Source organism: Garra rufa, chromosome 18, assembly GCF_049309525.1.
Source record: "Garra rufa chromosome 18, GarRuf1.0, whole genome shotgun sequence".
Lineage (NCBI taxonomy): Eukaryota > Metazoa > Chordata > Actinopteri > Cypriniformes > Cyprinidae > Garra > Garra rufa.
The window spans coordinates 20,779,231-20,901,126 of NC_133378.1; the positions used below are offsets into that span (position 1 = coordinate 20,779,231).

The window sequence follows — 121,896 nt, forward strand, 5'->3', positions numbered from 1 at the left end:
AGAGTCAAAAGTTAAACTTTTTTTTGATCATTTTTGACATTCACTCTCTAGAGAATCTTTCTGCATTGGTTTAGATCTGATCAGGCGAAAAACCTAGGACTAGTTCACAAAAGTATCTTTTTTTAAAGAATGCAAAATACCTGAAAATTTCGGAGGTGACGTTCGAATCCGAGGTGTGTGTTTTGTCCGGTGTGAGCCAAGGATTGCAATGACTTAAGACACTTGAGATGAATGGTTAAGGAGTTATGAGCGATTCCGTACTTTTGGTCGCTGTAGCGCCCCCGTCAGGCCGATTGGGGTGAGCCTTGGTGACGTTGTAGACGGTATGACTACTAATGTCCCTCCAAGTTTCAAGTCTCTACGACTTACGGTTTGGTCTGGCTGTTCAGTTTTACGTGGAGTTGATCCTTGGCCATTCTGTCAATTACAATAGTGTTTCAGTGCTACATGCTTGAACCCCTAAATATTACAGTTTTACTGTGTTTTTGAACGAATCAATGCAGCCTTGGTGAGCATAATCTTACTGACTCCAACTCCTTACAGTACTAAATATAAAAACATTCTTAAAGGAGAAGTTCACTTCCAGAACAAAAAATTACAGATAATGTACTCACCCCCTTGTCATCCAAGATGTCCATTGGTCTTTCTTCAGTCTTAAAGAAATTAAGTTTTTTGAGGAAAACATTACAGGATTTTCTCCATATAGTGGACCTCTATGGTGCCCAAAATGCAGTTTAAATCAATCTCAAATGCGGTTGTAAACAACCCCAGCTGAGGAAGAAGGGCCTTTTCTAGGGAAACAATTTTTATTATTATTATTATTATTACAATTTATATACTGTTTAACCTCAAACGCTTGTCTTGTCTTGCTCTGCCTGAACTTTTCCGGTTCAAGGCAGTTAGGGTATGTCGAAAAACTCCCATCTTATTTTCTCCCTCAACTTCAAAAATAATTTCAAAGTCATCCCACATCGCTGCAAAAGTGCCGACCCAGTGTTTGCAAAGTGAACGTGAAAAGAAGATCAAACACTGTTAACAAAAAAGAGGTAAAACAGCGATGTAGGATGATTTTGAGATTGAGGGACACAATCAGATAGTTTTCGACCCTTACTGTCTTGAACCGGAAAAAAGACGAGCGTTTGAGGTTAAAAAGAATATAAATTGTAATAAAAAACAAAAAATAACCGATCATTTCAACTGCATTTTAGAAATGTTCAAACTCAGTGCACCATAGAAGTCCACTATATGGAGAAAATCCTGAAATGTGTTTCACTCAAAAACTATTTCTTTACAACTGAAGAAAGAAAGACATGAACATCTTGGATGACATGGGGATCAGTACATTATTTGTAAATTTTTGTTCTCCTTTAAATATTAATTTGAATGTATGTTACACAGAAATTTACTGCTGGGGCAAAACTGAAGTCCAAACAGTAGAGCTCATGAAGCTTTATTATATATCTTTCTTAAGCTTTGTGGTTAAGGCCCTCTGTTGAAGTCATTATTTCAGTCTCTCATATAGAGAGCCAGGGGATAAATCTGGCACATTTTGATACCTCTGCCCTAAATGACTCACAAAATGTCAAATCAATTCTCTCTTCTTGCCACAATGTCTAAAATACAGGATATACCACATTGCGTCACTCTGCGCGCTGGACACTTTCAAACAAGCATAGTTTCGTTATGACTGTGAGGGAGGGTGAACGCTGAACTCACTGGTTGTGTAATGAATCGGATGACGGCTAGCTCCCACCTCTAACACGAGCGTTGCCCAGATGGATCTGATTATTTGTGTGAGCAGCAGCCAACAGAATATGTTCTTTTTTTGCTTTGACATCTGGTCAGCAAGGCCAAAGCAAAGAACAAATGATTTCCACTCGAAACCAACATGCATCATCATGAGCTCAGCTTGAGAACCTCGTGACTCATAAAATACAGCTGTTGACTCAGACAAAGACAGGCTTTTTATCCTTTGGAAGTACAATCACATTCTTACAGGGCTGTGATATGCTTAGTTAGTTATCTAGGTTTAGTGATGTCACTGAGTTGCACGACTTTTAAAAAGTTGCACACCTATGAATGTTTCTTCGCTCTAATTTGTGACGAAATTGATGAAAGTCTCCAATCTGGTTCACAGATATTCATGGCCAGCAGGGTCATTAGGGTTTGTATCTGGCGCAAAAGTCATTAGAAACTGTGCTTTATTGTGAAATTCTGTTTTCAAACTAAAACCCACTCATGGCTCTTATCATGTTTTCTCTCATAACAGAAGCTGAAACAGCAAACTGTCCATCCAGATTGTTTTCCTTTGTGGTCAGTTCGGGGGATGCAATGTGTGTTTTCTGAAAACTTGGTGAGTGGGAGTTGGAAAGGTTAAGGACGGCAAACTATAAGTTACAGGAACCGAGGAAAAACCGAGATTGAAAAGTAGACATGGTCTGAATCTTTGAGTGGCATCCTGAAAGTCTGTGAATGACGTTTAAAATCCATTCTTTTGATGTATGTAGGTCACGCTGATGGAATCAGGAAAAAGCCAGGCCAGGAACTGATGTTACTGCTCAACATGACTCTTGTATGGTGAGTCACAGGATGTAGCTTGTGAGGTGAGTGTTGGCTGAAAAACGTGGAGGCAGCAGCAGACTCCCGGATTCCAAAACAAGTTCCTGGCTGAGATCTCAGAGGAAATCTGTAGGTCTAAATAGACAGACCGTTTCCGTATTTACAACCGGATTTCTCCTTTCCACACATGGCTACTCACTCCCTCTCACTTTTTTAAATCTCTTCTGGCAGTCAGTGGGAATAAAGCCATTAACACAACAGTGTATGGTCAGCATGATTTTTATGTCTCTCATGCTCACCAGGGTTGCATTTATTTGGTTTCAAAAATACAGAAAATACAGTTACAAATTAAAATATCTGTTTGCTATTTAAACATATTTTTAAAATGTAATTCATTCTTGTGATAGCAGTCTTCAGTGTCACATAATCCTTAAGAAATCATTCTAATATGCTGAAACGTTTCTTTATCAAGAAGAATTACTACAGAAATTACTTTACAGAAATCCTGTCTCATGTTGTAGATTTTGAGCTGAATTGTTTCCCCACACTAGTCGTGGGTTACAATATAATTTTACCAGGCTAATTTTAATTTAATTTAATTTTATTTTATTTTATTTTATTATGGTAGAATTTTTTTTATTAGTTTTATTATTATTTTGTTAATGTTATTATGGTATAATATTTATGGTAGAATTTACGTGCATATTTTTAAATGTAGTGGTGTTTTTTATTATATATATATTTTATTTATGTTATGGTATGTGCACATCTTTAAATGAAGTGATCATTATTTTATTTTATGTTTTATTTTGTTTCATTTTATTTACTTTGTATTTTATGGTAGAATTTATGTGCATATTTTTAATTGTAGTGGTGTTTTTATTTTATTTTATTTTTTGTTTAATTTTATTTAATCTATGTTAGAATTTATTTAAATTAATTTTATGATAAATTTTACCATAAAATAAAAAAACATATGTGCACATTTTTAAATATAGTGGTGTTTTTATTTTACATATTTTATTTTGTTTCATTTTATTTACTTTTTTATTTTATGGTAGAATTTATGTGCACATCTTTAAATGTAGTGACTGTTTTTATTTTACATATTTCATTTTTTATTTGATATTTTATTTTGTTTCATTTTATTTACTTTGTATTTTATGGTAGAATTGATGTGCATATTTTTAATTGTAGTGGTGTTTTTATTTTATTTTTTGTTTAATTGTATTTATTTTATGTTAGAATTTATTTAAATTAATTTTATGATATGTTTTTTTATTTTATGGTAGAATTTATGTGCACATTTTTAAATATAGTGGTGTTTTTTATTTTAGATATTTTATTTTTTATTTTTTATTTTTTATTTTATTTAGTTTTATTTTATTTTATTTACTTTTGTATTTCATGGTAGAATTAATGTGCATGTGTATTTTGTTTAATTTTATCTACTTTTTTATTTTATGGTAGAATTTATGTGCACATCTTTAAATGTAGTGATCGTTTTTTATTTTACATATTTAATTTTTTTAAATATTTTATTTTGTTTCATTTTATTTACTTTGTATTTTATGTTAGAATTTATGTGCATATTTTTAAATGTAGTGGTGTTTTTATTTTATTTTTTGTGTAATTTTATTTATTTTATGTTAGAATTTTTTTATTAATTTTATGACATTTATTTTTACATATTTTATTTTTTATTTTATTTAGTTTTATTTTATTTTATTTACTTTTTTATTCTATAGTAGAATTTATGTGCACATCTTTAAATTTTTTTTTTATGATAGAATGCATGTGCATATTTTTAAATTTGCTGTTTTTATTTATTCATTTTTTGTTTCATTTTATTAGTTTTATGTTAGTTTAATTTTATGGTATGTTTTTTTTTATTTTATGGTAGAATTTATGTGCACATTTTTAAATACAATGGTGTTTTTTTTTTATTTTATTTTATTTTATTTACTTTTGTATTTTATGGTAGAATTAATGTGCACATTTTAAATGTGGTGTTTTTATTTATTTAAATATTTTATTTTATATTCCAAATTTTATTTTGTTTCATTTTATGATTTTTTTTTGCTTTTGATTTTATTTGATTTACTTTTGTATTTTATGGTAGAATTAATGCGCACATTTTAAATGTGGTGTTTTTATTTATTTAAATATTTCATTTTATATTCCAAATTTTATTTTGTTTCATTTTATGATTTTTTTTTGCCTTTTTTTTTTTTGTATGTAGTGATGACCTCATGCCTTGCTACAAATGTAAATATTCTTAAAAGCACAAAATGATTCTCAGATATTGTTGTTTTAATAGTAAGCATTTTTGAACTGTAAAATGAGTGTTTTTTAGCAGTCAAAACACATCCCCCATTCTTTGAAATGATCCATGGAAGTTTGTTCTCTCTTCTTATTCCTCTGTGAGTCTTTGGAGCTCAGCCTAAAGAAAAAAGGCACTTTTGGAGGAGATTAATGTGCTGGTCTTTTCTTCACAATGCTCTGCGGAAGCCAACCCTCTGGGTGAACAAACCTCATGCCCTTTCTGTTGCCTGGAACCATGGGTAATTGAGTGACCCGTCCTTCTATTGGCGTATCCCAGGCAAACAGCAGTAATTACCTCTTTCTTTTCTCCCATCCAGCCTAAATGCCCTTTCATAGTTTCTGTTACCATGAAATCATTTGTTTTTTGTCCTCAAATCATTTGCTACTTCCTAGCACACTTATTCAATTAAATGACTCCCTTTGTCTGGGTTCCCTTAGCATCCTGGGAAAGTGTGTGTGACTTGAGAATGGATGCCCTTGTATTTGTGAGACTGGAGCTCAGTGTTTGTGTGTGTGTGTTTGTCCCAGACTCCTCTTGAGAGTGGCCGTTGTGATTTTGTAAGCTAAAGTACTTTAATGAAAGAGGGAATAGATAAGCATTTTGCCTCATGTTTTTGTTATCTGTATAATACAACCACTTTTTTGTACGAGCAGCTGCTTTGGTATAAAAATACACATCTATACTTCCGTTTGCGCTTTGGTCCCGCTTGTCATGCTTGATAGTGCCGCACTTACTGTCTCTGCAGCTGCTCTCGTCACTCAAGGTCACACTAAAGTGACTCAGACGCAGGAAATTAATACTTCCCTCAAGTAAACCTGCTCATTTATTGAAACTTAAAATTCCTTTTCATTAAATAATAAAATCCTAACAATATGTTTTATGTGTTAACAAGCCATTTTTTATGTCTCTGAATTTCCGAAGGGTATGCATTTGGCAGCCTGACGCATCGCTCCAACCTTTGTTCAATACACAGAACATGATGAAATGCAAATATTTCTAAGTCGCCCTTTGGGACTCCAACTTTGGTATAATTTGACTTACAACATATCCTGAAAGCGGGGCTGCTTTCATCATGTATGAAATAACAATGAGCAGTACTTTTACAGCATATAATCATGTAATATATTTAATTTATCATTCAAAAGTTTTAGAAAAAAGTCTCTTATGTTCACCAAGGGTGGATTTATTTAACCAAAAATTCTGTAAAACAGTAATATTGTGAAATATTATTACAATAACCATTTTCTGTTTTAATATATTTTTCAATTTCATTCATTCCTGTGATGGCAAAGTCTTCAGATAATGTGAGAGTAGAAATTTTTCTGTTAATTTACAGACATTTCTTTCAACTCTAAGACAGAACACAATGCAATGCATAATTCTAAATATGGCTAAAACATCAGTAAAAAAATAATAAATGAATTAGACTTATGGAAAAATTCCTTATTATTACATTAGACTGTATTTTTACACAATTTATGTGATCCTTCAGAAATCATTCAAGTTAAATTCTAATATGCTGATTAGTAAACATTTCTTATTATTATCAATGTTGAAACAGTTGTGCTGCTTAATATTTTTATGGAAACTGTAATACATTTCAGGATTCTTTGATGAGTGAAAAGTTCAAAAGATAATTTATTTACTGTCACTTTGATCAATTTATTGTGTTCTTGCTGAATGAAAATACTCTTTGGATTAAAAAATAAAACATACTGACCCCAAACTGTGGGTGGTCTTCTGAAATGAGGAGGCAAAGTATTATTTTTATTTTGTATTTTTTTTTAATCAAATGTAAATGTATGTCCCAGTCACATTTTCTTGGTTATATAAACATTACTTACACTATCAGAAAAAGAAAGAATTTTTTTTTAAATTTTGCATTAACAATTTAATAAATATTCTATTTTTTAAAGCCAAGTATGAATCTCATTAAGTTGTTTATTAAGTGTTTTTAAGCTTTTTACATTTATTCCAAAATAATAACTCAAGGCAGTAACAATTTAAACAAAATATTTTCTTTGTGAACTTATGTTCATCTATTCTTTTTAATAGTTAACTTTGAACTATTTTTGAATTTTTCAGATCGTCAGTCATCAAAGCTAAGTAATATTGGTCACAGACACAGATTAACTTTAAATTACACTAATCTAACACTCACAAAAAAAACCTCTCATAGATCATGTTTTCATGCCAGTTTAAGTCTTATTTTGACATAACAAGTGATTATATCTCAGGTGTGAGTTGTTTACTTACTTTTTTAAAAGGAAAGGAAAGGAGGTGATGTGAGGCCAAGTATGATGACCCATACTAGGAATTTGTGCTCTGCATTTAACCCATCCAAGTGCGCACACACACAGTAGTGAACACACACACCCCCGGAGCAGTGGGCAGCCATTGCTGCGGCGCCCGGGGAGCAGTTGGGGGTTCGGTGCCTTGCTCAAGGGTCTCACCTCCGTCGTGGTATTGAGGGTGGAGAGAGTGCTGTACATTCACTCCCCCCACCTACAATCCCTGCCGGACCTGAGACTCGAACCCCCAAACTTTGGGTTACACGTCCGACTCTCTAACCATTAGGCCACGGCTGCCCCCAAATTAGTCTAAAATTAGTCTTCCCATTAATGCTACTATATTGTTTATTGTGACGAGTCGGCTGCCTCCCCCCTAATTATCATCACCACCCCGTCCCTTATTCGCTGCCCTTCTCCAGGCTCCCGACGGGAGTGGGTGTGTATGTCGTTTGCTCCTCCCGCCACAGTGGTGGAGAATGCGGGCAAGGCGGGGCTTAGACAGCGCAGTGGGCAACACCTGATGATGTCATCCCCTCTCACTCGCAAAAGTTTGTGAAAACCCAGACGGGGACGGAGAAACGACGGAGACGGCCTCCCAGCCGCAAAAGGGGTAAGTGATGTTTCAGTTAGTCACTTATCCTGCGGTTGGTTGAGGCTGTCGACTAAATGCCGTTTTTTCTGTCCCTGTTCCGGTGCGCTGCGAGAGGGAGTGTTGCCTTGGAGAGGAATCCCCGCCCACTCCGACCGCTGGAGTCTGGATGAGGAAGGTAGCACTCCTGCGTGGGCGGCGACCAGATGACGGGGATGTCGCTTGGGGGGGGGATGTGACGAGTCGGCTGCCTCCCCTCTAATTATCATCACCACCCCGTCCCTTATTCACCGCCCTTCTCCAGGCTCCCGACGGGAGTGGGTGTGTATGGGAGAGGAGGGGCGTGGAAACATCCCGGGCTGGCGGCGTGTGATGAGGAGCACCTGAATGGAATGAAGCCTCATCACCGCCACTGTTTAAATGCCGAGCGCGCCTCTCCTCAGGAGACCGGTCTCTCCCCCGTGCATGCACGCTGGTGTCCTCGTGGGTCCAGGAAGGGTGCGTAGAGGGAACCTGTGACGCCGTAGGTCGAGCTGCTGGACCCTGCGGGTCCGGATGAGGACCGCACCCGTTACGGCTGACGGGCCAGGATGCCGGGCCATTTCATCCCCCAGAAGTGCCGCGTAGTCAGAGGAGGAAGATGCTGCTGAGGAAGCCGCCACCCCTCGCGCCCCGGACCTGAGCAGGGAGCGCGTGTGGCCGCCGGACTCCGCCCCTTGCCTGGACCCTTCCCTACTGAACACTGCCCCTCCTTCACGGAACCCCCAGCACTCGAGGACACCAGATCTCCTGTTTATTTTGGACACTTTTAACCCCTTGGACACTTGTTTTCTTTTATTATGTTTAATAAAAGCCTCTCCGAGGCCTGATGCCACACCCACTGTGTCTGTCGTTTACTCCTCCCGCCACATTATTCAGACTGATTTGCGAATGTGGAATGTGCGCGAACACAAGAGGCAGGATTTATCGCATGAACCAGTCACATCTGAACATAACCAGTCACATCCAATCATATCGCTATGGAAACATTGCCTCTTTGTATGTGACTTTACCCCCCACCAAACCCACTGCACGCTTTAGGGGGTTTGTTAAAACTCAATGGGCTCAGTGGAGGCGTTAGAGACGCGAACTCCCGCTGTAACTTTCCCTGCAGGTGTCACTGTTGGACAATGTTTAGTGATTTATAGAGTGTTTTTATGAAGCGTCATCAGTCGGCCATATTGGTGGCACTGAACGTAAACAATGCCACTAAACTTAACGAAACTCGCATATTTAGCTGATTATTTCTGCTGAAATGGTCAATTGTTGTCATGTTGGGCTGTACTTATCAGTCAGACCGGGAAAAACATTTGGAGTACTATAGACTGTGAAAAGTTGTAACAAATCAAGGAAAAGAGTGCACAAACTGTCTAAGGAACAAAAGCCATTTGTGATTGGCTGAACAAAACCAGAATTTTCCAGGGCAAGAATCTTGAAAACACTTGTGTTTGTTCTAGTTTCCAGTCAGGTAGGTAAAATATTAGGCTAATATCTTAATTAATAATGCTTGTATGTATCTTCACCAACTATTAACTTAAGTTTGTCAAAATATTGTGCCCTTTCTGTATGATTTAGCAGCTTCCACAAATTTTTCTATGGTTTAGACAGCATAAATTAGCAGATTTAGTAATCCATGCTGTTGTTTACATCTGAGTATCTCCAATATGGCCACACATACAGGTACTGACCAAATTGTGACTAAGTCCAAACCCTCTATAGACTTTTTAATGTTGTATTTTGTAATATTGGAGTTGTTTTATTTTTGTACTACAGATTTTTTCTTCTCATCCAATATTTTGAGATGGCACTGCCTCCTCAGAGGAAAAGTCCATCTAACGGCATTCTTGAATATCTCAGTTATTTTATCTCCTTTCAATACATTGTTTAGGTTGCGTGAGATGCAGCAGTACAGTGGTGCAATGGAGTGACAGGGGCAAGCAGCGTGTTAGCATGACCCCGCCTATCGACTGAAGCTCACTGGAGCGCTTGGTTACAAAGAGACTTACTCATAAGAAAAAATGCAGTGGGTGATCTGAGCCACCATGACCCATTAAAACAACAACAGAGAAAGCTACTCAACAGCCCTGTCAGGTTCCTCCACCTAAACTAACTCAGGTCAATCATGTAAAAGGGGGTAAAAGTAATGGTTACAGTATTTGACAGACTTCCAAACAACCTTCTGCAACCTAAAACATTCACAGAAACAACAATAAAAATGATTTTACACATCTCATATCCAGAGATGAGTTTAAAGAGTTTTTGAATGAAGATAAGACCTTTTATATATAATGATATACAATTTGTATATGATTTAGTATGTGAATGTTTTTAAGCAGAGATCTCCTCCCCATGCTATAATGGCATTTCCATTCAGTTGTTTTCTTCAATTGCCTCTAGAGATAAAGAGTGTCTCTGGAGCTCGTAATCAGGACAGAGGAAATACTATCAGTCACCTGCTTGTTCCTTTCCCTATTGCTCTCTAGTGAACATTCAAAGGATTCTCAGGCTGCCATTATTCATGTTGTGGAGAACTTGGGCGGAATGTCCAGAACAGAGAGTGAAAAGATGTATGTGTACGTCAAGGGAAGCACTCTGTAAATTGAGAAAACATGCACCGAAAGCAGTCATCCTTGTAAAGCATTTGCCTTGTATGCACTGTGTTTGAGATAAGCATGGATAAAAAAGCAGTTACATGGGTTCATTTGGCATTTAGATTAATTTATGTCAGGAGGTAGCATTCAAATATACACTTCCTGTAGAAATCATTTGTGGTTTTCAGATATTGCTCTGCACTGTGTTTCGCCTACCTGGGAGCACTTCAATTCGACCACACACCCACATCTTATTCTCAGAAAGGCCCAATATTCCAGATAAGCTCTTTCTCAAGAATGATTTTGGGGTTGTTATAAGGCCCACGGGATGCCTATTGTTCATGGCTTACACAGGAAGTTGGTTAAATCTCAAGGCTGTGATGTTGGATGTGATTCACAATAGTTATGTGACTGCAGATACAATACATTACAACCAGTGCTGTTATTGTTAATTAACATTATTAAAATAGTTTTCAGTAACTGAAATAAAGCTGTGATAAAATGAAAAATATATAAAAAATTTTAATAAAATGTTACCTAAAACTGAACAAAAAAGAAAGCGATTTAATCAATACTAATAAAAATGTCATAATTGCTCAAACTTAAATAAACAATAAAAGCTGTTAAAAATACTAATAAATACTATAATAGAACTAAAGTGACACTGATTGCAACAGGCTTTAACTATAGAGGTTATAGTATTTTCAGAGCATGTGTCATGTTGCAGCGATACTTATCAGTCATTGTACCAAGATATTTTTAGGTCATTCCTTCCTGATCAATAAAACCATAATCATTTCTTGTTAATTAAGATCATGCAGAGATTGTGTGTCATTTTTATGATCATGTTGAGTTGAGCAGTCGGTAAAGAGAAAGGAAACGTCGCTGGTTTTAACAAACCAGTATTATCTAAATAATAGAAAACACAATTAAAATAGAAAAAAGTACACTAAGAGTCAAAGGTTTTTGAACAGTAAGAATCTCTTCTCCTCTCCAAGCCTGTATTTATTTGATCCAAAGTACAGCAAAAACAGTAATATTGTGAAATATCATTTACTATTTAAAATAACTGTTTTCTATTTGAATATATTTTAAAATGTAATTTATTCTTGTGATCAAAGCTAAATCTTCAACATCATTACTCCAGTCTTCAGTGTCACATGATCCTTCAGAAATCACTCTAATATGCTGATTTACTGTTCAAGAAACATGTTTTATTATTATTATTGTTATCAATATTTAAAACAGGTGAGTAGATTTTTTTCAGGATGTTACGATGAAAAGAAAGATCCAAAGATTAGTATTTATCTGAAAAAAAAAGCTTTTGTAACATTATACTATAATATTATAAATGTTTTAATACTTATTTAGCAAGAATGCTTTAAATTGATCAAAAGTGATGATAAAGACATTTATAATGTTACAAACAATGTCTATATCCAATAAATGCTGCTCTTCTGTATTATCTATTCATCAAAGAAACCTGAAAAATTCTACTCAGCTGTTTTCAATATAATAATAATAATAATAATAATAATAATAATAATAATAATAATAATAATAAATGTTTTTAATAATAATAATAAATGATGAATAATAATAAAAATTCATCTTTAAATCACAGGAATAAATTACATTTTTAAAATATATTCAAATATTATTTTAATTAGTAAAAATATTTCAAAATTGTACTGTACTTTGGATTAAATAAATGCAGGATTGGTGAGCTTCTTTTAAGAACATTAAAAATCTTACTGTCCAAAAACTTTTGACTGGTAATATAATATAATATAATATAATATAATATAATATAATAAAGATTATCTGTAAACTGATATTGTCACACAGAAATACTTTGAACTTCCCTGAGGAATTGTGGGTCAACTTTGATATAGTTATCTAAGGCCGTTGTTCACATGGGATGCATGGCATCAGCAGCTGTGTGGAAACACAAGGACAGGAAATGAATTGACCCTCTCCTTGGGAGTTCAGTCCCCCTGTGGCTCCCAGCCTCTCTCAACAATCATCACAGGCTTCAGGGACACAAACAGCACATCAACATGCTGCTGAGCTGAGTGTTTTTCCACGATGATTTATAGTTGAAACATTCATCTGTTAAGTTAGCGTGCTCTATTTCGTAGCAATGCGATTGTGACTCTGTTTCCCATATGTGATTTGTCAGAATGATTTATTCATCCAGTCTTAAGAGTGAATGAAATGTACGTCTGAGTCTGAAGGTTTTATTCAGTCTTATTAATGGATTATGCGAAGCCGTCTTCTGTGACCGGAGTGGACGTGATTCATTACACGTTAGTGAAACCCTGTTCTGTAACAGCCTCAGAGTTGTTTGTGTTCTAGAGCAGTGATTCAAGACCACACATCTCCATATGGAAGAAAGATCCAGCGGAAACGATCAGCCTCCGCAGAACGTTCCACCCTCACACTCCTACTTTCTACGCCCACATGCTATGACAGCTTGACATGCCCACGTGTACCTCCATAATGCGGCCTGTGCATGTGAAAAGTTTAAAGAAACATCCTTACAGTGGTTCGGATTTGGGCAGTGTTGCCAGATTTTTCTAGAAAAAGTGACTTGCCTAATCAAAAGTGATCCCAGTTTTTGCACATACTTCAAATGAAAGTCTTAAAGTCCCCATGAAATCAAAATGGATGTTTTTTATTTTAATTTTATTATGAATATGTTAACCTTAAGGTTATCTATAAGCTAGTGTGTTTCAAAACAATGTCAAAATTTGCATTTACAAGATATACGCATTCAAAACTCTCTAACTTTTTGTCCAATCAAATGCTCTCTAGAATCCAAAGTGTCCCTCAAACTACACTATAAATGGACGTTGAAGCTGCAGCTGAAATCAGTCACTTGTTCACAGAGTTAGAATTTTCTTTACGGGGAATGGCACATAGTGCACTATATAGGGGATGGGAATGATTTAGGCAGTGTAAATATGCTTTCCATTGGGTTGAAAGAAGTCTGGTTTTGCAATGTTTCACACAAACCATCGATAATAGCACGGAGTGGATTATATGCGTGAGTCGGAGCAGACCACAAAACGTATTGGACTCATTTGAATTCTACACTGAATGCTATATTTTGTAGCAATATGGATGAGATTGTGGCTGTCATATGCTGTCAAATGCAGCTTTACCAAGCTCAATAGCTTTAGCCCAAGCTGTTATATAAACAAAACACTATTGGCTATTTAAAAAGGGGGCAGGACATGCTTGATATGTCCCGCCCTGTCTTACTGTTTCAGTTGAAAATACATCATCACATAGAATAACGCTGCATGTTTCAAAACACTTCAGTGGACCTTTAAAATAATTGATCCTATTTATTTAATGATCTGCATCTCTCTGCAGCAAACTATTTATGAAACTACAAAGATTCATCATGTATATTCATATAGCTACTGCGACTGTCCAAGTCCAAAGGCGACTGTGGCAAGAAACCCAAACTCCATCGTTAACAGAATAGAGAAAAAAAACCTTGGGAGAAACCAGGCTCAGTCAGGAGGCCAGTTCTCCTCAGGCCAGATGAAACCAACACAGTGTGGTTTAATTCCAGACTCCAACACAAGTCAGATTGTGCAAAGGTCCCAGATTTGTTGACAGCAAAGGAAAACCAGTCTCCTTTTGGCTTATATTGAAATCATCTGACAGTTTTCTTTACAAATCCTCGTTTTATACTTTGTGACTGGTGTTTTGTTTTGCTCTCTCCATGTATTACAGTTAGCGGAAGCTAGAAATTACGGTTTATACAGTTTTAAAGGTCAACTGAAATGCTTTGAAACACGAAGTGTTATTGTATGTGTCAACGTAATTCCAACAAAAAAAAGAAGGCAGGGCAGGACATATCAAACAGTCCCACCCCCTTTTTTATAATAGTCAGTAGCGTTTTGTTTATATCACAGCTTGGCCCAGAGCGGTTGAGCTTGATAAAGCCACATTTGACAGCGTTTGAGAGCCACAATTTTATCCATATTGCTATAAAATAGAAATACAGCAAATTTAAATTCGTCCATTACGTTTTGTGGTCTGAGCCAACTTGCGCATATGATCCGCTCTGTGACTGAATCGTTGAATCCTGTCTGAATCATTCCCTATTCCATATATAGTGCACTACGTGCCATTCACAGTACAGAAAATACTAATTCTGTGAGCAAGTGACCAATTTCAGACGCAGAGCTTCAGCGTCTAATTTTAGTGTAGGAGGCGGGACTCTTCGGATTCTAGCGAGCATTTGATTGGACAGAAAGTTTGATGAGAAGCTGAAGTGCAGGGGGATGTCATCAAAATCATTGATCCATACTGGCGACGATGAGAGACTATAAGTTTGAAATGCTTATATCTTGTAAAAGTGAATTTTGTCTTTGTTTTTTTGAGCACACTAGCTTACAGATAACCTTAAGGCTAACATATTCATACTAAAAGCCAAAAAACTTCAATTTTGATTTCATGGGGACTTTAAATATGGATATTTTACTTACATAAATACATCAATTCACTTCAGACGGCCTTTATTAACTTCCCGGAGCTGTGTGGAGTACTTTTTTTACGATGGATGGATGCACTTTATTTTGCTTTAAATTCTAAACCACCATTTTAGTCTCATTATAAAGCTTGGAAAAGCCAGAACATTTTTTAATTTAACTCTGATTGTATTCTTCTGAAAGAAGAAAGTCATACACCTAGGATAGCTTGAGGGTGAATAAATGATGAGGTAATTTTCATTTAATTTCAAGTTCTATAGAACTGCCTCAAGTACTGAGGAGCTAAACCATTCAGGGCTTTATAATCAATCAGAAAAATGTAAAAATCGCTTATAATAAATGGACATGGCAACACTAGATTCGAGCCACCACAACATGCAACATAATATGAATGTTACTTAATTGCTAGCTTATCTCAAGGACTTCATAGCATTCATTTTTGATTAACATGCCAGGAATTGTAGCATTTTGTCAATAGAGGAAAACGTCCTGCGTTTTACGTCAATTCAATACATATGAACCCAAAACGTGTTGTTTGTCACAAGCCATATAAGGTCGCACAAACCGGCGCCTTTAAGACAGTAGGCGGCGCCTACGAGATGACGTAGACGGTCCTTATAAATAGTCTCCAGCTCGCTGCTTTCCGTGATGAAAGCGGCAAGTTGAGCGGCAGAGTATATTACTACACGTGTGTTTTGTTTAATATATTGTTGCGTATGTTTAATGAAGATACCCCAGGATTATTTACAGCACTTGTCTAAGTTGTACTGGATATAAAAGAACGCCTACAAACACAAACCCACGAAACATTCAACCTGTAAGTAGCTCTACGTATTCTGAAGTTGCTTATGTCTTTACGTGTTTCAGATAAATATGACAAAATTTTCAGTGCAATTCACAGTTTATGTGCAACTCCTATTGTGGTTGTTCTTTGGACTGGAATATAGTATGAGATGAGTCGCACCTGAGTCAGAAAGGGTTTGTCAATGGGTGTGTGTTGAAATAGATGTAGAAAACCTGTCCACATATCAGAATGATCTTTATATTCCCACTGCAATTTCGTGCTTTACAAGCTGCCCTACGTCACTCCTGAGAACTGTTTACAAGGCAGCAACCAGTTGAGTACGACCTGTCCTGTGTAGTAGTAACCTAGTTTATCATTGACTACAGCTTTATGAGCTCTTGCACGTCTTCTGTTGTGGATTCATCTGCGAGTGCGCCTGACAGTCTCGTGCCTCCGGCTGATTCTGCTTTTCTCTGACATATTATTTATTTTCTTGCATATGGAACCGCACCAGCAATGCACAACTTCTCCATTATCATTGCATGTACTAACATTCATAACTAGCTGTACATCTAATCACAGTGCCTGCTGTTAGATAACCTACGTTTCTGTTGTGTTTAGGTGTTCATCTTTATTGTTTATAGTCTGTCACGTAGACCTGCTGATTTAAACACGATTGGGATCTCTTTACTTAATTGGGAGTGTCTTATAGGCGTTAATATTGCATATATTATTATGTAATTATATAATTAAGGGAAATAATTAATTAAGGTGAGGTACTGTAAATGACGTTTCATAACCAAGTAAAAAAACTTACAAGTATACATACACCAGTAAGAATGCTGTTCTGAATACCAGCACTAATTTAGTGGTTATATAACTTATAATTTTATGGGTTCCCTCTGCCAAGGGAAATACTTTTTAAAGACTACTTAGTAAATATTAAATATCAGCAAACTTGAAACAAGGACTAGAGCTAACGTTTTGTCTAAAAAGTAATGTAATGTAATGTATCATTATAAAATAATGCTGTCAAACGATTAATCGCATACAAAGTAAATGTTTGTTTACATAATGTGCGTGTGCTGTATTTTTATGTATATATAAATACACAGATGTTTATATTTAACAAATATTTACACGTGTGTGTATTTATATTTATGTATTATGTATATTAAATATAAATATATTACATTTATTAAATATATAGACTTAAATATATGCATGTATGTGAATACATTTATGTATGCATATAAATATGTGACCCTGGACCACAAAACCAGTCATAAATAGCATGGGTATATTTGTAGCAATAGCCAGTTAAAAAAAAATACTGTATGGATCATATATATATATATATTTAATTATTATATAATATATATATATAATTTTTTTTATGCCAAAATCATTAGGTTAAGTAAAGATCATGTTTCATGTTGTACTTTTCCTACCATAAATGTATCAAAACTTAAGTTTTAATTATTAATATGCATTGCTAGAGATCCTTTTGTACAACTTTAAAGATTATTTTCTCAGTATTTACTATTTATTTATTTATTTATTTATGTTTTGCACCCACAGACTTTCAAATAGTTGCATCTCGGCCAAATATTGTCCTGCCCCATTTTCTTAACAAACAATGCATCAATGGAAAGCTGATTTCTTCAGCTTTCAGATGATGTATAAATCTCAGTTTCTAATATTAATATTAACAACAATTTTATAATATAGTATTGCACGAGTTGGCTGTGGTTCTCAGTTTTTTGTTCTTCTAATTTGCTGATATTTATCATTTACTAAACAGTCTTTGATTTATGTTTGCATGTTTGTATCCAATGACAATATTTAATAATTAAATGCATAGTTGGCAAGATTTCTTTTGCGTGTGTGTGTGTGTGTGTGTGTGTGTGTGTGTGTGTGTGTGTGTGAGAAATAATAAGCTGTTATTTATTTATTTAATTTAAGCACACTTTGTTGGACTGTATTCAAATCTTAAACTACTGTATTTTCTCAAGTTATGTCTAAAGTGGGGCTTTATAGTGAAAGCTTAATTTTGTGTTCTTCTGTGGTGTTCGGTTTTAGTACATAATTTGGCCCAAATGTACTATTTGGCATTGTAGATGCTGTTCTTCTGAGTAGTCCTCTTTGGCTGTTGTCCCAGGCCCCGCTGGTGATGTCCTACCTCACACCTCTTTCATGCCTTTATGGCAGGGCTTTAACCTCACGGATAAGAACTGACTGATGTTGAAAATGCACAGGCGCTCTCCCCAACGCAAACACACAAAGAACCATTTATGCTTTAGCATCGCATCTGCATCGAGGTCTTTGCTGGGAGAATTGACGATTGTTAGTTTCTGCCTTTCACGGTTCTGACTGAGGCAAAGCAGAGGCCGAGCATGTGATAAGTTGCATAATGGAGCCTGCATGGGTATTTCATTGATTACATTCAGACTTGCGCCCAGGCATTCCAGCACATTTCTCACTGAATGGGTTTGTTTTCTAGCACAGATGCTTTATTGTGTTTTGGTGTAATGTCTTAAAGAACTGATGTTGCATCACCGTAGCTTCATAGCTGAGCTGTTTGTTATATCTGCCTGCCCATATATAACAATGGAAAAATTGCATTAAAAAATTATCTTAAGGCACACGTGGCTTATGCAAGACAATCTGTTTCTTAATTTTTAGTGTAATTAATGTTTTTGTCCTATTTAAGTGGGCAATTAATTAATTTAGGACCTTAATTGCTTCAGGAAGGGATGGTTTTTAATCATTTGGCAAAGGCTTTTGGCACATGGCAAAGGGTTGAAGAATGATAGTTCCTTTTTGCTGTAAGACAGAGGTTTTTAAAGTCATTATTACCATACTTCATATATTAAGGTATATACATTGCATTTATTTGGTCCAAAATACAGTAAAACTGTAATATTATGAAATATTGCAGTTTAAAAAAAATGTTTTCTATGTTAAAATATTTTTAATGTAATTTATTCCTGTGATACAAAGCTGAATTTTCAGATGTCTTTATGCCAGTCTTTAGTGTCACATGATCCTTCAGAAATCATTCTCTAAATTGGTGCTCTTTGAATAAAGAATTTATTTAAAAATCAAAGTATTTTCTAAAATACAGCAAAAGCAATAATATTGTGAAATATTTTTATATTTAAAAATGTCTTTATTTCTATTTGAATATATTTTAAAACATAATTTATTCCTGTGATCAAAGCTGTGATCTTCAGTGTCACATGATCCTTCAGAAATCATTCTAATATGCTGCTTTGCTGTTCAAGAAACATTTTAATTATTTAATTTTATTATCAATATTTATAGAAATTAACAAATAATATTTTATTGCTGAGAAATTGCTGTAAATTGATCAAAAGTGATGATAAAGACATATTTATAATGTTTAAAAAATCTATTTCAGATAAATGCTGTTTTTCTGAATGTTCTATTCATCAAAGAAACCTGAAGTAATTCTACTTGGATGTTTTCAACAGTAATAATATTAAATGTTTTTAAAGCAGCAAATCAGAATATAAGAATGATTTCTGAAGGATTATGTGACTGGAGTAATGATGCTAAAAATTCGGCTTTGAAATCACAGGAATAAATTACATTTTAAAATGTATTCAAATAGTAAAAATAATTCAAAATTGGACTGTTTTGGTTGTACTTTGAATCAAATAAATGTAGGCCTAGTGAGCAGAAGTGGTGACTTTAATAATAAAAAAAAACTTCTTTTGAGTGGTAGTGAATATTTAAACAACTTTTTTTTCTTGTTCTTACAGTTTTTCCCCATCACCTTTGGAAAACGTGGAGCGTAAACGGCCTGACTTGGTTACCCATGTCTGGATTATGAGTTCTCCAGGTTCGAGGAAGGTGGAGACCCTCACAGGCCTGAACTAGCCTCCACTCTCTTCAACATTATGGCCTCAGCCCAGCCATACTGGGATCAACACCATGACCACGACACCATGGATAAGTGAGTGTGAATGTAGTCCTCAGCCTAACCAGGCTGTATTCTATATCATGACAGATCTACTTCTCCAGTCACCAGAACTGACACTATCCATTTTTGTCTTTTGTAGGCTGTTTTTTGGATTTGGTTCGGAGTCCATGGACCACAGCTTGAGAATGTATCAGCAAAACTCGACAAACGTGGGCTTTGAAAGTGAGTGAGCGCTTGATATTGAATTTTATCAACTATATCACAATCTGGTCACCCTCTGTTCTCGAAGCGCGTTGCGGATGTTTCTCAGGAAGCAGAGAAGGTTATAGGAAGTGTACAATTGTCATTTGCACTGCCGATAAGTGGGTCCTTTGATAAACTCCCAATGTTGAGGCTGACACCATCTCGGGAGATAGAGCCTTTAAAAAATAACTTAAATTGATAGTTCACCCCCCAACAAAAAATTCTGTCATTAATTACTCACCCTCATGTCATTCCAAACCGGTAAGAACTTCGTTCATTTTTGGAATGAGAATTAAGATATTTTTTGAGCTTTCTGGCCCTGCATAGACAGCAATGCAACTGACACATTCAAGCCAGAAAGGTATTATAGAAAGGTTCATAACATTATGGTGATGTTATTAATGATGTCACATGAACTATTTTAACAATGTCCTTACTACTTTTCTGGGCCTTGAATGTGTCAGTTGCGTTGCTGTCTATGTAGGGTCAGAAAGCTCTCAGATTTCATCAAAAATATCTTAATTTGTGTTCTGAAGATAAATGAAGGTCTTACGGGGTCAGTAATTAATGACAGAATTTTTATTTTTGGTTGAACAAACCCTTGAAACGAGGTGTCGTGTTATGTTATGGGTTTGTGCCTAAATCCTTATTTTCTTTTCTCTGTGTTTTGCTTCACAGGAAAGACGTCTGGCTCCTGTTCTCCATGTCTGTCTCCCAAGACTCCAAATCCTACACAGCTGCTGTTTTCCTCTCAGTGCCACCCACCTGTGGGAGACCAGGTGGTTCCGTCCTTACAGAAACTGTCTGTTTATGAACACATACCCCCTTGTTCTCCGAGGCGAACAACTAAACCTCTCCCACCCCTCCCGGACATGGGCGACCTGTCCTCAGATGAAGCAGAAGACAACGAGGTGGAGTTTTTCTCCAGCACCTCTGAGAGCCAATGCCTGGTGCCTAAAACCCCATCCTTCCAGTATGGCTTGCCAGGAAGGCACAGTTTTCGGGGACACGGTCAGATAAACTTTGCGTATCACGAAGGGCCTCAGTGGGAGCAGACAATAAAACAAAACCAAGACAGACCTCATCGCCGGCTGCACCGCTCCAATTCCGGCCCTTCCGGATCCTTCAAGGCCACCAACTTCAGGCCGTCCGGCCTTCACCATTCTCCCCACAGCCACCTGCAGGAGAAACCCGAAGTCCCGCCTCGTGTCCCAATCCGTCCTCGCTTCAGCGAGAACACAGGCAGCAGGCGGCAATCAACAGATGACTTTGATGCAGACAAACCTCCCAAAGTGCCGCCCAGGGAGCCTATCCCTCAGGTCATACCACGTGCCATTAGTCCAAAAAGTCTGCCAATTTACGTCAACGGGGTAATGCCTCCTACTCAAAGCTTTGCTCCCTATCCAGAGTACGTTAGTAAGGCTCAGCACAAGCAGAGCTGTGAAGGCTTGCCGCCTCCCCGTACCCCCTGTATTCTGCCCATCATGGAAGATGGGAAGAAAGTCAGTAGTACCCATTACTTTCTCCTCCCTCATCGGCCTGGGTACTTAGACAAGTTTGAGAGGTTTTTCAAGGAATCAGACTCATAGTAATTATTAGTGACTGAGTGGATATAATTTTGAAGTTTGCTTGTTTAAAGAGGAAATAAGAGGCTGGATATAAACTATGTTGCTTGACTGAACTGATTCTTCAGTGTTACGATTTACTGGTCTGTTTAGGGATTTATTATTAAGTATGTTTTTGTGCTACACACACAAAGAAAATGAAAAGAATTGGTTTACCACTGCTGGAAACTGCAGAAGAGCTCTGATAGTGTTCTTTATTGGTAACGATGCACGATTAATCAAAATTAAATTGAAGTTGTGATTTTTGACAATTACAAAAATGTTGACTTTTGAGACCATTTTATTCTCCCTGTGGTTTTCTGCCAAACTAAAAACTATAGTAAGTGGTAAACGGTTGAAAATTAGTAAATTATGACAAATGAACACAAACATTAGTATTGTAGTTTTAGTTGTTCTATAACACAAAATATTAGTAATAAATGCATTCTTTTACAGTGAACATTACATACATTCATTAGAATAGTAATTATTTCTTGTTTTGCCTTTATTATTATAATTATATGTGACCCTGGACCACAAAACCAGTCTTAAGTAGCATGGGTATGTTTGTAGGAATGGCCAACAACACATTTTATGGGTCAAAATGATAATTTTTCTTTTGGCAAAAATCATTAGGATATTAAGATCATGTTCCATAAAGATATTTTGGAAGTTTCTTACCTTAAATATATCAAAACTTCATTTTTAAATAGTAATATGCATGGCTAAGAACTTAATTTTCCAAAATAGTTGTATCTTGGAAAAATATTGTCCTATCCCAACAACCATACATCATCTAAGCTGAATAAATAAGCTTTCCATTGATGTATAATTCTCAATTTCAAAGAAATTGACCCATATGACTGGTTTTGTGGTCCAGGGCCACACATAGTCATGTTGATAAACAGGCTTTTAAAAAAAGAATTATAAATTTACAGCTAGTGTTTTTTTTTTTTTTCTTCTCTTCCCCTCAAATCGTGCCGCCCTATTTATTAATGTCCATGTTATTTGTTGTACTGTTTCCTTGCTGTATTGTTAAATTGGAGTGTGCAGTATCCTTAATGAAGGAATAGGATGAACTGTTACACTGTTAACACTGTGTAACCCAAGTATAAGCTGGTCTTATTTTATTTTTCCCCTCTCTGTAACATGGAATAGTAAAGGTGCAAGTTTTTTTTTTTTTTTTTCCTATTGAAACATTATACACCAACAGTATAAATTCAGATATAACTGAAAAATGACAAAATAAGTGTAAAACTAGTATTAGCACTTAAGAGCTGCTAACTTTTTGAAGCCAAGTCGAGGACTATTCCATGTGATATACATCTATGAGAAATGTGGTGATCAAAACTACTTGTCAGTACTAGTATAGTGACATGAATAGAAAGGACTGGGCACTGGAGTTGGTATTCTACCTTTCATGTGAAGAATGCATTTTGCTTTCTTTTTGACCATTCAGATGTGACAAATCTATTCATCATTTGAAAACTAAAAACGGATTCATTTGTGTTAAAGCCTTTTTGTCTTTGGTCACGTCTGTTACAAGGGCTGAAATGTCACTGCCTTGCTGTTTGGTGTCCAAATGGCTGGGTAGTTGGTGAAATCTTTATACCGTTATAGAAGCCCATAACTGGTCCTGGCCTTGTGTTTCATGTATTTTTTATTTTTTTTACCATTGAGCGTACTTGTTTTTGTTTTATTGTGATTTAGACTTTTTATAATCTTGACATTGTCAGACCAGTAACTGTTTACGTTTTCAGCTACTTAGGTTTTGTTCATCCAACAAAATGATTTGGATATTTTCTGTGTGAAGGCTAATGTTAACTGACTTTGTTTCATCTGCTGAGGAAACATGCACTTCTAAAATGTACAGTATTGGTGTAGTTTTTCACACCAGACTATTTAAATAAAGTAACTTATTTATACACAGATTTCTTTGAGTATTTTAATTGCACTGTGTCGAATTTATCATACCCTGGGGTTTTAAATGAACTGATCGCGGCACGGACATATATTTGACCCTGGACCACAAAACTAGTCTTAAGTAGCATGGGTATATTTGTAGCGATAGCTAAAAATACATTGTATGGGACAACATTTTCAATTTTTCTTTTATGCCAAAAATCATTAGGATTTAAAGTAAAAATCATGTTCAATGAAGATATTTTGTAAGTTTCCTACCATTAATATATCAAAGTTTGCATTGCTAAGAACTTCATTTAGTCAACTTTAACCCTCATGTGGTGTTCATGTCATTTTTGACTGGAGAAGATTTTCTTTTTCCTGAAAATACTAGTTAATGTTATCGTATTGAACTGAAACTTAGTGACTTTGTTCACAGAGACTATAACAACTTGTCCACATTTATTTATTTATTTTTTACTTTTTTGTGTTTTTTTTTCACCTTGTTACACATGTGGTGTTCCCGGTCAAAAATGACAGGCCTACACAAAATAGCTTATAAATCCCTCGTTATGCTATATTATCCCCAAACATTGGATTCAATCTTTTTATCAACTTGTTTTCTTTCAATTAGGACTGGTTTTGTATTCAATTTTCAAACAGTTTAATTGTAGGAGTCATTTATCCGAGCTTATGCACCTCAGTTTTTGAGTGAAAAAAAACATTATTTTTTAATAATTTTGGCAATATTGAGAAAAATATGAAAATAAATTGCACTGTTGATCACACTAGTCTACTTTAATGTTTAACCAGGAAATTTCTTTTGAAATGCTTTTATTTTGTACAAAATGACACAGAGTCACACTTGTGGTGTTCCTGGTCAAAAATGACGAGCCTACACAAAATATCTTATAAATCACTTGTTATGCTATATTATCACCAAAAATTGGATTCAATCTTTTTATCAACTTGTTTTCTTTTAATTAGGACTGGTTTTGTATTTCATTTTCATACGGTTTAATTGTAGGAGTCATTTATCCGAGGTCCTGGTCATTGAAAGTGAATGGGGGAGACTGAAAATTAGAGAAAAATTTAGTTGTCAGGAGCATGTTTATCATGTTCACATATGTATATGTGTGCTTGCAGACATAGAGCCATTGGACATGTGCATGCATGGATACATGTATGACACACACACACACACACACACACACACACACACACACACACACACACACTATTTTCTGAAAGAAACATTCTTTTTCACAGTGATAAATTTTTTTTCATCTAATATCCATTCATCAATCTGACATTACCACATTCGAACACACACTCACACACCTAAACTCACACTCACGCACAAACTGGCTGTGACTGCAGTGACCCTGCTTCAAAAGAATCTCTCTTTCATGTTCTTGTTTCATCACACCTTCCAGACAAAATATTATGACATTTTGTTTTGGAACTGTGATGTTCTCATTTTTTTACTTAAAAAATTAGATGCCTACTCTCAGATAAATGAGGCCCACAATTAATTAGATGCAAATAGAAATATAAAACCAGTCCTAAATGACAGAAAACAAGTTGACAAAAAGATTGAATCCAAGATTGGGTGAAAATGTGGTTAAATGAGTGATTTATAAGCTATTTTTATAGGCCTGTCATTTTTGACCGGGAACACCATAGGTGTAATAGGATTTTGAACACCACATGAGGGTTAAAGGTGATTTTCTCAATGTTTTGATTTTTTTTTTTTTGCACCCTCAGATTCCAAATTTTCAACTAGTTGTATCTCAGCCAAATATTTCCCTGTCCTAACAAATCCTATCCATACATCAATGGAAAGCTTATTTATTCAGCTTTCAGATGATGTATAAATCTCAGTTAAAATAAAATGGACCCTTATGAGTGGTTTTGTGGTTCAGGGTCACGTATATGATCGGTGGATGATTCATGATCCTTTTCTTTCTGTTCAAGCCAGTCTGTTCAAGTCAAGTCTGGTTTATCAGTATGTAGGATTTGCTGAGAGGTGATATCAGCTTTATTGTGAATGCTGTCTTTATCTCTGTGCTGTTTGCTCAAAGCTGTGATAATGAGGAGACTGTTAAGCTTTTGAAACGAAAGCCTGAGTCACTTCCTTTAAAATACGACCACATCAATGTGCGAAATGTTACATGAAAGTGGAATATTTCTAAAGTAAGCTGCCCTCAGTGAGTCACCGCTGGCGTCGATGGTTTGTGTTCTGAACTAAAAACTAAGTGTTATTTCCCTTAATGTAACTGTCAGATCATATGTATGACTACCGAAATAAGCAAATAGTTTATATGTACATGAATTTTGCTGTTATATAAAACTACAAGAGCTGAATATGAAACCTAAACGGTGGGCTATACCGTTTTAAAGTACGTAGCGCCATCTACAGTTTAGAATTGGTAATAAAGCGTTTTAAATTCTGGGAGTCTTTTTGAAACAGTCGATTGGCGCCATCTCTTGTTCTAATGTGGTTTGTGCAGAGAAAGATAGTCACTTTGAATTATGCTTCATCTACGTCGCTAGGTGTCAGACTGTCTTCACTTAAAAATAACTGAGTGCCTCTTTAGGCGTTGTGTTCGTCCTGCAGGTGCATGTGTTTGACTCTCTATGAGTTTGCATTCACTTACCTGCGATGGATTTCAGGTACGACATGTTACGATGCTTTTGGAGTACATGCGAAAATTCTACAATCTACTTGAAGTGCTTTTGCGAGACGTCACATTGTACACCACAAACAGATAAGGTAAGAAAAGCCAGGGTTAGTTGTCACACGAAAGTTGTCTGAACTAACATTACACACAGATGTGTGTTTTCTCTAGCAGTGGCCTTAGGTCTACACAGTATTATAGTTTGTTTGTAGTTGTAGAAAATGTCTTAAAGTAGGCCTAGAATGTTTTTGTCAATAGTATTAGGCTATGCAAGTTACAATATCATCATATATTGCTTTAGATGTTCATGTTGGCCAATTTGTTTTTACTTTCCACACGTTAGGTTGGGGCAAACTGTCGTCTGTAAAGTTTATAATTCGTGTTTGTAAAATTTGTAGATTTTTTTTTTTTTGGCCAAAACAATTAACAATACTTGTTCTTATTAGGGGCAGCCGTGGCCTAATGGTTAGAGATTCGGACTTGTAACCCAAAGGTTGCAGGTTCGAGTCTCAGGTCCGGCAGGGATTGTAGGTGGGGGGAGTGAATGTACAGCACTCTCTCCACCCTCAATACCACGACTGAGGTGAGTCCCTTGAGCAAGGCACCGATCCCCCAACTGCTCCCCGGGCGCCGCAGCAATGGCTGCCCACTGCTCCGGGTGTGTGTTCACGGTGTGTGTGTGTGTTCACTACTGTGTGTGTGCACTTGGATGGGTTAAATGCAGAGCACAAATTCCTTGTATGGGTCACCATACTTGGCCTCACTCACCCCCTTTCCTTTCCTTCCTTTCCTATTATTTTTTTTTATTTTTTTTATTTTTTTAATAAATATATATTTTTTTTATAAATAAATAAATATATTTTTTTATTTTTTTTTTATTATTAACCATTTTTTTAAATGTAATCTAGAAAGTGACTTTTCAGAAATACTTGAATGAAATCTTGCTCTCTCATACTTCCCTCTCCCTATTCTCTTTTTCATGTCGCATGTTTGTGAAATATAAATTAATATATTACTAAAGCCATAATTATTTCTTTTACTGTATTCAGTAATGATGACATTCACCACCACGTCGAAAACTTGTAATTTCTACGGATTAAACACACGTCAAGGCCACTGCATATTAGGACTAGATTTTTCTTTATCCAGTAGATGGCGGTAAAACATAGTTTTATATTTTAAATGATCATGCTGTAGTAAAAAAATGAACGCAAGCAGACGAGCAAGTATTAGTTTTTCACATTTGATCCTCTGAAACAAATTCGCAATATTAACCCAATTTGTCAAATAAGTCACTCTTTCTGCAAAACCTTAAACAATTTCAGGCAGTTTAGACACTGTTTGCAGATCTCCTGCACTCTCTTTTTTTTTTTTGCTAAACTCTAAACACATTCTCACTCACTAAAACACAGTTTACAATTTGATGAACTTGTGATGCAAAACCCTAAACACAAGAAAGCAAAAATTAAGCACAATGGCAACATGGCTTTCATCATTTACACACAACAATTAAAAATAGTTAAATATGTGAATGTACAAAATATAAGCTAGTTCAAAGTGCAAATATAGAGTATATATAGAGTAACATGTGTGCGTGTATATATAAAAAAATTATATCAAGTGAAATGCTTATACTACAGTGGCCGAGAGACCTCAACGCGCTGCAACTTAAGAAAACACATGCAAACAGAAAAAAAAAACGACAACAAATAATACAAAAAAACATCTTCATCAGTTTGACAACACAGGTGCTGCAAATCCTCGCAACGCAAACACAAATACGGAAACGCTGTAAACACAAAAAAAAGCGCTGCAAACACAAAAAAAGCACTGCAAATAGCACGGAGCACAACGGAAATGTTTCAGGGGGACCTCATAGTCTCAGCATCAGACGTCACGCCCACGGAACGTTGGCTAAACGTCTGATGCATATGGTACACTTAACTGGAAACACTTCAGGAATGTCGAAGGCTGTATCCGAAATCGCCCCCTATACCTTCATTCACTATTCCCTACATTAGTCCACTCGTACAGTTCACTTGAAGGAGTGAATGAAAACGAGTGAGTGAATTCGGACACTAAGTGCACCGTAAGGACTGCCGCTTTTGCATACTATTACTGTTTAACAATCATTTAAAACAGACAGTTTGAGTAGTAAGATTAAAGGATTTATCTTGAACTATGTCAAGAAACTCTCTCAGTGCATTATGGGTTATCTCTAGCTGTTGAGCGTACATCGGTTGTACACTCGTTTTTGCGGTGCATTGTGGGATTGAATGAGTGCACTCGAGAACGTCCACTATGGTTTCGAACACCACTTAAAATGGCTGTCCCCTCAAGTAGTGCACTATTTGAGGGTATAGGGGGCGATTTCGGATACAGCCGAAGTCGTCATCTGATTAGTTGAATTTGACCGGATTTCTGGGAGACGCGAGTGTCGCGTTTATTTTCGGTCCGCCGGGAAACAAAGCGCAGACTTAGGCTGTATCCGAAATCGCCCCCTATACCCTATTCACTATTCCCTACATTAGTCCACTCGTACAGTTCACTTGAAGGAGTGAATGAAAACGTGAGTGAATTCGGACACTAAGTGCACCGGAAGGACTGCCGCTTTTGCATAGTATTGCTTACTGTTTAACAATCATTTAAAACGGACAGTTCGAGTAGTAAGATTAAAGGATTTATCTTGAACTATGTCAAGGAGTTTATGTATAAACCTTGGTTAAACAATTTAATAATCAATTTACAACAGATTTGTACCTGTGTTGTACGCTGCATTACGCAGTGGACGAGCGCATTGTAAAATGAACAGATGGATGATTCAGCTGCGGGCGCCATCGTCTGGAGAGACGCGGGAATTCAGTCGGCGCGCGACTATCACAGTGCATTATGGGTTATCTCTAGCTGTTGAGCGTACATTGGTTGTACACTCGTTTTCGCGGTGCATTGTGGGATTGAATGAGTGCACTCGAGAATGTCCACTATGGTTTCGAACACCACTTAAAATGTCTGTCCCCTCAAATAGTGCACTATTTGAAGGTATAGGGGGCGATTTCGGATACAGCCTTATTTACTCGCGTTTTGCTAAAAGGTGCTTATGCAGACGCCATTGTTGTTATACACATTTGCGATGTTCGGGAACAAATTACTGACTTACTGCTTGTGCTCCCTCTTATTCGTTATCTTTCAATGCTGGTTATTTCAATGACTGACTTGTTGCACGCCAGTCTGTTGTTGTGGGGGCATTTCCACGCACCGAATCGTGACACTGAACGAAACGAACTGTGATGGGTTGTTTAACATGTCGATCAAACGGTCTTATGGGCGGACCTTGGCCAATGAAAGCTGCCATGAATTCCATCAGCCGTCAGTCTGAAGGTCTGGCTACGCGAGACTAGGGACCTCAAAAAGTGACGAACCCATCTGGGACCTGATTATTTGTTCAGTGGCTGTTGGTCAGAGCAGAGGTGTTGTCGGTGAACTAAAAGGTGATAGTTCATCTAGTGATGTGACGTTTGACACCGAAGCTTGTATTCAAAAAACGAAACATCTCACAGTGAAGCACTGTACCGGAGCTTGATTCGTTTTGCCATAACCACGTGACCTGTGACGTCCGAAGCTTCGTTTTCGCACACAACCACGTGACTGCTTCATATTCTGATTCAAATAACACAAACCCCTTGCGCAGGTTTCAAGTGTCATTCACTTTTTGTTAAGAATAAATCATAATACGAATAAATATGTACATGTGTAGTTTCGTGCATGTTTGTAGCTATCCTGGCTTCACAAGCACTTCTAATTAATAATAATATTAGTCAACAGTATTCTTAATTTACTTTGAACATATATATATATATATATACCTACATGAACCATGCTTATACTTGTATAATTTTATAAAAAAGTTTATTTACTGATTAATTCAAGTAAAAGGACTTTTTTTTATTATTTCTGACGGCTTCGTAGCACAAATTGATGTATTTGATGAAACTGTCCAAAATCGCTTTGAGATCTGGGACTCGAAAGCAACTTTTTCCATCTTTGACCACAAGATGTCGTTAGTGTGCAACGTGTTGAAAAGCTTCGAGTAATGATTGAACCTTTTTATGATACAGTTGAGGGGAAAGCCTCGGTGCTTCGAAAAGCTTCATTTTCCCATCACTAAGTTCATCTTTATCACCTTTTAGTTCACCGACAACACCTCTGCTCTGACCAACAGCCACTGAACAAATAATCAGGTCCCAGATGGGTTCGTCACTTTTTGAGGTCCCCCTGAAACATTTCCGTTGTGCTCCGTGCTATTTGCAGCGCTTTTTTTGTGTTTGCAGCGTTTTTTTGTGTTTGCAGCGGTTCCGTATTTGTGTTTGTTGCTAGGATTTGCAGCACCTGTGTTGTCAAACTGATGAAGATGTTTTTTTTTTTTTTTAATTTGTTGTCGTTTTTTTCTGTTTGCATGTGTTTTCTTAAGTTGCAGCGTGTTGAGCTCTCTCGGCCACCGTATTATACGACTGCTGATGGCCTAAAAATTTAAAAGAAAAGTTTCAGTATAAAATAGAAAAATAAGAGAATTTACAAATTAGAAATATAGAGAAATATGGAAATAAACTTTAGCTGTAAAATAACTTTTAAATTTACACAATGTACAAATAATAAAATAACAACAATAATAATAAAATAAAATAAAAAATAGGAATGGAAATATAATAAATATATAAAATATGGAGGAATTTTGGGGGAAGGTAGAACCATGTCTAGTTATGGGCAAGACAATGTGCAGAATGTATAGATATGCGCAAGATCACAGTTTGAAGTTCTCAGTTCTGTGGTGTGCAGAATGTGCAAAAGTGCCATATATGTGTGAATGAGTGTAATGTGCATGTTGCAGTTCAAAGTTCACAGTTCTGTGGTGTGCAAAAAAAAAAAAAAATATATATAGACTAACAAATATATATGTACACCGTGACAACACTGTAGAAATATACATATTTGTACATTCACCAAACTTCGATGTGATTTCTTTTGGGGGTGTGTATGTTGCAAATTGTAATTGCAAATGTTTACTATATACAGTAAACATTTTTTTGTAACTAGATCGCTGGACACTGTATTCTCCTTTTTTTTATGTAGTGTCTAATGATTGATCTCTAGTGCATATATTATTGACTAATATCTGTATTATTTTAAAAGATTTGTTTGATTTTGTGATAAGAGTCAGGAGTTCTGTGAATTTTGTTTGAAGGTTTTAATTTGTGTTTAAGGTTTTGAGAAAATGAGTGATGGTTTCGAGACTTGTTTTAGCAATTTAGAAAAATGATAATTAATAAACTTGATAAAAAAAACTTTTCAGAAAGTATGCTTTAGAATTAATATATTTTAATTAACATTTTGCTTTGTTTGTCATCTTTTTGTGACATTCTATTGTTTGTTAATCATTTGCAAAAAAAACCTTTCCTCAACAAATGTTGTAACATTTTTAAAACCATATTAGTCTCTTACAAATGAAAGTGATAATCGAGTATCTGCTGGAAATTTTGCTACAACAGAAACTAGAAGCTTACAAGCAAAAGTATCTTCAACCCTGTACCACTGTAAAAATCGCTGATTATTTGCAATTATTTGTGAAATTTACTAGCAATTTCTGAGTGAAATTTGATGTAGAAACAATTTTGTTTCAGCTAATTTCTAATTTGTCAAATTTATGTTATTAAAACGCACTCTGTGAATTATGGCACTCTCTGTTCAACCCTAATCAGACTTAAAAGAGTTGAATCAGTGTCAGTTTAACTGAATTATAGCTATATGACACCACAATAAACACAAGCTCTATTTAGAATTGATGTGCTTCACCCAAAATTACAATTCCGTCATCCTTACTTAAATATGTTGTTCTAAACTGACTGACTTCTGTGACATTTTGAAAAATGTTGGACAGTTTTGGTTACTATTGACTTCCATTGTAGGGATAAAAAAAATACATTTCTCAAATTGTAGTTTTTTTATTACATTGCAATGGCTACATTTTTGGGTAAACTATTGCTTTAAGTCACAGACAACTTAAAACTAAGTCACATACAACTAATATATTTATAAAATATATTAAAACTACATTAACATCACTGATAGTTAACAAAATGACAAATAACATTTGTAATATGAGAAGTTAAACTGATCTGAACCCTTAGACCCCCGTTTTAAATGTCAGTGCATCAGTCATCAAACTTTTCAAATATTTCTCCATAGCACTCGATTTAGTGGCAAACTGACATTAAAGCATTCAAATACAGCAAAGTCAATGCATGCATTAAATAGAGAAGCACCAGAAGCCATCTCACTCTGTTAATCACCTATTGTGCCAAATAAAGACTGAAGATGTTATTCAGCCATACAACGTCATTATCATGCATTCTGTTTGTGTGTGAAAAATCTGCAAATGAATAGAGACTTCAGATAATTATTTAGCAAACAAAATGCATCTTGCATGGTGGATCTGCAGTTCTTGATCAACAAAATGCAGACATTGATCCCGGAGGTGGCTCAGCCCCGCATGAAGGTCTCATGCTCTTCTGGATTCCAAGGCTGTCTGTTCCAGTCATAATCATCTATGAACAAACAACTTGGAGATGCTGGGATGACCTGATAACACTCGGAAAAGCGCTGAAAAATACACCACCGTACTAAATTAGCTATGTTTACAACGCCTTCGCAAAAACACAAGACCGTGTGTTTAGTTGGCTGTTTGCAAAAGTAAGTTTTAAGACACGAGTCCCGTCTGATTGCTATATTCACATTGCATCTGCTCATTTCTGCATTTACGTTGTGACAAAATGTGATTTGGTTAAAAAAGTAAAAACAGATTTGACTTTTTCAGAAAGAAACTCAAACATCTCACAATAATCATTTTTAAGGTTAGCCCAAATTTAATGAATTTATTTAACAATCTTGACTGTATTTAGAAGACAACATCTTAGTCAAGAACGTAATTAAATTTGTTTATATTTAAATTTGCTTTTGAAGGTTATTCAAGATTTTAAAATCTTAAGTGATAACTGATAACTTGTCAAATGAATATTGTATTTCTTACAAAATAAAGTTTGTCTCATCTCTAAAATAAGAACTTCTTGAGTTGGAAATTGGAAAATGTTTCATCTTCAATTTGATTATCATTTGAACTAACATTTGCGTTTCAGTGTTTTGCTGTAACCTCCACGCCACTGGACAGTGAATGACAGCGAAATGAGACGAATTTTGCAGAGTAATTTGATTTGATTCATTGTTGATGCCCTGTTTAATGCATGCCAACTCACTCCGACTAATCAGGGTAAAAATAGGGATTAAATCAATGTTTAGGCTTTCTAGAAATATGGGTATAGTGTAACAATCACTTTTTATATTTTGTCATTACTGGCATGATGTTATGTGGCTGAGTTTACTCTTCATTTCTAATTATAAACATTATTGTATTTACAATAAAATCGCTTAAGACTTCAGGTAAAATTAATATTTTAGATTATACATCAAGGTTCTAGGCGTTTAAGGAAATTGTGTAGTAAAGCTGAAGGATAGGTTGTGTATGTCTTTCAGTGAAACTTGGAGTTACTATCAGGAACTGACAAGTCATTTGATGAAACTTGGTCCCTAGAATATCATGCATCCTTTATGCACTCATTTCTTCAGAACTCTTCATGAGCCTTTTTTAAAAGAGCAAGTACACACGCAAGGGGCAAAAGTCACAGCTAAGGAGAGCCACAAGGGGCATCAAATGATTCTCTTCATGCACTAGTATTTCAGATTGATTTAGTGAAACCAATTGGGGCAGCATGTAAAATTGGGGATGTTACTTTCATCTACATGAAACAGACCTCTTTCTTCTCTGACATTTTCCGAGAAGGTCCAGACAAACTGATTATGGCAAAATACAACCAGTCTATCACATGCTGATAAACCTTGAGACATGTCTTGTTAGACGAGGTAACCTCACGCTCATGCTACTGAACGGCCCATTCAGACCTAGATTACCCTCATCATACTGCTAAACACAGAAGAGCTGATCATAACTTTTTTTTCTGAGTATATTTAATTCAGCTAATTTGGGTCAATCATGAGATGTTTGTTTTTCCTACCTGGTAATTTATTCAAAAATACATTAAGAATGCAGCACTTTGCTTTTTCTGTGATGAGCATGTGTTTAGTTTCTGAAAATACATTTTGATATTTTAACTGTTTAGGTCATTAAGTCTCTGAACATATTAAAAAATTTAACCTTTTTATGAAAACTCAAGGTGAGTTTAGATGGTAAAATGTCATGTGGTAGGCTATATGACCCAAAAGCGTAATATTTATGAAATAGTGACATTTGCAAAGAGTCTTTTTACTTAAAGATATTATTAAATGAAGAACCTTTTTGTCCAAATGGTTCCATAAAGAACCTTTAACATCAGAAGAACCTTTCTGTTTCACAAAAGGTTCTTTGTGGCCAAAGAAGGTTCTTCAGATTATAAAAGGGTAGAGATGGTTCTTTAAAGAACCTTTGACTGAATGGTTCTTTTTGGAATTAAAAATGGTTTTTCTATGGCATCGCTGTGAAGAACCTTTTAAAGCACCTTTATTTTTAAGAGTGTGGGACATTTTATACCCAGAAATTATTCATACAGTAGACCACCAGTAAAATTGATAAAGATTTGGAACCAAAAATTATTCAGACACTTTGAGATGACCATGTTTTGCTTAAGGGTTTTTTCTTTAATTTTAAAACCTCAAAATTAAGCATTGCTTGGTAATTGGTCATCAAAGTATTAATAGTTGTGTAAATATTATCATACTAACAGTTGTCAGAATTTTTGTTTGATTGTAATCCATTACATACCTTTCTGTCAAAGTTATCTGACATTATCAAGATGAATTGACAGTTTAACTCGGAGTTCTTTCATATGTTATTACCCTTATCTAAACTATAGCGAATAACTGTAATAATGTGAGAAATGTTGAAGGTGTCTGAATAAATTTTGGTGGACTGTAGTTCTAAAAATCGTTCTCAAATCAATATTCAAGAATAACATACCACAGCTAATGAAAAGGCCGTAGAGAAACGATATCTTTGGAATCACTTTCAAACGGTTATTTTTCCAGCTGAGGAACGATAAAAATGTGGACAGCCAATCAGAATCAATCCTGAATTTAAAGTGGCAGATGAGCATGCGCTTAGAATAAACAAACGATTTCTGGTGTGGACACTAGTTATCTTAGTTAACTATCGTTCTTGGTGTAAAGGGGCCTTAAGATGTGTACACTACAACATTTATTAAAGGTGTGAGGAAATGTTGTTTTCAACTTGGTTATGTGGTTAGACCACACAACATTTTAAAACTTACTTAAAATGGTATCAGCGCAGGCGCTCCGCACACGCACACCACGCACTGCGCGTAGGGCACCAAGTGCCTGGGGGGCACCAAAAAATCTGGGTCGTGAAAAATCATCACAACAGGCTACTAGTATAAATAACAAATAAAATATGTCTAAAGCATGTTGATATACAAAAGCAAGTTCAGGTATAAAACAATGTTAATTTCAACATTAAACTAATATAAAAGTGCTTATATTCACCGCCTGTGTTTTATCCTATTGGTAATTATTGTAAAATAAACGCTTGAGTTTTCTGAGTCAGAGTCTAGCAAGGATGAAGTTGCCGATCGCCATTTCCTCTTTGGAGGCGCCTTTAGAGAAAAAAATAATCTTTATAAACTACATAATGTAATAGATGTTGTTTTTGATTTGTTCTATTTCGTTAAGTAATAATTTAAAACTCTCTGTAAATACATGTATCTTGTCTGTGAGTTATGTATTTGCTGAGTTTTGCTGAGAAGAACTCCTGTTGAGATGACATGAGGGGATCATGTTTGTTTTCAAAGTTTCAAGCACCGTTTGCAACGTTTTGTTGATATTGTGAGTGCACACAAATAAAAGTAGACCCTTGACAGTTTCGAATAATGTATTACTCGCACCTTTATGAGCAAAAATGACGGAATATTTTAAATTGTTTCCACTGCAAAAATGCAAGTGATTGCGCTGGAGCCTCAATGTCCTGCAAAGCGGCTCTCCGTACAAACGATTGCATTTGTGCCTAATACCATACATTTATATTATTTTAACGTTGAAATGAACATTGTTTTATACTTTAACTCTTTTAGGCCTAGATCTATATTTATTTTAGGCAAGTCGTGATTATCTGAGAAGGCAAAATATCGACTCATTTTCTGCCGCTGGCCGCTTACTTTAAAAATCAAAAACTTATATTTAACGAACAAAAAATGCTCCAAACGGTTTTTCTAAATTAACTTAATAAAAAGGAAACGAAATATAATCACTTTGCGTTACATACAAAACTGGACTATTTCAATAGCTGAAACAATAGTGCAGGGCTCTTATGTGTGTGACAGCAATGCTCACCATAAATAATACTAATAATTGTAATTATTATAATTATTATTTTAATTTGTAGACTAAATAAATGGGTGCACTTAAGACAGTAAACTGTTTATAATGAATGCTTTATGCTTTACAGCTTTGGAAATGTGTTATACTATTCATTCTTAACACGTAGACGAATTTTGGCGATTTTATTATAAGCTTTTCACCCAGAGTTAGATGCATGCTTCACTGTTAATGTTATTATTAAATAAGGCTTAGGGCACCCAAATGGCTAGCGCCGGCCCTATCAAAACAAAAACGAATAAATGTTAATGTGTGTGGAATTCATTCATTGTTGTGCCAATTTTCAACTTTTGGTCATTTGCCCCATGCAACTATCGATTAGGCTTCCGGTCTCATCTGCGTCCAGTTATTTTTAGCTGTACAAAACAGAACGTTTTGCTGCTTGATATTGAAAATGGGTGTGTTTTACTATATTTTAATGCATTATCTTATTTATGAACAGTGGTTTGTAGTGCAAACAGTTTTACTGTTTGTTGCACTTTATTATTCTCGCTATTTTTCCCTACAGCTGCAAATGAACTGGAAGTCTCACACATTCACTGAAAACGGCTGACTTTTGTGTTAAAAAATGCAGAGGATAAACGGTTTTATTTATTTATTTTTGACAAATAATTTTTTCTTTCCTTTTTTATATTGTAGAATATGTGTCATTGATAAGTCATTGACTCAAAAACACTTGCATGATTTGTACTCCCCCCACCCCAATCAAATTTGTCCTCGACCCAAATTATCATGGCTTGCAGAATCTAGAGTACATCCAAAAATGTCATAATACTATCTAGGGTCAATATATAATATGATTTACTAGGTTATTAGTGACAAAGTGATCCCAAATCAGCTCAGTTATAGAAATGCCTGCCCATGACCCCTGGTTTGTATGTAGTAAGCAGTTAATAGTCTCAGTGTATTCAGGTTTAGGGAGAAAGAAACACCCCATGCAGCATGACCTTCCTGGTCACGACCTATTGACGCTCACACATGTCTCCCCATCAGCCTGCACAGCACTCTCCAGCACATGAAAGAGTTGATCAGAGGGGAGGTATCCTGTGAGAGGATGAGACACTAGTTCATAGTGCAATGGTTTGGTGCTATTTGACAAGATCACATGCTTGGCATATGGAGGCATCCAGAGAGCCTTCATGGTCCATTTTATGTCTGAATAAAAGATGGGAGGAGAGAGAATAATATATCTGTCGTCGGACCAAACTTGAAATTCCATTATTTTATTGAGAGATGAGAGTTTTAGAGGGGAATAACACTGCTGTATTAAATACAGTGTAACTTTAGGATTTAAAGTTATATTTTATTGAATTAAATGTATGGTAGTTACATTTGTCATTGTTTATTGTTGTGATTGCACAGGGTCACTTCTTCCACCTCACAGATACCTTAATTCAACAGTAATTTGCAGATATTTTATTGACCAACTGACAGTATTGTTATTCTCTTGTGTTTTGCCTAAAATATGTTTTGTCTTACACTACCATTCAAAAGCTCTCTTATGCTCACCAAGACTGCTTTTATTTGATTAAGAAAACAGTTTTTATTGTTTATTATTACAGTTTAAATGAACTGCTTCCTGTTGTAATATATTTTAAAATATTATATATTTCTGTAATGGCAAAGCTGAATTTTCAGCATCCATACTTCAGTCTACAGTGTCACATGATCCTTTAGAAAATCCTCAAGAAATATTTCTTATCACTATTGAAAACTGTTTGTGGAAAACTTGATACTTGTTTTCAGAATTCTTTGATGAAAGTTCACAAGAACAGCAGAAAGTTGTCATTTTTATACTTTGAATGATAGTGGGTAATACACTAGTCAAAAGTCTTAAACAGTATTTTTTTTATTCTGCTCACCAAGCCTGCATTTATTTGATCCAAAGTACAGCAAAAACAGTAAAATTTAAATATTTAAAATAACTGTTTTAAATATATATTTTATATGTTATGTGTGTGTGTGTGTGTGTGTGTATATGTGTATATATATTAAAATGTTATTTATTCCTGTGATTTCAAAGCTGAATTCTTAGCATTATTACTCCAGTCTTTAGTGTCACATGATCCTTCAGAAATCATTCTAATATGCTGATATGCTGTTCAAGAAACATTATTATTATTATTATTATTATTATTATTGTTGTTGTTATCAATATTTAAAAAGTTTTTTTTTTTCTTTCTCAGGATTTTTTGATGAATAGAAAGATCCTGAAATAAAAAGCTTTTGTAACATTATACAGTATACCATTCAAAAGCTGTCAGTAATTTTTTGGGGAAAAGAAATGATAGAAATTAATACTTTTATTTAGCAAGAATGTTGTAAATTGATCAAAAGTGACAATAAAGACATTTATAATGTTACAAAATATTACTGTTTCAAATAAATGCTGTTCTTCAGATTTTTTTCAGGATGTTATGATGAAAAGAAAGATCCAAAGATTAGTATTTATCTGAAAAAAAAAGTGTTTTTGTACTTTGGATCAAATAAATGTCAGCTTGACAGAAAGACTTCTTTAAAAAAAACATTGAAAATCTCACTGTTCAAAAACTTTTGACTGGTAGTGTCATTTAAATTACTAGGTATTACGTCTCTAAAGGGCAGATGTGCTATTTCCAATAGCTGAGATAAATTAAAAAGGCTTAAAAAAGCTATTGCACCAGACGTCATCTGTTTTGCTAGTTATTTTATCTCAGTATCTCAGACAATCAGCATTTACATGCGTCTGAGCTACTGTGTGGAAATGGGTAGGAATGCCTGTGAGAAAGACAGGACTACCTCACAGACATTCTTTCCCTTGCTTTCAGTGATGTATGGGGACAAAATGTCATTACCAAGCCAGTGATTTAACACCCTTAAACGCTTCCAGCTGGAATGTTATTCTGCCCCAATGCTAAAAGTGTCATATGGAACTCAACCTTAGTCTGCTGGGCTTTGTGTGATCTGGTGCACCTGCTCTCTTTTCCTCTCCCTCGCTCTCTTTGCTTGCTCTCCTTCACTTGCATTCATGCTTCAGATATGCAGCTCTGCGCTTTCACCTCTCTTACTCTACTTTTCAGTGTCCACAGGATAGCAATGGGCTATAACATATTGTAAATGTTATTTGTGATTGTGTGTCTATTTCTAAAAGCTACTGTATAATTAATAGTTGACGATGATTACAGAACCATAAAGTCATTGAAATTCAAACCAGTATATGTTATAAGGCCAACGCTTTTTGCTTGACAGGGCATTATGGACATATTAAAATGGAGTGAAATCCTGGAGGTAAAGAACTGAGAGAATCTGAAGAATAACATTTTTGGTTCTTTATCGCCATCTAGTGGCAAGTCTTATAAATTATGTCATTCGTAGATAACGAAGACCTCTATGCAGCATGGTTTTCACATTGGACCAACAATGACCACACGTGCTTCACCATACATTCACATACATGTCGTGTAGATCTGCTTTTATTATTGTGGAGAAGGAAGTCGGAGACCGGTATTCATGAAATATTTAGTGTCAGCAAGTTTCACCGGTGTGTTTCTTGTATAATATTTAATGCAAGCATGCAACCTAATTGGAAAAAATAATTGTACTTTAAGTCTAAGTTTGTATTGCTTCACTAAACTTCTTTCTTACTTGCTGAACAAAATATATTTTAAAATTAGTGCCTCCGCAATATGAAAGAGCGATGTGAAAGTGAAAGGACACATTAAAGCAACGATCTTTAAAAAGTGAACATCTTCCAGAAAATTGGGTTGATTAAAAAAGGAGATATATATATTCTATACACCTACCAATTAAAGTACTACAATTTACTCTGGCTCCATCTATTACGTCTTTATAGACATTCGATTATGTCTGCCCAAATAAATATTGCTTTACTCCGACGTCTGCAAGATACCACAAAGGCATTCAAGCTACTGGTCCCTTGGGATGTGACATGCTTAGTCATGTGGAAGTATATATTAACCAGCAATGCACACAAATTAACGATGCCATTGTTAACAACAAAGCACAGCTTTCAAGTCATTACCGCCTGTCTGTCCTTAAAGTTGAATCCCAGTTTTTGATGTTCTTAAGCATCCCTTTGCACACATACACAGGATACCTAAACAATCACTGCTAATCGTAGGTTTGGCAGTGGTTAATCATGGGACTGTGAAAGTTATAATTTAATACGATTCTTCCGGATTCGTTCAAATACGTTAGTAGAGTGTGATTTGGGCTGTCGATGTATGTTCATAGATATGGATGAATGTGTTACAATGAATCATTATCTGATGCAAGAACTTAAGAATTATATCAGGTGACACCTTTCAAATAACAATACATTTATAGAATTATATATATAGCCTAATATAAAATGCCATGAAATGTTTATTCTCTTTTAAAAAAAAAAGTAAATTAATTGATATTAAGCATAAACTAACTTTGATTTATTATTGAAATTTGTTGGGCGTATTTGCCATTCATCAGCCTCACGTTTTAGAAATGGCTGTCAATTTTTTTTCTTTTAGTCGTTTATTCTGAAGACTGGGCATTTGTTGATTATTATAGCATTTATAAGGCTCATAATTAGGCTATTTTAACCTATTCTTTTTCTTATTCGCAATATACGAATTTTATTTTTGTTAATGGTTTTAAAAATACATTTTGCCTTTTAATTTAGTGCTAGTGTGTTCAGGCTCTTGTTGTTTTTTTGTAGTTTTGTTAAACTGTAATGAGTTTTTTTCTTTGGTTTTCCTTTGTTTGGTCGATGTGGTGAGATGTGTAGGAGAGCGATGTTGAATTATAAAAAGATTTAAACGACAACTAATGAAACAGAAGTGCTGGGAACAATTACTAGTTTGGGATTATTAAATTATTATCGTATCTGTAATTAATTTAAAATTTCTACAGTATGGTATAACAGAACAAATTAATTTGCACAAACACATTTGTTTTAATTGACGGACTGGGTAATCTAAGCTTGTGTTTTCGTTTCTCCAATGAAAAAACATCTATTTGAGTTTCACAGTTTTGTCAATAGGCCAAGCTATAGCTACATTTGAGAGTCTATTAATTAACGAAAAACATTTTACTTTTATATGAAAAAATAAAAATATAGAAGTATAATTGTATATAAACAATTGCTGGTTTATTAGCTTATGACTTTTAGGCCTTGTCAACAAATGGCAGTAGATCGATCAAGTGTTTGCATTGTTTTCTGCTCAAAGGCAATCTGATGAAGTGAATGAAAAGCTGGGCTCTCCGCGTGTGCGTGCGTGTTTGTCTTACCCTCTGCTTTTTGTGATTGGTCGAAAAAAAACTTGCTTGTTCCCCTCCATGCCCACATGAATAAAAGAAGCCTGCGAGAGCCTATCGGCGCGCGCGACACCCCTCCTACACCGCGCGCTAAAGTTATCCACTTCAACTACTCCCAACCCCTAAGCAGACTTTGTCATCCAAAACTATCAGACCTTTTAAGAAAACACTGCAAAGAATTAAGTAACCTTTGTTCACTCGAGAGCGTTTGGAGTACCCCCTCCCTGGCGCGCGCTGCATCTTGTTCTTGCGGTAGTTATTTTGCTCATGACCCCCTCCGCAAGAAACGACAGTGTTTATCTTTGTTTGATTTTTTTGGAGGTTTCACAACCCCGCGGTAGTGTGTGGCTGGATAACATTTTTTTATTTTCCCCTTTTTGAAAAGAGGACCTAAGTGAATTTAAGTCATTAAGGAAACATTCATCAACAAGTCTGGACTTGCTTTCGCAGTTTAAACATCAACCTTATTGTGCCTCGTCATTTATTAAAAGTAGAATGTCATCTTTACCGGGAACAGTACCGCGAATGATGCGACCGGCTCCAGGACAGAACTATCCCCGAACTGGATTCCCCTTGGAAGGTTGGTTGGACAGGTGTCAGGGTACTTGCTTTTTGCTTTATTTAATTGTCCTAAATAATACCAGGCCTATATAGCCAAAAATATTTTTAAAGAGTTTAAAGTGTAGTGAGTACACCAAGTTCTCGAGTTAAATGTGTATGTAGGCCTACATATTTTTTAGAAATTGGTTGTTGGCTTTATCACATTTTAATGAGAACAACGCGTGTGCATATTAAGTGCATATTAAGTGCACCAGAATTATATTTAAAAAACACTTTTCAGGGCCATGTTGTTGCTGGCAATGTTCGTATTTAAGTGGTTCAAATAAAACTTTAAAATACTGAGCCTGTCCGTCAATAGAATATTTGTTGAAGTGAGTGGCGCAAGTGAATCCAGAATGCAATAAAGAGTAATATTTAAATAACATCGAGTGCAAAAAAATAATGAAGCCAGGGATTACCATTTATGAGCAATCTGTTAATTTACAAAAACAGTTTTCATTAATTGACAGGAAACACAATTCTTAGCGCGTCTCAAAACACCTCAGAATGTTGAACAATTTGCTAGATTCATGTTAAATTTATTTAATTTTTAATTATTATTAGAACAATAAAAGCAATTATTTATTATTGTGTTTTTGTAACCGACTAGTTAAAATAAAAAGCGTGGCTCTACTATTTCCAAGTGCTTGTTTGTTTGTTTTTTATTTTTTGTTGGTATATTCGTGTAGCCTATCAAAAATTAAAATATCGTTATTGTTTTTAATCCTACTTTTGAGGAAAAAAATAAGTATTTAAGAAGGTAAAATTGAAGTCTAAATTAAGTGAAAGCTAGCCAAGTTAGATTTAATTCCCATTTCTTTACTGCAGTTTCAACTCCTCTGGGTCAAGGTCGAGTGAATCAGCTTGGCGGAGTATTCATCAATGGCAGGCCTTTGCCAAATCATATTCGCCACAAAATAGTTGAAATGGCTCACCACGGCATCCGTCCCTGCGTGATCTCCCGACAACTTCGCGTTTCCCACGGTTGTGTGTCCAAAATCCTCTGTCGGTATCAAGAAACTGGCTCGATCCGTCCTGGAGCAATAGGAGGAAGTAAACCCAGAGTAAGTATAGCCTATTATTATTACTATATTAATTTTTATTATTATTATTATTATATGCCGGGTGTTTTGTATTAGTTTTATTTGCTAAGCTATTGAAATATTTAATTTTAAATCGTTTGAGAAAAGTTGATAGCCTGCGTATTGAAATAAAAGGAAGCACATTATGTACAATTTGTACTAAAATTTGTTCTACTGTCTTTTTTTTCTCTTTACATTCATTCTTTCTTTTTGTCTTTCTCTTCGTATTTTCTCGCCTTTTCATTCAAACACAAAAGCAGGTGGCAACACCTGACGTGGAAAAACGAATCGAAGAATACAAGCGCGAAAATCCCGGCATGTTCAGTTGGGAGATTCGGGATAAGCTGTTGAAGGACGGTGTGTGTGACAGAAGTACAGTTCCCTCAGGTGAGGCCTCATCTGGTAAGCAGCCCCTTTTTTATCATGTCCACATCACCTATCTCATACCTCCAGCGTAATTTCTGTCACAATTATTTTTATATAGGCTGAAAATACAATTTGCGATAATGAATTTAATTATTATTACGATTGTCATTTTATAATAACTATAGACTATTAATTACAAATTACGGATATTATTATTATATTATAATTTTTTTTTTCACTGTGTGTCCTTTTATTTATTTTTTAAATGATCCCATCAGTAAGTTCTATCAGCCGGGTTCTTCGTGCGCGGTTTGGCAAAAAAGACGATGAGGACGATTGTGACAAAAAGGATGACAGTGGGGAGAAAAAAACTAAGCACAGCATTGACGGCATACTGGGAGACAAAGGTAAATCATTTTATTTTGTTTTAATAGTATGCAGAGAAAATTTGTCTAAATAAACTTTGCGCTTAAGTTTATTAGGGGGGTCTGCTCTGCGAATTGAATTTGCGTATTAAATCGGTGTATGCTTTTTATCAATGCTCAGCGTCCTTCCCAATCGCTTGCGATTTCTCTGCTTGTTCAACTGTCATTTAGTCATTTGATTTAGTGTGTATTTATACTGGCTCTGACGGATGGTATTTAGGCCTTGATCTATTTGTACAACAGATTCATTTGACGCTGAGTAAACGGTCCCTTGAAAACGGTAACTGACAGATGACCGATGTGGCAATCAATATCAATTACAGCCCATAAGTTGAACATTGCCCGCTGGTTCTTGCGATAATTCGGCACGCTTATTCGCACGTTAACAGACCTTTCCATCTGGCAACTGGTAACTAGCATTTCCCGCAACAGCGCTGTAATAATATAAATACTTTTTAGGTAGTTTCATTATTTTTTACGCTATTAAGAAATAATGCAATGTCTGTTTTGGCTCATTTTGAATAGTCGTGTTTTGAATCCAGAATATGTTAATATTTCTGCAGAAAAAAATTACTTCAACTAAGCGAACAATACGATTGTCTTTTTGAAGTAAGACTACAAAACATTGTCGGTTTTGTGACAGTCTTTTTTTTTAAACTTGAAGATGAACTTCAGTCCAAAGATCTCTGCTTCACTGAAGCTCTTTTGGAGCGAGGAATCCATGCTACAAAGCAAAGCCTAAAAGCAAGGCTTCGAAAGAAGGAATGAACCCTTCCTTTCACATTCAAAAATCCGTAAAGGGGGGAAAAACTTTTAACAAAAGGCCAAAAGGGGAACTATAGAGAGATGAATTATTCAATACACCCTGCTGGTAGATAGTTTTGTAATATTATGGAATCGTCTGTTGGAATAGAATGAGATTTGGAGGGTGCAAAATGTTTTATTCTTGTTTGGAAATGCCCACTGCTCTTTTTTCGATCACTACTGTGTTTCTTATCTGACGTTTGGAGAGGTGCTTTAGATATAGGAGGTACCCTGTTCGTTTAAGCGTATGTTATTTCAACATTGGTTATCTGTAAGAAATTCGTCGGGTTTTATATTTTTTTTATTGCCTATAAAAATCAATACGTGATTTATGAAATATTGCAACGCTTTGTTAATGAAAAAGATGCGGATTATGCGATACTTTTCTGCATTATATAAAGATGTGCACGATTGATCTAAAATTTGTATTGTTTTAGAACACATGTCTGTGTCTGTGTTTGTGTATGTGTGCTTGAGCGCGAAACTCAAAACCCTGTGGACAGATTCACAGGCCAGCAGGAGCCACAGCTATTGGATTACGGATATGCGAAGTGGCAATCCGTGATTAGAAATTTCTGCCATCGCCCTAAACGCTGTGCATTAAGAATATGAATGTTTCAATCTGATGAATGCATGCATATCTCGTGAATAATTTGTGTAAATATGAGTCATGTTTATTTACGTCTTCAAACTCACTCCGCATTTGTCTTACATTTTGTGAAATGTCTTTTCACATTTTAGCTTTACGGTGTCATGCAAACGAGATGGGGCTAAAATGCAATCTTTTCCAGACTTAAAAAGATTTTTCTCGGGGCTTGTTTCACTTGATCATCCAACTGGCATTTAATAATGTTAAGACTTATTAGAGTTCGTAATGAAAACGTGTCTTTTGAACAAGCGGCTGTGTTGGAGATGGGTGTAATAGCTCACAGGCATAGTAAGAAACTTATTTATCCCCAATCAGCTCTCACTCTCTGAGTTCCAAGCACAACGTTATTTTGAAAGGTTTTAAAGCAGATTAAATTGAGCCTTTTCTTTCTCTTCGCTTTCATCTTTAAACGGCCCTCACTGGCTAGCCTTCGGCACAACTTCATGAGATTTTACATTTTTCTCACACTTGCTCGTATATTTATTTGATAATATTGTTTCATTGTATTTTGGTCTATTTTAGTTGATTTGATGCACAAACACGGCAAAAGAATGAGACCCCAAGCACGCCATTTGTGGACAAATTGAGTAGTTTTTATACTGCTATAAGTGTGAAATTATTGAACAAAGAGAAATGACTCCTGGCTTCATAACCAAACAATATTTGTTCATGATCGTGCAGGTTTAACACATACCTTTAGCTATTTTGTAACTTCTAAAAATAAGCAATCCCCTAAGCATACTTGTAATTTTGTATTTATCTAATTTAGCTCAAATTGTGCGTCCGTTTTTACAAGTTCTGACTGTCACTGCCCTCTTTAACGCACAGTGGATTTTACTCGACCAATAAAATGTCATTTGACCCAGAGAAGAATTTGTCAGCCAATTAATGGAGATCGACTGATTCTCCATTTAACCTCAGTTGATTAAACCAATCGTTTTTCAGGGACTAATCCAACACAACACCGCAAAAGATCGTTTAAACAAATCACTGGCTTACCTGCTTTTCTTACCTGATCTAGGTAAATTACTAAAACGTCCTTAGGATGGCACTACGCATATTCAGTTATCTCGTTAAATGACCACGGTTAAAATGAATAGTTTGAGTAGAGAAATCGAACACATTTCAACAAGGCTTCTAATATTTTTTCATTTTGAGATTGCCGCAAAAGGCCAATTACATCGAGAGAATGAAAAGTGTTGGCTCACGGGTATAGTTCCAAGATATTTGTAGAGAAACGAAAGTTATACTGTATATTTGAGACTTTGAAATAAGCCTCGTTTGAAGAAAAGAGACCATAGGATGAGTCGGGAGACCACTTCAAACAAATCCATCTGGAATGGAGAGAGAGAGAGAGAAAGAGAGAGAGATTTAGTGAAAGTATGGGGAAGTTATTTAGCTATTAATATTTTTCCTCAGGCATCGAGAGTCACTCCATCTGCACTTTCTCGCAGCTATTTGGCTGGGCTGAAATTGAGGGAGACCCAAATGTTGAGAAGAGATAACACAATCATCACAGCCGCGGTCCTGCGCTCTGCATCAATGTATTAAACTCGGATTAACCTCCCCTTTCCCTACACTGCTACCCAACACATTTCATTGGAATTTTGGGAGAGGGAGCCTTTTTGTAAAATTGTATTATTATTATTATTATTAATGTACATTCCCAGAATTACGGATTAAGAATAATTAACAGTAGTAAATGTACAAGTATTGTATGGAGCTTGTGGTATTTATTCATCTTTTTACTGTCGAAATTAATCAAAATGTAATATGTTGTAACGGCACTGTTGTGTAAAGCGAGCTAGTATTAGTCGCAGTGCTACTAGTAATTAAAATACACAGGATAAATCTGTTGTTGGGCAGTAATGATGGACAGTGACAATGGTGCAAATTAATAGAACAAGTCTGGCGTTTGTGTAACCAATCTCTTTGCAAGGTCATCGTCTAATGGTGAGACTACGCTGTGAAATATGCTAATCCAGAGATCATGACACCAGAGCGCCTGTTTAGTGTCAACGGCGTTGCCTTGTAAAACATTTGCAGTGTAACTGAATTACATGCTGGTTAACTTCAGTCTTGCACTTTGCTGAGGAAATTATTTTTCCAAACGTTCACCCAGGATGAAGTTCATACAAAAACTAGGCCTGCGCCAAATCCAGGTCCTTAATTCGTGGAACGAATCGAATGTCGGAAAACGTCGAATCCAGTAGTGCCCTTGTGTTTTTCCTCACATCTTTTGACAGTTTTTTTTTTTAGAAATTCTTACACTGCTCTCTTTGAATTCGTTTATGGATAGTTTTGACAGATTATTTTCTTCTATCATTGATTAAATATTGTGTGCGGGTTGTTTATTATAGGCTATATGTAATATTTAATCGGGTACGACAAAAAAGCCATACCACTCGACTTAATGTGTCTAAATAGCGTGTCATCTGTCAATCTGTACGAATGACATCTGACGTTAATCATTTTTAAAATGTCGAAAGATTGCGTAAGTCCTCTCGAACATAATATTAATATGCAATTATTTTCAACAGCTTTGCTGACCTGTTAACCTGGGGCGGATCCTATAGATGCAATGAAGAGGATTTTGTGTGTTTCAGATGTTTAAGGGAGAGAGGAAGAAAAAAATAGAAAGTAGGTGCAGAAAAGTAGAGGCGTCTGGAGGAAATTGAGAGGCTTATAGTCTTTGATCCTTGGGTGCTTTTTCTTATCGGAAACATTTGTGGTGACACCACGACAATGGGAGTTCATCATATTACAGGCTGCCAGTGCTGCTTTCAAGACGGCCTGTCTATTAATTAAAGTATTTCTTGCCATGTGGGACAAGGACTATCTCAGTGCGCATATTACTATGCGAATGGCTTTTGGATAACTGCTGTTTTTTTTATTTTTATTATTGGGTTAAAGAGACTCTCATTTCACTTTGTCCACTGCAGAAGACGTGGATTTTTTTCCCCTTTATCATAAAAAAGCGCATAGGCTAATTCTAAAGATTCCCCTCAGTTGTCGCCAAACATAAAATGAAACCACCAAGTTTTCAATTAAGCCCTGGCAATGACGTACCTTCACCATAAGGGATGTTTTGGGAAATCAAACAATTAGATGGTCAAAAATGCATGTCATTCGCCGAGATTTGCGCTGTGCTGTAGAGTGGGGGGTATCCTGTTGGACCAGAAGAACAAAACGAACAAACGACTAGGGAAAACTCCTGCTGACACCAATAAAAGTATTGGCCTCGGGGCTTCCTATGCAATGTCACAAAAGTGTTTTTGATGCCCTGGACTCGCCATCGCTTTAGTGCTGTACGTTGCCCTATATAATTGGAAGAGCACGGCACTCTTGGTGACCCCAAGATGTTTCATCCATTAGTCCAAAGAGACGCTAAAATACCATTCAATTTAGAAATCGGCAAAACGGATTGGTTGCGAACCATTTTTATTTAAATAACGTGTATGTGGCTTAATATAACCTTACGTTTTATAGCAGGATATATCCTAAAATATCAACAATTTTGGCTATCGAATAAAAATGGCACGACTATTTTTTATTACTACCAACGGCTTGTTAAGTAAACGTAGGCCCCCCTATTTCATAACACAGTAGGCCTATATAATAAAGCATGCTGAATTAACTGCAAAAACGGCCGTTTATATATGTAGGCTTTAATTGCCTCTCATGGTGTTCAATTTAAGGAAACAAGAAAAGACTAGCAAACGTTCAGCATACGACTCGACTTGTTGATTTTGATCTTATTGTTCGTATCGCTTTCAAACCAGCTTTAATGGCCTCTTTGGGAATACAAATATACGAAAAGAGGAGTTACCAAAGTGGAAGAGAGGGGGGTTTGAATCGGGGGAATTGCTGCCCACTACTTTACCATGGAGTGTTCAGTAGCCATTCCTTAATCCTGCTTTCATTTTTGCCGACAAATGCCAAGAATCCTGTCTGGAGACCCAATGGGAGACTGATCAGCTAACAAAAGGGAATCCTTCCACAAAGCAAGAGTGCCAAACGTGGTTCAGGGCACTCATAAACAGACCAAAGGAAAACCTTCTGCCGATAGATCTTATAACGTTTTGAGCACAAACGTTGAAACGTATAGGCCCACATAAGTGCTTGTGCAAATGATAATTTGCTCAGGCAGTGTTTATTCACTGCAGGTGTCCGTGTACAAATATGCTAAATTAATACTATCATTGTAGGGTCACTGAGTAGACGCAATTAACAGAATGTAGTATTTGAAAATGAATGTGTAAAATTTGTTTATTTGTTTTAACACAAAGAGTACACTACCAGTCAAGTTTCTAATGTAAGATTTTTAATGTTGTTTAAAGAAGTCTGTTTAGCTCACCAAGCCTGCATTTATTTGATCCAAAGCACAGCAAAAACAGTAAAATTGTGATTTTTTTTTACTATTTAAAATAACTGTTTTCTATTTGAATATATTTTAAAATGTAATTTATTGCTTTCAGCATCATTACTCCAGTCTTCAGTGTCTCTTGATCCTTCAGAAATCATTGTAATATGCTAATTTGATGTTCATTAAACATTTTTATTATTATCAATATTTAAAACAGTTGAGTACATTTCTTCAGGATTCTTTGATGAATAGAAAGATCCAAAGATCAGCATTTAGCTGAAATAAAAAGCTTTTGTAACATTATACACTATACCATTCAACATACCATTCAGTATATATATTTTTTGTTTCAGGAAAGAAATTATAGAAATTAATATTTAGCAAGGATGCTTTAAATTGATCAAAAGTAATGATAAAGACATTTATAATGTTACAAAAGATTTCTATTTCAGATAAATGCTGTTCTTCTGAACTTTCTATTCATCAAAGAGACCTGAAAAAGCTTAAATCAGAATATCAGAATGATTTCTGAAGGATAATGTGACTGGAGTAATGATGATATAAAAAAATATCAGCTTTGAAGCCACAGGATTAAATTACATCTTAAAATATATTCAATAATAGAAAACATTTATCTTAAATTGTACAGATATTTGCTGTACTTTGGATCAAATAAATGCAGGCTTGGTGAGCAGAAGAGACTTCTTTAAAAAACATTAAAACACTGTTAAAAACAAAAGTTTTTGAACAGTAAGATTTTTATACTATGGGGTAAGTGGACACATATCTATTTTCAGTAATTTATGCAATACAAATAAAATTTAAAAGCAGACCATAATTATGTCTCTTTCAGTGTAATATTTTTCAGACCTGGAGTCAGGTTTTTTTTTACACTGTTGTAATTGTCTATAAGACAACAAGTTTTAAATGAAAGAGTCTACTTGAATTTAAGCTGCTCTGACTAAACTCCCATCACGATTTGCATAATTAAGGCCATTAATTATCATTTAGCTCATTAATCATTGTAGGAGCAAATCTACCATGTGATGTTGAAGAGTTAAGACTATGTTTCAAGGTGCACCTTTATCAGTTTCATTTAAAAAGTCAAGTCCTCAATTCTTCTGTGAATTAACTTTTGTTCCTTCGGCCGTTTGCTTTTTGTTTGACCAAAAATTATTCTGGTGTCTTGACAGCCCTCTTTCCTGATTTAAAGATAGTCACTTCAAAAGGGAGAAAGAAAAGGGAAAAGCCAACCGTCTGTTATTTTGTGTCTCTGGCCTCTCTGCGTTGGCTATTCAGGCAAGTTGATGAACTCCTCCAAAAGTTTATTAAGAGGAGCAAAACAATGGCGTCTAAAGCCTTTAGGCAGCCAAAAGAGACAGTTTATAAACTAGCTGCCATTGTTCCTCAAAGGCAGATGCATGAATACCTTTGAATGGGCTCCCTCAAACTGACACGATCAAGCTAGACAACAGCATGTTAAAAGGAACTGCCTTTCTTTCTGCTGCCCAGATTTGTATTTTTCCTGCATTAATGTACATCTGCGGTAGGAGGGCCCAAGCTGGACGAGCTCAATCCCAGTCAATACCCAAACCCACAGCCTTTGGGCTGTTTGAAGTAAAGTCCTATGTTCTGCACGCCCTCAGTGGGCTGCAGGTGTCACAAGCCTGAGAGAAATATGGTAATCTAAGAGCAAAAGAAAAGAGTCACCCTCCTTTTGACGTTTTAAACAGAGCATTTTCCAAGTGAATGACTTGAAATTGCCTGTTTGTAGGGTTTCAATTTTGTCTTAATGCAGGCAATGGGATTTAAAACGCTTCCATGTAAAGGTTTAACGTTTTCAAATGTAGACAGGCCGTGTGTTTAATTTTTAAACTTTTAATGCCATATCTGGTTAAATGGTACTGAAATATTATTATTAAAATAGGAACTTACTATAAACTTAAATAATTATTTAAGGAGAGATTGCATTTGAGACCCTGGACCACAAAATCAGTCATAAGTGTCAGTTTTTTTGAATATGAGATTTATACATCATCTAAAAGCTGAATAAATAAATTCTCCTTTGATGTTAGGATAGGTTTGTTAGGATATGATACACTGCAAAAATGCTTTTCTTACTTAGATTTTTTTGTCTTGTTTCCAGCCAAAATATCTAAACATTCGCAAATCGAAAAGGATTTTCTAAACGAGTAAAAATGATTGTCTTGTTTTCTGAAAAAAAAAAACAAGGAAAAATTAAGTGCATTTTGCTTGAAACAATCAAAATAATCTGCCAATGGGGTAAGAAAAATAATCTTGTTTTCTGTTCGAAATAAGACTTTTTTTGCTTACCCTATTGGCAGATTATTTTGCTTATTCTAAGCAAACACTCACTTTATAATTTTTACTCGTCTAGAAAATCCTTCTTGATTTAAGAATTTTTTGATATTTTGGCTGGAAACAAGACAAAAAATCTAAGTAAGAAAAGCATTTTTTTGCAGTGTAATATTTGGTCGTGCAAATCTGTGGGTGCAAAAATATCTAAATATTGAGAAAATCACCTTTACAGTTGTCCAAATGAAGTTCTTAGCAATGCATATTACTAATCAGAAATTAAGTTTTGATATATTTACATTTGGAAATTTACAAAATATCTTTACTTAATGTCCTAATGATTTTTGGCGTAAAATATATTTTTTTTAAATGTATTTTTGGCTCTTGCTACAAATATACCCGTGCCACTTAAGACTGGTTTTGTGGTCCAGGGTCACATTTATGGTTAATAAAAAAAACAAAGCACATTTTTCTGTTTTATGCTAGCATTCTTTTGTACCCTTTGCTTGTCTTCTGTCATTTTCAAGCAGCCTTTTTTACTCGTCCCTTTAAGCAAACATCATATCATGTTATGCATTCAAGTCCATAATTAGTTATTTATTGAGGAGCCATAAAGAGGCTAGTGAAAGTTAAAGAAGCATGCATTGCTTTCTGTCTGGCATGAGAAGCATAATTGCATTCTGCTTCGGTCCACAATGTCGACTCTGTTTAGACATGAATAAAAGCAATTTAGTTTTGGCTGAAAATTTACTTGTTTTCGGAGCTGGCAATGTGAAAGCCATTCAGGAACAAGTCTTTCAGAAATGGGGTACGTGTACAAACAAGTGATTTCCACGGTTTCGTCATTACTGCCCTAATTTTAACAAGTTTCACTTATGATAATCTGTAGTTGTTTTAATGTTTTGTGCAGTTTGTGCTTAATGAGCTTAACTGTGATTGTTCACAGGATGTTTGGCACAAGATAAAGTCAGTAGAGTTGTATAAAAGGTCTGTAACCCTCATTTCTCATGATTAGGAATAACAGGTGGCATGCTGCAGTCATAAAAATACCCTTTATATTCTGGCCAGTTTCAATGAGGGAAGAACCATGGCTCATATAATAGGTAACAGTAATTAAGTGAGGAGGGCAATTGCACTGCATCAGTCCTATGATTAGTGCCGAACAACATGGTCCAATGGCTTAAAAATCACCATCAGCCCACGCTACTTATGGCCATAAAATTTCCCATTTTATGCTCTTTAGCAGCCTCACCCCAAGATTCTTCATTAGCTTTATTTATGTGTGTGTTTTGCACTTGCACAAAGACAATAAACATGTTCCTAGAGTGTTGCAAATCAGAAATTTGCTCAGATTTTTTCCACCAACTTAAATGGTGAATGTGGCGGGCAGTGTGAGAGCTGCAGAGGGGCCAGGCAGCTGTGAGGGAGTCTATCCCGCTCCCCTCTCCCCACGCAGGCTTCAAACAGAGCACTTGTCGTACATTTTTAACTAATGGGCTTATTTATGCAGCCATTGTCAGTTTCTCTTCAGGCTACTCTTTCCACATTGACTTTTCTCTCTCACCCTGCAGTATACAAAAGCAAGCGCTGCTTAGTTTTTTGCATCGTTGATATGAGATTTGTCATTTGCAAACGTGTTCGGGTCACAGCGTTGAGATATTACGACCTCTGTTAAATTATGCTTACCTCGTTTATGTTATAGGTTCTGCGTTTTGCTTAAAGAAAAGCTTACCTCTTCTTTAAGAAGCACTACTGTATATGGATGCATTTCAAATCACTTTTTCTTCATCTCTGATTATTGATCTGCTTTTCTTTTGGAAATAAGATCATGGCTTTTTTTTATTATTATTTATTTTCACTTTTGGCATTTGTATTTAAGCCCCAGGCTGTCCACTTAAAGCTCACATTGATATATTAAGATTTATTTCCCATAAGCTAAGTCAGTGGTAAAATTGACATTCAGCGTTTCTTTGTTTACGCAACTGTTTTATCTCGAGAAGAGACACACGCCACCGCTGTGGGAAAAGCGGATAAAGGCTTTGCATTTAATAAATGGTAGTTTGCTAAGACATAAAGCCATGATAACACAAACATCTTTGTGAGGATGGAATTAAGTTCAGCTGCAGTTTTACCCTCAGTATTTACAGGGAAGGCCTCACACGGAGAAGCATAAAGTTTTCTGTGAATTTATGGCGAAGGAAACTTTTATCTGAGGCCAATGTTTAACATTTGACACAATGACTAACAAAATATGGCATTGTTAATATACATTGTTTAGAGGCATTTATTGTGTAGCATTTAAAAGAATATTTTACTTTAAAAAAAAAAATATTTGCACATCCTCATCTAATGTTAAACCTGTATTATATATTATGATCAAAATATATATTTTTTTGTATTCAAAGTTTCAGCACGGGTATATTTGTAGCAGTAGCCAACAATAAATTGTATGGGTCAAAAATTTTTCAATTTTTCTTTTATGACAAAAATCATTAGGAAATTAAGTAAAGATCATGTTCCATGAAGACAGTTCGTAAATTTCCTACCGTAAATATATCAAAATTTAATTTTTGATTAGTAATATACATAGCTAACAACTTTAATGGCAATTGTCTCAATATTTTTCCAGATTCCAGATTTGAATAAGCTTTGACTAAAAAAGCTTTCCATTGATGTATGGTTTGTTAGGATAGGACAATTTTTGACCGAGATACAACTATTTGAAAGTCTGGAATCTGTGCATAAAAATTCAAATACTGAGAAAATTGCCTTTAAAGTCCAAATGAAGTTCTAATCAAGGCATATTACTAATCAAAATTAAGTTTTAATATATTTACGGTGGGAAATTTACAAAATATCATGGAACATGATCTTTACTTAATATCCTAATGATTTTTGGCATACAATTGTGTATATATATATATATATGTGTATGCGATTTAATTGTGATTAATCGTTTTACAGTCCTAAGTTTTTTGTAATTATCTGTAAAAATTTACTAGCAATTTCTGAGGGACAAATATTTCAAACTAAATCCTACCTAATTTTTTTATCCGTGTGAAACAACATGAGTTAAGGGAAGAGTATGAGTAAAATAATTTTCACAAGTATAAGTATATTAATTTTCTGCTTATAATGTATATGTAGCGCAGTTAGAATCTTACATATAGACTCTTGTTCTACTAAAATGTGCTGAAAGATGAAGTATGCTCATGTGTTTTTTTTCCTCTGACACACACATTATGGTTTAATAAGCTATAAGCATGCTAGTTTAAATGGCTGATTTTGCCATCTTTCCAACCTTTTAGATATTTGATTAAGTTCCACGGTGCTGATTGCTTTTGACCTCAATTAGCAAAATCTCAATCTCAGGAAATGAAAACTCGATATTAAAAGAAAGAATGAGGTGGGAGGTAAAAGTACACCTGCCTTTCAGTTCCTCGCAAGAAACTGAATTAACGCTCTCTCCCTCTTCCATTGACCAAGTTAAGTCAGCACTTCCCAGCAAATCGACTGCGCTGCACATATCTATAAAGAATTTCCCTTCTTAATTGCCTAAAGATATTTTAAGAACCATTTCAGAGTTGTTCTTAAATAGCAGTGCAGCGAAATTCAGCTAATGCAGCAGAACAGATGTGATCTTCACATTCATGTTCTGCGTGGATCTGATAACTTCAGCAAGACATGATTTCTCTAACGCGCTGTCCAAAGTAGGTCTTATTATCCTAACCGATTCCATCTTCTTAGCCTATCTGTCAATAGTTATAGTTTCATTGTCAAAACTCTTTTTCAGTCACCACATTCCAGAGCATTTGAAACCCAAGAGACACAAGCCATCCTTAGAGTGTCCCTCTCGCTGTCTCTCTGCACTGCCGCCCCCTTTTCCCTGCCCTTAAATGGATTCATATTCAGGCAGCATTTTCCAGTGGCGCTTGGGCACAGAGAGTCAATATGTCAGCATTTATTGATGCCCCACAGAGCTGCACAGGGTTGTCAGGCCTCTTTTCAAGCTTAAATGGCCCCCTAAGGTGCGTCTTCTATTCGGCCTGAAAGGCCATGGAGGCCCCCGAGTCTCTCTGTTGTTTAAGGTGAGCACACTCTCACACAGGCACGGCGGACAAAAAGCCCACTGAGCCTTCATGCACATGACAAGACCTATAAAAGAGCATCACCCATCACCTCTCCTTCACATCTTCCCTCTCAAATGTTTTTGAATGCTACAAAAAGAAAGGAGGGCTAATTGTTTGTTGTGGGAGCCAAAATTACAGCGCTTTCCCTCCTTTTCCCTCCTTCAGTGGCGTTCCTTTATCCCATAGAAAGAAATTAATGAACATGGAGCAGAAAGCAAATCTATATGCATCTATATAGCATTTGGACATATTATGGTTAACAAGTCTTTTTTCTCAAATGTTTGATAATAAATGCTATTACTTTTCAGCATTGTCAGGTATTTAATTTATTGATCTTTGGAATAACCCAAATTTAGTACTAGCATCACTGTTACGTTTGCTCATACTTACGTTAATCTTTGTTCAAATGGTTTGTTCAAATCCCTAACCCTAATTATTAAACTTTGGTTTCTCATCCTGCCCTGTGCTACAAACATGAATGATTCCTCTAATTGTGATTCATAAGCAATAATTTTTATGATTTTTGGACAAAAAGTCAATGAAAACAATCCCTTTGACTGACAATGACATGAAAGACTCATGTCCACAATATTTTGACGTTAGGATGGCGTCTTTTGACTTTGAAACTCAGCTTACCAAATTAAGTTTCCATATTTAATTTTGGGTAATTGTACTCCTTGTACTGTTCGTCAATCATTTTAAGATAATTTTTTTGGTTTTCAGTTAGTGAAATTTCACTTAATCATTGATGGTAACCACCCAGAACCTCCTTGCATTGGCAAATAACTCACATTTTCTTCAGAATTTTTTTTTTTTATCCACCTTTTTCTTCCTGTAGGAGTGGTCGTGGCCATTTGTACATTATATGGGTCTGGCTTCCGGTCTCTTGTGTGTTTTGCTGCTTGATATTGCAAATTGGTGTGTCTTGCCATATTATTTTAATGCATTATCTTAATTATGAACACACTGGTTTGTAGTGCAAACAGTTTTACCATTTACTGCATCATGTTATTCTTCTCGCTATTTCCCTATAGCGGATAATGAACTGAAAGTCTCACCCATGGGCTTACTTCTGTGTTAACGAAAAAGGTGGATAGCCTTGCAACTCACACAAAGATTGTTTGGAATCAGGTGCAAATGAATGTGTAAAATAATGTAGTACAATTAAGAGTGTTATCATGTTAATTACTGTAGGAGTATCCCAATATACCGGTATTTGCGATATTTTAAAATGAATAGTACACATACAATAAACTCTCTCGTGTGGTTTGTTTCATTCATACTTGACACCGGAGGGCGTCCTGGCACAGAAAGTCCACAAGCAAGACTCATAGGAGTAATAAAACAAATGACTTTCCAGGAAATCTCTTATATGGACAAAGGCATCCTGCTGTCTTTATAGGAGTTTGCACTTACGTCACAATTTGGTCAGTTACCTGGATGTGTGACCATATTAGCAATACTCAGATGTAAACAACAGCATGGATTGCACAGTTAATGTACTACTAAATATGTTGTTCTGCTAATTTATGCTGTCTAAACCACGGGAAAAAACATCTGGAAGCTCCTAAATCATATAGAGAAGGACTTTGTAAGCAGGAAAGGGCGCAATATTTTAACAAACTAAAGTTAATAGGTGGTAAAGATGCATATGAGCAGTATTCATTACGATATTAGCCTAATATTTCACCTACCTGACCAGAAATGATCAAGAACAAACACAAATGTTGTCAAGATTCTTGCCTTGGAAATCCCGGTTCAGTTTGGCCAAAAATTACAGGTTTTTGCAGTCGTCTTCTTGGTTTGTTATAACTTTTGGCTGTCTATAGTACTCCAAATGTTTTTCCCAGTCTGAACGATTAGTACAGCCCAAAACATGACAATAAATTACCATTTTCAGCAGCAATAATCAGCAATTTTTTTGTTTTGTTCAGTTCAGTGGCATTGCTTACATTCAGTACTGCCAATATTTGAGTCTCTTCTGTTTAATGTAACTGTGTGCAATAGTGTGATTCATTAGTCAAAAACAAAAACAAAAAAACTATAGATATCACAATATATCATTATCATGAATTTTTGAGGCCACAATAATCGTGTAGTGAAAATTCTGATATTGCGACAGCCCCAAGTACAATCGGCCATATTGGTGGAACTGAGCATAAACACTGGCACTGAACCAAACGAAACTTGCATATTTTGCTGATTATTGCTGCTGAAAATGGTCAATTATTGTCATGTTTTGGGCTGTACTAATCTGTCAGACTGTGAAAAACATTTGGAGTACTGTAGACCGCCAAAAGTTATAAGAAATCAAGGAGAAGAGTGCAAAAAACTGTCTGAGGAATAAAAGGCGTTTGTGGTTGGCCAAACTGAACCAGGATTTCCAGGGCAAGAATCTTGACAACATTCGTGTTTCTTCTTATCATTTCCGGTCAGGTAGGTGAAATATCAGGCTAATATCTTAATTAATACTGCTCGTATGTATCTTTACCACCTATTAACTTTAGTTTGTCAAAATATTGTGCCCTTTCCTGCTTACTAAGTCCTTTTCTATATGATTTAGCAGCTTCCACACATTATTTTCTGTGGTTTACACAGCAAAAATTAGCAGAACCACGTATTCAGTAGATCATTAACCATGCAATCCATGCTGCTGTTTACATCAGAGTATCGCCAGTATGGCCGCGCATCTGTAGTTACCCATATGGCCAGAGAGTGTGGATATGTTTGAATGAGAGTTCATTTATTGACCGTTTGAATGATGGTTTAAACCAGTAATAATTTAAAAATAAATGGGACAGACACTGCTCTACCTTTTACTGTTATTATCCATCTGGACTCTCCCAGATGAGTGCATATGTCAGAAACAAGGAGGCCAGTTGTGTGCCTCAGTGAATGCCAGACCCAACCTGAGTATAATGTTGTTTTGAGAGCCAACTCTGATGAAGACAAATGTGTAAATGTTTGCTACCATGCTAAGCTTGGTGGAATGTGCAGCTGTGGACGAACACTTTACCCCAGGCCCTTTAGCTCTTTACACAGAGACCGTGGCAGGAAAGGTTAGACGGAGAGCGAGCAAAAACGAGGGAAGGAAAATAAAAAGACAACAGAGGAGAAAGAGGTCTGAGTGTGGCCGTGATGATGAATATCCCATCTGCTCACAGGCTCATCGGTGATGGAAGTGGTCTAAAGGCTTATGTTGGGTGGTCATGACTTCTCTTTGGCCTTAGTCGCTCCTCACCCATAGCGGTTAATCACTGTCCGACGTGTAGCAGCTCTCAGAGAGTTTTGCGCCCAGCTGTCAACAAAAAGCTCAGTCAAATTCAGATTCTTCTGGTTCAGTTTCACCGAAGGCTTTTCAATCAAATCCATATTCAAGATATATTAGGCCAATTCTCTCTTGATTAACTGCCTTTGATGTTTAAGTGCTGCAAATCAGGTTGATCCCATGGGGCACGTTCACTCTTAATAACTAATGGGATGCAAAGAGACTAAGTTTGAAAAATAATAGGATTTGGGGACGCAATACTTGTCAGAGGTTGATTGGTGAAAAACATCACTCATCCACTCAGATTATCTTGTTTGCTTCAAAAATCATGGCTTTTTTTGTTTGCAACCTTTGATTGAAACATTGAATCAAGTTGAACAATAGCACAAACCCTGGAGGACTAATAATATTCACAGGGAATTTTTTAATTAGGCCCTCATTTTGAGATAAAACATTTTATCAGTGTCCCTTCAACTTTTTAATAGATTTAAGAGGGTCGTCTTATTGTAACTGGGATGTTCCTGTTCTTTTCCAATTAGTGGTTTGGCGAAGAGCTCTTTTTATGTTTAAAACCCAGTTTTTGCTCCATTTACCTTTATTCAAAAGGCTGCTGCCTGCTCCGGGCCATCTCAGACAAAATGTGTCATACTCTGTTATATTTATGCCACAGCACATTCGACAGATCTGGGTACTTGCCATGGTTGCATTCGTGTGATGGGACCCAGCATGTCAATCGTGGGATCTCGCAGAGACAAAGATGAGGTCCAGGTTTAGACGCGTATCTGCATCAGCGTCTGTTTCATTTCCATAATCCTGTCCTCATTATGCTGCGAGTAGGAGAGCGAGAGATGCTGACCTTTAGCAGGAGAGTGCTGTCAAACTTATTCAGGTTTTATCTGTCTCTGCAGGGCTGGCTGAGGAGCAGCTTGTGGGTTGTCTGTTATGGCAGCTAAATGACATCGTAATTGTTGTGACGAGGGCAGAATGGGATGTGGCAGAATACTCAGTCGTGCAGATGCAACTGCATCAAGCTTGTAGCCTTTCAAATTCTGTTTCTCAGATTTGTCCCCCTGATTTTCATTCATCTGTCTGAAGGTAAAAACATGGGGAAATTAAGAGGTTGATCTCTCAAAACAAATCTTTGTTAATTCTGTCAGGATATAGGCCTACACTCTTCAAAAGTTTGGGGTCTGTACGATTTTTTTATGTAAAAAAGTCTCTTATGCTCACCAAGACTGCATTTATTTGATTTAAAAATATAGTAAAAACTGTAAAATATTTGTGACCCTGGACCACAAAACCAGTCTTAAGTCGCTGGGGTATATTTGTAGCAATAGCCAAAAATACATTGCATGGGTCAAAATTTTTGATTTTTCTTTTATGCCAAAAATCATTAGGAAATTAAGTAAAGATCATGTTCCATGAAGATTTTTTGTAAAATTCCTACTGTAAATATATCAAAATGTAATTTTTGATTTGTAAATGCATTGTTAAGAGCCTAATTTGGACAACTTTAAAGGTGATTTTCTCAGTATTTTGATTTTTTTGCACCCTCAGATTCCTGATTTTCAAATAGATGTATCTTGGTCAAATATTGTTCTATCCTAACAAACTATACATCAATAGAAAGCTTATTTATTGAGCTTTCATATGATGTATAAATCTCAGTTTTGTAAAATTTTACCTTATGACTGGTTTTGTGGTCCAGGGTCACATTTATGTAATTTAAAATATATATGTTTTTACTTTAATATGTTTTAAAATGTAATTTATTCTTGTGATGCAAAGCTGAATTTTCACCAGTCATTACTCTTATCTTTAGTGTCACATGATCCTTCAGAAATCATTCTAAAATTCTGATTTGTAGCTCAAGAAATATTTGTAATTATTATCGATGTTGAAAGTGACAGTACATTGTTGTGTTCACCAGATTCAACTTAAAAACCTAAGTTCAGCAGCTGCCTTAATTTTAAGTTAAATCAACTTAAGTCATTTAAACTCACAAGTTAAATCAACTCATTTTTATTGTAAGAAGTTATAATGACTTGTAGCTGATGACTTATAGCTGATTTAACTTAAACATTTAAGGCAGCTGCTGAACTTAGGTTTTTAAGTTGAATCTGGTGAACACAACAATGTACTGTCACTTTCAATCAATTTAATGAATTTATAAATTCTTAAAAGAGAGAATAAAAATTTACAGACACCAAACGTTTGAACAGTAGTGTATATTGTTAAAAAAGATTTCTATTTTAAATAAATGCTGTTCTTTTTAACTTTTTATTCATCAAAGAATCCTGAAAAATCTATCTCATGTTCCAAAAATATTAAGCAGCACAACTGTTTCCAACACTGATAATAAATCAGCATATTAAAATGATTTCTGAAAGATCTCAAACTTTTGAACGGCAGTGTATTTACTTAGTTAGTTATTCCATGCAGTTATATAGTGTCAGTTTTGTTTTGGACCCCACCAACTTTCATTGTATAGACAAAAACAAAATAAAACAAAAAATCTTCATAATGTTTGTTGTGCTCTGCAGAAGAAAACTTGGCTGGCAGTTTTGAAAATGTTGAGAGATTTAAAATGGCATTAGGGTGAATAAATGATGACAGAATTTTTAGTTTCGGGTGAACAATCCCTTCAATGTCTATCAGCATGTAGAGAAGAACAAATAAATTCCATCTTGTGTCTTTAATAAAGGTGGTGGCCACCTTTTGCAAAAATGCTCAGCATAGATAACTGCACCGTCCTCAAGTGGTCGTCATGGCGAGTCAAAAGCAAATCACTTTGTCACAATCTCCCCAAAACCAACAAAGGGATTTAAAGAACATGAGTTCCAATATATATGTATACTTGAGTATGTTTTTAGCAGAATGTTGGGATGAGGGGAGAATGTTGGCAAAATGAATCTTAAAAGAAAAGGCAAAGGAATTGATTTAATTAATGCGGCCTCATGTCCTACGGCCATGTGTAATCCGTCGAGAATTCCTGAGCGTGAGCTCTAGGAGACAAAAAGACATCTACCAGAGGACTCCTCAAGTGGCCTGTAATGAGAACCTCCCTGTAATCCCATAATTCCTTGTTTAATTAAAAGACAGAGCTGGCCTGGAGTCGAAGCCACTTTGATGGCTCTTTCATTGTTGTGCTTTTGTTTGGAGGCTATTTTTGGGACGTTCTGTCCAACCGCCCAACAAACAAATAGAGGCGTGCAAACATATTCATTCTGTAATCTGGTGTTGCCGTTGGTTAGCTTTTGTTGTTGTGACCAAGCCAATGTCAGATGTCAGTGGCAAAGTAAAAGCATTTAAAAATGTAGAAATGAAGAGTTTGTGTAAGCATTTTGATTTCTCAAACTCGCCTCATTGCTGTCCCCTATGGCGTGGAATGGGAGTGAACAGATTCAATGTCATTGAATTACCTCTCAAATCCATCTTGTGTTTCACCTGGCCTGAAAAACCAGTTCTCACTGTACTGTACTAGTGAAAAGCAGATGTTTAGGGTGTAGAATATATGTTCCTGAGTTCCTGAGGCTCACTCTTTAATCGTATGTATAGGGCTGGGCATCATTACAGATTTCCTGATTCAATTTCAATTGGATTCTTGATTCATTTGATTATTTTTAAGCAAAATTGACATTATAACTGAAATACAGAGAAATTCTCTCTCTGCTAATGCTGTAAATTATACAGGAAATAGTTTCAGCAACCACGCTTTTAAACGAAAGGTTTGAATTGAGGGTTTTTGCAGCAATGCCAAAGAACTACCATTTTGGGTTATTTTCTGTACCTTTTATTTAAAGGCCCTTAACATAAACATTATTTTTTAAAAGAAAAGGTTAATCTAAAGAACAATTTTCCACTATAAAGAAACTTCTGTGCAATGGAAATGATTTCATTCTTCAGTCGAAAATATTTTTTTTTAGATCTTTGAGGAAAACATTCAAGGATTTTTCTCCATATAGTGGACTTCAATGGTGATCAGCGGGTTGAAGGTCCAAATTGCAGTTTCAATGCAGCTTCAAAGGGCTCTACACAATCCCAGCTGAAGAATAAGGGTCGTAGTGATGTAGGCAGAAGTAGCAACCCATTGTTTACAAAGGAAAGTGCAAAGAAAGTCAAACACCCTTTACAAAAAAAAAGGTAAAACAACGATGTTGGATGATTTCGAAGTGAAAATGAGATGGAGTTTTTCACTCTACACTCTTAAAAATAAAGGCGCTTTAAAAGGTTCTTCACAGCGATGCCATAGAAGAATCATTTTTGGTTCCACAAAGAACCATTCAGTCAAAGGTTCTTTAAAGAACCATCTCTTTCTTACCTTTTTATCATCTAAAGAACCTTCTTTTGCCACAAAGAACCTTTTGTGAAAGATAAAGGTTCTTCAGATGTTCAAGGTTCTTTATGGAACCACTTAGACAAAAAAGGTTCTTCTATGGCATCGTGAAGCACCTTTATTTTTAAGAGTGTACCCTACCTTTTTTAACTGGAGTACACAGAGGAAGAACTAACCACACGTGATTACTTCATGCGTGAACTCTGTGCGTCGCAGAGTTGGTGTAAGATGAGCATTTTTGCTTAACAAGTATATACATTTTTATTCTTTTTAGAAAATGACTGATCGTTTCGCTAGATAAGACCCTTATTCCTCGGCTGGGATTGTGTAGAGTCTTTGAAGCTCCATTGAAACTACAATTTGGACCTTCAACCCGTTGGCCACCAAGTCCACTATATGGAGAAAAATCCTGAAATGTTTTCCTCAAAAACCTTATTTCTTTTCGATTGAAGAAAGACATGGACATCTTGGATGACATATGGGTGAGTAAATTATATAAGTGCAGAGTAAAAGATCTTGAGATGTTAAGAATCAATATAAGGATTTTTTTAGAGAATAGTGTGATTTTAAAAATCAAAAAAACATATTTTTACCCAGCCCTAACATATAAGAAAAGGCAAAGCACACCCCACTCGACTCCTCTATAATCAGCCCTATTCAGAGGGGCCTGTCTTGGAAGCCCACACCAGCATTAGCCAATAAGAAGCCAGGGTTCAGCCATCACTAATGTAGAATTGCTTCAATTTAGCGGGAAGTCATGGCCTGGATTAAGGCCAGTGTCTGCGGAGCTAGGCCCCCAATGCTGCTGAAGGGATTTTCAAGGATCAGCCCAGTGCCAGCCAAACTGGAAATAAATAAGGAATCGACTCAAATGAAATGATAAAAATGGGCTGTAAGATCTTCCCTGTCAGATGCAGAAATGGTCTTGATGTGACTAAAGAATGGGAGGTAGATCTTTTTGAATCTCTATTCTCAATCATGTTTCCACTCGTTAATATTAATTCTTAAACAATTATTTGCAAGTTATCAGCGTCGTGCATACGCACCTGTATAAAGGTCACTGTTCCGCGCAGCACGGATAAGCTAATGTGTCATTTTCGTTTCATCACTAAGCTACTCTGCTTGAATTGCCACCCACACGCCTCTGGTTTGCATCAGATCAGATTTGCGCTCATTGTTTCTCATCTTTTCTTCAGCTAACCACTAAACAGAAATGCTGTAGTTGACATGGCTGCATTTGACAGATAATCCACCGCTCATATTTTGAAGACGGCAAAATCGCAAATGGCATTTAATGAAATAAACTTGAGTTATTTGCAAAGTGCCAGTTTTGTTTCATTTTAGCACCGGTGCGAGGATCGCTAAGGTGGTCTGCGGAGATTAACTCCCCCTACTTTTCCCTCTATGGCCTCGGGGCGAGCTGGGATTCGCACTGATGTGGGATTGTATTTACAAGAGCTTCGCTTATATAAATAGCCATGCATTGAAATAATATTCACATGAATCCGTCTCACTTCACCGTGCTGCAATCCATCCATGTTTTGGGTCCACATGCATTTACACATACAACAAATCAGTATGATGACAGCATTCATGACCAGAGAGCTTTCTGGTAAGTGTGTGACTTTTATAGTGCCATGCACAACACACTCAGTTCTTTCACTCTCTATCCTCTATGACAGGTCGAATGGATGAAGGCTCAGACGTGGAGTCTGAACCGGACCTGCCCTTGAAGAGGAAGCAAAGGCGCAGTCGGACCACTTTCACAGCCGAGCAGCTGGAAGAGCTGGAGAAGGCCTTCGAAAGGACACATTACCCAGACATCTACACCAGAGAGGAGCTAGCCCAGAGGACCAAGCTCACCGAGGCCAGAGTACAGGTACGACGCTGCCAAATACTAAAACATGGACATGGTTTGATTGAGATGCAACATGTGTTTTATTGAAGCTATTACCTTCATCATTCTGTATAGAGAACATAAAGGGACTCATTTACTTACCCTCATGTTCTTCCAATTTTGTATGAATGCATATAGTCAAATGGGTCCAACTCTGTTTAGGTTTTAAAGCAAGTCATATAGGTTTGCAATGACATGAGGGTGAGTAAATGATGACTGAACTTTTTTTGGGGGGTGAATTATTCTTTTGATTATGCTCAACTATGAAGTTTACTTTTGAAAGCATGGTACCCATGGTACTGATGCTCTCAGCTGGAGTTGTAGATGGCATAATGAGAGCTCAGTAAGAGTTCAGCTATGTGCTTCGAGGTCTATAGAGCTCCAAAGTGTCACTAGATCTGCTGGACTAAGGTCTTCTGATTGATGACGCGTGTAACAATGCAACCGCTCATCTCAAAGAAAGTGCTAGAAAAACACAGCAGGCCTCTTCCTGTCAGCCGTATCGCAGAGAAACACTATTTGGTGGCTAACATGGCGTTACATGAGTCAAAGTTTACTCAATTTATTTTTTAAATGCATGTTATTGTGATCTTATTGTTAACTATTTATTTATTTATTTATTTTTACTTTTAAACCTCATAATTTTTTGTCTTGTGGTGCATGCATGGTTACATGGTTTCAATTGAGTTACAGTCTTGATGCAATGTATAATTAAATATCTGAAGGTTCCTAATATTGCTTTGGAGTCTCCTACAATAGGTTTACATGTAATGCTTTCATTTTCTCAATATGTCCCTTGTTTGTCCTTGACATTTAAACTGCCTGCTATTTTTCAAAAAAATCCTTCAGGTCCCACAAATTCTTTGGTTTTTCAGCATTTTGTGTATTTTTAACTCTTTTTTTTTTTTTAACAATAATTGTATGATTTTGGGATCCATCTTTTCACACTGAGGACGACTGAAGGACTCATATGGAACTATTACAAAAGGTTCAAACGCTCACTGATGCCTTAGAAGGAAACACGATTCATTAAGAGCCAGGGGTTGAAAACTTTTTGAATTTGAAGATCAGGGTACATTTAACTTATTTTGTCTTCTGGGGAACATGCAAGTATCTTCTGTAGCTTCTGAAGGGTAGTACTAAATAAAACAAATGTGATATTAAGCAAAATAATAAAAATGTACACAATGTACAAAAGGTTTTTTTCGGTTCAAAAGTTTACACCCCGACTCTCAATGCATCGTTTTTCTTTCTGGAGCATCAATGAGCATTTGAACCTTCTGTAATAGTTGCATATGAGTCCCTCAGTTGTCCTCAGTGTGAAAAGATGGATCTCAAAATCATACAGTCATTGTTGGAAAAGGTTCAAATACGCAAAAATGCAAAGACCAAAGAATCCGTGGTACCTGACATACTTTTCTGAAGAACAGCAGGCAATTTAATTGTTCAAGACAAACAAATTACTCGTGAACAACTATCACTGAACAAATACACTGTTGTGGATCATTCAGGTAACAACACATTATTACGCATCAAGTGTATGTAAACTTTTGACCAGGGTCAATTTTATAAATTCAGCTATTGTTTTCTCTTGTGGACTATATGTAAACATCTTTTATGTAAAATATCTTATTCAGGTCAGTACTAAATAAAAACATAACATGCATTTTGTATGATCCCTCTTATTTTGCTAGAATAATTAACAATTAGCAGATTCTGAAAGGCGTATGTAAACTTTTGACTTCAACTGTACACAATAAATAGCTTGATTTAATCTGAATTTGAACTTCAAAAGTGCATGTAAATGTTGCAGAGCATTCACAGGTCTTTGGCTCCGCCCACCACTGGTCCTGACAGCTTGTCAACCATGTGGACAGTTGAAACAATGAGAGGGGGAAAATACAGTAGAGTTATGGCAGCAGCTGTTGGGTGCAAAAGGAGGGGGATAAAAAGAACAAGAGTGCATTCCTGATGGATTTCTCACTTCAGCTTTTGGCTGGGATCTTTTCTTCCCACCACTTTCAAGCCCACCACTGCTTCTTGTAAAATTTGCCGCATATCAGAGAGCATCCCACACACTCTCTTGGGAACCCCTCTCCACCAGTTACATTAATCAATCAAGAGCTTGTAAAAAATATATAGCCGCTCACCGTGGCCCTACTTCCTACTTTACCTCTGAAATAGTACAGGCTTGTGGTCTTCATATGCTAATAATAGATGTTACCTTAAAGGGATAGTTTACCCAAAAATTAAATTCTGTCAGTAATTACTCACCCTTATGTCGTTCTAAACCCATAAGACCTATGTTCAAAACAAAAATTAAGATAATTTGGAAAGTCAGAAAGCTCTCAGATTTCATCAGAAATATCTTAATTTGTGTTCTGAAGATGAACATAGGTCTTATGGGTTATGGGTGAGCTAATCTTTTATGTAGTAATGTGTAATAAAATGGCATGTAAGGTCAACGGTTCAGTTCGACTTTTGTAATAAAGTTTTTTTTTTTTTTTTTTTTTTTTAGCAAACACTGTATGTCAGATGTTCACAAGCTGGCTAAATGACATCATTGGATAATTGAAATGCAGCTGTCTTTCTCTTTTCCTCCCTCAACCACTTTTTAATTGCCAAACGTCTTTGTTTTCTGTGATTTGATCACTTAATAAAGCTGTAGATCCTTTATTTTGCTTAGCAGCATTCATGGCTTTTGTTTCGAATCCGAATTTGTATATTACAAATATTGTTGGCTCTTTGACAGATTGCTTTGGATAAAAGCGTCTGCTAAATGCAAATGTGCCCAGACAAAACGAAATGACTCCATTTTGGAAAAAGCTGACCCATAGTGGCCTCGTGGCAGGCTTTTTAGCAAGAGAAGATCTCTTGCTGGCAGTGTCAGAGATCCTGCTGATTTTTTTCTGCCATGTCAGTGATTCGGCTCTCGCTAAAAGGAGCCCCATGGGACATTTGGCCCTTTTGTGCATTTATGGTGACTGATGCTAATTAGACAAGTGAATAAACATTACATCACTTCTGACCTGCACATGTCAGTCCTGAATTAGATTTGTAAAAACTGATCATTCAACCACGAATATAACGTTCGAATGTTCTTTAGCTGTCAAATGTGGAAAAATGGAAAGTCCAGATCATCCAGAGATCATATGAAACCACCACATCCTCAATATCTTGGCCCAGCAGCTCATGTTTTGTTTTCTCAACCCTGTCACAGCCCAGCAGTTGGTTCTTGAGAGGCCAAGCAGATGATGTGTGAGGATCTCTGGCTCGAGATAGCTCACATCGAGATGCCAGGGCTCTGGGATCATTGCTTTTGTGAAGGGGAAGGTGTCTGACCCTGTTGGCTTTTGGCAGACCCCACGGCCTCAGTGTCAACCCACTTGAGTGCAGCTGCGCTGACACAGTATCCAGATGTCTGAGAGAGAGAGAAACTGGGAGAGAGGGAGGAGAGGGAGCGTTCCTACTTCTAAAGAAAGGAAGTCAGACATGGATCAGTGAGGATGTCAAAGGCGTTAATTTATGTGTTTGCTGCTTTTCTATTAGGTGTCATCAGTCCGTCACTGTGGTTATTCTTAACCACAGACACTTTACTCATGCTTCCACTGTTTTACTGCTCCTTATGACAAATCAGAGGAAGTGATCCATATCTGAAGTGCTTGCAGGCTCTACAGCACTGCTGTGCTGCCTGTCTGTCTGGTTCACCGCATTTTGTAAGGCCAGAGGGAGAAACAAAATGAATTGACGGAGATTTACAGGAAATTTCATAGGCAGTGGCAGTTATGTCACTTCAAACTCAGTTAGACAAGAAATCTGTGTGATGTGTTAATGTATCAGGTTTGAGGTTGTGGTATGACTACTCTGAAATATGAGGAAAAGATGTAGGGAACAGGGAAGAACTTAGATGCACTACATTATCACAGTGAAAACTGCTTGTATCTTTAAGATCTTTTAGATTATATAAATTTAAGTAGATACTGTTTTTTGAGGTTGGTAAGATTTTTTTAAAGTTGTCTGATTCGCATAGCTGCATTACGGTTATTTTAATGATGTCCTTACTATCTTTCTAGGCCTTGAATGTGGTAGTTACGTTGCTGTCTATGTAGGGTCAGAAAGCTTTCGGATTTTATCAAAAATATCTTCATTTGTGTTCCGAAGATGAACAAGGGTCTTATGGATTTGGAACAACATGAGAGTGAATAATTAATGACAGAATTTACATTTTTGGGTAAACTATCCCTTTAAAAGGACAGCAAATAAGGATAAATCTTTAGTTTAATGCATCCTTGCTGAGTAAAAGTTATTGCTTTTGAAAATAAACCTTACTAACGAAGAGTGTCAGGCGAAGAGTGAGGAGACTTAGTCCTACCACATGTTACATACAAGCAGGTTTGAAGATGTGTCCACTTCCCCTCTCTATTCTGGCACCCTTTGATCCAATCTGGAAACAAAACTTCCAGGGCACAAATGTCAGCCTCCTGATGTGGAGTCATATCACATGCGTTGTGATTGATCCTTGACAAATCTGGAGCCAATAATTCTCTACTTATGCTTCTGGCTCACATAAAAATGCAGGATTTCAATGAACAGATCAAACAAATATGTGAGTATTATATGTATGTTTATATTTGTTTATGCATAATGATTATTATAAAAGCTAAAAAGAGGATGTGCATTGCTCAAAGGGATAGTTCACCCAAAAATGAAAATTCTGTCATTAATTACTCATGTCGTTCCAAACCCATAGGACCTTAGTTCATTCTCAGAACACAAATTTAGGGTTCGTTTGATTAATTTGTTCCGGACCAAAAAGGAGAATTATAAATTTGGTCCTGATCCGCTTGGTGTTCACACTGGCATTTTTGGGTGTGTTCACACTTGTAGTTCAGTTTGTTTGGTTAATTTGGTCCGGACCAAAAAGAAAAATGATATATTTGGTCCTGGTCCACATAGCGTTCACACTGGAATTTTTGACAGCAAACCTAAAGATACCAAACCTAAAGGCATATGATTTTATTTTCGCCACCTGTGAACTCACAAAGAGCTCATAAAAGGCACTTTATCAACTCGTTGCTCCAAGTTTGCCCTCTGCTCATTTTGTTTTGGACACTGCTTGTTCCCTTCATGAAAACATGTCGCATAGCATTGCATCTTGTCATTACTTCCTGTTTTTAGTTAATTTTGAAGCATTTGTTCCATGTTGCATTCATATTTCATTCGAACTGCACCAGAGTTCATTTGGAAGCAGACCGAGACCCATCTTTTAAGTGGTCTCAGTCCGTTTGTTTGGTGCGCACAAGGTACGGATGGCAGTGTGAACACACCCAATTGTGAAAACACCCTAAGATATTTTCAATGAAATCTAAGAGCTTTCTGACCCTGAACAGACAGCAGCAGAGGCCCAGAAAGGTAGAAAGGACTACCTTTCCTTACTACTTTTCTGGGCTTTGAACATGCAGTTGCATTGCCGTCTATCCATGATCAGAAAGCTTTCGAATTTCATCAAAAATATCTTAATTTTTGTTCCAAAGATGAAGGAAAGTCTTATGGGTTTGAAACGACACGAGGGTGAGTAATTAATGGCAGAATTTTCATTTTTGGGTGAACTATCTTTTTAGCAGTGTTCTACAATTCAACCAAGACATCTAGGTGTAGTAAACGTCAAATTTTGCAGATGTTTCTGCACATAAGATTCCTCATTTTAGAGCGTTTTCGCCACACTGTTACCTTCAAGGCCCAATCCAGCCAACCTCCACCCTTCATCCTAACCCAACCTGTCCCACTGCCCATCCAGATTCCCACAACCCCTGCATGGAGCCACTGAGATTGATGTCTGCCTTTTTTACGCCTCTCAGCCACTGTTATGTTCTTTTTTGCTGTGAAATTCAATCACGTTATCCAGGTTTTACTCCTCGTCTTCCTGTCTGCTCACCAACCGCCTTGCGCATGGCAAACGGTAATCCTAGGAAGACATATAGCCATCGCCCTCCAAGAGCGACAGCGAAAAAGAAAGTGAGAGGAACTGATAGGATGGCCCCGGATGATTGATATTGGACGAGAGCACGAGATGCTGGCCGAAAGTGGAATGTGAAATCGTGACACAGTCCACAATCAGATTTGTCTTCCATTTACCTCCCTTCCTTTTGTCTCTCCCGTTCCCCCATGTTCGCTTGGAGATTGAGAGTATATTGAATTGAATTTTTCGACTTCCATTCCCTCCGAACCGAATGCAATCAAACAACAGCTCCTTCAGCCGCACTCCACGAAATCTCCTCTCTTAAATGTTTCGCCAAGCGACTCCGTTCACTTTTAAGGAAATTATTTGAACTTAGAAATGAGTCGGCCATCTCAGTTGGGCAGTGTGCTTTGTGTCTCAGCTTGAGCAGGGAAATGAGAAGAGTGGGGAATTAGAGAGAACGACAGAGAGAAAATCCCTGCTCAAGGTGCCTTTGCCATCGGGTTCCAGAATGGCGCATTCAGAAGCCCCAGCTCGCAGCAAGCCTCTTAGGAGATCCTTTGAGCACAGGGCGGCAGGCACTCTAGCCTCTAACACTGAGATACGCGCCTTCTAATGCCTTGTGCTACTCTTCAGTTCTCACTAATACCAGTAACCATCCTAAACTAAGACATGGAAAGTAATGGGGCTCGTGTCAGCGGGACTAGTGGTTTTATGGGAAAGGTCGTTGATGCACGGCATTGTTGAAAGAGCAGTGTGGGACAGCTAATGGGGGATGGTTGAGTACTGCTAACTTTTATATGAATGAATAACTGGATTTTATTGGCATGATTTATTCATTAATACTGGGAAAAATGGTAGTTGAGTTTTTGAAGTTAAAAAATTCCAGTTGTCTAATTGAGGATGGCTGTTAGGAATGTGCTTTTTAAAGGTATTTGCTAAGCATGTGTGTAATTAGTCCCCTGGTGTGTTAATAAGAGTAATTATATAGGTCTTATAGGTGTTTCCAGAGTCTTAAAGGTGTTTCTGAGGTTTGTGTGGATATGGGAATGGAACAGGAGGTTTCTAAGGGAATGGCATAATTCCCTTGATTTTTTCCCTATAGCGGCTATTGGACTTCCGGTTGAGTGAACGCTGGCGTGTGTTGCTGCCGCTGCTCACCAAACTAAGCCGAATAAACTGTCTTCATGATATTGGATGTCATGACTATCCAGAGATTATAAGGACTACAAGCTGCTTTTACAAACTTTGCTACTGTCAGTCGCTTTTGCGGCTGCGGCCGTCTTGGATATACTGTGGATATATTCTTACCTGGGACTTCTGGCTGTCTGATTCCCCTCCTGGGCAACAATGTGGATCCACCAAATAAGACGCTGGTTTGCCATTATCTGGATCATTCTGTCCCTTCTACACTTGCAAGCCGATGGACTCCTTCAATACTCTGCTGCCGAACTCCTAAAACTCCCTCTCTACCACCTGAGCTCGGGTACGGGGGACTTGACATCCCCCCCGGACATTGCATTCCAGCCCCGACGAAGATATGTCCACCGTGGATCTCGCCGCAAGTTCCAGTACAATAACTCTCATCCTATAAATTCTCTTTGGTCCTCTACTCGCCGGGGCTACCGACGCCCTCCTCGAGATGTTGATCACAGTGCTCTGGCCAGCCTAGCTAAGTCGGCTAGCACCGCGGCGGCTAAGAATAGCCCCACCACTGTCAACTTCGGCCTTCTTAACATCCGCTCCCTCAGCAATAAAGGTCATCTCATTCAGGATGTCCTCGCTGACCATAAGCTTGATTTTTTTCTGTCTGACTGAAACCTGGCAGCAGCCTAATGACTTTGCCTCTCTGAATGAGTCCACTCCGCCCGGGTTTGTTTACATCTGCCAGTCCTGTACGTGTGGCCGCCGGGGCGGAGGTCTCGCGATGATACACCGCGAGAGTTGGAAAGTCGTTCCTGTGTCTGCTGCTCCTGTGTTCTCCTCCTTCGAGTACTCTGCCTCCTTTCTCCCTGGACCTACTCCTATAGTTATTGCCATCATCTATCGCCCACCAAAATAGAACAAGGACTTTTTGAATGACTTCTCTCAGCTGCTGATACATTTTTCTCTGGCTCATAATGCTATTATCCTTGGTGACTTTAATATCCATATGGACAATGATAATAATGCTCTTTCTAAAGAGTTTTCATCCTGCTTAGTTTTGGTTTGCAACAATTTATAAATTTCCCAACTCACTGCAAAAATCACATTTTGGACCTGGTTTGTTGCTCTGGTATCAATCCCACAGTTTGTAAACCTCATTCACTTCCTTACTCCGACCATGTGCTCATTACTTTTAATATAAATCTCACCTCTCTAAAATCATCCTCCCCTGAATTATTTCTTTTCGCAAAATAAAAGATATAAATATTACCTCTTTTTCCTCAGACATCAATAACCTCCTTAGTACTTATCCTAACAGTTCTCCGGATGCTCTGGTTCTCCATTATAACAGCACGCTCCATAACCTCTTGGACACTCATGCTCCACTGAAGTCCAGATCTGTCTCCTTCGCTCGCTCTGCACCCTGGTTCACCCCTGCCCTCCGCCAACTTAAATCCAAAGGACGCCAACTTGAACGACTCTACAATAGAACTGGTCTCATTATACATAAAGAAATCTACAATAACCATGTTATTGAATACAAGAATCACCTCTCCTCTGCAAAATCTGCCTACTATTCTGGTTTAATTCATTCAAATCAACATAGTTCCAAAACCCTTTTCTTACTCCTCATTACTATAACGAAACCCCCTGATTCTCTTCCTCATCACATACAATCCTCTGATTTTTGCAATTCGCTCATGTCCTTTTTTGTCTCCAAAACCTCTGATATCCACCAACACCTGACCTCATGTGGAGCTGCAGCCACTGGAGTGGACTTTTCCCTCCCTTATTTACCCATAACATCCACATTTTCCAGCTTCACCCTCCCCTCCATCCAAGATGTTTCAGAACTCATCTGCAAATCTAAACCCTCAACCTGTCAGCTTGATCCCCTCCCCACTATTCTGGTGAAATCCTGTCTTCCTTCTTTAGCTCCCCTCATCACCAATATTATTCATTCATCTCTCATCTCTGGTATTGTCCCTTGGTCATTCAAAACAGCCATAATCACACCTATCCTGAAAAAACCTGGTTTGGATCCCACTGATTTCAATAACCTTCGTATTTCCTATTTCAAACCTTCCTTTTGTTTCCAAAATTCTAGAAAAATCTGTCGCTATTCAACTTCATTCCTATCTCACTACTAATAATATTTATGAGCATTTTCAATCTGGTTTCCGTCCCCTTCACAGCACTGAAACAGCCCTCCTTAAAATAACCAATGACCTGCTTGTAGCCTGCGATTTTGGTTTGCTCTCTATCCTCATTATCCTTGATCTCACAGCAGCGTTCGATACCATTTCTCACTCCATTCTCCTTGACAGACTCTCCTACATCGGCTTAACCAACATCCCCCTCACCTGGTTCACTTCATATTTATCTGGTCGCACACAGTTTATCCATCTCAAATCCCATAGGTCTGACTCCTCCCCTGTTTCTGCTGGTGTCCCTCAGGGCTCTGTCCTGGGACCCCTCCTCTTCATCATTTACATTCTCCCACTCGGTTACATTATTCTGTAAATATAATATTCATTTTCACTGCTACGCCGATGACACCCAGCTCTACCTCTCCACTAAACCACTCGGGTCTCTTCCTCCATCCTCCCTCACCCTCTGCTTACACCCTCCGCCAATTTCCTCAAACTTAACAGCTCTAAAACAGAAGTCCTTCTCATAGGTACACCCTCTATTCTCTCCAAATCTAAATGCTCTTCAATAGATATTAATAACTTATCTGTTTCTCCTTCCACTCAAGTCAAGAGCCTGGGCGTCATCCTCGACAGTACATTATCTTTTCGGTCACACATCAACACCATTACTCGATCTTTTATTTTATTTTATTATTTTCCAATTACCATAAAGGCCACATGTTAAACAAATTAAATGTATCAATAAATTGCATTTATTAAAAATATCCTGCTGTAGACTACTCTCTAAATGCAATTTATTCTAAAAAAAAAAAAAAAAAAAAAAAGTGGCCTTTATGGTAATTGGAAAATAATAAAATTATAAAAATTGTATTTTATTTTATTTTGCTTTATTATTGCTATAAAGGCCACATATTTTTGAGAATCAATTGCATTCATCAAAATATCTTGCTGTAGACTGCTCTCTGTTGTCCACTTGAATTTTAGATTTTATGAAAAATAATCAGACTTTTTATCTTTCTTTGTCACTTTGTGTACAAAGATTGAAGGGGAGCCTGGGAGGATAAAAGTGAGAGGCAGAGAAAGAGTGTGTACTCATACAGTATGTCTACGCCAGCCCCTTGATCAATGCCCAGGCTGAAAGCGTCATTCTTGAGGAGCTGTTAAAAAGGGACGCCCTCTCTTTGTGGTCTGATTCATTGAAGGGCCATTGTCCCCCTCTTTCACTTCCACTCACAATGGTGGGGACCATTTGAAAAACAACAGTAGATTAACTGCACTGCCAGTGTATTAAAGTCTGAAGAATGGCCCCTCTGAGGCATAGATCAATGTCATTCACTCTTTTGCATACACAGGGGCAGCGCCTCGGCCCCAGAGAGGTGCAGGTTACTGGCCGTGCTCCCCTTTCAATGAGTCACATTAGAATGAAACTTTGAAAATGTGTCTTAATGTGGCAGAGGCATTTCTTTCTTTCTTTCTTGTGTTCGTGCTTTCTTTAAATAGAGGCTTTTTGTTCATTCAAAATATCAGGGAAATGTCACATGCAGATTTTGACAAAAAAAAAAAAAACACAATTCCAATTACGTTTGCCAACATCTAGCACTAACCTTTAAACTAACTATTGAAGGAATAGACTATGGCAAATGTTTAACCCTTTATCACGGTTTATCATGGTTTTCCCTGACTGTGCATTTATATGATTTAAATGGCATGAAAGACAGAAACACTGCATTTTAATCACAATCCAAACAAACATGTTAAATACGGCATGATCAGTTTTTGGTGTAAAAAAAAGCTTTGAGATCATTCTACATAAAACATATGAGTGAAACAAAAACAGCAGACGAGCTGAATAAGAATCCAAATTTACTTTCTAACAGCAGGTGGCGCTTATGTAACAGCAGCAATACAGCAACATTAAAATGCATTATACAGAGGTAAGATGAAAATAAAATACCATCTAAAATTTTCTGACGACAGTCAGTTCCTCTCAGAGATGCATTTATATAAATCCCCACTCCCAGTTCAGCATTTAGAATTTTTATCCTATATTTTTCGCATCGTAAACAGTGAGTTTGCTCTGCCAGTATTTTCTCTTCTTTGCCTTCATCTTCAGCATCTTTGGCTTCTGTTAACGGCTGTTTACAGTTGGTATATTTGGCCAGTTAAGGAATTAATTGTGTAATAGTTCTAAAAGTTTTCCAACCATTAGTCGGAAGTGTATGCAGTTAACAGGGATCTCCTCTCAATTAACAACATCATGTACATCGTTTGGGCACTTGTACCAGTATGCTGTTTTTTTTTTTTTTTTTTTTTTTTTGCGTAATTCAAACCGGTTTTCAATTTGAACCGGTATAACCCTACTTTAAGAGTTATGTCTTGAAGTGAACTTTAAGTACATGTCTGAGCGAGTTGTATAAAAATATTATGCATATAACCCTAGTATGTCCTTCCTCTAATATTATGAGGTGTTTGTTGTTGTGTGTTTTTCTAATCTGTATTATTTTAGTTTAATATACTACTATAGTTTTTGTTTTATATGTTCTGTTTTCAGTTTAAGTTTTAGGCTATGCTTTTTCGTTTTAAAAGCATAACTTTTGCTCGTTTACACTACTCCTGTGTTTTTTGGACCCTTGAAAACGGGGACTTTCAAAAACGCTGCAGACCCCATTTTAGTTTGAAAACTCTGGGGTTGCGGAGACTTTTAAAATGATGCCGTGGCTGCCCACATTAGCTCTGCATATCCTTGATGACATTGTAAATGTGTAACATCATGCTCATTTAGGAAAAGTAATTGTTAAATTGCAGAGAAAAAATAGTATTAGGTTGTGTAGTGTAGACAGAAATCATTTCTGAAATGCAGTGAAAAACGCCAGTGAAGACCAGAAAACGTACCAGTGTAAATGGGGCCTCAGTAATTTAGTACTACAGTGTTTAGTTATTTTAGTACTTTAACTAAATTAAAAGGAGATATGTTGCCTTAAACTTGCTGAAATAAAATAATAATAATCCTGTTTAATTTTAAACAGATTTGAAAAGAAAACGTTCTCTGTCTTTCATCTTTTTTCTTTTTGGTAATCAAGTAGAATACAATTATATCAATAATTTTTCATTAATTAGACATTAAATTAATATTCAGCTTAGTGGTATTGGCCAGAATTTCAGTGCACTTATTTTTATTTTTAATATTTCAGGTTTGGTTCAGCAATCGTCGAGCGAGGTGGCGTAAACAAGCTGGAGCTAATCAACTGGCGGCATTCAACCACCTGTTACCTGGAGGGTTTCCACCCACAGGCATGCCTACTTTACCAACATACCAGCTTCCTGAGTCCACCTATCCCTCAACAACATTACCACAAGGTGCGTTAACCAAAGTTTTTGTGACTAATTTAATCTTTACTAACATTATGTGACATGTATTTAATACTCATTACACAAACTCATCTCATACATGACTCCCAATAAAATGAACGCTCATAATAATAATTAATAATTTTCTAATGTAATTAAACCTGCTGTTCTTTCCAGACGTCAGTGGCACAGTGCATCGGCCCCAGCCGTTGCCCCCCTCCACCATGCATCAGGGCGGGCTTTCGAGCGACAGCAGCTCCGCCTATGGCCTCTCGTCCAACCGTCACAGTTTCTCCAGCTACACCGACACCTTCATGAGCCAGTCAGCGAGCAGTAATCACATGAATCCCGTGAGCAATGGACTATCTCCACAGGTCAGTAAGGGTCACTGGCCACAGTGTTTAAATACTCTTCTCTATAGCCACATGTCAAGGAGTCTTTCAAGTGGAATTACGAGACCTCTCTGAAGATAAAACAGCATATTCTTTGTGCGCTGCCGTGTACGTTCAGTGATTAGATGCGTCTCATGTGTACAGAACAGACATGTTTTGGAGAAATCATCACCCTTGTGCTCATGAAGTGTTTATTAGATAATGTTTTCTAATTAATATTTCTTTGTCTTACGCACTCTCCTAATTAAAATTAAGATTTAATTGTTTGATTCTAAGAAAATTAGTTTTGAGACAATACAGGATACCCTAAAGAGAAGAAATCCCATATGCAGCTGATAGCACTGTGCCTAGTTTAGAAAAGAGCGTAATCTCACTAAACTAATGGATCTGTATGTTTAATTGTCTGGAAGTAATTTTCAAGAGTTAACAGGCATTTTAATACGTCAGGATGTTTTAATTAACGAGAACGGAGAAAAAAAGTATTGTCTTGTGTGACTTTGATACATCTTTGAATCCTGTTGCGAAGCCAGTAAGGCTTTGGTAAATATTGAAATTACATTGCAGGGTTTGTCTTTGTGTTTCTGTGCGACGATTCTTGTTATAGACATTATATAGCATTCTTGAATAATGGAGAGGAACAAATAAGGCTCTTTGCTCAGGGTTGATTCCTAAAAGCTAAATAAAAGGAAAATGGCTGCTATTGATGCACATCATTGGCAAAGAGTGTATTAGAAGCAATTACTCACCATTAGTGGGCAGTTCTGCCCACTATAACCAAGAAGATCTGACTAACAGGCAGAAAATAAGATTGAAATGGTGCATAAGGAGTTGAAAATGAAATTCAATACTGCGTTTGTCCACAATTACCCCCTTGTTCACACGTTTTATGGCCACTTTCCCCCTCCACCAAATATTTCTCAAAGCAGATTGGAAACTGGTATTACTATTTTTTTTTTTTCGAGAGGAAAGAATTAGGGATTTGATGACAAAAAAGAGATTTTCCCTTGTACTGCGGAGTTGGGGGATAACATAAGCGTTTCTCAGCATGTTTGATTGTTAATCGTAGTGGAGGGGCTTTAAGTACTAATGCTTTCGCTGCAAACCTGCATAAATAACTGAACATGGTTCAAGCAATTTAATGCAGTTTTTGGGGAGAGTGTGTACAGCCAGAAATAGATCAAATATAACATAACTGCTCTATTGTTTTATTTTAATTTATTTTATTTTAATAATTTTTTATTTTATTTTATTTTATTAACATTTTTATTTTATTTTAAATAAAATAAAATAAAATTTAACAGCTCTATTGTTTTATTTTAATTTATTTTATTTTAATATTTTTTTAATTTACTTTATTCTATTAACATTTTTATTTTATTAATTATTTTATTATAATAAAATTAAATTGAAGCAGTGTGTCAACAAAAATGGTACACTGCTTCCTCAGTGAATTTTCTATACACTTAAATAGGATAAATGCACCATTGTAGTTAAAATCATTTTTATAATGATATTTTTCTTCAAGGATTACATTTTTCCCCCCATGGGTTTTGTAAGAATCCCTCTCTAAAATGAAGATGGTTCACCCTCCATCCGACCCCTCCTCAGCCCCCTAACCTCCCCACCCCTGTCCAGCCCCTCTCTCCCATCTCCACATGTCACATGTGGCTATTCCATCAGGCCCTTATTGTAGGAAAAATTAATGTTCTCTTTGACAGGAGTATCATAGTTCAACCCCAGCATCACACTGTGCCTCAATGTCCATGAAAGGGCCGCCAGTGGCCCACAAGGCAAACCCCCCCCATTCTTCTCAGCTACAGGGAGTCCACATGGCAGTCCTTACAAGCTTGTTTTTGTACATCACAATTTTCTCCATCATTTGTCTAATCTATTGTCTTTCTGTATTTATAATGCCCCCTCTAGTAATTTATTTTAACACATTAATTTTGTCTTGAATGAAGACAGCTAATGCAAATCTATGCAAATAAGTGAGTGTGTGCACAATTCTGTAGAGTCTTATGTGGTGCAGTTTGTTTTATACAGACAGTGCAGTTTTTTCGACTTAGTACTGGGATTGCACAGAGAGCTTTTTGTTTAGTTTATTTGCTTGGGAAATCTTATCAGCCATTTTCAAGATCTTTATAGCCTAAAGTTGTTGTTATAGGAGTGTAATGGGCTTCTCTCATTTGTCTGGACAAACCCTTCTTTGACACTGGTGACACTTGATTTTTCACTGCTTTTTTGTGGCACATCTAACTGACAGTTTCAAAACAATCCTCCTTATTGTTTTCCATTTATAAAACATTTGTGTTTACCTCAGTGTCCTTCTGATTCCTTTTATATTTAGTATCCTGACTTCTGAAGTTTCTGACTCCTTACTATGTCTCAAAAGTGGATAGTGAATTCAGAAAGAAGTTTTTACACCATGCTTCAGCTGTTTATTGCACTGTTTATTCCTGTTAGAATAGTCAAGAATCACCAATCTTCACGTAAAACTGATCGGACAGACCAAACTGTAAGTTGAAGAGACTTGGAACTTGGAGGGTTGGTAGTACTCACACCGTCTACAATGTCACCAAGGCTTGCCCCAATCGGTCTGACGGGGGCGCAACAGCGATAAAAAAGTACGAAATCACTCTTAATTCCTAAACCGTTTGTCACAGGCTCAAGTATCCTATGGCAAATTTTTTTGGTATTTAGCATTTTTGTTGCAAACTAGTCTTTTGTCACTTTTGCGAACTAGTCCTAGGTTTTTCGACCATTCGGAACCAAACCAGTGCAGAAAGATTCTCTGGAGAGAAAAAAAGTTGGAACTTTCGGCTCACGGTCACAAAGGGATGCCAAAATGTTCTAAAATGGCTATAATTTTTCAACACAATGAGATATCTTCACCAAACTCACATTTGCGTAGGTAAGACCTGAATCTGAGGTTACATGAAAAAAGTCACAGAGCTTTGGTGGTGCTATGAGAACATAAACATAAAAATTGTAATAACTATGCAACTGTTTGACCTATCAACATGAAAATTGGTATGCACGATCTTGGTCCAAAGTGCCACATGTGGCTATAAGGACATTTGTATATCTCAAAAAACATGGTCTCCACAGACCAATGAACTTTGAGCACAGTTAACAGAGGTTGATTGGAACGAAACTCATGGGCCTGTTTTTACTCACAGCCCTAAAGGTCTGTGAGAAATTTGAAAGAAATTGGCCCCTAGTGAGCACTTGAGACAGGTAATTCTAAACAAGCATGCAAAGTTTTAGTAAGACCACAGCTGGCGCTATAACATTAAAAAAAACATATTTCTATGGTGAATGATCTGGATTTGCCAAAAATGCTTATGCATATAGTGGACTTTAATAGGGATCAATGGTTTAAAGGTCCAAATTGCAGTTTCAATGCAGCTTCAAAAGGCTCTACACAATCCCAGCCAAGGAATAATGGTCCTATCTAGTAAAACGATTGGCCATTTAAAAAAAAAAAAAATCTAAATTTCTATACTTTCTTATCACAATTGCTCGTCTTGACTAGATCTGTGTCTACGACTTCACGCATCATGCAGTCATGTTGGAGTGGTCACGCGTGACGTAGGCGGAAGTACCAACCCAGTGTTTACAAATGTAAACGTACAAAGAAAGCCAAATGCCCTTTACAAAAAAGGTAAAACAAAAATTTTGTTGTCTGACAATTTTGAAGTTGGACAAGAAAATTGAACTGAAGTACACAGATGAAGAACTAACCACGCATGACCTTTCCAATGTGATAACGTAATGCGTGAAGCTAGTGCAAGTTAAATGATAAATGATTTTTTTTTTTAGAAAATGACTGATCGTTTTACTAGACAAGACCCTTATTCCTTGGCTGGAATCATGTAGAGCACTTTGAAGCATCATTGAAACTGCAATTTGGACCTTCAACCCGTGTTTTCCTCAAAAATCTTAATTTCTTTTCAACTGAAGAAAAAAAGACATGAACATCTTGGATGACATGGGGGCAAGTAAATTATCAGAAAAATTGAAATGTTATCCATTGTATTTCAATATACATGAAAATCTTGCACTGGTTGGAATGGCTTGGTTTTTAGTTTAGGAAAATGTGAGAAAGATGTGTTCATTTTCAGTTGCGCATTTGTCAAATTGTGTGGATGGACTGCTTTGCAGTTTCTATGGAGTAGGGAAAACTTGAGGGTTTCAGTAAATGTGCTGTGATGGCGTCGAGCCAGAATGAAATGCAACCCTGCTGGGTTCACAACACCAACAGGTGCACAAGCCTCTCTCACTCTTCTCATGTGCCAGCAGAAGCAGAGCGCTTTCTCACTGCACCTCTGGAAAACACATTAAACAGCGCTGCAGCTTAGTTGGGATGAAAATTATGCAATGCCAGACCTAATCTCCATTAAGCCCACGTTTGGACCAGGTCAGAGGTATGGACAGATTTCTATAGCCTTGACTGCATGTCTTTTCAGTGTTTCATCCGCTGCTGGACATTGAGAGCAGTCCAAACATCGGACATGTGGAGAAGGAATGAATGCGGTAATAAAGCCGTAGGCTGCTTTACTACTACAGTCACTCCTCCTCCTCCAACAGATGCTTTGTGCAGGTGGCTGATTGGGTTTTGCAGTGGGAGACGTTCGGCTATGGTTGTCTGATATGTGCAGTGTTTTTGTTGTTAGTTGTTGTAACCAGAGAAGAAAACAACACACACCCGTTTTAATGAACAGGTTTTACTAAAACCAACCATTCAGTAGAATCAGTCATGCTTTTTGTTTCGGGCCCCGTAGCAACAACGCCAGCCCTCAAGGCACTCGAGTCATCTAGTAAAGCTTCCAGTGCCAGTATTAATGAGCATTACTGCAATTTCACTCTGCAACATTAGTGTCAGCTTGATTGGGCCGGAACGAGTAGTTGTTGTGCACGAGTGCAATATTAACAAAATGATTCAAACTATTTAGTTACTTTAGTCATTTCTTTTTATTCATTACTATACATTATTATATTAAGATTGTTATATTTGTAAACATTTAATATTTTATTATTATGCATTCATATTTATTCTTACATTTTATATTTACGTTTTTAGAAGATTAAATGTATGATTCAATTTTTAAAAAGATTAAATGTATGTATTTTATTATATTTATTGACACTGATATTTATTAGCATTTATATGTATTTTTTTATTTATTGCCTTAATTTTTTTATATTTACTGACATTGATACTCTTTTAGGAGATTTTTATGTATATGTATATATATTTTCATTCATAATTATTTATTTGTTATATTAGTTTATTTTTATAATTAAGTTTTATAATATTTTATAATAATTTTAATGTATTCTTATATCTTATAGTTGTTTAAAAGACATTTATAATTATTTTTTTTATTTATTGTCTTAGGAAACTTATATGTATTTTAATTTATAATTATTTATTTGTATTAGTTTATTGTTATAATTGTATTTACATTTTATGTAACAATAAATGCATATTTATTCTTATATTTTTTAGATTTACACTTTTAGAAGATTTTTATATGCATTTTCTATTTATTCCCTTAAAAGATTTTTATATTTATCAACATTTATATTTAGTTTTTATTTATTGCCTTAGATGATTTGTATATTTATTGACATTTATATTTTATTATAACGATACATGTCTACTTATTCTTACATTTTATATTTACTCTTTTAGAAGACTTTTAAACTTATTTTATATTTATTCTCTATTTTGATATTTATTAACATTTAAATGTATTTTTAATTTATTCCCTTTTTATATTTATTGACATTTATATATTTTTGTAACAATACATGTGTATTTATTGTATTGTATTTTATATTTACACTTTTTGGAGACTTTTGTTTATTTCCATTAATAATTATTCATCTGTTGTCTTAGTTAATTTTTATAATTATCAACATTTATATTTTATTATAACAATACATGTATATTTATTCTCACATTGTACATATTTACTCTTTTAGAAGATTTTTATATTTATTTATTCTCTTATTTTTATTTTTATATTTATTAACATTCAAATTTATTTTTAATTTATTCCATTTTTATATTTATTAACATTTAGATATTTTTGTAACAATACATGTGCATTTATTCTTACATTTTGGAGACTTTTATGTTTATTTTCATTAATAATTATTATCTGTTATCTTAGTTTATTTTTATAATTATCAACATTTATATATATTTTTTTAGATTATTTTTTCTGAGATTTTTTAATGTATTCTCTTAGATTTTTATATTTCTTAACATTTATATGTTATTATAATATATTTATATTATTGCATTTTATATTTACTTTTTTAGAAGACTTAATATCTGTACCTCATATGGACATATTTAGAAGTTTTTATTTTCTTTTATATTTATTCTGTGTTTATTTATATTTATAAACTATTATATTACTATTATATTTTCATTTATATTTATTCTGTATTTATTTATATTTATAAACTATTATATTTACTATTTTAGATGATTTCATATCTTCACCTCATAGGGACATATTTAGATTTAGATTTATTCTGTATTTATAAACATGTAAGTTATCATAATACATTAGTTTTTATTCTTACTTTTTATATTTATTCTCAATTCTTTTAATATTTATTTTCATTTATATTTATTGTCTTGAATGATTTTTATATTTTATCATAATACACTTGTATTTATTCTTACTTTTTCTAAATGTTTTTATATTTAATACTATTATTTTATTTAGATGAAAATTTCATCCAAAAGAACTAAAACTTTTAAATGAAACCATAGAAGTGATACATCCCAACTGTACAAGACAGTAACAAAAATGTTATATATATTGTAAAAATATATTTAAAAATGATTCTGACAATACTGCACATTAATACTGCAAAAATCAAGTTTTTAAAAGTGTACAAATATGATATTTATATATCAAATGAGTATTTATTTTAAACAGTCCTTTATGAAACAAATGCATCCTTACACTTGTAAGAAAAGTGAAAGAAAAATGGCAAATGTATGATTTTGCGTGTGTGCGCCCCACTCCAATGCAGTTGGAAGATTTGTGTTTTGGAATGAAGGAACTTTGGCTAGCATTTGATGTTAGGAAGGGAGAGCGAATAGGCTGGGTTTCAGCACTGGGGGATCAGAGGCAGAGCAGTGCTCACCAGCACTCCCTTTGATCCGTATCCCCAGGCCTCCCTGCCTGAGCCACGCGCAAAACTCAGGCCTCACCAGTGATTCCTGACAACTGTCTGCTAGAGATAAGGGAGGGGGGACTCCAACCTCTCTCCTCTCCTCCATTAGCACAGCAGCCACTTTAAACTGGATGAATTATATTTAAGAAGCCTGCACAGGGGTTGCCAAAAAAGAAAAAAATTATAGGAGAGAGAGAGGGGGTGAGAAAGAAAAGAGATGATTGAGTTTTGCTTCACTCCTTTTCCCTTCTTTCTTGCAGATTTTTGACAAGACATTGTGCACCTGAATGTCAATGAGTGAATCTGTACGCCGTCTCTGCTATTATTACCAGCGCGGTATTAAGCCGCTCGCCGGGCACGGTGTCAGCTGGCACGTGTCGCCATCAACAAATCAAAAGACTAAATAAATGCATATTTACATCACCCCCGTGCTCCGAGAGCAGAGGAGAAATACTTGTTAATTAGAACCCGTCTTAAATACAGATGCTGTTTCAATTTGGCAAGAGTTAAAAAGTAAGAGGCTTTATAAAAAAAAAAGATGAGACCTGCTCAGAAGCTGCCAAGAAAATCAGGGGAATTTAAATCATATCCACTGGCAGAATGTTTTCTGCATGAATTTATTTGGTTTCTCTCTCTCTTCCCATCTCTTTTCCCCCTCTCTAGCGCAAGCTGAGAGAAATTGAAGTCTTGTGCTTGTGTTAATGAAACACAGTAGGTTTCTCAGGTCACTCGAATACATATGTAAATTCACATTCAACATCTCCAATGGCTCTAGACTGAAAATAGAGGGTTTGTCGTATAACCACGTGTGTGGAAAGAGGAAAATATTGAGAATTATTTAATTATCACCTCCACAGCATCAGCACTAGACCGAGAATGTGAATATTTTGAGAGAACCAATGCAACATAATCGTATTTTTTGTTGTTGGTTTTCACTCATGAAAATGTCTCTCCTTTATTTCCACTCTTTCTGTTCTTCGTTTATAGCATCTCTGATCTATTTCACTCTCTTCTTTTCTTATTTTCTTAGATAAAAGGCTGCGGCAGACAATAAATGCACAATTTAAATTCAAGAGTGTTTGTGTGTGCAAGTGAGCTGTTGCATCCTGATAAATAAGGGATATATGAGAATGTGATTTACATTTATCTGGCAGAGACAGCCCAGGAGATGAGGATTTAAGCGAGACCATATACTGCATTGTGGCTGAAATGCAGGAGACTTAACTGTTTGATTGAAAAATACTATTACCTATTAAAATTATCTTAGTATTTACAGTATCTTAAAAACCCTATTGCATGTATTCATGCATACTGTATGTTTTTCTTTTTATAAGATGGATTCCATAAGTTATACTCTTATTTTCCTATGATAAATGAGGCAGTCTTAAATAAAAGTATTTATTTAAAGCACTATAAAAAGTGTTTGAACAATATGAACACATTTCTACATTATTTTTATAAAGCGCTACTGAAGTCTATTATTCAGTTTGTTTTGATTAAACAGACATATTTTGTGTCTTAGTGCTTACATGTTTCTAAAGGAGCAGCTGCTGGGAATAGAAAATTGTTAAATTTGATTAAATTTATGGTTTTTGCATTTGATGTTGTGTGAGGATGGATTTAATCATGGTAAAATTAGCTAAAATATTTTAGATACCGATTGATGTTTTTTGATTTTGTTTTATCAGCTTTCATTCATTTTATTCTGAATAAATATAAATATAAATGCAGAGTAAATATGTATTACAGTTTTTCTCAATTGCTTAAACACATTTCTTGAAATTATGCCTCTTATTTGCGAAACTCTAAACACAAATCCACAACTCCTAACTCATTTCCCCAAACTTCCTATATTGAGGTCAAAATGAAGCTCTCCACTCAAAACAATTCAATCTTGCTGAAAAACCAAACTTTGCTTTCAGACATGACACACAAATCCTCAAAAACAAACACACTACAACACAGTTTTACACACTGATGAGATAAATTCAAAACAATACTACAAAAACAATACAAATAAAAAACTTTTCACATGATGAACACAACAAATCTATTCCTTTGCAAGTGTTTTATTCCTTAATTTAATGTACTGTAGAGTACAGTACAAAACAGCAAAAAACAACAAAATAATTATTCTGCCCAGCATCCTGTCTTTGGTCTGGGACAGGCCAAAGAACCTCTTCAGCATCACAGGCTAAATTAGCCCTGGCCAGGCAGCAGGAGTAAAATCCTCTTGCATGCCTGATCCAACCCTGGCACTCATCAACTAAAATATATGAGACTGCTTGTCTTCTTGCCCTTGCTCTTCCTCTGTCTCTTCCATGTTGTTGTCGTCATCGTCCTCCTTCTCCTCCTCCTCTTCCTCTTTCACCTCCTACTCTTCCTCTTCAAAATTACACATTACTGTATGTGGGATATTGATTGAAAAAGACTGGATAGGATTCACAGTTACACTTGTACTAGTGGTCTGACAAAAAATAAAAAAATAAAATAAAAGCACACAACGTCATTGTGAAACAGAAAAAAAAAGAAATATGGGCACAAAGGTGAAAATAAAAATAAGAAAGTCCACTGTCAGAATTTTTAACTCCTGTGTTGTCCTCTGTCTATATGCTTTCCAATGGAAGGTTCATGAGATGTACCTTTGATCTATTTCAGAGAACTGCTTACTGTAATCATTGGTTGATCTATATTATCTTCATTAGTGAAAGTCAAGATTCACTTGAATAATTCATGGCAAATTTACAAAAAGTCTAATAGAAATGTGTAGAATATATGATTGACAGTTTAGGACAACTAGATCAAAAATTTTGCATTTAGGTAATGATTTATACGATGAGCTAATGACTTGATGTTTTGAGGGGTAAGACTATTGCACAGAGAACTACAGTATATAATACATTTTGAGCAACATGACAATAGCAACTGATAATGTAGGAAACTGCAGACAAATGTATATTTAATTTCTGATCTGAGAAATGCACCAAAGTGACTGAGAAAAACTTTTATCCTTTTATCTCCATCAAAGTTTCTGATTGGTGTGTGCTAAATTTTGACTCCTAGTGTTTCCAGTTGGGTAATTGTGTGCTAATTGAGCTCAAACTTCGCAGACTTGAGTGAACAATATTGAATGCTTGTGCTTTCTAAATGACCTCATGGTGTAAGCACTGAGAAATGTAGGGATTTGTGTGTAGAGTTTTGAAGTAACAGTTCACCAAATATAACTCATGTGTCAAAGCAGGGAATAGTGTTTATAGTTTAGGGAAATGGGTGTGCTTTTTCAAAAATGGCGTTATAGTTTTGAAATTTTAGTTCAAAAGACTGGTTATAGTGTTTTAGCAATTGAGAAAAACTGTAATAGACTGATTTAAGCATTATTTGAATTTATTTTAAAATATAGCTATTATGACAGCTTTTTACTGTTTTACAGTATAGATTATGCTGTTCATTCATTATATTCTAAATAAATATGAATGCAAATTTGTATTCATTGACTAAATTGAGCATTTTTTACAATTTTATTTATTTATTTTTTAAATCTAGCAATTACGACAGCTTTCTGTTGTTTTACAGTATGGATTATGCTCTTCATTCATTTTATTCTGAATAAATATAAATGTAAAGTATGCAGAATATTTATTAACTGATTGAATTGAACATTATTTAATTTAATTTTATTTTAAAATGCATAATCAAATTAAATAAAAAATGCACAATTTAGTCAATGAATACAAATTTACTCTGCATTAATTTAGTTATATTTTAAAATAAAATAAAAAATGAAATTTAATAAAAAAAATTTTTTTAAATGGACTGAATTATTATTATTATTATGACATCTTTCTGCTGTTTTACAGTATGGATTGTGCTATTTATTCATTTATTCTGAATAAATATAAATGCAGAGTAAATATGTATTAATTGGCTGAACTGAGCATTTATTATTTTATTTCATATTATATTATTTAATTGTTTTAAATATAGCTATTATGACAGCTTTCTGGTGTTTATCAGTATGGATTATGCTATCCATTCACTTAAAAAAAATGCACAATTTAATCAATGAATACAAATTTACTCTGCATTAATTTAGTTATATTTTAAAATAAAATAAAAAATGAAATAATTTAATAAAAAATATTTTAAAATGGACTGAATTGAGCATTATTTAATTTTATTTTTTAATATAGCTATTATGACATCTTTCTACTGTTTTACAGTATGGATTATGCTATTGATTTTATTATGAATACATATAAATTTTTTTTTTCTTAAATTAAATTAAATATAATGTAATTTTAAAATATAGCAATTATGACAGCTTTCTGCTGTTTTACAGTATGGATTAAGCTATTCATTAATTTTATTCTGAATAAATATGAATGTAAAGTATGCAGAATATTTATTAACTGAGTTGAGCATTATTTAATTTATTTTAATTTAATTTATTTTTAATAAATAATCAAATGAAAAAATGATTAATTTAGTCAATGAACAAATTTACTCTGCATTTATTTAGTTATATTTTAAAATAAAATAAAAAATGAAATAAAATATTTTAAAATTATTAGTAAATGTGTATTAATTTGCTGAATTGAGCATTTAATTAATTTTATTATTTTAAAATATAGCTATTATAACAGCTTTCTACTGTTTTACTATATAAATTAGGCTATTCATTCATTTTATTCTGAACAAATATTGCAGATTAAATATGTATTAATTGACTAAATCGAGGCTTTATTTCATTTCTTAGCTGTGGTATGAGGATCATACAGTGAGTAATGGACAGGGTCACTGGGTATGCACAGTGAAACTTCCAACAATTATGAACCTGCTCAAAGCTCCATGGGTTGGGGGGGGGGGGGGGTCGGCTTTGTGCACATGCTTCCTGTTAGTTCCAGATGCCAGTCTGACAGGTGTGAAGTTATGATTAATACTACAGCCTCGCAAAACTACAACTGCCAATCACCCTGCGTGCCCCCTCCACACTTTATGACGGACTTTTGTAAGCTTGTCTCATTGTTTTGGATTTTGTATGTAAAGCTACAATAGTTTTCCAGTTTCTGTGATGCGGTTTTACGACATCTCTGAGGTTTTCCACCTTCGTATCATTCCCCTCCCCCTCGTTCACGCTCGCTCGCCGTCCTTAGCGATGGAGTCCCCAGCTGGCTGACACTAACTGCCCTGCTCTCTCCTCTCAGACTCCAGCTGAGAGCTATTTCACTATTTATTTACATGTAATTATCCCTATGAGGTGCAGATTTTAACACTGTCAAGAACAATTTGACTTGACATTCTTCACTAGGCCTGCTCCCTGCTGTTTTTAGCAAACAAACACCCCCTCCTCCCGCCTCCTACGCCAACTCTCCACCTTGCATTATTCTTGGACGGCGTTAGCTGCTGCCGAGCCGCTCCTTGTGAAATCATTTAAAGCAGACGTTTAATTTGGCAGAAGCGGAGGCGGCGGCAGCGCGAGCCGTGAAAAGACCGGCGGGTGGGATGTGAGGTCAGAGGGGGATGTTTTTTCCTTGTGACTGAATCTATCTCACACATCCGCAAACACTGAATAAAATAATCAGATTGCACCTCACACTTTTTCCTATATCAGCTCAATGGGATGCATTAACCTTTGGTTAACTCCAGGCCTTGTAGCACTTTGGGACATTTAGGGTCCAGCGCTACTGAGAAGCCTTGTCTGTATTACACTAAAGCAGACTAGCTGTGATTTCAATGCAAGTTATTTCTAGAAAAAACGTTTTAATAAGCATAAGTTCTAAATAAATTCCAATTAAATAGGTCTTATTTACTAAAAAGAGCTTAAGCTAAATAAATGTTTTAACCAATTTTTATATATGTGCTCTATATTGTGCCATAATATTATATACAGAATTTACAAATTTTCTGTGCTGATTTGGGTGGAAATTATGTGCAATTTTGCCGAGGTAAAATGCTACAAAATATTATTATTTTATTTTATTTTATTTTATTTTATTTTATTTTATTTTAAGGAAGCAGGGAAAATATGAGTATTTTAAATTGAAAGTATTTTAATTAATTTAAACATGGTAAAATAGCTAATATTTTATAAAAAGATTGATTTTTTTTTTTTTGAATGATGGCTGTCTTTAGACGTCTTTCTGAGAAGATTTTCTCTGTCACTTTGAACCATTCTTTATTTTATTTATTTATTTATTTTTAAATTTAAAGTATTTTATAAACAGATTGCTTTTTTTAATGATGGCTGTCTTTAGAAATCTTTCTAGAAATGTTTATTTTATTTATAGGAGTTTTTATTTTATTTTAAAATATAGATATTTAGAAATGTTGGTAAAATGGGTTAAACAAAGATGTAAATACTATAGTATACTTTCTTATTTGTAGCAGACTGTGCAATTCCATAAAATATTTAATATTTAGAAATATTTAGGTAGATGATGTGCACACTTTAATTATTGAATTGAACTGAATTTATTATATCATGAGCAGACCAGTATTAAATTTATGGATTTTGTATTTGGTGTTGTGTGTGGATGAATTTAAAAATGTTAAAAATTAGCTAAAATATTTTTGATTTTTGAAAATATTTCTTGAATGATGGCTTCTTTAGAAATCTTTCTAGAAACAACTTTTTACTCAGACATTCCTAACAAATTTCATAAGCAATATCAAAGAAATGGCAAGTAACGATGTGAAATGTAGAAAAAAACAAGTAAAAAAAAACTCAAATATCACTTTCTTGTAAAACATACTCCATTACATTTTTGTTTATTTGCATTAATTTCAAATATTTTTTATTTGTAGAACAATTTGAATTATGGAGTTACAGTTGTACAAAAATCTGCTTTTTTCTCCCTGGCTTTAAGTTATACAGCTTTCAGCTATTGGCCATATTTGTTTTTATCTTTGTTTTATGTAACTTTATGTACTGATGTGTTTTCACTCAGATCATTGATTCCCATCATGCATTATCAGAGCTTTGGTTTACCGTACAGGGTTGAAAGAGCCATATGCAGAATATTTCCTCCAGATAACATGTTGCGAGAAGTGACAGCTTGTCTGGTTGCACGCTAATCGCTCTCATCTGGGCCCAGCTTGTCAATGCCTACTTTCTGTCACTGTCAATCACATGCCTAATTTGAAACAATTAAAGGCTCCCCAGCCGCCTCAGCCTCGGCTTCCACCCTATATGACAGTCTGTGCCATCCCCTCTCACGCTCCCCCCACCCTCTCGCTTTTTGGCGGACTCTTCTTTTCACTTTCAATTAATGTGCTGTGGCCAATTAGCGCAGTGACATGGAGCCAGGAGAGGAAATCATCTATGTCATCTGCTCCCTGCCACTAGGGGAGAGAGAGATCCCACGAAGGTCTCGCCGCAAACAGACGGGTCGTCTAATTACCCACCTCTGCTTCCAGCCGTGACAAAACCACTAATTGATTTTATGCAATAGTGTTTATTTCAAAAATAGCCATTTTGTCTCTCGGGTGGGGGGTCTTGTTTTGTCACCTTTCAAGGCGACTGCATTGATGTCATGATGGTCTGATTCTGCAGTGTGAGTTCATGTACTGTATGCTTAATGGTGATGATATATGGAAATGAATATTGCATGATTAACCGCTTGCTCTTTTTATGTTGAGGCTTTATACTGACTAATATCACAGAGGACAGAATTTTATCATTGTTAATATATGTGAATGCTGTAATTTCTGGAACTATAACTACAAAAGTTTAGGGTCAGATTTGTATTTATTTATTTATTTTTGAAAGATTTATTATTTTTATTTAGCAATGGCACATTAACTTGACCAAAAGTACAGTAAAGGTGCCTTATATTATTTACATGATTAAAAAAATTACATTCTTGTGAAATCTATTTATAAAAGTCCTGAAACCCTGAAAAAAAGTAACATGGTTTCCATAAAAATATTAGCAGCACAAAACTGAATTTTCTTGATCAACAAATCAGCAAATAATAATGATTTCTGAGAAACCATGTGACACCGAAGACTGGAGTTGTATTAAAATGGTTATTTTAAATTGTAATAATATTTTTAAAATATATATATTTATATTTTTAGATTATTTGAATTTTTTTATTATTATTATTTATATTTTAAATTATTGTTACAATTTAGCATGTTGTTACTTAAAGAAAGGGAAACTTTATTTTTAAAACAACATTTTTTGTGTTTTTACTGTTTTTTTTATATAAATACATAATCATAAATACACCCTTGTTGAGAATAAGAGACTTCTTAAAGTCTTAATCTTACTGAAAAAATCTTACAGATGTTACTCTAACTTTTAAACGATTTTTGAAATTTGAGGAGGGAGTACTGTAATATTTTTTATTAATAATAATAATTATATTATTTATATTTATATAATATTTTTATTATTTTATTATTTATATTTTAAATTTTTGTTACAATTCTGTTTATCACTTGCTGTGCAAAAGACACCATAAATTTGAGGTGGGAGTAACTTAAAATATTTTTTATTATTAAAAATAATAATTATAATAATAATATTTCAATTTCTATTATTATATTATTTTTTTTTATATAATTTTAAATTATTTTTATTATTTATATTTTAAATTCTTGTTACAATTCAGTATATTGTTACATGTGGTACAGAAATTTTCCAGTTTTAGTGTTTTTGTTGAGGATAAGAGACTTGTTATTTTTAATTACTATTATTTTTTTATTATTATTATTTATATTTGGAGTAACTTGAAAGATTTATTATTATTATTATTATTATTATTAATTGTTATTTATTTACTATTATTATTATTATTATACACTGTGAATTTTTTATGAGTTTTTTATGTGATTATTTTTTATTTATATTTTAAATTCTTGTTATAATTCTGTATGTTGTCACTTGTGGTGCAGAAAGACACACTTTACTTTTAACACTTTTAACAATTTTACAATTTTAAAATTTAACAATTAATTTTATTTTTAAAATTGTGTTTTTATTTTTGTTCATAATTTTTTGTTCAAAAATGTTTTTAATAATCTTACTGAAAAATCTTACAGATTTTTAACTTCAACTTTTAAATAATGTATAATGTTGTGAATTTGAGGAGGGAGTAACTTAAAAGATTTGTTTTATGAATAATATTTATAATATTGTTATTTTTAATTACGATTATTATTATTATTATTATATATGTTTTCTATATTTTCATATTATTATTTATATTTCAACTTCTTGTTACAATTCAGTTTATTGTCACTTGTGGTGCAAAAATGACACACTTTATCTATAACTAATGAACATCTCAGCATGAGTCATGATTGTATTGCCCAAATCCGTGTGGAATTACATCACTCATCGCAGCATTCTGGAACTACCACGCTCAAATGTCCACATTTCCATTTCTGTGTTTTCCTGTTTGCTATCTTGCCTCTTGACATTGTTTGCTAGTTGATTCTGGCATTGTGGGTGTTGGGGTGTTTGAGGATTACGGCTTCTCTCTGAAAAGCGACTTTCCCACAAAGAAAGGCAGCGCTTCTTTAATTACGGCTGCATTGCATCAGATATTGCCCCTGAAATGTAATGCCGAAGTCGGTGAGTGTTTTTATACTCATGTCACTCACGAGAACATTGTGCTCTGTTTGCTAATCCTCAAATCCAATATGGTTTTTGGAAGCAGTGTCTTTTTTATGTATGTGATGTATTCAGACCACATCTAACTCGGTTCATTTACTACAGCTGATCTCTGTAAGTATGATATTAGGACTGGAGGTCTGAGGGTAGGACATGTAACCTTTAGCTGTGCAGATAGCCTTATGACATCAGCCCTTGTAAATCCAGCTCCCTGCACAGGTGACATTTTCCCAACATGCTTGTGTATATTCCAGTGAAATGAGAGCCGCTCTCTTACACACCAGCAAATCCAGTCTTGGAAAGATTAAGCTGAGTGTGGATGTGTGGAAAAAGAGAGATTTTGTGTGTGAGTTTAGCTGGCCCACAGACACACACTGTCCTCCTGGAGTCTCCACCCACATCTGTCCTACTGCTCTCTCTCTCTCTCTCTCTCTCTCTCTCTCTCTCTCTCTCTCTCTCTCTCTCTCTCTCTCTCTCTCTCTCTCTCTCTCTCTCTCTCTCTCTGAGCAGGTGGACAGGCCTGATTGGGGCTGTATTGTCAGACTCTGAGTGTCTTTTATGCTATTATAGCTCTCTACAGGGGATTCACCTACAGTAAAAACCTACAGCGTAGCACTTGTATTTTTAGACAAATCAGGTTAAGGGTGTATTTTAGTTTAAATACAATTTATAATCTATTGACATACATCTGACAGCATGCTGTTGATTACCACAAAAACAACTTTCTTTTTCTGTAAAAATAGAAAACTACTACATACTGTATTCTTGTTAGGGCTGGGCGATATGGCTGAAAACTATATCACGATATCAGTGTTTCATATCGGTCGATATCGATAATTATTGATATTTTTATGACCCATTTAAAATAAGGACCAGGAGAAAAATATATTACTCAAGCATTTTTATTTTAAACTTAACCTGCCTCTGATCATAATCCCCTCAGTTATTAAGACAGAAATGTCAACAACCATGGAAAACTCAAATAATTAAAATGTAAACATAAGTCTAAAGTCACAATATACACTTAATTATCTCTTAATCCTCAATTCAAACCCCATTCATTGTCGATGAAGTGAATGGTCAAGCTAATGTATGGCCCAGAAGTCCGGCTTGACCACAGGTCAGAGGTTGTTGCAAAGTATTTGGCTGATTATATTTTTTTCTGCACAGATTGCTGGTTGCCAGTAGCCAACATTACTTCTTTCCCAGTACTTTAGCCTATACTTTGTGTAATAACAAAAATATTTATTTAAGTGAAAAAATAAGTCCAAAACTTTCAAAAAAAAATTTTTGGACCGGAAATGACACAGGCTTCTCCCAAAAGATAATAAGACGATGTACAAGAGGCACAATTGTGGAAACAAATATTTCTTAGCTTTTATTTACATTTAAACAAAAAGTGGCATGTCCAAAATTATTCAAACTGTGCAAACTGTCACAGTCTATGGGAAAATCCAAAGTTTATTGGAAGCGTTTGATTGCTGTAATAGCCAATAAAGGTTTTTCTATTGATTATTGAGAAGGGTATGAATACTTTTGGACATGCCACTTTTTGTTCAAATGTAAATAAAAGATGAGTAATAATTTTTTTCCACAATGATGCCTCTTGTACATCATCTTATTATCTTCTGGGAGACGTCTGTGTAATTTCTAATAAATAAAAAAAAAACTTGCTGGTTGAATAAAAGTAACTTTAAGTCAGAATTTGCCAGGGGTATAAATAATTTCGGGCTTGACTGTATATTATATACTAGAGCTGGGTAAAAAAAAAGATTTTAATCGCTCATTTTTATAAAAAGATATTGATTCTTAAATCCCAAGAATCGATTAATCTAGCCTGTTTTTGTTTCATTAGCGCCACTTATCCAATAAATCGCTATGAGGTTTGTGCTTTGTTACTTTTGATTTGAGATAAAGCCTCAGATATCAAATCTTCCTCCACTTTAACCAGTTTCAGCACAAAATAAACACAAATTAACGTCCGAAGGTATAGTTATAACTTACCGAAATCTGTATCCTCTCTCATGTAATCGCTCAATAAGTGTTTCAGCCTCTGAAAGACAAGATATAACAGCTTGTAAACAATGTCACGTTTACCTCAGAAAATACATATTCCATAAACTTGTTAGTTAGTTAGAAAAAATAACTCTAGAGAGGAGCATTTTGCTAAATATATGCAGCATATAACATATTCATTATAATTTTTACTGTTCTTCAATATTTAATTTATCTTTGAATAAATTCGTCAAGTTTTTATGACAGCCACTGTTTAAATGTTTATATTTCAAAAACCAATTTAAGTAGAAATATAATTATGTAATTGCACATAACTTTATTAGTAAAATAACTTTATTGAATGTAATTTAAGTGTTTGTACACAAATCAGTTCATTTTAACCTTCAATATAATAGTAATGTAATGCAAACTGACTCTCGTGTACATTTTACAACATTAGTTCAGAGTTTTTTTTGTTTTCTTGTACCTGATATATTTCCAAAATAATCGATACTGAATCGAACTGAAATTGGAATTGAATCAGAAAATTTGAAAATACCCAGCCCTATTATATGTTGAATAAATAAGATGAATAAATAAGCTTTTTATAGATGTATGGCTTGTTAGGATAGGACAATATTTGAAATTCTGGAATCTGAGGGTGCAAAAAAATCTAAATATTGAGAAAATCACCTATAAAGTTGTCCAAATCAAGTTCAATGCATATTACTAATCAAAAACTACGGTAGGAAATTTACTAAATATCTTAATGGAACATGATCTTAATATCCTAATGATTTTTGGCATAAAAGAATCGACTCATACAATGTATTGTTGGCTATTGCTACAGATATACCTGTGCTACTTAAGACTGGTCACATATATACTTTGTATTAGTGTAATATATAATAAAATGTATACACAAATTATAATTATTCATTATTTTATTTTGATTGATTATTATTACTACTATTAATAGTATTATTTGTTAATATTTGTACTAAATCATTGTTACCAAAAATTGTGTAATTTACTTTGAAACAGTCAGAAATTGATTAAATTTCACAAATAGTTACAAAAAACGGCAAGGAACATGGAATTAAATATGAAATTTTGAGGGAGAAAGACTGAAATAGTATCTTCTTGTGCAACTTACTCCAATAATCTTAAAAAAATTGTCCGAAGTTGTAAATAAAACTGTATGTTTAAAAAAAAAAAACTTTATATATGTGACCCTGGACCACAAAACCAGTCATAAGGGTCAATTATTTAGGAGTATCCCAGAGTTTTCAAACTAAAACAGGGTCTGCAGCGTTTTCAAAAGTCTCGGTTTTTGAGAGTTCGAAAATGCCGGAGTAGTGTAAACGACAGATGTAACCCTAGCAAAGGTTATGCGTTTAAAAAAAAAACCCACTAGTGTAAAAATAGCCAACATCTGTGGTAATCACTTCTATTTGACATGGAACAAAGGCTTGGCAATAAACAATTATGTAACCCCAATATTATACTACTTTTTCTTAAATTTGCCCCGCACCCATAAATCACAATAGATCGATTAAGTGATTATTGATATATCACATTATTAATAATGTGTAGTGCTATTAAGCCATCTTCTGTGTAAGTGTTTAGTTCCAGTTTTGTTGAATTAGCCTCTCGTTTTTCCCCTTTTAGAGACTGTCATCGCATTTTAGTTTTGTTCCAGCTAAGCATGAGCCTCGTTCCATTTCAGCATGGAAAAAAAAAAAAAGTCCAACAAAGAACCAAGTCACGTCAAACATTTACTCAGACAAAAAATATAATTTGACAGTTAAGGAAATTATGGTAGTGTGAAAAGCTTTCCTTTTTATTGCCACTGCGCTGTTTGTTTATCTGAAAGGATGCACATTGTATCAATTTCCAGTTTTACATTTACACTGCTGCAGGCTAGAGGGCTCTGAAGTTGAGAGAATTAATTACTTTTTATTATTATTTATAAAGTAATCTATCTGTCGGGAGACAGAAAGTGAAAAGGGGCGAGAGAGGGAGAGGAGCGAAATGCCTGCAGCTATGTCCTTTAAACTGGATCCTGCCTGGCATTATCTGCACTAGCAGCTCTCACACAGACCGACAACATATGAAAGACTAGCTACTGGGGGGATGCTTCACAGAATGAAAGAGGAAATAGTTGGGCTGGGGTGGGGGGCTGAGGGTTGTGGGGGTGGGGACTTACTTTGAAAGGGCTCAAGAAAGTTAAGTGTGTCTCAGCCAGGGTGTTCGCACTGTGCGCTTGTGTGGGTCGGCCTGGATTTGTCCTCTGGTGTTTGTGGGCCTGGAGAGTCGCACTGCCTGGGGATGTTGTTTGTCAGCCACAATTATTGGCAAATATTCTAGTTTCCTCCCACTGGCCGTATCAGATACAAAAAGGTTACACATGTGGAAAGAATATTGATTTTTACTTAGCAATGGTAGTATGGCAGGAAATAATAGATTACAACTCTGCGTCTGGCCAGGCTGTCGACTCTATCGGTTATAGTCTTGGGCTCTAACTGCAGGCAAGGTTATCCGACTTTGCCCTTTAACAGAATCTCCAGCTAGAAGTTTACACAATTTAAGAAATTAATACAGAATTCGAATGGTGTATATTTTGAAACAACTTTATCAATGTGCATTTTTGTAGCTTACCATATTAAGAGTTACGTGAAAAGTCTATGGAGTAAATGTACTATATTATTTCTATTATATTCTATATCTATTTTATTTTCCAGATTTTATTACATTTTATTCCCCCTCCCCTTTTTATTTATTTTCCAATATATAATAATTTTATTATGTTTATTTTTATTTTATTTTTTTTATTTTTATTATTTTATTTACAAACTGAGTGGCAATGTTATTTTCTATGTTAATTATTTAGCCTTTATTCTAAAACATTTTCATTTTATTTATTTTTTCCAATTTTACACCCCCTCCCCCATTTTATTATTTTTTTCTTTTCATTTCCTCATTTTATTACATTTTATTCCCCCTCTCCTTTTTTTGTCTCCCATTTTTTATTATTTTATTTTCTCCCATTTTATTACATATAATTTTATTTTTCCCCTATTTATTTTATTGTATATTTTATTTTATGTACAAACTAAGTGCCAGTGTTTCTGCTAATCATTTAACCTTTATTTATTCTAGAACATTTTTTCATTTTGATTTATTTCTCCATTTTTCCTCCTAATTTGATTTCATTTTATATTTCCTTTTTTTATTTACAAACTGAGTGGCAGTGTTTTCTATAATCTTTTATTATTTATATCTCCAATTTACCCCCCCCCCCCCTATTTTATTTCATTTTCCCCCTTTTTTAATTTACAAACTGAATGGCGATGTGATTTTCTAAGCTAATCATTTAACCTTATAGAACATTTTTCATGTTATTATTTCTCTAATTTTATTTCCCCCCCATTTTATTATATTTTCCCCACTTTTATTTTATTTACAAACTGGGTGGCAATGTTATTGTCTATGCTAATCATTTTATATTTAATTATTATAAAACATAATTTCATTTTATTATTTTATTTCTCGAACTTTATTTTTTTCCGTGCTTTATTTATTTCTCCAATTTTATTTCCCCCCTTTTTATTTTACTAACAAACTGAGTGGCAATGTTATTTTCTATGTTAATCATTTAATCTTTATTTATTCTAGAACATTATTTAATTTTATTATTTATTTCTCCAATTTTATTTTTGTTCTCCGGATTTTTTCCCCCTCCATTTTCAATTGCAACCTTTTTTAATTTTATTTACAAACTGAGTGACAATGTGATTTTACATACATTTATTTAATTTTATTATTTATTTCTCCAATTACATTTTTTCGTCATTTTATTTTCCCCCCTTTTTTTATTTACAAACTGAGTAACAGTGTTTTTTTTTCTATACTGATTATTTAATGTATTTATCCTGAAACATTCACACTATTATAGCGTCTTAAGAAACGCATCTTCTGTTTTCTTAAAAACAATTCAACTTTAGCACAGTGATTCCCATGACAAAAATTGTGGTTAAAACGGAAGCAGACTGTGTCGTTTCTGCCCCTTCTGTTTTGCGGTTGTCCCACTGTGAGTGCAGTAGCCCATGTAAAGAGTTCACAGGCAGTCCTGCTGTTTGTTAGTGTTTGTGTTGTGGCTCCATGTGCACTTTAAGTTGAATGTCCTAATTACAGCTGGCTGGGCGCTGCGGTTTAAGGCAGGCCTCTCTCCGCGGTGCGCTGTGCGGCGAGAGGATTGAGCTGACAATAGCCTCACCACGTGCTGCCTCTCGTGATAAAAAGCCAGGCTCTACCTCTCACCGTGCTGGAATATTCTCCGTTTGCCACTTTAATTGATGTCAATAAGGTTATGCTAAATTTGAAGATTTGAATAATTTGTCTTCCAGCACAATAATGGCATCACCCAGGCTACAGGCTGCTTAAGCGCAGGGCTGAATGGAGGTGTCAGGCACCCGGCGCTCTCTGCCCACATTCTGGGTTGACACCCCTTGTGTCGGCGTCCCCCGCTCATCTGATTAAAACTCCACTCCTGGGGAGATGCCGAACTTACATAGGCTCAAGCTTTACTATTAGCTCAAATTACCTCATATTACAGTGAAACGTCAGTATTTGGGGAATACAGAGGATTACAGAATTTCATGACTTCATTGTGGTCGGCTGGAAATGATTGTTATTCTTAGTTGAAATGGATCAAGGAACAGAAATAAAAACATTTAAAGGAATATTTCACAAAAATGGTCATTATTTACTCTATTTACTCATCCTGATGTGTTTCCAAACCCATTTTCTGTTCTTTTTTTTATGAATCTAACTGAATCTTCATGCTGTACTTTACCAAAGGAGTGTTTATAGTGACCACATCTGTCAATGTAATTCATGCAATTCATGTGGACATCATATTTTGCGTCATAAAAGCTACTATGTGACATCAAAAGACTTGGAATGTAGAGTTGTATGGATGCCTTATGATGCTTTTTATGGAATTTTTGGAGCATCATAAAACCACAAAACCAGTCTTAAGTAGCACAGGTATATTTGTAGCAATGGCCAAAAATACATTGTATGGGTCAAAATTATTGATTTTTTTTTATGCCAAAAATCATTAGGATATTAAGTAAAGATCATGTTACATGAAGATACACTCTTAAAAATAAAGGTGCTTTAAACGGTTCTTCAAAACAATGCCAACGAAGAACCATTTTTAGTTCCACAAAGAACCATTCAGTCAAAGGTTCTTTAAAGAAACATCGCTTTCTTAGCTTTTTATAATCTAAAGAACCTTCTTTCGCCACAAAGAAGCTTTTGTGAAACAGAAAGGTTCCTCATATGTTAAAGGTTATTTATGGAACCATTTAGGCAAAAAAGGTTCTTCTGTGACATTGTGAAGCACCTTTATTTTTAAGAGTGTATTTTATAAATTTCGTCCCGTAAATATATAAAAACTGAATTTTTGATTAGTAATGTGCATTGCTAAGAACTTAATTGGACAACTTTAAAGGCAATTTTCTCAATATTTTCCTGAAGCATCTTGAGATGTTGCCACAGTTCTTCTGGATTTAGTTTGTTTCGGTTTGTTCTGTTTCTTCATGTCATTCCAGACAGTTCGGATGATGATGAATTAAATGAAAAAATTTAGGGCGGAGACTTGAGTCTATCCATCAGTTGTTCATTGGATGGAGGCAAACCTGAATGGCAGCTTGCAGTGAATTGTAAGAAAGAGGCGGGGTTTATACAAACCAAAGTGATTGGAGAAATCTGGCATACATCATCAGAATTATGAGGTCAGGCATTTTTTAAAAATGAAATGTGTGCACAGGTGAATTGTTCACAATAGCATCAATAATGTGTGTTTAGAAAACAGATGAAGTTCACTTCATGCCATGCATTCAACACAATAGTGCTGCATACAGTCCTGCGAGGGGCATTTCATTTAACTGCTAGAGCTGAATATAATCAGACCTCAATTAAGCGCCTGTTAAGTCTGTCTCCCCTCCAGCTGCCCATTCAGCCCCCTGTCGGGCAGGCGGTTTGCCCCTGACCCAACGCCCCGTGTCCAGGGTCATACACCAGCGCTCAGCGGCGTGACAGCCTGCCGAGTGCTGCCCGATTAATTAACACATTTCCCTCTCTCTCTCCACCACCTTCATCACAGGAAGTCTGCTTGGCCTGCTCATATCATATATCACATGAGAAGTGGGACTTTCCGCACTCATATACTCCAACATGCTCCATTTCAAGTGGCCTTTTATGTATTTAATAAGTTTCAAGTGCTGCATATTTTCCTGGAAGCTTCAGGAGGATATTAGTCTAAATTAATCTGTTTAGGCCATGCGTCTGAGAATGTATGCGCACTGGTGGGCCGATGGTTTGTTGTAGCACGTTGATTTATTTCCCAACGTGTAGCCGATCATTTTGAAGACCTCTGTCATCTCTTGGGTTGTATCAGACTTCAACAAATAGCCCATGGATGTTGTTTTGAGTGGTGCATGTGGGCTTGATTTTGCTCACAGCAGCTCTGTGATGGGCTAATTGGTTTAGCAGGTTGGGTCCTGAGACGGCCAAAGGGCAGTGGGGCGTAGCGAGCCACAACGCGAACCTGATGTTCAGGAGGATGCTTTGTTTCAGTCTGCGGATGGGGAGCATGTGGCAGGCAGAGCAACCTCTGCATGCAGCGTCTCTGTCCCTCTTTTTCTCCTTTCACACACTTTTTTTTCCTCTCTGCCTCCACCCCTTCTATCCGGTTGCTTTACATTGGTTTTGAAACAGCTTTAAATGACTCTGACTTTAACCCATTACATATACAATGGCTCAGTTATTCCTGAGTTTTTTGTTGTTAATGAGTGCTAATATTATTTACTTACACATATTTAAATTTTTACTTTTTTGCTTTCTGTGGTCAACAGCATGACATCATGATTTTCAAATGGCTTTATGTACAGTTGAGGTCAAAAGTTTACACCCCCCTTTCAGAATCTGCAAAATGTTAATTATTTGATTAAAATTAGAGGGATCATACAAAATGCATGTTATTTATTTAGTAATGACCTGAATAAGATATTTCACATAAAAGATGTTTACATATACTCCACAAGAGAAAATAATAGTTCTGTTGAATTAAAAAAATTACCCCATTCAAAAGTTTACATCCCCATGATTTCAGTGTTTGTCCTGAACAGTTAAACCGCCTGCTATTCTTCAGAAAAATACTTTAGGTCCCACAAATTCTTTGGTTTTCAAGCATTTTTGTGTATTTGAACCCTTTCCAACAACGATTTTGAGATCCATCTTTTCACACTGAGGACAACTGAGGGACTCATTTGCAACTATTACAGAAGGTTCAAACGCTCACTGATGCTCCAGAAGGAAACCTGATGCATTAAGAGCCAGGGGTGAATAATTTTATTGTGCATCTTTAGGCAGCACAACCTTTGATTAGCAAATATGAAAAGCAAAGCAAATTAGAATAATTTCTGAAGGATCATGTGACACTAGTTTTACCAGTAGTGTACAGTATATATTAAAATATTACTGTTATATTTTTCCAGAGTTTACTGGGTTACGTTTGCTGTAAACAATATTACACAAAACAAGGACAGACCTTGTAGAGTGTCTAATCTCCCAATCTCTGGGGGCATCTAATATGAGTGTTTATTATTTTAATCATTCATGAGGGTTGAGACTCTGGGATGGCTGAAGGCTCCAGATTAAATTCTCCCTGGGAGCTTGTTATGAAGAAAAGCCTCAGGACAGACATCTCTGGCACTCTCTGAACACCCCCCTCTCCCACCACCCAGCTCTGCTGGTCCCTTCTGTGTCTGTTATTTACCCTGACACTGTTTTCAGCCTAGTAAATGCTCCCTTGGGATGCAGGAAAGGGGTCATTGTGATGATGTTTAACCCCTATCAAGGATGAGGCCTTGAACTTCGCATGACATGCAGTGACCAACAATGAGTTGGGAAACCGATTTACTGCATCTGATGAAGTGGGTTCCATATCTTTTTGCTGATCCTGACTCTCGTTCCTTTCTACCCACCAGGTGATGAGCATCCTCAGCAACCCTAGTGCCGTGGCCCCTCAGCCCCAGCATGAGTTCTCCATCTCCCCCCTGCACAGCAGCCTGGAGGCCTCCAACTCCATCTCAGCCAGCTGCAGCCAGCGCTCCGAGCCTATCAAAACTGCTGACAGCCTGTCCTCCTCCCAGTCCTACTGCCCCCCTACGTACAGTACCACCAGCTACAGCGTGGACCCCGTCACCGCGGGCTACCAATACAGTCAGTACGGCCAGAGTAAGTGTCTCTCTCCTCTTCACTTATAGGAAAATGTATTACTTTTTGGTTGCATATATTCTGACATACCCATTGGTAGGACTCAAGTTGTATTCCTCATGTGTAAAATTAACTAATAATGAGCAATACAATTCATTACTTACCATCATTTTGATCCAAACCTGTAAGATCTGAGAGTGACATTAGTGGTTCAACCTTAATGTTATGAAGCTACTTTTTGTGTGCAAAGAAAACAAAATAGCAACTTTATTCAACAATTTCTTCTCTTCCATGTCAGTCTCCGCCATGCGTTCACAAGAGTACATAAAACTGTCTTTGTAAACATGTCTGAATATTCCAACAGAGAGCAAGATGACTTGCAATCGTGATCAGGGATTTACATTTTATATTTATAACATATAGCCTAGTTAAGCAACATGACATGACAAAGAGAGTGAAGTTTTCCTTGAAAACCACGATTGATTGATTTTATACAAGAGTTCAAACGAGTAATTAATATAAGTTTTTGTACAGTATTGTCAGTTTTTACTGTTTTTGCTTGATTTTGTTAACGAAAATAGTTCCAAAAAAATTACAGCAGAACAGTTGCGTATCTCTGAGTTTACACAGTGGTGTTTCGTTACTATATGATTCAGCATTTTTGAATTAATAATTTAAGTCAATGATTCAGTGGTTCATTCATGAAGAAAGGCACTTGCTTCATTCTTGAATGAATCAGCGATCTGAACAAATCGTTTGAAGGAATGCTTCAAAGACGCATTTATTACTAGTGGCAGTTTACTTTCATATTTAAAAGTAGCTTATCTTTGCAGGGTTTTTTTTAACATTTCATTAAAAAATAAATAAATAAATAAATAAAAACCAAGCATTATTTATGCTATTATAACTTTGCAGTGTAAATGCATTCATGCTACATTTCAGCTTCAATAAACTGTCTATGTATATGCATCTAAATGCCACTTTAGCTGCTTCTGTTTCTTCCGCATGTGGAAATATCAAAAAATAGTGAAAATGCTGTAAAGTGGCTAGTAAATTTGGAAAACCACTAGCCACAATGGCTGATAAGCAAAAAAAGTTAATGTCAAGCCCTTGTAGAGATACTCTAGTTAATGTGGAAGAAATTTTTGAATAAAGTCGTTATTAAAGTTAAGTGTTCTTTGCACACAAAAGGTATTCTTGTAGCTTCATAGCAGTTACGGTTGAACCACTGATGTCACATGGACTTTAACAAAATCTTTCCTACATTTTCGGCCTTGAACGTGGTAGTTGTGTTGCTGTCTATGCAGGGTCAGAAAGCTCTCGGATTTCATCAAAAATATCTTAATTTGTGTTACAAAGATAACAAAGGTCTTATGTTTGGAACGACATGAAGGTGAGTAATCAATGACAGTATTTTCATTTTTGGATAAACTATCCCTCAAATTAAATCATGCAATGTTAGATCATAAGAGTATGCAAAACTGACCTGAATGATTTGTTCACTAATTGGGAAGACCTGGTTCTTGGGTTCAACTCACTGACACAAACTATTAGAACATTTATTTGCTAGTAAATTTCTCAAACATTTACACATAAATATATCAAGACATTTGTGGTGTTGCTTTCTATCATACGCAAAAGAGTACCTAGCACTTTAAATGATTTGCATTTCAGTGAATTTACATTCCGTTATTTAAGTTGAGTTTTTAGTTTACAACAGTTTTTTTAAGTACTCCCTGGGGTGCGAAATCACTGATTTAGCCCACCTGTCTAATATTTCATTGAAATTCGTGAGACAGCTTAAGGGCGCACTTTGTGTTAGCGTGTGTTCGTTGTGACCGTGAGTGTCAGAGAGCAGATTCGGTGCTCCTCTTAGGGAAGGCAGAGATTCAGTCTGAGCGGGATTTAAGGAGTAAACGGGGCTGACAGGAGAGAAAGGCTTCCTGAGGGAGAGAGGTTAAATGAGCTGTGATTACTCTCTCTGCTAGCTGTCAGCACCAGTGTCTCCTGTACAGACAGCTAGCCCACCCACAGGTATGCGGCTGCTACCGTACGTGCCGCCGTTCCCTGACAGCTTCCTTTTTGCTCTCGCTTACAGACGCTAACGTGCGGCGCTTACTGTCACACTGACAGATGTCTGGCACCGTCCGCGCGCACCCTCGCTCTGCCCCGCCTCAACACTTCTGCTAATGATGAATAAAGGAAGGAGAGGTTCAAATAACACCTCCTCGGCTGGGGTAATCAAAGGCCTCCGACCAAAAAACATCAGAGGCTCTTGCTCTTGACATGCCAGCAGCTAATGCCAGCGCACTAATGCTCGCCTTTTTGATATCCATTAATCACAGACGTCTCCGTCGTGATGCGTTTTGTCATTGCTGTTGACATTTTGATCAAATGATCACTGTGTTTACGGCTTGGCGGAAAAAAGGAGTGGCTGTGGTCGCAATGCCAACTCCAAAAACACTCAAGTAGCGAAAACTCACTCCTGTCAGTTTTCAAAACGCAAAGCCCTCAGGTTTAACCTCCTCCGCTTGACTCTTTCCATTTTTTCCATTTCGGCTTTGAGGATGGGGGTGGGAAACGTCTATGCAAATAATTACCTGAAGGTTACAGCTAGCGCAGTGCTAACCTAATAAGTAAACCAATTCCAGTTGGACTCAGCGAGGGAGGCCTTTTCTGTTTTGAAAGGGAAGTGGCTAGAGGGGTTAATTGGAGCTTCCCTGGTTTTTTGCGCTGTGCCACTTCCATCCTGTCCTTGGTTTGTCCTCGCAGCCCCAAACACGATTCACTGTCTTTTTCCACCAATCAAATGTCCTTAATGTCTTTAGCTCATGTATTTAAATTGAAACAGTGTGAGACGGGAGGCAGATCAATGCTGGGGTCCTGGCTTGCGAGCGGGACTCTGGGTGCACTCTGACCCTGGATTAGCCTGCGGGATGGAGTCGACACGTGCTCCTGATAAAGATCTCCCAGCGAAGCCAGACTCCAGATCAATCCAATGCGAGCCGTACCCTCAGGTGCTATGTTAGTCACACCGTTTTGTGTGCTACACCTATCTGGTGGGAATCTCGCCACTCTTTCTGCCTTCTCTCTATTGCGTTTTGCGCAGCCGTGCAGATACATATCTCGATCAACAGTAACCGTTTTCTCAGGCGTAGAAAATCGAGTGGACTCATTATCTAAATCTACTCAGTCGAGCTGAAAAGTTTTTAGCTTCAACTATTCTCCTTCAACTGATAGTGTTCAAAAGAACTTTAAAAAGGCTTTTTTAAAATGTATTTATTTAAAACTTGTTTATGCCAATTTGGGTGGCTTTTTTAAAGAAGATGGATGGAGGGAATGGATTGGTGTGTCACAATATAATGTTGTATGATGGGAAGTGTTGAATTCTGAGAAGAGTGGTGACAGACATAATGAGGAATGTGCTGAGGAATACTCGCTATGACAGGAATGAGTGACAGTGGGGAACAGGTGCTCCATGTCTCAGGAATCAGCAGTGTGTTTGTGAGAGCTCACAGTGATGATGTGAAGTGTCTGCTCTGAAACTCAACCCAAAACTAAAGCCAAAGTAGTCGTCTTATTTGGATCAATGACAAATATGGATGTCCCAGATGAAAATGTAGAATGTGTTTTGGGTTTTGTTCATTTTAATTTAAAGACTCTAAAATGAAGTTGTATAATTGTGAAGCTAAAAGTAATTAAATATTTTCCCAAATTTTTTAAATTACAAATTACAAATAAGCTGATGAAGATGAAAATGTAGAAATTAAATTAGGAATTGATATAATTTTTTCCCAAACCTAATCATTATAAATAAAATAAATAAATAAAATCAAGGAAAAAAGTTATTATTATAGAAATAAAATATATATAAAAAATAAATATCCATTTATAAAAAAAAAAAGTAAAAAAAAGGTATGTTGGTTATACTACACTGATTTCATTAGAAAGACAAATGATTTTTTACTTTTAAAAAAAGCTATGAAATTATATTAAGATATTAATTATGCCAAACAGCAGGGTTTTTTTTCTTCAAATCCTTAACTTTTATTGAGATCAGTCTGTTACACCACCAAGGCCTTTTTTTATTTTAACAAATCTTTTGTTGAGATCTGTTACACCAAATGCTTATATGGATCAATTACAAATAAGCTGAAACGATGAATGAAAAAGATGAAAATGTAGAAAATATAACCTTTGTATTCATATTGATTCCATAAATTTTTTCATTTAAATTTAAATTGAAAGGGTCTAAAAAACTGTCAAGTGGTGTAACACGACAAGACAAAAAAAAAAAGATAATTTTTCTGAACCTGATAATTATTAAACCATAAAGTTAACACTTTATAATAACGTTCAGTTGTAAGTCATTTATAAGTGATAAAATAATGATTTGCAAAACATTCATAAATGTTTAATAAGTGATATGCTCACAATTTGTGTATGTTTTGCTAATTCATTTACAAGTTATTTACAAGTAATTCATTAATGATGAACTAATCATTTACAAAACATCGCTATGCTTTCATTAGTGATTAATAAGTGATATGTTAGTATTTTTATATATGTTTTGTAGATTAAGTTATAAATCATTTACAAGTGATTAGATAATGATGAACTAATAATTTACAAAACATTATTATACGTTCACAAATGATTATTATGTAATAGGCTAACAATTTACAAATCTGTCTAATTTAAACAAAATTGCATATCATGAAATAATCAAACAGATCCTTAGTAAGTGGTTAATACGTTACTAGTTCATATATTATTTGTAACTTAAAAATAATTAAAATATCAATCATTTAAATGTTTATCCTTCACTGAAGATCGCATCATGAATAAATCATTTACAAATCTTTCTGCATCCCCTAATCTAAAGTGTAAACAATTCATCAGTTGTAAATGTTTTACTCATTTTTCAAAGGTCTTTCACCCAGTCTGTATACCCACCTGATGCCCACACAACATGTAACCAGAAGGTTTGTAAAACATTTACAACTCATGAGTAGTTTACACTTTAGATTAGGGGATGCAGAAAGATCTGTAAAAGATTTATTCATTATTTATTCATCAACAACTTTTGAATACTTTGTAGTGTGTCCTGCAATGTAAGGGCTATCTGGTGAGGGTAAAGATGTTTTCTATGGCAAAAATGAGCTGCGTCCTAAATGACGCACTATACACTCTGCACTTATTCACTATGTACTTCTGCACTAATGCACTATGCACCATGTAGTGTATGAATTATATAAGGTTATTTAGTATTTTATAACGCCCTAAACAAACTTTCACAGGAACCTCAATTTTTTTTTTCATATCAACTTCAAATTTGGAATAACTTATTTAGATGTAAGACTTCAAATTGAAATTTAGGATAAAACCTGTTATGTACAATATGTATTTTATATAAAATATAATAAAAATTGTATTCTCTTTACAGTAAATTTAAGTAATTTGTTAATATATATTTTTTAATTCTGCTTCTGCAGCAATCTGCTGATTGTTTTCTTTAAAAAAGAGACCTACCTTAGATCCGAAGTGTTCATGAATTACAATTTAAGTTTGGATAAACTTAAAAAATGGGGGTGACAGTTAAGGGGTTAACTAGTAATTTTTAACCATTTACTAAGGATCTGTTTGATTATTTCATGATATGCCATTTTTCAGATAATTTACGACAGATGGGTAAATCGTTAGCATAGTATTTACAATAAAATGAACATATCACTTATTCATAATTTATAAACAAATAGTCATGTTTTGTAAATAATTAGTTCATCATTAACTAATTACTTGTAAATTAATTTGTAAATGAATTAACAAAACATACACTAATTGTTAGCATATCACTTAATAATCATTTGTGAATGTTTTGTAAATGATTATTTCATCATTAACTAATCACTTATAAAAGACTTACAACTGAACGTTATTATAAAGTGTTACCAAAATGAACATAAAAAAATAAAAAAGTTAAAACTATATTTATAAAAAATATATATATGCCTATTTATGAAAAAAATATGTTGGTTATATTAACACACTAATTTCAGTTTCAGACAACAGTTTTTTTAAATTATATTGATATACTTTTATATTGCCTATTTTTAAAAGGCTATGACAGTACATTAAGATATTAATTTTAGATGGATTATGCCAAACAACAGTTTTTTTTCTTCATATATTTTTATTTTAACTGGGAAGGGGGGTATTTTTTTCATTTTAATTTAAATTGAAAGACTCAAAAAAAACAACTGTCAAATAGTGTAACCCTAAAGTGAAAATTATATAACATTTTCCTGAACCTTATCATTCTTAAAAAATGAATGAGTAAAAAATCAAGGTGAAACATTAAAACTATATTTATTAAAAAATTAATATATCTAAAAATAATGTATAAAAATGTATGTTGGAAGAAAAAGGTGTTTTTTAATATTGATAATATGTTTAATTTATTACATTTTTTTTAAAGCTATGACAGTATTTTAAGATACAGCAGTTTTTTTTTTCTTTAAATCTATAACTTTTTTGAGATCAGTATTTTTTTTTTTTTTTTTGCTGCAAATTGTCACTTGTTCATCATGGAATTGGTGTATTTATGAAATTGTCTATATGAATTGCATGTACTTTAGGTATAATAAAAAAATAATAATTTTGTTTATGACAAAGAATATAAATTTTTACAAATTTTAGTTTAGAGACCAGGGTAAAAAAATCCAACTTGTTCATCGTTGAACAGGTGTATTCAAGTAACTGTCTGTATGGATTGCATGTACTTTATAGATCCAGGCAAAAATTGTCACTGTTGCATATTATTTTCATATTTCCATGTTTTTAAAAAATTTGTCTTTAAAGGAATATAATGAATTAATTATTTTCGTCTTTGTGTGCAGCTGCAGTGGATTACCTGGCTAAGAATGTGAGCTTGTCCACGCAGAGAAGGATGAAGCTCGGAGAGCACTCGGCTGTGCTCGGACTGCTACAGGTGGAGACGGGACAGGCGTATTGATGGATCTCAAACTGCACATCCACCCATGTGTTTCACCAGCATCCCTCCATTGTTTCTGCAGCGCCCACACATGGCCATCTACCTAGGAGTGAACAAGACCAAGAAAAAGTTACAAAATCATGGGCAGTCTTAGACTTTCTACCTATAGCAGCGTGAATACAAAAGCCATTCCACATAAAAAAAAACAGACACTATTGTGCCACATCTCCTTACTCGTCCCGATCCTTTCTCTCCTCCACAACAAAGAGACCCTTTCAGAGCTTCAGAAAGAAGCCGAGGGAAAATGAACATCAATTGTCTGAGCCCAAATCGCTAAAGCCCTGCCCGTCGGCATCCAGCGTTAGCGCACACACAGGCTACAGCTGCAGCCGTTGCCCATTCCAAACTGTTCGGACCATGTTGTTTATAGAAAATGATGGTATTATAATTATATTTGTTATTATAAATGTGGTTGTTCCTATTGCTGTTGCATTTACTATTGTAATTACTCTTTGTTTACATGTTTCATTTTTAGTTTTTCTCATGTTTTAGTTCCTGTTTCTATTTTAACCACAAGGCCTTGCTTTGTAACATTACATTTCTGATGGATATACACGGAGAGATGCTGAGGAGAAGCTACAGTTTAAATCTTAAACCGGACATTCCACAATGCCTGGGCTAGTGTGTTTCATTCCAGTTGGTGGAGCCTTGATATGGAGCAAAAAGGCATGCTCTATATGGGGTTATCAGTGTTATTCATGATGATTTTGTCTTAAAAACATACTCTATTCTGAATTATGATGACCAAATGACAAAAAACAACAACATTATTTTCCTTCTACAAATTTGTGCAATGAACACAGACTAATTCTTCTCTGTGGTCACTGTAATTCCCATTATAATTAGCCCTTATAGGCAAATGCCAATTTTAGCATTTTATGGCTATATTAATATACTTTCCCATACACGTCTATTCATGAAAAGTATAGCTTACGGTTTACTTAAAAACAATCAGATATTAGCCATCGAATGGCTGAAGGGCGATTTGTGAATTCATGTTTCAGAAGTTTAGAAAAAGGATGTACTAAATTGGTAGCACTTTTTTTTTTTATTCACGAGGAAATTAATTTGTTTCTGTGATCAGTGTAAAATGAACTGAACTGAAACTGTTTGTAGAGAGAAGTGGACTTTTACTGCAAGTCTTATGCCATTTTATGTAGACCAAAAGTCTTGAAGAATATTACATTGAGAAATGAAATATGTGACCCTGGACCACAAAACCAGTCATAAGGGTCAGTTTTTTATATGTATAGATTTATACATCATCTGCATATTACTAATCAAAAATGAAGTTTTGATATATTTATGATAGGAAATCGACAAAATGTCTTCTTTGAACCTGATCTTTACTTAATATCCTAATGATTTTTGGCATAAAAGAAAAATCGATCATTTTGACCCATACTATGTATTTTTGGCTTTTGCTACAAATATATCTGTGCTACTTAAGATTGGTTTTGTGGTCCAGAGTCACATATATGTCCACCTTTATGGATTCTGTTTACATTTAATGTTTGCCGTCATGGCTCCTAATTCCACCTTTACTCAGCTGTGTTTTTAACCTCAGAGACAATTTCTGTGTCTAAACTGTGCTCCGGTGTCACTAGACGTGCCCTAAAATGCCATATCTATTCAGGACAATAACTGAAACGTGAACACGTGACCATGTGCCAACTTAAGACTGAGGACATTTCCATTTTAACACTATTTTATAGTAAACGAAAAAGACAAAAAAGAAATGTGAAAAACAAACAAACATGTTTTTAGTGTGTAGCACTCATTTCTACTGCAAGCATTAATCTACCTTTGGGATATTTTTGAAGCACTATCCGACGGGGTGATACACCTTTTCCCAAATCTCTTTTCAACCTCAGTTGCTCTTTCATTCTTTACCTTTTTGCGCATATGTAATTTTCTTTGATATATTTCCGTTCAGCATGTGTGTATATTATCATGGCATAATTTATTCAGCTGTATGAAATACTAGCGTAGTGGGAACTTGTATTGGCATTTACTACCTTCAGCCTGTTGGTGTCTTTACTGTAGCACTGGCATATCTGTTATGGATTAAAGCTCAAAAAAGTGGACAAAGAAACACGGATTGCTTCTTTCTTTCTTAACACCCACTGTATATTCTCACGGGCCATATATGTTCAAATATGTTTTCATTTTATTACACATTTAATAGTGATATGTGGCCAGAAGTATCATGTAGGCCTGCTTTACAATCTAGCCCTAAATTTACGAAGAGCTTTTTAATCTGAAATGCTCATTTTCTGTAATACTTGAAACATGAAAATCTATTGCCATTTATCATATACACTCTTTTCACTGCTTTGATGTCGCTGTCAACTATGATCATGATTTAATCCCCATCTTAACAATGCTGTATTTTTATAGCCACTTTGAAGTCAAGAGCATCATGACAGTTGTGGTGATTTAAGATACTAAAAATATCAGTTTCCAGTAATTGAGTTGCGCTGGAAGTGAATAGAGTGAAGTGTTGCAGACAGTGTCACAACAGAGACTCTCAGAGCACTGCATTCACAGACGAGCTGCAGGGCCTGAGGGAATTTGATGTGTTTCTTATGGGGGCACTGAAGGCTGGGCACTGAATACCAGCCAATGTGTAATGGCATTAACGGCCCGAGATGCAAGCGTGCATCGCACCTCCCCTCAAAACAAGCACCTCTCTGATAATGGATTATAAATTCGTAGTGTTTAATTAAGATCTTTAAAGGAATATACGTTGTAAACAAGTTTTAGTGTGGCCATCTGGGTTCATTTAATGCATTCACACAGTGAGGGAATGTTTCTGGAATGTGATTCTGCACTGAGGAATCCTCTTTATGATTCAGCTGTCCTCAATGTGATGTCATAAAATATCATTTCAGATATTTCCAATATTACTGTTAGGGGAGCAGCTGCTGGATGATCTCATAAGAGTCAAATGTGCTTTTTGGATGGTTATGGTGACAGATATTTGTCCTTTGACAGTTATAGATGTCAGCGTATCTTTAATATTTATTGATTACAATAATGTGTGTAGTATTATCTAGCTACATTTATTATTATATAAAATACATTTAGAGAAATTTGTAGGGCTGTCATTAGCGATTATTTTGCTAATCAAGTAACTGGATAATTATAACGAATTTTCTAAGGTAATAAAAACAGACCTATGCTAACAATAACCTAAGATTACTATTAAGCCTTTAAAATACATATATAATAGCAATGATGCAATAAGAATAGGTTTAAACAAACCAAGTTACCTCACTGCTTCATTGAACAAAACTGTGAAAATATATAACGTGTATTATAAAAAATGCAACTAATGTACATGTATATTTTATAACAAATGACTGCAGAGGGCACCAACGGCCTGAACGTTTTTAAACGTTACTGTGCGATTTCATCCTTGTTTAATAATGACTAAACAACATTTAATTTAAATGTCCATGTTATCTTTCATATTTGGCCACTTTTTTACAACAGAAATGCTATAGTCACTATAATTTCTTGAATATGTGGACATCAGAACGTGTAAACTCAGAGCGAGCGTTTGAGCTTTTATTTTGAAATCGCGACGAACAGTTATGTTTTCTCCTGTCTTAGCATATTATAGACCCTTTTACTGTTTGTACACAATGATGACGTAGCAACGTATGCGCGCGCATATCTCCTCCAAGTAGGGCTCGCTGCAGCCTGCGGTGGACATCCAACCCCGCCCACATCCATGTGTGACGTCAGACACCACGCCCACGTCAATGCGTCATCGTGTGACTCCCCTCCCCATCGGTAGCCTTAAAGCGGTGCATTTCAAAATATTTCAAGAAATTTATCCATGTAAAGTAGCTCTTTCTAAATTCATGGACATTGATAATACCTGCAGTTTCTGTAACACACATGAGGAAGACTTGTGTCATTTGTTTTATAATTGTGAATTGTCTCTTAGTTTTTGGTCTGATGTTAGCACCTTTCTATTTCTGCAAAGAAATGTTAATTATATGCTTTCTCTAAAAGATGTTATCTGTACTTATTCTCATAAAAGTAAAATAATTGAGTACGTTGTTAACTTTTACATTTTGCAAGGCAAAAATTATATTCATAAACAGAAATTTGCTAAATGCACACCAAAATGTAATTTATTTTTTATAATTTTTATAATTTATAATTTTTTTTATATTTTTTTATTTATTTTTTTTAAAAGTCTTTAAAACAAATGAATACATTTGTTGTTACATTTCACGGAGAACTTTTTTTCTGGTTATGTTCCCACAATATAATTTTTCTATATGTAAGGGAAAAGGAAGAAAATTCGAACTATTGTTTAGTTGTTTCTAGGTTTTAATTTAGTTTTTGTTTATTTATTTACTTTTTATTTATACGTTTATTTTTATTTTTTTCTCTCTATGGTATTAGTTTATTTTTATTTTTTATTATTATTTTTCCCCCTCTTATTACATATTGTATTACTGTATACAGATTAAGCTTGTATTTTGTGTATCTGGATTTCTGTTTCAATATTTTTGTAATGTCCAATTATTCTTTAATAAAACAATAAAAAAAAGAATCCCGATGTTGTACGCATGTGCAATAATGGCGGAAGTATGTTGTATCGGGGATGTAAACAAAACAGTTTGTATTAAATAATACAAATTAAACCTAGGTCATCTTTCATATGGAACTAATTACATTCGAACAGCCGGTAAAACGCTTGCTTTGGTTGATTAAAGTTAGGAAAATGGTAATTGGTAATAAAACATTTAAACCTTACCCTATTTGTTTGTGTAATGACATAAATTCACGTTTATTATAATCGATTTTGACATAGCTTAGACAAGATCAGATTTAGACGGACATTTAAGTTTTGTTACTGTAAAAGTAACACTTAGCATATTTTCATTTTCATCTAATTCTCTAAAGATATGTCCACAAATGTGAACATTGCTAATCATATTATCACTATTTTAATATGTGTTAATAATATTTAATATGTTGGATGTGTGACGTGTTTGAACATGGGCGTGGCGTCTGGCGTCACACTTGGATGTGGGCGGGGTTGGATGTCCACCGCAGGCTGCAGCGAGACGCTCCTCCGCATATTGGCAACGGAAGTATGGCGAGAATCAGCAGTGTGTCAAGCTGGGACTCACTAAATTCCAGGGGTTTCATTACCACGACGTAAAATGGGCGTCCCTGGGGGCGTTGGGAAAACGCCCCTTTCTAAAAAAAAAATTATTAAGAGAGGTCACCGATCATGCGCAGTAAGTCAGTTTTTTTGCGCGGGCATTTCAAAACCTAGGATCAGCACTGATGGATAATGAAGGACAACACAGTCATACAGGTTATTTTTATGTTTTAAAATCTTAAATTTAAACGATTTTCGAAAACAAATAAACAGCCGTTATAGAAATGTAAAACGTGTAGCGTCTATTTACGAAAATAAATCATGGTTTACAACGGTATCGTGGCCAGGTAACGTTATTTCAAGACACTGTAATGTTATATGAATATAATTATGAAGGGCACGGAACCCCTGTGATTGTGGACAGGTATTTCAAAATACTGTATATGAATATAATTATGAAGTGCACGAAAACCCTGCGATCTTGGACAGGTATTTCAAGATATTGTATATGAATATAATTATGAAGTGCACGAAACCCCTGCGTTCGTGGACAGGTATTTCAAGACACTGTATGCATATAATTATGAAGTGCACGAAACCCCTGCGATCTTGGACAGGTATTTCAAGATATTATATGAATATAATTATGAAGTGCACGAAACCCCTGCGAACGTGGACAGGTATTTCAAGACACTGTATGCATATAATTATGAAGTGCACGAAACCCCTGCGTTCGTGGACAGGTATTTCAAGACACTGTATGCATATAATTATGAAGTGCACGAAACCCCTGCGTTCGTGGACAGGTATTTCAAGACACTGTATGCATATAATTATGAAGTGCACGAAACCCCTGCGATCTTGGACAGGTATTTCAAGATATTATATGAATATAATTATGAAGTGCACGAAACCCCTGCGAACGTGGACAGGTATTTCAAGACACTGTATGCATAATTATGAAGTGCACGAAACCCCTGCGATCTTGGACAGGTATTTCAAGATATTGTATATGAATATAATTATGAAGTGCACGAAACCCCTGCGATCGTGGACAGGTATTTCAAGATATTGTATATGAATATAATTATGAAGTGCACGAAACCCCTGCGATCGTGGACAGGTATTTCAAGACACTGTATGCATATAATTATGAAGTGCACGAAACCCCTGCGAACGTGGACAGGTATTTCAAGACACTGTATGCATATAATTATGAAGTGCACGAAACCCCTGCGATCGTGGACAGGTATTTCAAGACACTGTATGAATATAATTATGAAGTGCACGAAACCCCTGCGAACGTGGACAGGTATTTCAAGACACTGTATGCATATAATTATGAAGTGCACGAAACCCCTGCGTTCTTGGACAGGTATTTCAAGATATTATATGAATATAATTATGAAGTGCACGAAACCCCTGCGAACGTGGACAGGTATTTCAAGACACTGTATGCATATAATTATGAAGTGCACGAAACCCCTGCGTTCTTGGACAGGTATTTCAAGATATTATATGAATATAATTATGAAGTGCACGAAACCCCTGCGAACGTGGACAGGTATTTCAAGACACTGTATGCATATAATTATGAAGTGCACGAAACCCCTGCGATCTTGGACAGGTATTTCAAGATATTATATGAATATAATTATGAAGTGCACGAAACCCCTGCGAACATGGACAGGTATTTCAAGACACTGTATGCATATAATTATGAAGTGCACGAAACCCCTGCGATCTTGGACAGGTATTTCAAGATATTATATGAATATAATTATGAAGTGCACGAAACCCCTGCGAACGTGGACAGGTATTTCAAGACACTGTATGCATATAATTATGAAGTGCACGAAACCCCTGCGATCTTGGACAGGTATTTCAAGATATTATATGAATATAATTATGAAGTGCACGAAACCCCTGCGAACATGGACAGGTATTTCAAGACACTGAGTGCGTTTACATGGACCCTCTTAATGCGATTATAATGAGATTTTGGCAATATTGCGATTAAACTTTTCCCCATGTAAACGCAATACTTCGATTATAATAATGCGATTAAGCTCATAATCGCAGCAAGCATAATCGAATTAACATAGGTGGCGCACGCCGATTTTAATCGAAGTATACCGGCATGTAAACACCTTAATCGCAGTATTGCCGCTTTCACCAGAGTGCGCACACGCTCCTGACTTACACGAATCACGTGCCACGCACTTGCAGACAGGGACTGCTCTACAAAGGGGCTAGGGGGCTATACCCCCGTTAATTTTGAATATCTCGGTTTAGCCCCCCCAACCAGCTGAGATAGAGGAGTACTGCTGTCCCGTGCTGTTTGTACAGTATTCTTACACACGCGTCATGTGAGCGCAGTTTCGTGCATTAGGCTACATTTAATCCATTACATCATCACTAAGATTGAGATGTGCCGTTCATTTAATTTTTAATATAAGTGTAAAGTATACACAGTTGAATTACGCATTCATATGAATTGTGTTAATGTTGAGCGCACAACCCAGTCTCACAGAGCGCATGGTGCTGTCCAGCTTTGAAGTCTTTCCTTTGCATGTAACAGTTTTTTTTTTTGTTGCTTTGTGTATAGAGCCCTGAATAGGCCTAAAATCTAGCCCAGCTCTGTGCAGAATTCTTGGTAAGAGACTGGCCAGACTCCGACCCAAGATCGTCTTTTTGGCCACTTCTCCCAAAACAGCTTATAGGCTACTACCATTTTTTTTAGCTATTAAAATAGTTCAGTTTTGTATATAGGCCAAATGACAATGTAATTATATTTCGTTTCAGGTTTTTTTTTTAAAGTTAATTTAGAAAAAAGTTTAAAGCATTTTTTCCCGTTAAATATAGGCTAAGTTTTTTTTTTTTTTTTTTAAAGAAGCGATCAGCGGCAGGCGGTGAGTTCATATGCTTGATCAATTTAGCTTTCTTAAATCATCACGACTTGCCTAAAATAAAATCTATAGATATTAAAGAGTTCAAGCATATCAAAATGTTAGTTTAAACGTTTAACCTGTATGTGCGCTGTTAGACTCATATTCTGTCGTCTGTGCGGAGAGTGGAGGCTAACGCGCGCTTTACTGGACATGAAGTAGCAAGTGTGATCACTTGCATTGCAAACATCTTAAAATACGCTGACTTTTTTGCACGTAAAGGTAAGAGTAATAGCTATTCGTAACTGTAAAGGATTTATGTATATTTGCGTGCCCTCACAAACAACACCAACAAATTGATATGCTTTTTCTATAAAAAAAAAAAAAAAAAATTGAATGGGCTCTCTTGTTCAGGAACAGGAATCTTTAGGCAATCGTGAGGCAAATGCGTTAGCCTTTCATGTGCTCTTGATTGCGGATTTGTGGAACTCCTAAAAAAAATGCGCTGAAGGCGCGCTCACTGCTGCCCGTCGGGCTCGGGCTGGAATGCAGGGCTTGTTTTAAGTTTGTGTCTATTTTTTTCGTTCGTGTCAGTTTTAAATATAATTTAAAAGGCCGTTTT

The 121,896-nt window shown here is 35.5% G+C and overlaps 2 protein-coding genes across 3 annotated transcripts; both read left to right on the forward strand.

The window, feature by feature from the left end:
• The first annotated feature begins 15,568 nt into the window (after positions 1-15,568).
• errfi1b (ERBB receptor feedback inhibitor 1b) lies at positions 15,569-23,411 on the forward strand. The gene is made up of 4 exons (XM_073823396.1): positions 15,569-15,723; positions 19,479-19,672; positions 19,779-19,861; positions 20,561-23,411. The coding sequence occupies exons 2-4, from the start codon at positions 19,617-19,619 to the stop codon at positions 21,469-21,471; spliced, it is 1,050 nt and encodes a 349-aa protein (XP_073679497.1). The 5' UTR covers positions 15,569-15,723; positions 19,479-19,616; the 3' UTR covers positions 21,472-23,411.
• An 18,542-nt stretch (positions 23,412-41,953) lies between these two features.
• On the forward strand, positions 41,954-115,331 carry pax7b (paired box 7b). 2 transcript variants are annotated; one of them, XM_073822950.1, is made up of 9 exons: positions 41,954-42,429; positions 43,278-43,513; positions 43,789-43,918; positions 44,176-44,304; positions 65,874-66,070; positions 78,538-78,703; positions 78,872-79,068; positions 105,970-106,219; positions 113,098-115,331. In XM_073822950.1, exons 1-9 carry the CDS (start codon positions 42,345-42,347, stop codon positions 113,211-113,213), a joined length of 1,506 nt encoding a protein of 501 aa, XP_073679051.1. In that variant the 5' UTR covers positions 41,954-42,344; the 3' UTR covers positions 113,214-115,331. The 2 variants fall into 2 exon arrangements, with proteins under 2 accessions (XP_073679051.1, XP_073679050.1); XM_073822949.1 differs by having other exon boundaries at positions 41,955-42,429; positions 43,789-43,933.
• The last annotated feature ends 6,565 nt before the right edge of the window (positions 115,332-121,896 follow it).

What these genes read in the sequence shown, in the direction of transcription:
- pax7b (XM_073822949.1), top strand. Translation starts at nt 42,345, where the DNA reads ATGTCATCTTTACCGGGAACAGTACCGCGAATGATGCGACCGGCTCCA. An exon ending in TAGGAGGAAGTAAACCCAGA is followed by an intron (nt 43,514 to 43,788) that starts GTAAGTATAGCC and finishes CAAACACAAAAG; the next exon opens with CAGGTGGCAACACCTGACGT. An exon ending in TCACCGAGGCCAGAGTACAG is followed by an intron (nt 66,071 to 78,537) that starts GTACGACGCTGC and finishes TTAATATTTCAG; the next exon opens with GTTTGGTTCAGCAATCGTCG.
- errfi1b (XM_073823396.1), top strand. Translation starts at nt 19,617, where the DNA reads ATGGCCTCAGCCCAGCCATACTGGGATCAACACCATGACCACGACACC. An exon ending in GACCACGACACCATGGATAA is followed by an intron (nt 19,673 to 19,778) that starts GTGAGTGTGAAT and finishes TGTCTTTTGTAG; the next exon opens with GCTGTTTTTTGGATTTGGTT. An exon ending in GACAAACGTGGGCTTTGAAA is followed by an intron (nt 19,862 to 20,560) that starts GTGAGTGAGCGC and finishes TTTGCTTCACAG; the next exon opens with GAAAGACGTCTGGCTCCTGT.